General features: G+C 45.5%; 5 protein-coding genes and 4 pseudogenes across 6 annotated transcripts; 6 read left to right on the top strand and 3 right to left on the bottom strand.

Moving 5' to 3' along the window:
• Positions 1 to 16711: 16711 nt before the first annotated feature.
• Positions 16712 to 20015, bottom strand: LOC125540351 (galactoside 2-alpha-L-fucosyltransferase). Its single transcript, XM_048703961.2, has 2 exons — positions 19725 to 20015; positions 16712 to 18324 (listed from the first exon to the last, which is right to left on the bottom strand). Exons 1-2 carry the CDS (start codon positions 19942 to 19944, stop codon positions 16847 to 16849), a joined length of 1698 nt encoding a protein of 565 aa, XP_048559918.2. The 5' UTR covers positions 19945 to 20015; the 3' UTR covers positions 16712 to 16846.
• A 33468-nt stretch (positions 20016 to 53483) lies between these two features.
• Positions 53484 to 69368, top strand: LOC147987906 (uncharacterized; annotated as a pseudogene).
• Positions 69369 to 69859: 491 nt separating this feature from the next.
• LOC125534669 (peroxidase 12-like) lies at positions 69860 to 71276 on the bottom strand. The gene is made up of 2 exons (XM_048697830.2): positions 70960 to 71276; positions 69860 to 70879 (listed from the first exon to the last, which is right to left on the bottom strand). The coding sequence occupies exons 1-2, from the start codon at positions 71185 to 71187 to the stop codon at positions 70067 to 70069; spliced, it is 1041 nt and encodes a 346-aa protein (XP_048553787.1). The 5' UTR covers positions 71188 to 71276; the 3' UTR covers positions 69860 to 70066.
• Positions 71277 to 81072: 9796 nt separating this feature from the next.
• Positions 81073 to 81886, top strand: LOC125534543 (SKP1-like protein 4 pseudogene; annotated as a pseudogene).
• Positions 81887 to 83183: 1297 nt separating this feature from the next.
• On the top strand, positions 83184 to 86503 carry LOC125534544 (uncharacterized; annotated as a pseudogene). The gene is made up of 4 exons (XR_015615332.1): positions 83184 to 84106; positions 84579 to 84709; positions 84812 to 85711; positions 85857 to 86503. The product of XR_015615332.1 is annotated as an uncharacterized LOC125534544 (transcript).
• Positions 86504 to 90915: 4412 nt separating this feature from the next.
• Positions 90916 to 94141, top strand: FCLY (farnesylcysteine lyase). Its single transcript, XM_048703965.2, has 5 exons — positions 90916 to 91527; positions 91887 to 92060; positions 92672 to 93031; positions 93161 to 93336; positions 93502 to 94141. The coding sequence occupies exons 1-5, from the start codon at positions 91030 to 91032 to the stop codon at positions 93791 to 93793; spliced, it is 1500 nt and encodes a 499-aa protein (XP_048559922.1). The 5' UTR covers positions 90916 to 91029; the 3' UTR covers positions 93794 to 94141.
• A 2412-nt stretch (positions 94142 to 96553) lies between these two features.
• Positions 96554 to 98844, bottom strand: ABCG5 (ABC-2 type transporter family protein). The gene has a single exon (XM_048703962.2). The coding sequence runs from the start codon at positions 98678 to 98680 to the stop codon at positions 96650 to 96652; it is 2031 nt and encodes a 676-aa protein (XP_048559919.1). The 5' UTR covers positions 98681 to 98844; the 3' UTR covers positions 96554 to 96649.
• A 26769-nt stretch (positions 98845 to 125613) lies between these two features.
• Positions 125614 to 138472, top strand: LOC147987905 (zinc finger BED domain-containing protein RICESLEEPER 2-like). The gene is made up of 8 exons (XM_087540474.1): positions 125614 to 125954; positions 126046 to 126237; position 127067; positions 135895 to 136731; positions 136996 to 137581; positions 137694 to 138121; positions 138208 to 138302; positions 138395 to 138472. The coding sequence occupies exons 1-8, from the start codon at positions 125625 to 125627 to the stop codon at positions 138470 to 138472; spliced, it is 2547 nt and encodes an 848-aa protein (XP_087396600.1). The 5' UTR covers positions 125614 to 125624.
• A 1031-nt stretch (positions 138473 to 139503) lies between these two features.
• LOC147987904 (uncharacterized) lies at positions 139504 to 141832 on the top strand (annotated as a pseudogene).
• Positions 141833 to 144179: the final 2347 nt, after the last annotated feature.

The raw sequence follows: 144179 nt of genomic DNA, 5'->3' as shown, positions 1-144179 counted from the left end.
AACTTCCAGGGCACTTACGTGCGACCGCCGGATGCCGACGAATTAAGCCACATAATTCAGCAGCCAGATGAATCGGCCAGACAATTCTGGACACGGTTCCTAACAAAGAAAAACCAGATAGTCGACTGTCCGGACGCAGAGGCCCTAGCAGCCTTCAAGCATAACATCCGCGACGAGTGGCTTGCCTGGCACCTGGGACAGGAAAAGCCGAAATCCATGGCAGCCCTCACGACACTCATGACCCGCTTTTGCGCGGGAGAAGACAGCTGGCTAGCTCGCAGTAACAACTTATCAAAGAACCCTGGTAATTCGGATACCAAGGACAAAAGTGGCAGGACACGTCGGAATAAGCAAAAACGCCGCATTAACAGCGACAGCAATGAAGACACGGCAGTCAATGCCAGATTCAAAGGCTATAAATCCGGTCAGCGGAAAAAGCCATTCAAAAAGAATACTCAGGGCCCGTCCAGTTTGGACCGAATACTCGATCGCTTGTGCCAGATACATGGCACCCCCAAAAGGCCAGCCAATCACACTAACAGGGATTGTTGGGTGTTCAAGCAGGCAGGCAAGTTAAGGGCCGAAAACAGATACAAGGGGCTGCACAACGACGATGAGGAGCCCAAGCCGCCGAACAACAATGGACAGAAGGGCTTTCCCCCACAAGTGCGGATGGTGAACATGATATACGCAACCCACATTCCCAAGCGGGAGCAGAAGCGTGCGCTACGGGACGTATACGCGATAGAGCCAGTCGCCCCAAAGTTCAACCCATGGTCCTCCTGCCCGATCACTTTTGATCGAAGGGACCATCCCACTAGCATTCGTCATGGCGGCTTCGCTGCATTGGTTCTCGACCCAATCATCGACGAATTTCATCTCACAAGAGTCCTCATGGACGGCGGCAGTAGCCTGAACCTGCTTTATCAGGATACAGTGCGGAAAATGGGCATAGATCCCTCAAGGATTAAGCCCACAAGAACGACCTTTAAAGGCGTTATACCAGGTGTAGAAGCCAACTATACAGGCTCAGTAACACTTGACGTGGTCTTTGGATCCCCGGACAATTTCTGAAGCGAAGATTTAATCTTCGATATAGTCTCGTTTCGCAGTGGCTATCACGCCCTGCTCGGACGAACCGCATTCGCAAAGTTTAATGCGGTGCCGCACTACGCATATCTCAATCTCAAGATGTCAGGCCCTCGAGGAGTAATTACGGTCAACGAAAACACCGAACGCTCCCTCCGTACGGAGGAGCATACGGCGGCTCTCGCAGCGGAGGTACAAAGTAGCCTTCTCAGGCAATTCTCCAGTCCGGCCATTAAAAAGCCAGACACTGCCAAGCGCGCCCGGAGTAACCCACAGCAGGACCGCCTGGCACACTCTGAGCAAGCATAGCAATGCGGACCCAACCCCAGCTTTCGCGACATAGCGAAACCAGTACCTCGCGTACATAACTACGCCCTTGAAATACCATGGGCGCAGGGGAAGGGGCACAATAACGTCACGCCCAAAATACGGCTTAAAATGTACTAGGGGCTGCCGGATTCTTTTTTTAATTTTTTCTTACTTTCAGGACTCCATACTTCGGACGACCTGTTCGGCAATTCAACTGCCGCACAAACGATGCAAGATCCAGGGAGGCAGACAAGCCATGCCGCATTATGGAACCCCCAGGTAGTCTCTATTACGAGCAGTATACCTGTTTTGAATACAATTCCGCAGCCTGCCCCTGGCTAGGACATGTTAAATAGTCCAATATCTTTACCTTATAATACCACTTGTATCGTTCTTCTCTGACAGCAGCCTTTATATAAACAATGCATAGCTTTTGTCTATTTTCTGCATTACTCTCTTTTATATATGTTCATTAATGACATGTTGCACCCGTACACTGTGGTACGGCAAGTACGCCAGGGGCTTCAGTACCCTTTAATATGGTGTGAGAAGTCCGTACACTTTCACAAGTGCGGCACCCCGAACTTATAGCACTATATGCAATTGCTCCGAATCATGATTTGGGTCAATAGTTGGGTTTGCCCAGCTCCTATGTTTTGGTGCCTTACGTTCCGCTATATCGGCTAAGGTAGCACTAGGAGAACCACTGCGATTGTGCCCCGGTTGAGCTGGGTTAAGCACCTTAGTGGAGAAAGCTAAAACTGACTGTCATGATGAGGCGGGAGACCGGTCGCTGTTCGAGAGGCTTTTCGAGTCCCTAAAGACTTATGCCGCTTCAAGCGAGGAGCCGGATTTGTCCGGCCAAGGCGTGGATAGCACCCCGAACTCGGTCTTCCGAACTAGGGGCTTCGCCGAAATTTAAAATTATAAAGTTCTATGGCTAAGTGAGAGTGTTCAAGCATTATAGTCCGATTGCCTGGTTCGTTGTGCTGAGCGCCTCCCTCGAAGGACCCAACTATGGGAAAAAGAGCGCTCAGGTTTATCCCGAACACCCCAGCACTAGTGGCATGGGGGCAGAAGCCGACGACTGGCCATCTCTCAATTTTTTGGCAAACGGCCGCACAGAAAATAATATTTTAAATTCAACAAGCATTGCTTAAGCGCCTATGAACAAGTTTTCAGCGCATAGGATAAAAACGAGCGAGTTTATTCAAAAATTACATCCTTGGTACATTCATCCGCCACAAGGCGGGCACCCGCAAGAACATCCTTGTAATAGTTCTCGGGCTTGCGATGCTCCTTCCCCGGCGGCGGCCCGTCCTTCACAAGCTTCTCACCGTCCAGCTTACCCTAGTGCACCTTTGCACGGGCAAGGGCCCGACGGGCACCTTCGATGCAGACGGAGCGCTTGATGACCTCGAGCCTTGGACAGGCCTCCACCAGCCGCCGCACCAGCCCAAAGTAGCTCCCAGGCAGGGCCTCTCCGGGCCACAGCCGAACTATGAAGCCCTTCATGGCCTGTTCGGCTGCCTTGTGGAGCTCGACCAGCTGTTTCAACTGGTCGCTCAAGGGCACAGGGTGTCCGGCCTCAGCATACTGAAACCAGAACACCTTCTCCGTCGAGCTGCCCTCTTCAGCTCGGTAGAATGCGGCGGCGTCGGATACGCTATGGGGAAGATCTGCGAATGCCCCTGGAGAACTCCGGATTCGGGTAAGTAACAAGTAGTTTACTTTTATATTTCTGCTTTGCATAAAGAATGCCTTACCCCCTGCTATCTTCTTCATCTCCTCCAACTCTTGGAGGGCCTTTTGGGCTTCGGCCTTGGCAGACTTGGCAGTCTCAAGGGCCGCCGCGAGCTCGGACGCTTGGGTCTTTGACTCAAGCTCCAAACTCTCATGTTTTTTCATGAGAGCCTGAAGCTCTTGCTGCACCTCGCCGACCTGAGCCCCAAGTTTCTCTCGCTCAGTCCGCTCCGCGGCCGTTTTCTTTTCGGCCTTGGACAGCGCCTGCTTGAGGGTCGCCACCTCAGTCGTGGCCCCAATAATAAGCAGTGAAATCCAGTTATTTTTTGCAATCACGCCTCTCTATAGGCACTTTTTCTGTAAGGTATTTCCTACCTTCTTTTTCCTCGAGCTGCCGCTTGGCAAGGCCGAGCTCTTGCTCGGTCCGCTTGAGGTCCTGTTTCAGGACACCCACCTCCGCAGTCAGTGCGGCGGTGGATAGCAGCGAAGCCTGCACACGCATATTGACTCTTTATTGTTAGACTCCTGCGAAATTTACTAGATCCTCTATTCGGCTTTTCTTTCCGAACGCCAAACAGAACATCAGGGGCTACTGTCTATGCGGTACTATTTTTATAAATTTTTACTTACCTCGAAGCCTGTTAGAAGGCTAGCGCAAGCTTCAGTCAGTCCGCTCTTGGCGAACTGAACCTTCTGGATCACCGTACTCATAATAGTACGGTGCTCCTTGTCGATGGAGGCGCCGTCAAGCACCTCCAGCAGATTGTCCGGCACCTCCGGTTGGACGGAGGCCGCCGGCTCAGAAGGCTTGCTCCTCTTGGAAGGAGTTCGCCTACCGCGGTCCGAAACTGTTGAAGATTCCGGTGCGGTGTCCGGCACAAAGCCGGGCTTGGAGCCCTGGGGGGTCTTGTCCCCTTTACTCCTGGGGTCCAGGAGGTCGCCTTGCGGCTCCTCCAGGACCACCTCCTCCTGCCCCGGAGCTCGTTGTGACGCCACTTCGGCGTCGTCCGCAGTGCGGGGGGAGACAGCGGGCGGAACTGAGTTCACGTCCGATGAATCCAGGGACCCGCTCGACGACTCGTTGAGTTCGGCCCGGGGCGGGCTGCATTATTACATTCGACATTAGGGAAAGCTGTGCAACAAAGGAACATCATGAGTTATTCTGATATCCGAACTTACGATTTCGCCGGACGCTTGGCCCTGTTTGGCCACTCCTCTTTGCCCGCTTCGGCATTGGGGCCGTAGTCCGGCGGAGGGTTCTTCCTTTTCCTAGACCCCTCGGCCTCCCCCATTGGGGCGGCCTTCCTCTTCTCTCCTCCCTCCGCTGGGGGGGGAGAGTTTTCTTCTTCCTCCTCCTCGTTTTCGCGGGAGGAGGGCGTCTCGGACTCGTCAGATGACGAGTCCGACACCACCACATTACGGGCACTCTTTCGAGTCCCCGTGGCCTTCTTCTTCTTGGCCTTCTTCTCTGGCACCACATAAGGCACCGGAACCAGCAGCTTCACTAGGAGAGCAGGGGCTGGGTCTTCGGGCAAGGGAGCCGGACAGTTAATCGATCCGGACTGCGCCTGCCAAGCCTGTCAAAGGTGAGGGAGTTTAGATCCCGCATAGAGTCAAACTATGAAAAAACTTAACATCCTGTAAAAGGTGAAAATAGCTTACCTCGCTAGCGTGACGCCGCGAGCTGTATCCGCGGTCCTTGGAAGCGGATGTGGGAGCCTCGGCGCCTTTGGTTAGCACCTTCCAGACGTCTTCATACGTCGTGTCGAAGAGCCTGTTAAGGGTTTGGTGCTGCGCCGGGTCGAACTCCCACAGATAAAAGTCCCGTTGTTGACACGGGAGGATCCGGCAGACGAGCATAACCTGGACTACATTGACGAGCTTGATCGGCTTGCTCACTAGGGACTGGATGCATGTCTGCAGTCCGGTCACCTCTTTTTCGTCGCCCCACGACAGGCCCGTCTCTTTCCAGGACATAAGCCGCGTGGGGGGTCCGGATCGGAACTCGGGGGCTGCGATCCATTTCGGATCGTGCGGCTTGGTGATGTAAAACCACCACGATTGCCACCCCTTCAGGGTCTCCATGAAGGAGCCCTCGAGCCATAGGACGTTGGCCATCTTGCCCGCCATGGCGCCTCCGCACTCCGCCTGGCTGCCGCGCACCACCTTGGGCTTGACGTTGAAGGTCTTGAGCCAGAGGCCGAAATGGGGGCGGATGCGGAGGAAAGCCTCGCACACGACGATAAACGCCGAGATGTTGAGGACGAAGTTCGGGGCCAGATCGTGGAAATCCAGGCCATAGTAAAACATGAGCCCCCAGACAAATGGGTGGAGTGGAAAACCCAGTCCGCGGAGGAAGTGGGGAAGGAATACTACCCTCTCATGGGGCCTTGGGGTGGGGAGAAGCTGCCCCTCCTCGGGAAGCCGGTGCGCGATGTCTTTGGACAAGTATCCAGCCTTCCTTAGCTTTTTGACATGGCCCTCCGTGACGGAGGAGACCATCCACTTGCCTCCCGCTCCGGACATTGCTGGAGAAGGTTGAGGTGGGAAGTGCGGGCTTGGGCGCTGGAGCTTGAGTGCGCAGGAGATGGATAGGCAAAGGAGGAAGAAGGCGTAGGTAAAAAGGTGGATCCTTATCCCCTTATATGGGAGGATGCGGTTGTGCGTCCCCACCAGCCTAGTAAAACTCGCTTGCCTCCCAAGCGCCGTGATAAATGGCGCGGTTGGGTTACCCACGTCCGTATTGATGAGAATCCCGTAAAGGGGGTACACGATCTCTGCTTTGACAAGACGTGCCAAGGAAACCGCCTCGCAAAACATGCTGAGGTGGAAAAGTAAAAACGATTCGAGTAAAGGACTTGGCTGTAGTGCGATGACGCACTGCGGAATACGTCAGCAGATTTGATTTGTGTTAATATTATTCTCTCTATGGCAATATGTGGAAACTTATTTTGCAGAGCCGGACACTACTCTTGGTGTTTACAATCTTCTATGAAGGACTTGGAGGAGGAACCCGCCTTGCAATGCCGAAGACAATTTGCGCGCCGGACTCGTCGTCATTGAAGCCTGGTTCAGGGGCTACTGAGGGAGTCCTAGATTAGGGGGTGTTCGAGTAGCTGGACTATACCTTCAGCCGAACTCCAGGACTATGAAGATACAAGATTGAAGACTTCGTCCCATGTCCGGATGGGACTTTCCTTGGCGTGGAAGGCAAGCTTGGCGATGCGGATATTCAAGATCTCCTACCATTGTAACCGACTCTGTGTAACCCTAACCCTATCCGGTGTCTATATAAACCGGAGGGTTGTAGTCCGTAGGCAATCAACTCCATACACAACAATCATAGCATAGGCTAGATTCTAGGGTTTAGCCTCCTTGATCTCGTGGTAGATCTACTCTTGTACTACCCATATCATCAATATTAATCAAGCAGGACGTAGGGTTTTACCTCCATCAAGAGGGCCCGAACCTGGGTAAAACATCGTGTTCCCTGCCTCCTATTACCATCCGGCCTAGACGCACAGTTCGGGACCCACTACCCGAGATCCGCCGGTTTTGACACCGACAGTGCCCCAAAGTTCCTACCGGAGAATCACGACGAAAACGTGTGCCAACCCCTATGCATAGGTTCCCAATGTCATGAAACCCGCAAGATGATCACCTTAACATACATCAAGTGGCACGTGGTATCCCATTGTCACCACAGATATCCACGGCAAGACATACATCAAGTGTTCTCAAATCTTTAAAGACTCAATCTGATAAGATTACTTCAAAGGGGAAACTCAATTCATTACAAGAGAGAAGAGGGGGAGGAGAAACATAAGATCCAACTATAATAGCAAAGCTCGCGATACATCAAGATCGTGCCAAATCAAGAACACGAGAGAGAGAGAGAGATCAAACACATAGCTACTGGTACATACCCTCAGCCCCGAGGGAGTACTACTCCCTCCTCGTCATGGAGAGCACCGGGATGATGGAGATGGCCACCGGTGAGGGATTCCCCCTCCGGCAGGGTGCCGGAACAGGGTCCCGATTGACTTTTGGTGGCTACGGAGGCTTCTGGCGGCGGAAATCCCGATCTATCTTGCGTTCTAGAAGTTTTAGGTCACGTAGGTATATATGGGTGCAGGAGGTACGTCAGGGGAGCCATGAGGGCCCCACGAGACAGGGGGGCGTGCCCAAGGGGGGCACCCCCCACCCTCGTGAGCACCTCGTTCCTTCCTTGACGTGGGGTCCAAGTCCATCAGGTGTGTTTCCTTCCAAAAATAACTTCTCCAGTTGATTTCGTTCCGTTTCGACTCCGTCTGATATTCCTTTTCTTCAAAACACTGAAATAGGCATAAAACAACAAATCTGGGCTGGGCCTCCGGTTAATAGGTTGGTCCCGAAATTAATATAAAAGTGGAAAATAAAGCCCAATATTGCCCAAAACAGTAGATAATATAGCATGGAGCAATCAAAAATTATAGATACGTTGGAGACGTATCAGAGATGAACTAGGGCTTGAGAGGAGATGGTGTTGGTGAAGATGTTTATGGAGATTGACCCCCTCCCGATGAGAGGATCGTTGGCGATGACGATGGCGATGATTTCCCCCTCCCGGAGGGAAGTTTCCCTAGCAGAACAGCTCCGTCGGAGCCCTAGATTGATTCCGCCAAGGTTCCGCCTCGTGGCAGCGCAGTCTCGTCCCGAAAGCTTGCTTATGATTTTTTCCTCATCGAAAGACTCCATATAGCAGAAGATGGGCATCGGAGGGCCACCAGGGGGCCCACGAGGCAGGGGGCGCACCCAGGGGGTAGGGCGCGCCCCCACCCTCGTGGGCAGGGTGTGGCCCCCCTCTGGAACTTCTTGCGCTCAGTATTTTATATATATTCTGAAAATGACTTCCGTGAAGTTTCAGGACTTTTGGAGCTGTGCAGAATAGGTCTCTAATATTTGCTCCTTTTCCAGCCCAGAATCCCAGCTGCCGGCATTCTCCCTCTTTATGTAAACCTTGTAAAATAAGAGAGAATAGGCATAAGTATTGTGACATAATGTGTAATAACAGCCCGTAATGCAATAAATATCGATATAAAATCATGATGCAAAATGGACGTATCAAACACCGCTGGTGACATGGTAGCAATAGCATACGATGTTCTGGCAGTGACATGGCACCATTTCTGATCTTGCAGCTTAGTGATGTTGGAAATCTAAAAAGACATTACAATATTGCTGAAGATCTAAAACGGTGTCCAAAAAGAACCTACCTCGACCGATTCTATGCTAGGAAGCATACGGATTGACCACTCATCTTATTGACTGGATAGCACAGCACACTCAAACAAAAGGGATTCACAACCCCTTTTACACATCGGGTTGCGAGTATTTGTTATTTGTGTGCAGGTGCCGTTTACGTTGTGTTGCTTGGTTCTCCTACTGGTTCGATAACCTTGGTTTCATCACTGAGGGAAATACCTACTGTCGTTGTGCTGCATCATCCCTTCCTCTTTGGAGAAATACCGACGTAGCTTCAAGCCACATCAGGATATAACGTAGGAAACCCTTTAGGAAAGGAGAGACAAATTCCATGACATTACCCATACAACGGTGTTAGGATAATTGATAAAGTAAATTTAGCATTGTGCTTCAAATGTTCTTATTGAAATTCAGAGTACCACAGACATGCTTCGAGATAGCATTGGCATGGTCTTCAAGCAAGGTCAGACCTTTGGATACACAAAGTAAACCATCAGGAACAACCTATAGAATAAGTCTTATGATTTCCTCATTGAAGAATGGCTAACCTTGCTAAAGATGAAATCATAACGATAGGTCCTCCGGTTAGGTGTGCTAGGCATGACATCTCCTTACCGGGTCATATAAAGACCTATGTTATACCTCTTGGAAATATGTTACAACCATCATATCTGACCGAGATTCAGATCTGATTGGTGTTAGGATACCTCGGACTCAGGATGCCTAAGAAGAAAAGGTACAACACAAATTAACGAGATAACATTGTAAGATTCTCGGGAAATGAACTATGGAAGCGAGTTGCGAAACAAGAGTTTATCAATAAACGAAGGAGAGGATTAGGAGGTGGCTGATTATCTTAGCGACAATTCATCGAGATTTCCAAAAAGATGGATTTCCACAATTATGTGAACAAGGAGATAACATTGCCATATCAAATGATACAATGACGTATGCTCGAAGAAAAACATACACAATTAAACATTGGTTGAAAGGTGCACCCGAAATATGGGCTCATGTAGCATGATCAATGTTAGAATGGTGATTTGATAACCAATTAACAAAGTATGAAAGTATCGTTCATTAACTTACAAGTAGTAGGGTTGCTAGAAGTTTTGAATTTTACACATCATAGTCTATTTGTTGGTATTCTGGTGAGAAACAACACGGGGATCAAGGAATGAACGGAGATGGCAAGAAGTATCACTTGTATCAAGAATTCTTAAGAGATGGTGAAATTCTCATGACATTCTAGGCATAAAATATGGTAATACTCCAAGGTAAGGAAGAACAGATGGTGGATAGCAAGGAACTCAAGGTATACAGAAAACACGAACAAGTTTGTGTCGAACGGAAGGCAATAAAGTGATCGATGATAATACAATTCATCGAGGGCAAGGATGGTATTTCATCATGAATTCAATTGTTATCCTGGAAGAGCTCATAATGTTGATGATGATCACGTCACATTTGTCGAGAAATCTCATGAAGATGTAATCGATCGGCGATGACATCAAGTCAAAGGAATGATGAAGCGAAAGGTTATTGGAACTATGGGTACGACACAAACTCGAAATCAAGTTTGTTGTTCAAGGAGAAATGATATGCCAAGGAAGATCGACATAAGATTAGCTCACCGTCGAAATTTGTGCTCCGGGAAGAAGAACCAGGTAGCATAGTTAAATTTAGCACGATAATGATGTAGGAGTGACATGATGGAGTATTAAATTTCTCAATAACAAAGTACTAGGAGTACTGAATCACAGTGTTGATTCGATTCACTAATCGGTGTTCTCGATTGACGACAACCCAGAACCCATGGAGTGACTATGACTGGGAAAGGTACTACTTCATCAGAAATTCATAAATGGGTTGATATCCTCGAGATACCAGGGGGTAATACTCGAAGGTGGATCAAAATAGGGGTTGGGCAAGCGTATTGATCTGTAGAAGGCAAGTACTTTAACTTGTCCGAGAAATAGAATCAAAGGAGAACAATCATGGCAGGAACCACGATTGCAAAAGACCAAATCCCAAATATAAGATGAACTTAAACCAAGGGAATGATTAATTTAAGAGAAGTTTCCACAATAAGATCTACATCGTGTCCATGAGCATGAACACAAAGTTCAAGGTCGACTCCCACTTCTCCAATGCATGACCATTCATTCACTGCTCGTATTAAAAATGATTTGAGTGTGAAAACCTACCTGATGAATTACCAGAAGAGTATGACCCGTGAAAACTTTTCGGGTTCACATAGATTAAGGAAGGCATGGGTTCAACCCATCGGGGTTGGCATTATGTATCAGAGGAAGAACTTCTTGAGATTTTTGTAGACGAAGGACACTGTTAGATGATAATTCAACAAAGGATCTGACGTTCCATAACAGGGCTGATGTGAGGATCGACACACAATCAGAGGATGAAAGAATGCAAGGAGATCAGATTATAGAAACAACAGACTAATTCAAAGCTCAAATGCAAAGGAATTATGATTTCCAAATCAAGGAACCAGAAGCAAACGCTCTGTTTAAGGATGGATAAGTCGAGTAGGCTTAGGGGTACAATCGATGGCAATTTGATTGGCCGAGATCCAGCTCATGTTCCAAATGACGTCTCAGCCGGAAGGATGAATTCTAGGATCTGATTAAGGATTGCGAATATTCGCCACATATTGAATCAAGGGACCCAAGATGATAAAGGCAAATGACGTCAATGAATATTGCTAGGCATTTGGAATTAACCATAATGCAGGTACACAAGAATTTCAAGAGCCATAGGCTGCAGAGGATTCTCGAAAGATCGGATAGTATTTCGAAGAGTGTTGTGAAGCACCTGAACAACTAGGGATGGACGGATCCCCGATAAATGCGAGGAATTGTTCGTGTGGGTATTAATGCGGAAAAGAGCTGCAAAGCAGTAGGCACAAATGATTCTTGGAATATCGGAGAAATTTTCAGGGTATCAAGTAATAACAAGGGCAACTGGGAACGAAGGTATGAACGACAAGCGTAAGCAGTTATCCATAAGGATTTATCAGTGGTCGGGAATAGCGAAAGAGGTGGGCACAAAGTATCAAGAGAACAATCGAGAGTATCTTCGAAATCTTCTGGTGCACCAAGTAATCATCTGGAGTGAGGGGCTTTCTGGGAGGAAGTAGTTACGAGAACCTAGAGCCAGAGTTAGTAAAATCATTTAATCCGAATAGAAGAGAGATCAGAGTCCCAGAGTGTTGATCTCATATACATGAGGTATATTTCTATCCTTACAATTATGTAACAAATCCACAATTCATTTTGAGTTATTCATGTGTTTTTTTGGGATCAGGATTATCCGAGTCAGCGTCCTTGTGGTTGATCTCATATACATGAGGTATGGTATTTCTATCCTTAAAAGTATGTAGCAAATTCACAATTCATTTTGAGTTATTTATGTGTTTTTTCAATCAGGATTATCCGATTATTAAAGCACATACATTGGAGTTGAAATATAGGCGGGTTGTGTGCACACGGTACATGTACGTGATGTAAACAGAACCTATATAACTCAAGTACGCCATACATGTAGCTTAATTTTTTGCATGGGCGACAATTTGAAAAGCTTACTGCAGATCTGCCAAAGATAGATTATACACAATATTAGAAATCATCTTGAGAAATCTCGAAAGTTTGTAAAACTTAAAATACACACCTCTCTTTACAGGTTGGCAATTTCGAGTTCTATCTGTCATATTGTTTTTTCTAATACAGTGGCATCTCTACTATCCTTTTGTAAAGCGATTGGCCATTGTTAGGATAAAAATAGCAATTACACGCGTATTTAATCAATCTTTTGGCCTATCTCCTTCCATATTATTATTGGCAATTTGAGGGGGAAAAGGCAAAACATGTAAAACTTTATAAGTTTTAAATCCTACCCTAAGCCCAAATCTTTATGTTGTTCTTTATGCAAAACTCCATAGCACTCCAGCCTTCATCACAAATGAGCCGCTGGCTGCCATAGCAGTATAGCACTATCAGTTCCCCTGTGGCTACTGGTCTGTGGGGCAGGGAATCGGTACTACAAGAGAGCTTCAAGCTGACGCCAATAGGAATGGAAGACATGACTTTGATGGAGAAATCCGGTGCATATGAACAACATATTGTCTTCCAATTTTTTTTCATCATTCAGTAGGACAATTTCCCAATTCTGTATGAAAAGGTTATTAGTATGTGTTGAGTAACATGATTGTATTAGGAAACATAAGATAAACTAGGAATATTCTGGCTTGTCTTGTACTCCAGATAGATCATGTATTCCTATATATATGCCCACGAGACTCAAGCAATACAACAACTATTACACCAAACTTCTCTCTCTTCTAACATAGTATCTATCGCAAGTCGATCCTAAACCCTAGCCGCCGCTGCTTCCGCACCCGCGCGCCGTCCCCGGGGCGGTCGGCCTTCATGACCGGCGTCGGAGGCCGCGCCGCCGGTATGTAGGGTTCGTCCGCCGATCGTGTTGACCGGCTGCCCTATAGAGTCTTTTTCCCGATCTCTTGATCCGGGTTTTTCGCTCTCTCACCGATCGTTTTGATCAGCGTTTTTCCTTTTGGTTTTCCGATCTATTCTTGATTGGTTTGCGTCGCCCGCCGCCGCCGTCGACCCTCGTGCATCTCTACTTCGACCCCGACGCGACCAGCCGGCCTCTCCTCCGACACGGCGGCCACGCGCGCCGAGGCGGCCCGTCAGGGCCAGCCGCCGTCCGCGTGTCGGTCCGCCCGTCGGCCTGCGCTGGCCGTCACCGCCCTGCTCCGATCGGGACACCTGCATCGCCCCGACCCGGCGGCCTCGCGCCATGCGACGACCAATCATAGCCGTCGCTCGCGCGCCGGCCCGCCCATCGATCCACATCACCCATCTCCGCCGCGTTTGCACGGCGGCCCGGTGGTCTACTTCGCCAGCCTCGTTCTCGGTTGCGTCGGAACAGCTACGTCAGGCTCGTCGGCTGCCTCAACTCGGGCGTCGCTTTTCCGTTGGATGCTCGGGCCTCGCTGCCCGGGCGCCGGCGCTGCTTTGGCAGCCCGGGTGACGTTGCTGACAAGCTCGTCCGCATGACGTCTCACGCCGTCCGTCGTCGCCGGCCTCATCGCGAACTCCGCCCCCACCCCGCCTCTACCGAGCGGCGTCGCGACCTCGCGCGCGCTCGGCTTGATCACCCACTCGCCTCCGCGATCCGCCTCATCTACGCCGCGCGACCGACCTGGCCTGTCGGTTACGCGCGCCTCCGCAGGTCTCGTGAAGATCGTCCCGAGTACCACGCGCCTCTTCGCCGATCGAGCATTGGGCTGCCGCAGCGTCGCCCAGTCGGGCCGCAGCACCGCCGCCCCGTGGTTCTCCTCGCGGCTGCATCGACTCGTGCGTCACCGCTGCGTCGCCCCTTCGGGCCGTAGTGCCGCGATACGCGGTCCCCGCCGCCGCCTCGAGGCCGTTCCCGCGGTTGCACCGAATCGCGAACCGCCGTTGCGTTTCCCCTTCGGGCCGTAGCGCCGCGGCCCGCGCTCCACTCCGCTGTCACCGCGCGTCGACCTCCCGTGGTATGCGCTGTACCGTATTTCTTGGCGCGGGAACGCCACCGTCCGCGCCGGTCTTCGTCACGCTGTCAGGGTTCTTCGCCTACTTCGAGCACTGCCGTCGCACTCCTAACCTAGCCGCTGCCGCCGCTCTTCTTTGGCTGCCGCCGCCGCCCGTCCACCCCCTTTGTCTTCGTCCAGCACCAACCTGTCGCCAGCGTCGCCGTCATCTACCCCGACCACTTCGTCTACTCCGATCACTGTTGGTGACATCGGCCCCGCGCCGATGGACACCGCAACCATCGTCGAGTCTTCTTCTCTGTTGGCCCTCTGATTCCTCGATATGGTGAACAGCTCGTGCAGGTCCTAGTCTCCGCATGCCCGGTGCTGGCAACACCGATGCGTGCCTTCATCCACGACGTGTCCCCGGGCCTGGCAAGCCTGGTTGGCGCTTCGTCAACTTCGTCACCGTCCGTCTACACATGCCCGGTGCTGGCAACACCGGTGCGTGCCTTCGTCCATGATGTGTCCCCGGGCTTGGCAAACCCGTCGCGCCGCATTGTCAACAACATCTTTTTCCCGGCACACCACTAATTCGACACCACTGCACCCTTGCTAACTCGGCGCCCCCTTGCGCCCGCGGCTCCACGACGACTTCCTCGACACCGGCCACCCCGAATCGACATCGACCACGGCATTCTTTGGCTACCTCGACCACGGCTCCACCACCCACGCTCTCGGCTACCTCGACAAACGGCACAAAGGGCTACCGCCTTGCTTGAGCAACCTCGTCAGTTTCCACTCTAGCCACGCCTTCCGCGATGCATCGACCGTTATGACTGTGGGGGGTGTCCGTCGGCTTGCCTTCGGATTCTTCTCCAGTCTCACCGTCTGTGTCGCTACAGTTGTGACTGCGGGGGGATGTTGAGTAACGTGATTGTATTAGGAAACATAGGATAAACTAGGAATATTCTGGCTTGTCTTGTACTCCAAGTAGATCATGTACTCCTATATATATGCCCACGAGGCTCAAGCGATACAACATTATTCCACCAAACCTCTCTCTCTCTTCTAACAGTATGGATATATATTTATTGAATTTATAATTAGCATATATGAGGTTCTTTGTTATGCCCCCCTTTAGCTCATGACTACATAATTATTCCGACTGGTATTCTAGATAGATGCTTTTCTATGAACCTCATAAAAAACGTACTATGCCTTAGATCCTAATTGACTATTTATACATCGGAATATCGGATGATTTCAGCTTGCTGTGTCCCAAGATACCTATTTTTTTTAAACCAAAAATAGGTGAAGTCCTAACAATCTATACTCCTGCATTGTATCTTGAAATGTAGATTGCTTCTGTAGCATTCGAACAGATGGTAGTTTGCAGACTGATGAGTTGGTTCCAGTAACATCACATGTCAAGGATACCTCTGCTCCACTTACCAATCAAAAAAAATTATGATGATGTTCCAAGAAGTGTGTTTAATTTCTGTCGCAGTGGGATGTTGTGATTAGTTCAGTTTTGCTTGATCTATTTCCAGTTAATTCCGTTTTGTGATGTGGTGTTAGGGAATATACATTCTGCTCTCTTGTTCTTCAGCTTTGGGTGTCAGCAGCTACCTATTACTACTAGGGAGCCTTATTTCGGACGAAAAGAAAATACAATATTGGTTTTTATCCATTTGTATGCCTGCGTTAGCCTTATGAAGCACAAAGTATGTCCCAGTGATCAATCACGGATGATACTTGGTGTATTCTTGCTAGGCTAATGGGCAAATACTCGAATAACTGAATCACCTGCAATCTTTTTGTATTGTAACGCCGGTGTTATATCTGCAACAACAGTTTGCAATTTTTTCTGTATAATTATGAATATACATCTTGGTAGCTATAATTGATCAATCACGGATGCTACTTGGTGTTTCCTTATACTAGGCTAATGGGAAAATACTCGAATAACTGAATCACTTGCAATCTTTTTTTTTCCGTAACAGCGGTGTTATATCTGCAACAACAGTTTTTGAAATTTTCTGTATAATTGCGAATATACATCTTGGTAGCTATAAATTATATCCTCTGTTTGGTGTTGGTAAGAACATATGCTTAGCTTGTTTTATGCTCTGTTCAAGACATCTCGGGTCTGTTGAACCATGAAGTCTCTTCTTTCACTGTGGAAATATGAGCGACTAGGTGCCTGTGCTTCGTTGCCAATCGGTCGGATGCCTTGAGAAGGGTCAAATAGGGTGGACGAGTGATTTGGAATTTGGTTTTGTTAATGTCAATAGGAGGAGGAATGGAGGAGAAGCCAAGTCAAGGAGAGAACGGAGATTTGAGGCTAGGACACGGTGTCGATAACGGTAAGGTGTGTCATGTGGCGGCCAAACACATTGTGTTGGGATTGATCACGTTCAACACCGTGGGCATCGTCAATGAGGGCGGAAAGGAGGATAAGTGATGACATGGATATGTGTGTGCTGAGGGAGGGATCCTCGAACCATATTCATTAGGTTGGGCATATGATATATATATTCTCCCGTTGCAACACACGGGCGGAAAGGATCTCTGATTGTAGTGTTGCGTTAGCAGCATCCTGCAGTAATGAGACACTGACATGTGGGCCTCACATGTTAGTTAACGGTCAAACAGACAGATTGTTTAGGTGCGGGCCCGGCCTGTCATAAAGAGGTTTAATTTTTAAACAATGGTCATTTGGGGTTTTCTGAATAGCCGACCACCCATTTGGTAGTTATCTGAGAAAAATTAAAAATCGATAGTTTTTGAAACCTTAACTTGTAAAGTAGTAGTTTTATGCTATTTACTAGATAACAAAATTAACTTATTAGGTCACTGGCTCGGTACAAATTACAAGCTAGCGATAGAGAAGTATGCTCACATTTAAGCTACCAGTGGCTGCATGCTTTCGTTGGCAATCTTAATCCCCCAGCTTGCATCCTCACAATGCCGGATGTACGGCACAAGTGTCCCCACGTCCACATCCTTCCTGGCCGCACAGCCGTAGTTGGACGGCGAGTGGAAGCAAGGCTCGACGGACATGGCTCGCATGCACGGCGGGTCTGGTACCACCCCCGTTTCGGTCGACCAGATGGGCGTGGCGGGCATGATCCATGGCAGTATCCCGCCGAGCCCCTGCGCGACGTAGCCGAAGGTGGAAAACCCGGTGGTGACGAGAACGTCGCAGGTACTGAGCAGGTACATCTCGCTCAACGCCTTCCTGTCCTGCGAGGAGTCCCGCATCTTCTGCCACCCCTCGTGGCTCGGCTGGTGCACCCGGCTGCCGCCATACTCGGCCTTGATCCTCTGGTAGTACCACGAGCTCAGAGAGGTGACCAGCACAGACGCGTTGTTCGTCTGTATGGACGGGAGAAGCAGCTTCTCCCTACGGACGCACGAGAGAACCTGATCCAGGACCTTCTGCAACGGTTTATTCTGTGTGAAAACCCGTATCTGTATGCCGACGCGCTGCCCGGCGCCGGCGAGGTGGGCGTCGTAGTATCTGGTGACCGCGCGCCACACGTCGTTGGCCGGGTGGAATAGGTACCGACCGAGGTGGTGGAACGCGACGTCCTTCTCCGGGAACATCCGCTCCAGCTCGTCCCGGAAAGATGGGATGAGGAAGAGCCCGGGGACGAGGTAGCTGTCTGTCCTCATCAGCAGCCACGGCGCGCCGCGGATGAGCCGCTGCTGCTCGTCACAGTAGAAGAGCTTGTCGTAGAAACCGTAGCCGCCATCCAGGTGTAGGTAGACGTACGGTGGCCGGTCCGAGTCCGACCACGACGCGTTCCCATTGTCGCCCACGGATAGCACATTGGCCTTGAGCATGTTGCCGAGGCTCTCCTTGGAGTCCTTGCCGTATTTCTTGAGGTGTCCAAGCGGGAAGCCACCACCCAACCAGCCTGAGGACGGGAGCAGCCACGTGGTCCTCGGGAAAGGTTCGCAGAAGAGGGCGGCCATGTCGTGCTGGACGAGGAGGGTGCGCTCGGTGAGCACAGCGTAGAGGAAGGCTGACACTGTGGACAGCATCCGGTTCCCGAGGCCTCGATAGCTTATGGGGACCAGGTAGCGGCAGTTTTCACTGTCGGCTGTGACGATGCCATTTCCAGACTTGAGCTGCCGGATCGCCGCCCTGTACGGGGCCGTGCCGGGGCCGCATTGCTTTTGGAGCGCTTCGTGACTTCGGAGCTTGGCGAGCAAGTAGGGGGATGGTTTATGTGATGTGTGCTTCTTCTTCTTCTTCTTCTTCTTGTCATGGTAGCTGGCGAACTCGTACCGGCTCCGGCATGAGCGCGAGCCAAATTCCGCGGTGAGCAGACCGTCCAGGAGCTGGTCGGTGGTGAGGTTGGACGGAGGTACATCTAGAGAAAATTATAAAGACATTTAATTAGCAAGCTCGTATTCCAAAATTTTAAAAATTGATAGGAAAATTTGTGATTGAGCACCATAATACGTACACACCCTTATCCAGACCATCGATTTTTGTGTTGAGATCCATGCTTAAATTTTGGTTTTTCTTCTCACACGACAAAACATACAAAGCTCAAGCTTGTTAACAATATATTGGAACTTCAATGCTTAGAAAATAACCCTAGATTTTTCTTGGTGCACCATAGATATCTAAAATGAGTATTTTACACATAAATTCGATTATTTATAGTTTTTGTGGCACACCAAAAAATCTAGAATTATTTTTCAAACGAAGGTGCAATATATTGTTGGCCTGTAAAGTTTTAGTTGCGTATATAGTTTTATTTGGGAGAAGAAAGAAATTTCATGCACGGGTCACAAAAACGGATGGCCATGCAATCTCGTGGTCAAGATACATTTTCTTTTCAAACATTGAAGTTGCGATAGATTGTTGATCTGCAAAGTTTTATTTGGGAGAACAAACAAAAAATGTTCACGCACGGATCGCAAAAACAGATGCCCATGGCTAACGTATGATTCGCCGATGTCGTGGTCAAGGAAAATTCAGCGCTCAATCAACCAACACTATCTTTTATAAAGAATTAATTTTGACACACTGAAGTATAATATATTGACCTGCAAAGATTTTTTTTTGCACCAGGCATACCCCTTTCCATTTGCATTAAACGGAAATACAAAGTTCCGGACATAACCAGGGAGAAGGGAAAGAGGATAACAAGTCCAACACACTGCCAGGAAACCCACCGTGCACGTTTGCTATCGAAACAAGCACTATGGGACAAAAACCTGACAGCACCACATAGTCTAAGCAAAATACAGGACTGTTCATGCATGGATCACAAAAACGGATGGATCACAAAAACGGATGCCGATAGCTAACGTACAATTCATCGATATCGTGGTCAAGGAAAATTCAGCACTCAATCGACCAACACTATCTTGTATAAAGAATTAATTTTCAAACACCGAAATTGTAATATATTGACCTGCAAAACTTTATTTGGGCGAACAACGAAAATGACTGTTCACGCATGGATCACAAAAATGGATGGCCATAGCTAACGTACAATTCAGCGATGTCGTGGTCAAGACAAGGCTGCATTCAAACAACCGACCATTATTATCTACAGAAACAATGTACATACTTCTAAGAATTTCACTTTCTCTCCATCGATCGAACACGGAAAATTAAGCCGTATAACAGGAAAAAAGGATTCACGTGAATGAGAAATATTCGTCCACCGCCATGGTAATTTGTGACTTAGCTGCATGCACAGGACAACAAATCAAGCAATTCGATATCCAACTATGTCTCGTCTTAAGTGCGTACCTTCTACTGAGAGCCAGCTGCTGGGTACCATCGGCAAGCCATAGCCATCCCGGGCGGCGGAGAGCACGACGACTGCGAGCAGGGTCGCCGCCACAACGCAGACGGCCGGCCAAGCCCTCCTCATGCTGCATCGAATCCGCTGCCACTTTTTCACTGTCTCAAGCCCCGCCTGCCAGGACGGCGCCGCCGGGCTGCTTCGCTCGACGTCCATGCTCGCCATGGAGCCTGAGGGGTTGGGGAAGCTATTGTTCAGACCTAAGCACGCACTGCCGCTGCAGCTATCGTTCTTAGACCTCTCATATATAGGTGGTAAACGTTTCGATCCGGTGTACCGGTCGAACTTTCCGCCGGACTCACGCGCCACGCTGGTTCACGCGACACGGAAACAAACCACCCCGCACGAGACACATGTATATGATGGGTCCCGCATGACTTTTCCTCTTTTTTTCTACCTCCAGCCCATCACGACTCTGCTCCTCCACACCTGCCCCACGCTGGTCGCATCCTCTAGAAACTCTCACCGACGGCGAGTGCTCGCGTGCGACGGCGCCCAACGCCGCCTCTCATTCATGGTCGGCGAGCCCCTCTCCCATCCTCCTTCCCAATTCATATCCCCGCTAGCTTCCCACGGCCATGGCCGTCTGCAACTTTCGGATCTCAGCCATGGCCTCCGCCCAACTACGGCTCCGAGTCGCCGTTGGCGAAGCTACGGGAACTATCAGGGCGCAGCTACCAGAGCTGCAAGCATGCAACTACAGGCACATGCTAGACGACGAGGATGGGGCGGCACTGGTCCTAGCAAATCTAACATCACAGTTTTTTGCTACATGCTTCAACCGGCATAACATTTTGCTACAACTGGCATAGCATTTTGCTACAACCACATCACGTTTTGCTACAACACATAGCCAGCGTCGCGTTTTTGCTACAACTAGTGTCGCTTTTTGCTATAACCGGCATCACGTTTTGCTACATCCATCACGACCAAGCTGCAACCCGTGACGGTGAACGAAGACTTTTTGCTGCAAGTGTGGTAGGTTTTTGCTACACCCGACAATGACTTTTGGTACATCCATTCTGTTTCTAGACGCAGCGGCTGCTACCTGCAATGACGAGCTTTTGTTAACCATAGTTGAAACTTTACCATGTTCCTTTATCCTAACAGGAAAATGAGGTTTCTTAAAATAAGCAGTAGGTACAACTGGATCAACATTATAAAGTATAGCTTCTTCTTTAACTGGTACCGGTTCTTTAATTTCTTCTTTGATAAGTGAGTGATATTTAAACCACTTCTCTTTAGGGAGTTCAACATGAGTAGCAAATGATTCATAAAAGGAGGCTACTATCTCATAATCAAGTCCATATTTAGTGCTAAAATTTTGAAAAGCATCGGTATCCATAAAAGATTTAACACCATCATACTTAAGTTTAATACCTGACTCTTTACCTTCGTCGAGTTTCCAATCTTCAAAGTTGCGTTTAATTCTTTCTAAAAGATCCCACCGGAATTCACTAGTCTTCTTCATAAAAGAACCAGCACAAGAAGTATCAAGCATGGTTTGATCATTACGAGAAAGCCTAGCATAGAAATTCTGGATAATAATTTCTCTTGAGAGCTCATGATTGGGGCATGAATATAACATTGACTTAAGCCTCCCCCAAGCTAGAGCGATACTTTCTCCTTCACGAGGCCAAAAATTATATGTATAATTTCGATCACGATGAACTAGATGCATAGGATATTTTTTTGGTGAAACTCCAATTTCAAACGATTTCAATTCCATGATCCAATATTATCGCGTAGCCTATACCATGTTAATGCTTTTCCCTTCAAAGATAAAGGGAAAACCTTTCGCATCACCTCATCTCCGGGTAAACCTGTAAGCTTAAACAATCCACAAATTTGTTCCACATATATCAAGTGCATATCGGGATGTTCGGTTCCATCTCCTGCATAAGGATTAGGTAGCAGTTGTTCTATCGTACCCGAAGGAATTTCATATTCAATATTTTCAGTAGGTGTTGTAGGTTGAGGGGTAACTAATTGTGGTTCCGGATGAGGTGAAGATACCCCGAACATACCCCTCAAAGGATTGTTTTCCATAGTAATAAGTGACAATAAATTTCAGAACACTATATAAATGTTTTCTTACCGAATTCCACTTACCAAAGACGCTTCACTCCCCGGCAACGACGCCAAAAAATAGCCTTGATGACCCACAAGTATAGGGGATCAATTGTAGCTCTTTTCGATAAGTAAGAGTGTCGAACCCAACGAGGAGCAGAAGGAAATGACAGGTAGTTTTCAGTAAGGTAGTGTCTGCAAGTGCTGAAATTGTAAGTAGCGAGTAGTTTGATAGCAAAATAGTTTGTAACGAGCAAGTAACGATAATAGTAAAAAGTATGCAGAAAGGTAGCCCAATCCTTTTGAGGCAAATGACAGGCCAAAACGGTCTCTTATAATAAGCAAAGCGTTCTTGAGGGTACACGAGAGTTTCATATAGTCACATTCGTCATGTTGGTTTGATTTGTGTTCGCTACTTTGATAATTTGATATGTGGGTGGACCGGTGCTTAGGTGATGTTCTTACTTGAACAAGCCTCCTACTTATGATTAACCCTCCCACAAGCATCCGCAACTACGAGAAAATTATTAAGAATAAATTGTAACCATAGCATTAAACTGTAGCATCCAATCGGTCCCTTATGGAATAGTGCATAAACTGGGGGTTTAAGTTTCTGTCACTCTCGCAACCCACCATCTATTTACTACTCCACAATGCATTCCCTTAGGCCCAAATATGGTGAAGTGTCATGTAGTCGACGTTCACATGACACCACTAAGGGAATCACAACATACATACTATCAAAATATCAAACACATATCAAATTCACATGATTACTTGCAACATGATTTCTCCCGTGACCTCAAGAATAATAATCATGCTCAAGATCAGAGGGGTATTAAATATCATATTGGATCTGAACATATAATCTTCCACCAAATAAACCATATATAGTAACCAACTACAAGATGTAATCAACACTACTAGTCACCCCCTAGCAACAATCTATAGTTCCGGTAACAAGATTGAATACAAGAGATGAACTAGGGTTTGAGATGAGATGGTGCTGGTGAAGATGTTGATGGAGATTGCCCTTCCCAAGATGGGAGAGTTGTTGGTGGTGGTGATGATGATGATGATGATTTCCCCCTCCGGGAGGGAAGTTCCCCTGGCGGAATCGCTCCGCCGGAGGGCAAAAGTACTCCTGCCCAAGTTCCGCCTCGAGGCGGTGGCGCTTCACCCCGAAAGTCCTCCCCCTATTTTTTCTAGGTCAAAACCACTTATATACCAAAAGATGGGCACCAGAGGTGGGCCGATGAGGCTACAACCCACCAGGCGCGCCAGGGGGGGCTAGCGTGCCCCAGTGGGTTGTGCCCACCTGGTGGCCCCCTCTGGTGTTTATTGACTCCAATATTTCTTAAATAATTCATAAAAAATCTCCGTAAAGTTTCATCCCATTTGGAGTTGTGCAGAATAGATGGCCTGATGTAGCTTTGCTAGGTCCAGATTTCCAGCTGCCGGAATTCTCCCTCTTGGTGTGTTCCTTGCAAATTATGAGAGAAAATGCATTAGAATTACTCCAAAAAGCATTATTATTGATAAAAACATTATAAATAACAGTAAGAAAACATGATGCAAAATGGACGTATCAGTTGCACTGTAGCCATGCCCTGTCCCGTCGTAGTTATGGGTGTGCAGACTTCGAGGGCACGAGGGGCCGCCTGCTGGCTGCCGGCCGCCTCGTAGCCGCCTTCTAGCAGCCGGCTACTTGGACCAGCCAGCTCAAGAAAGAGGTTGCTCGTCCGAGAGTTGTGAGGGGCGCAGCCGACCCCGATGTCTTGAAATACCAGGGGGCTGATGAAGCTACCCGTGGTCATTTACTCCGACAATTATCCTCATTGTTGCATAGAAGAATTACGCCCTGGAAGCACCGCTAGGTGCAAGACCCGCTGCAGGAGCAACTCCAGATGTTATGAACGTCTGGTAGAGCAAAGCTGATGACCACTCGATAGTTCAGTGTGCCATGCTTTACGGCTTGGAATCGGGACTTCAAAGATGTTTTGAATGTCATGGAGCATATGAGATGTTCTAGGAGTTGAAGTTAATATTTCAAGAAAATTCCCGAGTTGGGAGACATGAAGTCTCCAAAAAGTTCTACAACTGCAAAATGGAAGAGAATAGTTCTGTCAGTGAACACATACTCAGAATGTCTGGGTACCACAACCACTTGACTCAGCTGGGAGTTAATCTTCCTGATGATAGTGTCATTGACAGAGTTCTTCAATCACTGCCACCAAGCTATAAAGGCCTCGCGATGAACTATAATATGCAAGGGATGGAAAAGACAATTCCCGAGCTCTTCGCGATGCTAAAGGCTGCGGAGGTAGAAATCAAGAAGGAGCGTCAAGTTTTGATGGTTAACAAGACCACTAGTTTCAAGAAAAACGACAAAGGAAAGAAGGGGAACTTCAAGAAGAATAGCAAGCCAGTTGCTGCGCAAGGGAAGAAGCCCTAGTCTGGACCTAAGCCTGAGACTGAGTGCTTCTACTGCAAATGGCCTGGTCACTAGAAGCGGAACTGCCCCAAGTATTTGGCGGATAAGAAGGATGGCAAAGTGAAAGGTATATTTGATATACATGTTATTGATGTGTACCTTACTAATGCTCATAGTAGCGCCTGGGTATTTGATACTGGTTTTGTTGCTCATATTTGCAAATCGAAACAGGGGCTACGGATTAAACGAAGATTGGCTAAGGACGAGGTGACGATGCGTGTGGGAAATGGTTCCAAAGTCGATGTGATCGCTGTTGGCACGCTACCTCTACATCTATCGTCGAGATTAGTTTTAGACCTAAATAATTGTTATTTGGTGCCAGTGTTGAGCATGAACATTATCTCTGGATCTTGTTTAATGCGAGACGGTTATTCACTTAAATCAGAGAATAATGGTTGTTCTATTTATATGGGTAATATCTTTTATGGTCATGCACCCTTGATGAGTGGTCTATTTTTGTTGATTCTCGATTGTAGTGATACGCATATTCATAATATTGAAGCCAAAATATGCAAAGTTAATAATGATATTGCAACTTATTTTTGGCACTGCCGTTTAGGTCATATTGGTGTAAAGCGCATAAAGAAACTCTATGCTGATGGACTTTTGGAATCACTTGATTATGAATCACTTGATGCTTGCGAACCATGCCTCATGGGCAAGATGACCAAGACTCCGTTCTCCGGAACAATGGAGCGAGCAAATGACTTATCGGAAATAATACATACTGATGTATGTAGTCCGATGAGTGTTGAGGCTCACGGCAGGTATCGTTATTTTCGGACCTTAACAGATGATTTAAGCAGATATGGGTATATCTACTTAATGAAACATAAGTCTAAAACATTTGAAAAGTTTAAAGAATTTCAGAGTGAAGTGGAAAATCATCGTAACAAGAAAAGAAAATTTCTATGATCTGATCGTGGAGGTAAATATTTGAGTTATGAGTTTGGTCTTCATTTGAAACAATGTGGAATAGCTTCGCAACTCACGCCACCTGGAACACCACAGCGTAATGGTGTGTCCGAACGTCGTAACCATACTTTATTAGATATGGTGCGATCTATGATGTCTCTTACCGATTTACCACTATCATTTTGGGGTTATGCTTTAGAGACGGCTGCATTCACGTTAAATAGGGAACCATCTAAATCCGTTGAGACGACACCATATGAACTGTGGTTTGGCAAGAAACCTAAGCTATCATTTCTTAAAGTTTGGGGTTGCGATGCTTATGTGAAAAAGCTTCAACCTGATAAGTTCGAACCCAAATCGGAGAAATGTGTCTTCATAGGATACCCAAAGAAGACTGTTGGGTACACCTTCTATCACAGATCTGAAGGCAAGATATTCGTTGCTAAGAATGGATCCTTTCTAGAGAAGAAGTTTCTTTCGAAAGAATTGAGTGGGAGGAATGTAGAAATTTATGAGGTAACTGTACCTTCTCCTGAATTGGAAAGTAGTTCATCGTAGAAATAAGTTCCAGTGATTCCTACAGCAATCAGTGAGGAAGCTAATGATGGTGATCACGAAAATTTAGATCAAGTTACTACCGAACCTCGTAGGTCAGCCAAAGTATGATCCGCACCAGAGTGGTACGGTAATCTGGTTCTGGAAGTCGTGATACTTGACCATGAAAAACTTACGAACTATGAGGAAGCGATGATGAGCCCAGATTCTTCGAAATGGCTTGAGGCCATGAAATCTGAGATGGGATCCATGTATGAGAACAAAGTGTGGACTTAGGTTGACTTGTCCAATGATCAGTGATACGTCTCCAACGTATCTATAATTTTTGATTGTTCCATGCTATATATTATCAACCTTGGATGTTTTATATGCATTTATATGCTATTTTATATGATTTTTGGGACTAACCTATTAACCTAGAGCCCAGTGCCAGTTTCTGTTTTTTTCCTTGTTTTAGAGTATCGCAGAAAAGGAAAATCAAACGGAGTCCAATTGACCTAAAACTTCACGGAACTTATTTTTGGAAGGAAAGCAACCCGGGAGACTTGGAGTCCACGTCAAGGAAGCTTCGAGGAAGCCATGAGGTAGGGGGTGCGCCCACCCCCCTGGGCGCGCCCTCCACCCTCGTGGGCCCCTCATGGCTCCCCTGATGTATTTCTTCCACCTATATATATCCATATACCCTAAAACGATCGGGGAGCACAATAGATCGGGAGTTCCACCGCCAGAAGCCTCTGTAGCCACCGAAAGCCAATCTAGACCCGTTCCGGCACCCTGCCGGAGGGGGCAATCCCTCTCCGGTGGCCATCTTCATCATCCCGGTGCTCTCCATGATGAGGAAGGAGTAGTTCTCCCTCGGGGCTGAGGGTATGTACGAGTACCTATGTGTTTGATCTCTCTCTCTCTCTCTCGTGTTCTTGATTTGGCACGATCTTGATGTATAGCGAACTTTGCTATTATAGTTGGATCTTATGTTTCTTCTCCCCCTCTACTCTCTTGTAATGGATTGAGTTTCCCCTTTGAAGTTATCTTATTGGATTGAGTCTTTAAAGATTTGAGAACACTTGATGTATGTCCTGCCGTGCGTATCTGTGGTGACAATGGGATATCACATGATGCACTTGATGTATGTTTTGGTGATCAACTTGCGGGTTCCGCCCAGGAACCTATGCATAGGGGTTGGCACACGTTTTCGTCGTGATTCTTCGGTAGAAACTTTGGGGCACTCTTTGAGGTTCTATGTGTTGGTTGAATAGATGGATCTGAGATTGTGTGATGCATATCATATAATCATAATCACGGATACTTGAGGTGACATTGGAGTATCTAGGTGACATTAGGATTTTGGTTGATTTGTCTCTTAAGGTGTTATTCTAGTACGAACTCTAGGGCTGTGAAAGTATGAACCCTAGGCCTTGTTTCAACACATTGCAATACCGTTTACGCTCACTTTTACCATTAGTTACCTTACTGTTTTTATAATTTCAGATTACAAATACCTTTATCTACCATCCATATTGCACTTGTATCACCATCTCTTCGCCAAACTAGTACACCTATACAATTTACAACCTTAGGTGTGTGTGTTGGGGACACAAGAGACTCTTTGTTATTTGGTTGCAGGGTTGCTTGAGAGAGACCATCTTCATCCTATGCCTCCTACGGATTCATAAACCTTAGGTCATCCACTTGAGGGAAATTTTCAACTGTCCTACGAACCTCTGCACTTGGAGGCCCAACAACGTCTACAAGAAGAAGGTTGTGTAGTAGACATCAAGCTCTTTTCTAGCACCGCTGCCGGGGAGGTGAGTGCTTGAAGGTATATCTTTAGATCTTGCAATCAAGTCTTTTAGTTTCTTGTTTTATCACTAGTTTAGTTTATAAAAGAAAATCACAAAAAGTTGGAATTAAGTTTGCCTCATGCGCTTCATCTTTTTAATATCTTTCGTGAGTATGATGGAAAGGAAAATTGTGCCAAAGTGCTAGAAGAAGAATGCATTAAAATATTTGGCACTAAATATTTGAATGATGAGCATGATTGCAATGTTGTTAGTACGAATTCCTTGAATATCCATGATGCTAATGATATGCAAAGCCACAAGCTTGGGGAAGCTATGTTTGATGAAGATAATATTTTTTGTCCCCCAAGTTTTGATGAGAAAATTTATTATGATGAAAGCATGCCTCCCATTTATGATGATTATATTGATGAAAGTGGATTTGGAGTGGTCATGGCTTTATTTTGTGATGAATCCACTATTTCGGAAGAGGTTCCAATTGATTATGAGAAAAAAGTTGCTATCTATGATGATTATTGTGATGGCTTGTATGCTATAAATAATAATGATATCCATGAAACTTGTGATCGTGATTTTAGTTTTCAATTGGATTATGCCTCACTTGATAATTATTTTGTTGAGTTTGCTCCCAGTATTATTCATGAGAAGAATCTTGCTTATGTGGGGAGTAGTAAATTTTATATGCTTGTAGATCATGAAAAGAATGCTTTAGGTGCTGGTTATATGGTTGAATTCATTCATTATGTTACTAAAAATTATTATGAGGGAGGAACTTATGCTTGTAGGAATTGCAATAATATCAAGTTTCCTCTCTATGTGCTTAAAGTTTTGAAGTTATGCTTGTTTTACCTTCCTATGCAAGTTGATTCTTGTTCCCACAAGTTGTTTGCTCACAAAATCCCTATGCATAGGAAGTGGGTTAGACTTAAATGTGCTAGTCATATTATTCATGATGCTCTCTTTATGTTACAATTCTTATCTTTTATATGAGCATCATTGAAATCATCATGCCTAGCTAGGGGCGTTAAACGTTAGCGCTTGTTTGGAGGCAACCCAATTTTATTTTTGTTCCTTGCTTTTTGTTCCTGTTTAGTAATAAATAATCTATATAGCCTATGGTTAGATGTGGTTTTATGTTTTAATTAGTGTTTGTGCCAAGTAGAACCTTTGGGAAGACTTGGGGAAAGTCTTGTTGATCTTGCTGTAAAAAACAGAAACTTTAGCGCTCACGAGAATTGCTGCCATTTTTTATTTGAGAGTGCTATTTAGTTAATTATTTTTGCAGATGATTAATATATAAATTCCTCACTTCCAGAAATTTATTTTAGAATTTTTTGGGTTCCATAAGTTTGCGTTAGTTACAGATTACTACAGACTGTTCTGTTTTTGACAGATTCTGTTTTTCATGTGTTGTTTACTTATTTTGATGGATCTATGGCTAGTAAAAGAGTTTATAAACCATAGAGAAGTTGGAATACAGTAGATATTACACCAATATAAATAAAGAATGAGTTCATTACAGTACCTTGAAGTGGTGTTTTGTTTTCTTTCGCTAACGGAGCTTACGAGTTTTCTGGTAAGTTTTGTGTTGTGAAGTTTTCAAGTTTTGGGTAAAGATTCGATGGACTATGGAATAAGGAGTGGCAAGAGCCTAAGATTGGGGATTACCAAGGCACCCCAAGGTAATATTCAAGGACAACCAAAAGCCTAAGCTTGGGGATGCCCCGGAAGGCATCCCCTCTTTCGTCTTCGTTCATCGGTAACTCTACTTGGAGCTATATTTTTATTCACCACATGATATGTGGTTTGCTTGGAGCGTCATTTTATTTTCTTTTGTTTTGCTTGCTGTTTGAATAAAATACCAAGATCTGGAATTCTTAAATGTTAGAGAGTCTTCACATAGTTGCATAATTATTCAACTACTCATTGATCTTCACTTATATCTTTCGGAGTAGTTTGCCATTTGCTCTAGTGCTTCACTTATATCTTTTTAGAGCATGGTGGTGGTTTTATTTTGTAGAAATAGATGAACTCTCATGCTTCACTTAGATTATTTTGAGAGTCTTAAACAGTATGGTAATGTGCTTAATCCTAATATGCTAGGTATTCAAGACTAGTAAAAACTTTCTTATGAGTGTGTTGAATACTAAGAGAAGTTTGATGCTTGATGATTGTTTTGAGACATGGAGGTAGAGATATTAAAGTCGTGCTAGTTGAGTAGTTGTGAATTTGAGAAATGCTTGTGTTGAAGTTTGCAAGTCCTGTAGCATGCACGTATGGTAAACGTTATGTAACAAATTTGAAACATGAGGTGTTCTTTGATTGTCCTCCTTATGAGTGGCGGTCGGGGACGAGCGATGGTCTTTTCCTACCAATCTATCCCCCTAGGAGCATGCGCGTAATACTTGGTTTTTGATGACTTGTAGATTTTTGCAATAAGTATGTGAGTTCTTTATGACTAATGTTGAGTCCATGGATTATACGCACTCTTACCCTTCCATCATTGCTAGCCTCTTCGGTACTGTGCATTGCCCTTTCTCACATTGAGAGTTGGTGCAAACTTCGCCGGTGCATCCAAACCCCGTGATATCATAAGCTCTATCACACATAAACCTCCTTATATCTTCCTCAAAACAGCCACCATACCTACCTATTATGGCATTTCCATAGCCATTCCGAGATATATTGCCATGCAACTTTCCACCGTTCCGTTTATTATGACACGCATCATCATTGTCATATTGCTTTGCATGATCATGTAGTTGACATCGTATTTGTGGCCAAGCCACCGTTCATAATTTTTCATACATGTCACTCTTGATTCATCGCAATCCCGGTACACCGCCGGAGGCATTCATATAGAGTCATATCTTGTTCTAGTATCGAGTTGTAATATTTGAGTTGTAAATAAACAGAAGTGTGATGATCATCATTAAGAGAGCATTGTCCCCAAAAAAAGAGAAAGGCCAAATGAAAAAAGAAAGGCCAAATAAAAAAAGGGACAATGCTACTATCCTTTTTTACACACTTGTGCTTCAAAGTAGCACCATGATCATCATGATAGAGAGTCTCTTGTTTTGTCACTTTCATATACTAGTGGGAAATTTTCATTATAGAACTTAGCTTGTATATTCCAACAATGGGCCTCCTCAAGTGCCCTAGTCTTCGTGAGCAAGCAAGTTGGATGCACACCCACTTAGTTTCTTTTGTTGAGCTTTCATGCATTTATAGCTCTAGTGCATCCGTTGCATGGCAATCCCTATTCCTTGGATTGACATCAATTGATGGGCATCTCCCTAGCCCATTGATTAGCCGCGTCGATGTGAGACTTTCTCCTTTTTGTCTTCTCCACATAACCCCCTCATTATATTCTATTCCACCCATAGTGCTATATCCATGGCTCACGCTCATGTATTGCGTGAAAGTTGAAAAAAGTTTGAGATTACTAAAGTGTGAAAAAATTGCTTGGCTTGTCATCGGGGTTGTGCATGATGAGAGCATTCTTGTGTGATGAAAATGGAGCATGACCAAACTATATGATTTTGTAGGGATGAACTTTCTTTGGCCATGTTATTTTGAGAAGACATGATTGCTTAGTTAGTATGCTTGAAGTATTATTATTTTTATGTCAATATTAAACTTTTGTCTTGAATCTTATGGATCTGAATATTCTTTCTACAATAAAGAGAACTACATGGATAAATATGTTAGATAGCATTCCACATCAAAAATTATGTTTTTATCATTTACCTACTCGAGGACGAGCAGGAATTAAGCTTGGGGATGCTGATATGTCTCCAACATATCTATAATTTTTGATTGTTCCATGCTATTATATTATCAACCTTGGATGTTTTATATGCATTTATATGCTATTTTATATGATTTTTGGGACTAACCTATTAACCTAGAGCCCAGTGCCAGTTTCTATTTTTTCCCTTGTTTTAGAGTATCGCAGAAAAGGAAAATCAAACGGAGTCCAATTGACCTGAAACTTCACGGAACTTATTTTTGGAAGGAAAGCAACCCGGGAGATTTGGAGTCCACATCAAGGAAGCCACAAGGTACGGGGGCGCGCCCACCCCTGGGCGCGCCCTCCACCCTCGTGGGCCCCTCGTGGCTCCCCTGATGTATTTCTTCCGCCTATATATATCCATATACCCTAAAACGATCGGGGAGCACAATAGATCGGGAGTTCCGCCGCCAGAAGCCTCCGTAGCCACCGAAAGCCAATCTAAACCCGTTCCGGCACCCTGCCGGAGAGGGCAATCCCTCTCCGGTGGCCATCTTCATCATCCCGGTGCTCTCCATGACGAGGAGGGAGTAGTTCTCCCTCGGGGCTGAGGGTATGTACCAGTAGCTATGTGTTTGATCTCTCTCTCTCTCTCTCGTGTTCTTGATTTGGCACGATCTTGATGTATCGCGAGCTTTGCTATTATAGTTGGATCTTATGTTTCTTCTCCCCCTCTACTCTCTTATAATGGATTGAGTTTCCCCTTTGAAGTTATCTTATCGGATTGGGTCTTTAAATATTTGAGAACACTTGATGTATGTCTTGCCGTGCGTATCTGTGGTGACAATGGGATATCACATGATTCACTTGATGTATGTTTTGGTGATCAACTTGCGGGTTCCGCCCACGAACCTATGCATAGGGTTTGGCACACGTTTTCGTCATGATTCTCCGGTAGAAACTTTGGGGCACTCTTTGAGGTTCTATGTGTTGGTTGAATAGATGAATCTAAGATTGTGTGATGCATATCGTATAATCATACCCACGGATACTTGAGGTGACATTGGAGTATCTAGGTGACATTAGGATTTTGGTTGATTTGTGTCTTAAGGTGTTATTCTAGTACAAACTCTAGGGTTGTTTGTGACACTTATAGGAATAGCCCAACGGATTGATTGGAAAGAATAACTTTGAGGTGGTTTCGTACCCTACCATAATCTCTTCGTTTCTTCTCTGCTATTAGTGACTTTGGAGTGACTCTTTGTTGCATGTTGAGGGATAGTTATATGATCCAATTATGTTATTATTGTTGAGAGGACTTGCACTAGTGAAAGTATGAACCCTAGGCCTTGTTTCAACACATTGCAATACCCTTTACGCTCACTTTTACCATTAGTTACCTTACTGTTTTTATAATTTCAGATTACAAATACCTTTATCTACCATCCATATTGCACTTGTATCACCATCTCTTCGTCGAACTAGTGCACCTATACAATTTACCATTGTATTGGGTGTGTTGGGGACACAAGAGACTCTTTGTTATTTGGTTGCAGGGTTGCTTGAGAGAGACCATCTTCATCCTACGCCTTCTACGGACTGATAAACCTTAGGTCATCCACTTGTGGGAAATTTGCTACTGTCCTACAAACCTATGCACTTGGAGGCCCAACAACGTCTACAAGAAGAAGGTTGTGTAGTAGACATCAATCGACAAGCAATAGAGAATAAATGGATCTTCAAGAAGAAGAATGACGCTGACGGTAATGTTACTGTCTAGAAAGCTCGACTTTTTGCGAAAGGTTTTCGACAAGTTCAAGGAGTTGACTACAATGAGACCTTCTCACCCATAGTGATGCTTAAGTCTGTCTGAATCATGTTAGCAATTGCCGCATTTTATGATTATGAAATTTAGCAAACGGATGTCAAAATTGCATTCCTTAATGGATATCTTAAAGAAGAGTTGTATATGATGCAACCAGAAGGTTTTGTCGATCCTAAAAGTGCTAACAAAGTGCAAGCTCCAGCGATCCATTTATGGACTGGTGCAAGCATCTCGGAGTTGGAATATACGCTTTGATAGTGTGATCAAAGCATATGGTTTTATATAGACTTTTGGAGAAGACTGTATTTACAAGAAAGTGAGTGGGAGCTCTGTAGAATTTCTAATACCATATATGGATGACATATTGTTGATTGGAAATAATACAAAATTTCTGGATAGCATAAAAGCATACTTGAATAAGAATTTTTCAATGAAAGACCTCGGTGAAGCTGCTTATATATTGGGCATCAAGACCTATAGAGATAGATCAAGACGCTTAATTGGACTTTCACAAAGCACATACCTTGATAAATTTTTGAAGAAGTTCAAAATGGATCTGTCAAAGAAAGGGTTCTTGCATGTGTTACAAGGTGTGAAGTTGAGTCAGACTCAATGCCCAACCACTATAGAAAAAAGAGAGAAAATGAAAGTCATTCCCTATGCCTCAGCCATAGGTTCTATCATGTATGCAATGTTGTTTACCAGACCTGATGTGTGCCTTGCTATAAGTTTAGCAGGGAGGTACCAAAGTAATCCAGGAGTGGATCACTAGACAGCGGTCGAGAACATCCCGAAATACCTGAAAAGGACTAAGGATATGTTTCTCGTTTATGTAGGCGACAAAGAGCTCGTCGTAAATGGTTACGTCGATGCAAGCTTTGAAACTGATCCGGATGACTCTAAGTCACAAACTTGATACATATTTATATTGAATGGTGGAGCTGTCAGTTGGTGCAATTCCAAGCAGAATGTCATGGCAGGATCTACGTGTGAAGCGGGGTATATAGTTTCTTCGGAAGTAGCAAATGAAGGAGTCTGGATGAAGGAGTTCATATCCTTTCTAGGTTTAATACCTAGTGCATCGGGTCCAATGAAAATCTTTTGTGATAATACTGGAGCAATTGCCTTGGCAAAGGAATCCAGATTTCACAAGAGAACCAAACACATCAAGAGACGCTTCAATGCCATCCGCGATCAAGTCAAGGAGGGAGACATAAAGATTTGCAAGATCCATACGGATCTGAATGTTGCAGACCCGTTGACTAAGCCTCTCTCACGAGCAAAACATGATCAACACCAAGACTCCATGGGTGTTAGAATCATTACTATGTAATCTAGATTATTGACTCTAGTGCAAGTGGGAGACTTAAGGAAATATGCCCTCGAGGCAATAATAAAGTGGCTATTTGTATTACCTTATATCATGATAAATGTTTATTATTCATGCTAGAATTGTATTAACCGGAAACTTAGTACATGTGTGAATACATTGACAAACAGAGTGTCCCTAGTATGCCTCTACTTGACTAGCTCGTTAATCAAAGATGGTTAAGTTTCCTGACCATAGACATGTGTTGTCATTTGATGAACGGGACCACATCATTAGAGAATGATGTGATGGACAAGACCCAACCGTTAGCTTAGCATAATGATCGTTTAGTTTTATTGCTATTGCTTTCTTCATGACTTATACATGTTCCTCTGACTATGAGATTATGCAACTCCTGAATACCGGAGTAACACCTTGTGTGCTATCAAACGTCACACGTAACTGGGTGATTATAAAGATGCTCTACAGGTGTCTCAGATTGTGTTTTTTGAGTTGGCATAGATCGATATTAGGATTTGTCACTCCGTGTATCGAAGAGGAATCTCTGGGCCCTACCGATAATGCACATCACTATAAGCCTTGCAAGCAATGTGACTAATGAGTTAGTTACGGGATGATGCATTACGAAACGAGTAAAGAGACTTGCCGGTAATGAGATTGAACTAGGTATGATGATACTGATGATCGAATCTCGGGAAAGTAACATACCGATGACAAAGGGAATGACGTATGTTGTTATGCGGTTTGACCGATAAAGATCTTCGTAGAATATGTAGGAGCCAATATGGGCATCCAGGTTCCACTATTGGTTATTGACCGGAGATGTGTCTCGGTCATGTCTACACAGTTCTCGAACATGTGGGGTCCGCACGCTTAATGTTCGATGGTGATTTGTATTATGAATTATGTGATTTGATGACCGAAGTTTGTTCGGAGTCCCGGATGAGATCACAGACATGACGAGGAGTCTCGAAATGGTCAGGAGGTAAATATTCATATATTGGAAGGTTATATTCGGACATCGGAATGGTTCCGATTGATTCAGATATTTTACCGGAGTAATGGGGGTTATCGGAAACCCCCAGGGGAAGTATTGGGCCTTTTGGGCCTTATTGGAGGAGAAGAAAGGCCACATGAGGAGGGGCGTGCCCCCCCCCCTTGCCTAATCCGAATTGGACTAGGGGAGGGGGCGGTGTAGGTTCTATATCCGGTGTATCTCGTAGTAGGTGTCCTAAGCTAGGCGTCTTGGAGCGATGGTAACATGGACACATGGTTTTACCCAGGTTCGGGCTCTCTCGAAGAGATAATACCCTACATCCTGCTTTTGATTGTATTGATATGGGTGTAGTACAGAGTACATGTATCTACCATGAGATTGTTCTAATGAATATCAGTTGATCTATTGACTAGCCTAGCCTCGGTTTATATAACACACCGGAGGCCTAGGGTTTAGGAGAATCCTCGTCTTGGGAACCAAGTCTTGTGGAATATCCCTTGTTTATGCGGCATGGGTTGTCTGAACTGGCCCAATAGTGAACCGCCATGGGGGTCTTCGGCCCAATCCACCTAGTCAGGAGACGACGTGGTGAGTACCCCCTAATCCAGGACACCGTCAGTATCCCCCTCAACCGGTCTTCAAGTTGGGCACGCTCCTCGATTCTTCCAAACTGCTCTTCATCTTCGGTCGTCGGTCTTGAAAACTGGTTCAACAAATCTAACCTTTAAATTCTCGGCCTTTATCAGTGCCTTATTTTTTTTATGCCACACTTCGGGTTTGAAGTTGTTCCCATTCGACGGTGTCCTCTTGCATCCGAGCTCCAACGCCGGAATGCATTCGAGGTATCTTTTGCAGCCGAGCACCAATGCCGGACCACTTTCGCGCTCCAACGACGGAATGTAACGCCGGACTGTATCCGAGCTCCAACGCCGGACTATGTCCAAGCTCCAACGCCGGACTGTATCCGAGCTCCAACGCCGGACTGTATCTGAGGTGTCATAGATCACCTTGGTTCAAAAAAGTTGAAGGAGTTTAGCCATACTTAATGCCGGAAATACCCTCTATGGAGCCAGCCACTTGCATCTGAGCTATATCCCGAAATACTTTCGAGGTGGTTCAGCACCTCGGTCATGAGCCGATTGTTTGCGGATTTTATTTCTGATATGTGTAAATTTATTTCCTGTCAATATGTATAACCAGTAGCCCTCAAGGTGTGCGTCGGTCTAAAACCTGAGATGCACCTGAAGGAAAACATGAAACCGCTGATCCTAGTAGCCCCTGAGACTCAGGTCGATTCGCGAAATCGGCCTGAGGATCAACTCCTAGCTCGGCAGCATACGTCGGAGTAGAAACACAATGTAATATATTAGGGGTAATAGTGATCGGCGGACGGACCCCTGAGATAGGGTCGTGAGAAGTCACCGTGATATATTAGCTTGATGCCGGATAAGTCCCGGATGGTGCTTATTGTTGTCTGAAGCGCGCTTGTCCATAGTTCGGTCATGCCGGACATTGAGCACTTTGAATTTCCTGCATTGAACAGGCAATGCAGTAGCCCCCGAGACACTGGTCGGATGGCAACACCAGATCAGGGGATCGTTGTGCCCCTTTAATATTAGTAAATGATAAGCCCGAAGCCCAATAGCACCCGAGCCTTAATGTGGGCACGGGTGGCCGAATTAAGGATCGATATCCTAAATAAAATCACAAATTATGTGTAATGATTGTATGTATCCAAGTACTTTACATCATTAATGCTCGAATCCGCATTGTACAAAACTTTGCTGACCGACCATCAGCTTCCACCTCCTGGGCTAGTAGCCGATCAGTGTTTGTCCTACTTTATAAAGCCTTTATGAGAGCAAAGGTTTATGACAAACAAGGAAATCCGGCCATACGGTTTTATAAACAAAGGTATGCAGAGAGATATGCTATATTACTGTTTATCATAAGAAATGTCTTCCAAAGAAAATAGTCCCGCTATCGATTCCTTTCTTTGGGTTGTCATACTAAGCATGATCATGAAACCTCAGCTCCGATCAATGTGGGAGCAAAATATTGAGGATTTAGTTTAGGCAAAGTTCCCGAACTATGTGGTCTTAATGAACCAAAATTTTCATTTTTGTCGATGTCGACCAATTATATCCTTTAAGATCGCTAGCTTTCGGCTTCACCCAGTCTGAGGTACTAACTCGGATGACCCAGTAGTAACAATCACAGAGGTGCTCCCTTTACCGCCTAGCCAAACAATCGGGAATATAGGGGTAAGCACAGGAGCTAGGCAACCCAGCTTGGCCAAAATCTTAAGTCAAATTGATGCATATTTATGGCTTTATAATGATGATTACGGAAGTCGGCCCTCATATATTAAATAAGAACACCGATGATATGTTTACTTTGACTCCATGGCGACCGTTTATCAGTTGAAAGTGGCCCATCGTCGGCTTCCACCCCCTTGTAGATGCTATGTAGGGTGTTTCCGCAAAAACAAAACAACCCTTAGTCGATGTCTCGGTGCCCGAAGGCGGTTGTGATAGCAGAAACATGGCAATTAGATATGCGGGCTTTATAACTTTCACTTAGTCATATGAGCTTTAAGTTGGGAGGTGAGGGAGTCCTGGATTAGGGGGTGTTCGGGTAGTCGGACTATACCTTCAGCCGGACTCCTGGACTATGAAGATACAAGATTGAAGACTTCGTCCTATGTCCGGATGGGACTTTCCTTGGCGTGGAAGGCAAGCTTGGCGATGCGGATATTAAAGATCTCCTACCATTGTAACCGACTCCATGTAACCCTAACCCTATCCGGTGTCTATATAAACCGGAGGGTTGTAGTCCATAGGCAATCAACTCCATATACAACAATCATACCGTAGGCTAGCTTCTAGGGTTTAGCCTCCTTGATCTCGTGGTAGATCTACTCTTGTACTACCCATATCATCAATATTAATCAAGCAGGACGTAGGGTTTTACCTCCATCAAGAGGGCCCGAACCTGGGTAAAACATCGTGTTCCCTGCCTCCTGTTACGATCCGGCCTAGACGCACAGTTCGGGACCCCCTACCTGAGATCCGCCGGTTTTGACACCGACATTGGTGCTTTCATTGAGAGTTCCTCTGTGTCGTCGCCTTTAGGCCCGATGGCTCCTTTGATCATCAATAACGATGCGGTCCAGGGTGAGACTTTTCTCCTCGGACAGATCTTCGTCTTCGGCGGCTTCGCTCTGCGGGCCAATTCGCTCGGCCACCTGGAGCAGATCGAAAGTTACGCCCCTAGCCATCAAGTCGGCTTTGGAAGCTTAAACTACACGGCTGACATCCGCGGAGACTTGATCTTCGACGGGCTCGAGCGCGGCCAAGCGCGCCGCACTATCTCGAGGGGCATGATCTAGCTCTGCCCCCGGACAGTGTCCTGGAGGCCGCACACGCATCGGTTCCGACCCCTAACTCGGAGCCTATTGCGCCAATCGATGATGAGTGGTTGGACGTCACCTCGGGGGCTGTGATCCCAAAAGCGATCGAGCCGAACGCTAGCCCCGCACTCTGCGCGACCCATGACTCCGAGGATCCGGACTCCGAACCCCCCGCGCCCCTGCCAATCGAATCCGATTGGGCGCCAATAATGGAGTTCACCGCCGCAGACATCTTTCAGCATTCGCCCTTTGGCGACATCCTGAATTCTCTTAAGTCTCTCTCTTTATCAAGAGAGCCCTGGCCGGACTACGGTCAGCGAGGATGGGATACGGACGATGAGGAAATTCAAAGCCCACCCACCACCCACTTTGTAGCCACTGTCGACGATCTAACCGACATGCTTGACTTCGGCTCCGAAGACATCGACGGCATGGACGGCGATGTAGGAGACGAACAGGAACCAGCACCTGTAGGGCGCTGGAAGGCCACCTCGTCATATGACATATATATGGTGGATACTCCAAAAGATGGAGATGGCGATGGAACAGTGGGGGATGACGCCCCCAAGAAACAGCCAAAGCGCCAGCGTCAGCAGCGCCGCTCTAAATCCCGCCAAAGCAAAAACGGTGATTCCGGCACGGGAGATAATACTACCCCGGATAGCGCCGAAGAACACCCACCTCAGCAAGATTCGGCACAGGAAGATGGAGAAGCCAGCCCTCATGAGAGAGCGGCAGACCGAGAGGTCGAGGATGATAACTATACGCCTCCCTCCGAAGACGAGGCAAGCCTCGATGACGACAAATTCGTCATACCATCAGACCCCGCCGAACAAGAGCGTTTTAAACGCAGGCTTTGGGCCACGGCAAGCAGCCTCAAGAAAAAGCAGCAACAACTTAGAGCTGCCAAAGATTTGCTAGCTGACAGATGGACTGAAGTCCTTACGGCCGAAGAGTATGAACTCGAACGCCCCTCCAAGAGTTACCCGAAGCGCAGGCCGCTACCCTGATCAGAGGAGGAAGCACCTACATCACCAGCGCATAACATGGCAGACCGGCCAGCTCGCGGCCGCGACAGAGAGGCCTCTCAGCCCTCCACCCAAGCCATGCCCCGACGCCGCTCAACTAAGGCACGGGAAAATGCGCCCGACCTGCGAGACATACTGGAGGATAAGGCAAGACAAACAAGATCAATCTACGGATCGCGCAGGCGCCCTACGGCATGTGACAATGATCTTCACTCCGGATACAACAAATCCGGCCGGGCCGAACACAACAGACATAGCTCTTCCGAGCTGCGTCGTGATATAGCCCGGTACAGAGGCGCCGCACACCCGCTATGCTTCACGAATGAAGTAATGGATCATAAAATCCCAGAGGGTTTCAAACCCGTAAACATCGAATCATACAATGGCACAACAGATCCGGCGGTATGGATCGAGGATTATCTCCTTCACATCCACATGGCACGCGGCGATGATCTACACGCCATCAAATACCTCCCGCTCAAACTTAAAGGACCGGCCTGGCATTGGCTTAACAGCTTGCCAGCAGACTCAATCGGTTCTTGGGAGGACCTGGAAGCCGCATTCCTCGACAACTTCCAGGGCACTTACGTGCGACCGCGGATGCCGACGACTTAAGCCACATAATTCAGCAGCCAGAGGAATCGGCCAGACAATTCTGGACACGGTTCCTAACAAAGAAAAACCAGATAGTCGACTGTCCGGACGCAGAGGACCTAGCAGCCTTCAAGCATAACATCCGCGACGAGTGGCTTGCCCGGCACCTTGGACAGGAAAAGCCGAGCCATGGCAGCCCTCACGACACTCATGACCCGCTTTTGCGCGGGAGAAGACAGCTGGCTAGCCCGCAGTAACAACTTATCAAAGAACCCTGGTAATTCGGATACCAAGGACAAAAGTGACAGGACACGTCGGAATAAGCAAAAACGCCGCGTTAACAGCGACAGCAATGAAGACACGGCAGTCAATGCCGGATTCAAAGGCTATAAATCCGGTCAGCGGAAAAAGCCATTCAAAAAGAATACTCAGGGCCCGTCCAGTTTGGACCGAATACTCGATCGCTTGTGCCGGATACATGGCACCCCCGAAAGGCCAGCCAATCACACTAACATGGATTGTTGGGTGTTCAAGCAGACAGGCAAGTTAAGGGCCGAAAACAGAGACAAGGGGCTGCACAGCGACGACGAGGAGCCCAAGCCGCCAAACAACAATGGACAGAAGGGATTTTCCCCACAAGTGCGGACGATGAACATGATATACGCAACCCACATTCCCAAGCGGGAGCGGAAGCGTGCGCTACGGGACGTATACGCGATGGAGCCAGTCGTCCCAAAGTTCAACCCATGGTCCTCCTGCCCGATCACTTTTGATCGAAGGGACCATCCCACTAGCATCCGTCATGGCGGCTTCGCCGCATTGGTTCTCGACCCAATCATCGACGGATTTCATCTCACAAGAGTCCTCATGGACGGCGGCAGTAGCCTGAACCTGCTTTATCAGGATACAGTGCGGAAAATGGGAATAGATCCCTCAAGGATTAAGCCCACAAGAATGACCTTTAAAGGCGTTATACCAGGTGTAGAAGCCAACTGTACAGGCTCAGTAACACTTGACGTGGTCTTCGGATCCCCGGACAATTTCCGAAGCGAAGAGTTAATCTTCGATATAGTCCTGTTTCGCAGTGGCTATCACGCCCTGCTCGGACGAACCGCATTCGCAAAATTCAATGCGGTGCCGCACTACGCATATCTCAAGCTCAAGATGCCAGGCCCCCGAGGAGTAATTACGGTCAACGGAAACACCGAACGCTCCCTCCGTACGGAAGAGGATACGGCGGCTCTCGCAGCGGAGGTACAAAGTAGCCATCTCAGGCAATTCTCCAGTTCGGCCATTAAAAGCCAGACACTGCCAAGCGCGCCCGGAGTAACCCACAGCAGGATCGCCTGGCACACTCTGAGCAAGCGTAGCAATGCGGCCCCAACCCCAGCTTTCGCGACATAGCGAAACCAGTACCTCGCGTACATAACTACGCCCTTGAAATACCATGGGAACAGGGGAAGGGGCACAATAACGGCACGCCCAAAATACGGCTTAAAATGTACCAGGGGCTGCCGGATTCTTTTTTTAATTTTTTCTTACTTTCAGGACTCCATACTTCGGACGACCTGTTCGGCAATTCGACTGCCGCACAAACGATGCAAGATCCAGGGAGGCAGACAAGCCATACCGCATTATGGAACTCCCAGGTGGTCTCTGTTACGAGTGGTATACCTGTTTTGAATACAATTCCGCGGCCTGCCCCTGATCAGGACATGTGAAATAGTCCAATATCTTTTTGCTTATCGCACTACTTGTATCGTTCGGCTTTGATAAATAGCCTCTCTATAAACAATGCATAGCTTTTTGTCTATTTTTTGCATTATCCTCTTTTCATATATATGTTTATTAAATGACATGATCGCACCCGTACACCATGGTACGGCAAACACGCCAGGGGCTTCAGTACCCCTCATTATGGTGTGAGAAGTCCGTACACTTCCACAAGTGCGGCACCCCGAACTTATAGCACTATATGCATCGGCTCCGAATCATGATTTGGGTCAATAGTTGGGTTTGCCCGGCTCCTATGTTTTGGTGCCTTACGTTCCGCTATATCGGCTAAGGTAGCACTAGGAGAGCCACTGCGATTGTGCCCCGGTTGAGCTGGGTTAAGCACCTCAATGGAGAAAGCTAAAACTGACTGTCATGATGAGGCGAGAGACCGGTCGCTGTTCGAGAGGTTTTCCGAGTCCCTAAAGACTTATGCCGCTTCGAGCGAGGAGCCGGATTTGTCCGGCCAAGGCGTGGATAGCGCCCCGAACTCGGTCTTCTGAACTAGGGGCTTCGCCGAAATTTAAAATTATAAAGTTCTATGGCTAAGTGAGAGTGTTCAAGCATTATAGTCCGATTGCCTGGTTCATTGTGCTGAGCGCCTCCCTCGAAGGACCCAACTATGGGAAAAAGAGCGCTCAGGTTTATCTCGAACACCCCAGCACTAGTGGCATGGGGGCAGAAGCCGACGACTGGCCATCTCTCAATTTTTTGATAAATGGCCGCACAGAAAATAATATTTTAAATTCAACAAGCATTGCTTAAGCGCCTATGAACAAGTTTTCAGCGCACAGGATAAAAACGAGCGAGTTTATTCAAAAATTACATCCTTGGTACATTCATCCGCCACAAGGCGGGCACCCGCAAGAACATCCTTGTAATAGTTCTCGGGCTTGCGATGCTCCTTCCCCGGCGGCAGCCCGTCCTTCACAAGCTTATCACCGTCCAGCTTACCCCAATGCACCTTTGCACGGGCAAGGGCCCGACGGGCACCTTCGATGCAGACGGAGCGCTTGATGACCTCGAGCCTTGGATAGGCCTCCACCAGCCGCCGCACCAGCCCGAAGTAGCTCCCAGGCAGGGCCTCTCCGGGCCACAGCCGAACTATGAAGCCCTTCATGGCCTGTTCGGCCGCCTTGTGGAGCTCGACCAGCTGTTTCAGCTGGTCGCTCAAGGGCACAGGGTGTCCGGCCTCAGCATACTGAGACCAGAACACCTTCTCCGTCGAGCTGCCCTCTTCAGCTCGGTAGAATGCGGCGGCGTCGGATACGCTGCGGGGAAGATCTGCGAATGCCCCTGGAGAACTCCGGATTCGGGTAAGTAACAAGTAGTTTACTTTTATATTTCTGCTTTGCATAAAGAATGCCTTACCCGCTGCTATCTTCTTCATCTCCTCCAACTCTTGGAGGGCCTTTTGGGCTTCGGCCTTGGCAGACTTGGCAGTCTCAAGGGCCGCCGCGAGCTCGGACGCTTGGGTCTTTGACTCAAGCTCCAAACTCTCATGTTTTTCCATGAGAGCCTGAAGCTCTTGCTGCACCTCGCTGACCTGAGCCCCAAGTTTCTCTCGCTCGGTGCGCTCCGCGGCCATTTTCTTTTCGGCCTCGGACAGCGCCTGCTTGAGGGTCGCCACCTCAGTCGTGGCCCCTATAATAAGCAGTGCAATCCTGTTATTTTTTTTGCAATCACGCCTCTCTATAGGCACTTTTTCTGTAAGGTATTTCTTACCTTCTTTCTCCTCGAGCTGCCGCTTGGCAAGGCCGAGCTCTTGCTCGGTCCGCCCGAGGTCCTGTTTCAGGACACCCACCTCCGCAGTCAGTGCGGCGGTGGATAGCAGCGAAGCCTGCATACGCATATTGACTCTTTATTGTTAGACTCTTGCGGAATTTAATAGATCCTCTATTCGGCTTTTCTTTCCGAACGCCAAACAGAGCATCAGGGGCTACTATCTATGCGGTAATATTTTTACATACTTTTACTCACCTCGAAGCCTGTTAGGAGGCTAGCGCAAGCTTTACTCAGTCCGCTCTTGGCGGACTGAACCTTCTGGATCACCGTACTCATAATAGTACGGTGATCCTCGTCGATGGAGGCGCCGTCAAGCACCTCCAGCAGATTGTCCGGCACCTCCGGTTGGATGGAGGCCGCCGGCTCAGAATGCTTGCTCCTCTTGGAAGGAGTTCGCCTACCGCGGTCCGGAACTGTTGAAGATTCCGGCACGGTGTCCGGCACAAAGCCGGACTTGGAGCCCTGGGGGGTCTTGTCCCCTTTACTCCTGGGGTCCGGGAGGTCGCCTTGCGGCTCCTCCAGGACCACCTCCTCCTGCCCCGGAGCTCGTTGCGATGCCACTTCGGCGTCGTCCGCAGTGCGGGGGAAGACAGCGGGCGGAACTGAGTTCACGTCCGATGAATCCAGGGACCCGCTCGACGACTCGTTGAGTTCGGCCCGGGGCGGGCTGCATAATTACATTCGACATTAGGGAAAGCTGTGCAACAAAGGAACATCATGAGTTATTCTGATATCCGAACTTACGATTTCGCCGGACGCTTGGCCCTGTTTGGCCACTCCTCTTTGCCCTCTTCGGCGTTGGGGGCGTAGTCTGGCGGAGGGGTCTTCCTTTTCCTAGACCCCTCGGCCTCCCCCGTTGGGGCGGCCTTCCTCTTCTCTCCTCCCTCCGCTGGGGGGAGAGTTTTCTTCTTCCTCCTCCTCGTTTTCGCGGGAGGAGGGCGTCTCGGACTCGTCAGATGACGAGTCCGACACCACCACATTACAGGCACTCTTTCGAGTCCCCATGGCCTTCTTCTTCTTGGCCTTCTTCTCCGGCACCACATAAGGCGCCGGAACCAGCAGCTTCACTAGGAGAGCAGGGGCTGGGTCTTCGGACAAGGGAGCCGGACAGTTAATCGATCCGGACTGCGCCTGCCAAGCCTGTCAAAGGTGAGGGAGTTTAGATCCCGCATAGAGTCAAACTATGAAAAAACTTAACATCCTGTAAAAGGTGAAAATAGCTTACCTCGCTAGCGTGACGCCGCGAGCTGTATCCGCGGTCCTCGGAAGCGGATATGGGAGCCTCGGCGCCTTTGGTTAGCACCTTCCAGACGTCTTCATACATCGTGTCGAAGAGCTTGTTAAGGGTTTGGTGCTGCGCCGGGTCGAACTCCCACAGATTAAAGTCCCATTGTTGACACAGGAGGATCCGGCGGACGAGCATAACCTGGACTACATTGACGAGCTTGATCGGCTTGCTCACCAGGGACTGGATGCATGTTTGCAGTCCGGTCACCTCTTTTTCGTCGCCCCACGACAGGCCCGTCTCTTTCCAGGACATAAGCCGTGTGGGGGGTCTGGATCGGAACTCGGGGGCTGCGATCCATTTCGGATCGCGCGGCTCGGTGATGTAAAACCACCACGATTGCCACCCCTTCAGGGTCTCCACGAAGGAGCCCTCGAGCCATAGGACGTTGGCCATCTTGCCCGCCATGGGGCCTCCACACTCCGCCTGGCTGCCGCGCACCACCTTGGGCTTGACGTTGAAGGTCTTGAGCCAGAGGCCGAAATGGGGACGGATGTGGAGGAAAGCCTCGCACACGACGATAAACGCCGAGATGTTGAGGACGAAGTTCGGGGCCAGATCGTGGAAATCCAGGCCGTAGTAAAACATGAGCCCCCGGACAAATGGGTGGAGTGAAATACGCAGTCCGCGGAGGAAGTGGGGAAGGAATACTACCCTCTCATGGGGCCTTGGGGTGGGGAGAAGCTGCCCCTCCTCGGGAAGCCGGTGCGCGATGTCTTTGGACAAGTATCCAGCCTTCCTTAGCTTTTTGACATGGCCCTCCGTGACGGAGGAGACCATCCACTTGCCTCCCGCTCCGGACATTGCTGGAGAAGGTTGAGGTGGGATGTGCGAGCTTGGGCGCTGGAGCTCGAGTGCGCAGGAGATGGATAGGCAAAAGTGGAAGAAGCGTAGGTAAAAGGGTGGATCCTTATCCCCTTATATGGGCGGATGCGGTTGTGCGTCCCCACCAGCCTAGTAAAACTCGCTTGCCTCCCAAGCGTCGTGATAAGTGGCGCGGTTGAGTTACCCACGTCCGTATTGATGAGAATCCTGTAAAAGGGGGTACACGATCTCTGCTTTGACAAGACGTGCCAAGGAAACCGCCTCGCAAAACACGCTGAGGTGGAAAAGTGAAAACGATTCGAGTGAAGGACTTGGCTGTAGTGTGATGACGCACTGCGGAATACGTCAGCAGATTTGATTTGTGTTAATATTATTCTCTCTATGGCAATATGTGGAAGCTTATTTTGCAGAGCCGGACACTACTCTTGGTGTTTACAATCTTCTATGAAGGACTTGGAGGAGGAACCCGCCTTGCAATGCCGAAGACAATTTGCGCACCGGACTCGTCGTCATTAAAGCCTGGTTCAGGGGCTACTGAGGGAGTCCTGGATTAGGGGGTGTTCGGGTAGCCGGACTATACCTTCAGCCGGACTCCTGGACTATGAAGATACAAGATTGAAGACTTCGTCCCGTTTCCGGATGGGACTTTCCTTGGCGTGGAAGGCAAGCTTGGCGATGCGGATATTCAAGATCTCCTACCATTGTAACCGACTTTATGTAACCCTAACCCTATCCGGTGTTTATATAAACCGGAGGGTTGTAGTCCGTAGGCAATCAACTCCAATACAACAATCATACCATAGGCTAGCTTCTAGGGTTTAGCCTCCTTGATCTCGTGGTAGATCTACTCTTGTACTACCCATATCATCAATATTAATCAAGCAGGAGTAGGGTATTACCTCCATCGAGAGGGCCCGAACCTGGGTAAAAACATCGTGTCCCTTGTCTCCTGTTACCATCCGGCCTTGACGCACAGTTCGGGACCCCCTACCCGAGATCCGCCGGTTTTGACACCGACAACCACACACTCGCGTCGAAAAAATGAGTGATAGAAAAAGATTTTGCAACGACTAAGAAGAAGAACACTTATTATAAAATAGCTCACATAAATTTAAGAGCTCCCAAGTGATTTGGGTAAAAGAATTTTATGTATAATGATTGTATGTACCGAAGTACTTATATCATATATGTGTTCACCCGAACTTTAAACGCATCTTAACCGACCGTCGTCTTCTCCCTCTTAGTTCAAGGGCCGAAAAATGTTATGTACTCCATTTGTCGACAATATCGACGGTGTTTCCGATAACCAGACAATCATGCCATAAGGCCGTAACAGACAAAGCATGCTCAGGGAATTTATACTATATTACTGATGAAATGGAAGAAGCATCTTCGAAGAAAATAGTACCCCCACCGATACCTTTCTTCGGTTGCTCATTGTTACTATGAGACTTGTGCAATAGATTTTTTGTACTCATGAGTTCCGTTGTGTGCCGATCATGATTGAAACAATAAGAGCGCTAGCTTTCGGCTTCACCCAGTCTGAGGTCCGAGCTCGGATGACCCGATCGTGACAATCGCAGAGGTGTTCCCTTTACTCCCTAGCCAAACAATCAGGAATGTAGGGGTAAACACAGGAGCAAGGCAACCCAGCTTGCGGAACACTTAAGTCAACATGGTGCATATTGTGGCGTAATACACGAACAAGGAACGAAGCCATACAAGTATAATCATATGCAAAAGGAAAGACTTCATAAAGGAAGCCCCAAAGTAAACGAGGTATTTTAATTTGTGTGTCACAAACAAAGTTTTGACAAGAAAGTTTATCACAAACAACTCTATGCCAAAAAAGATATAATGCTTGGTCGAACCGAACAAAATTTAAAACTGAAAGTTTTTGAGCATGAAAACGACTTAGCTGGTTAATGTGTTCGATGTTGATGATGAGGTCCGGACTTATGGCGGGACGAAGACATAGTCCTCGGCCTGGCCGAGGTCCCAGCCCCCAAGCCGGTTCCGAAGTGTCCGAGAAAAGAGCTCGGCTTGACCAAGTGGTGAAGCCCCCAGTCTAGCCGAGGTGATGGCGGATGACGCCGGAGTCTCCGGCTGAGTAGGTTGATGAAGCGAACGGCGCAGGGTTGCCAACACAGGCCAACACGCCAAGGCGGCGACACAATTATGTCGATGGATGTTGGACGACGACGTCGGCACACCAAGGTGACAGCGCGGCCCGATCTGAACCAATCGCCTGCACACATAAAATAGTGCAGGCCAGAAATAATAATAAAATTTGAAAATTTCACATAATTAATTCATGCAAAATGAATAATTAAAGGAACATGGCTGGACGCCAAGGTGACGTTGTAGGTCGTCGGGGTAACACTGAAGTGACCACGTAACGCAGTCGAATTGATTACCTGCACATATAAAACAGTGCAAGCAAAAAACAATAATAATTGAAAGAAAAATTTGCATAATTAATATATGCGAAGTGAATAATCATGTAAGTTTGGCCTGAGCGCCAAGGTCTGCTCGATGGCATGACAGCGTTGTGGTGCGGTGATGTTGACACAGGTCGACGGACGCAGATTGGAGTGCTTCCAAGCAACATCTGTTGCAGTCGGTCAGGCAGCGGCCGGTGACGATTAGCACAAAACAATTTACATCGTTGGTTTCCCCTGACAACTCATTGAACACCCACAAATCTGCAAATAAATTTGACAAACCGGCGGCGGCAGTGGTTCATGAAGAATCTAACGTATGTAGCACAAATTTAATTGAAAACATAACACCTGATTTGGCATCAGTTCAAGCCAGTGAGGATGATGTGGGCCTGCCGAGCGATGTGGCCTGACGAACTCGATTACAAGTTCGGCTTGACGATGACAGTGTCGCGAGGGCCGTATCTATAGAACAGAGCGGATTCTGGAGCAATGTGTGCCGAACCACCAACGAGAAGGCCGGCTTGAATCGGCGACTGCAGTACGGAAAACGCCATACAATTGTGTCACCGCTAGAAAATCTCCTGCAAAAAGCGATACAGCGGAGGCTCCGAAAAACAAAAATAGTTTAACTGAATACTCGCATAAAGAAAGAATAGCACCTAGGTGTTTGCAGGGAGCAGTAGTAATGCACACGTAGGGTGCTAGTACTAGTTTTGGAAATCAAGATTTCATGAGCAAACGTGATTGACGTTCTCCTGTGAATAGTGCTTGTACTATTGTGCCACGAGTGGTAGTACCTTGCATGCATACTTTTGAGTAGCACAATGCATCGGCTGGACTGATCGCTGTCATTACGATGCTCCGACGGCAAAGCGATGGCAGCCTCGGGACTTGTGGCCATGCACCACGATTGGAGAGGGGAAACAACACGCTGGATTATAAGAGGGTGTTTGGATACTCTCTAGTCATGTGATTAGTAGTAGTCAGACTAGAAGTTTTTAGTCAGGCTCTATTTGGAAGGTGACTACTACTAGTTAGTATTAAATGTCTCACTATTAAATGTCCTTTGTGCAACACCAATTAGAGGAGAGAGAGGGGGACTTTAGTCAGTAAAAGTCAGGGGTGTTTGGAGGTTTACTGACTAAAGGTGACTACTACTAGTCTTTAGTCAGTAAAAGTTGGGGGTGGGGTGACTAGGGACTAAACTAGTTTTAGTCACCCACTAGTCAGAGGTGTTTGAAGGTTTATTGACTAAAGGTAACTACTACTAATCTCTAGTCTCTAGTCTCTAGTGATCCAAACACCCTCTAAGACGCCCGAAAGTGCTGCGCACATATTGCCTTTGCACGACCAATTGCCGCCATCCAGATACGTGGTCGGCGCCGTCGTGATCAGCTCAGCTCCAATAAATCGTCAAATACCAATCCGGTCATCGCCATTAAATCGTCTGCTTGTCCCGATCTGGTATGTATCTGTGGATCAAATAGCACAAGACGGCAAGGATAATTTGCAAAAATTATAATATACGTGACAGATCTGACTGAAAAAATACCTGATCATTTTATCAATCCGCGACGATCACCCAGCAAGCTCTCAATAAAAGCATCAATATCGATTCTATATCCGGCGTATCTTGTAGTAGGGGTCCTAAGCTATGCGTCTTGGAGCGATGGTAACATGGACACATGGTTTTACCCAGATTCGGGCTCTCTCGAAGAGATAATACCCTACATCCTGCTTTTGATTGTATTGATATGGGTGTAGTACAGAGTATATGTATCTACCACGAGATTGTTCTAATGAATATCAGTTGATCTATTTACTAGCCTGGCCTCGGTTTATATAACACACCGAAGGCCTAAGGTTCAGGAGAGTCCTCGTCTTGGGCACCAAGTCTTGTGGAATATCCCTTGTTTATACGGCATGGGTTGTCCGAACTGGCCCAATAGTGAACCGCCATGGGGGCCTTCGGCCCGATCCACCTAGTCAGGAGACGACGTGGTGAGTACCCCCTAATCCAGGACACCGTCAGGCGGACCCCCTCTTTCCTTCTCCCTCTCTCTCCCTTCCCCTTGGTCGGCCACCTCCTCCTCCCCCCTCCCCCCTCCCCCCTTATATACGGAGGCGGGGAGGGGGCACCCCAAAGGCAAAAAGACAATCTCTTAGCCGTGTGCGGTGCCCCCCTCCACAGTTCAACACCTCGGTCATATCGTCGTAGTGCTTAGGTGAAGCCCTGCACCGGTAACTTCATCATCACCGTCGCCACGCCATCGTGCTGACGGAACTCTCCCTCGTCCTTAACTGAATCAAGAGCTCAAGGGACGTCATCGTTCTAAACGTGTGCTGAACATGGAGGTGCCGTACGTTCGGTACTTGGATCGTGAAGACGTTCGACTACATCAACCGCGTTACTAAACGCTTCCGCTTTCGGTCAACAAGGGTACATGGACACACTCTCCACTCTCATTGCTATGCATCTCCTAGTTAGATCTTGCGTGATCGTAGGAAGTTTTTGAATTACTACGTTCCCCAACATCAACAGCCTTGACAATGGTCATCAAGGTCATTATTCCCGCAACTGACAAGGAGATCTCGTGAACTCTTGTCACCCTCTTGTATGATTAGCCTCAACAGCAAGCTCTGTACAGCTACAAGCCCCGAGTATATAACATATATGTGCGGACCCAGGTCAGATCCATTGGATGTCAGCACAGATATGATGGAATCAACGTCAGTTTAAGGATTTGGTATATGAGCACAAACCTGTCAGAATTTGGGAAAGGTGCAACAAACCATCCCAGAACAAGGTAAGCAGATCATATAAGATTCTCGGGGGAACAATAAATAAAGGAAAAGGGACACCCGAGTTGGAAACGGTTTCCATAAGATATATTCATACTTGTTCCTTGAGCAACCAAATCTCGAGGACGAGATTTCTTTAATGGGGGAAGGTTTGTAACATCCTGGTTTTTGGCCCTTTTCTTTTTCTTTTTGATTTATTTGTTCTTGCTCTGATTTTTCTTTTTTGGAGTGGATCTGTGGCCTTGCAACCTGGGAGATCATCATCATTTCTTCTCCCAAGTGGCTCATCATTCTCAAAATTCTCCCAATATCATGTCATTTCCATTTTAGCCCAATCCTAAAATTCATTTTCTTGGAATATTCCTTTTTCTATTAAAGGAATAACCCTGTGTGCCCTAGGTTGTGAAGCAACCTATATTTTTGTCACTCCCAAAATTCACAAATATTTCTCATAATTTCTTTGGGTCATATGTTGCTCAAATACGCCCAAACTTTCCTGTCCTAGCCCAAAAATAATTCCCCAAAAATAATTCTTCATTTCTGTCCAGTGCGGCTTTCTGTGAAGGAAGTGCCACCTATACTTTCTTGATTGCTTCCAAACTTTTTGGGCATGCTATTTCATCCAAATAATTGCCTCATGCAAAAATTAAAATTCATTTGCCTAGCCAACTTCCCTCAATTATTTTTCAAAGTTTCTGTCACACAGAAGGCATTGTAAAGGAAGTACTAGATAAGGTTATCCAAATGAGTTGAAATTTTGCATACCTCTTCATGTGGTCATATCATTACCCTCCACAAATTTTAAGCTCCATCCAATCATCTATGTGAGCATAGGACCAAATCTTTGCTTCTGTCAATATTTGCATGTTGTGAGGCAAGTATATTTTATATTGCTTAATTTTGGCTGAAAATTTCCCGGAGTATTCTCATGACCATAAAACCTCTCTCCGCCAATTTTGGGATCAATTCACCAAGCATATATTTCTCTAGAATTATTCCATGTTTCTGGACAGTGAGGATGATTGTGAAGCAAGTAACATACAATTGGTCTTGTGCTCACATAGATGATTACTCTATGTGCGTGCATCATCTTGATCTTGATTCTGGACCAAATATGTAGTTGTGAAGCAACTATGATGTATCTTGGTCCAATTCCCCTAAAACCTGCAGGATTATAGTTCTTTCTAATATAAACACACCAAACATCAACTTTGGTTCCAATCAATTATGTGTTGATCACCAGTGCACAGCCAAGTTTGGTAGAGCAAAATTCAGAGCTTAGTTCCAACCTAACCACAGCACCCAGATCAATCCATAACCTCATAAATGCTCCATCTTGGAGGGACTTCACCGTACACAAATTTGCAATCCTCTCGTGACCTCCCTGTGCAATGTATTGTGGTGAGCGCGCAGCTGGCATGCATGTGCACGCGCTCTGTGCGCAGTGGCCGTGTCTAGGGCGTCGTTTGTGCTTCGGCCCCTCTCCCTCTTGTTGGCTTCGCGCGCGCGACCTTGTCCAGCGTCTTCCCCTCATCGTCGCCCTCTCCCTAGACCCCTCTCCTCCTCTGGAAACCTCCTCGTCGGCGCTCGCCACCACACGCCCACAGGAGCATAGTGCCCCGACATGATTTTAATGCGCATGTCCTCTTCCTCTGCTCCCCCTTGGATCCTACTGATCCATGACCCCTGCATCAATGCCTCGTCGCGTTCCTCGCCCTCCCCGTGATCGCTGAGCTCGCTGGAGCGTTGGATGGACCCGAACGGCGGCAACCGGCTCGGCACCTCGCCTCGCGCCTATTTAAGGCCTCCCCGACCCCGTCTCTCTTCACCAGCAGCCTCCTCGTCCTCCCAGAGCCCCGCCCAGCTTCTTCCCCGAGCCCCAGAGTCCCTCATCGCTCTCCACTGCCGCCATGGCCGTCGGCCCCCTGCCTCCTAAATTCGTGAAATGCCAGCCTCTCCCCTCCCTTCTGACCTCACCAGAGTTTGCCCCTAGCCACCCCTATCTCCCCCGTACCATCAGCCCCTCACCTATGCCACTATGGCCGCGGGACCTCTGGTGCCCGACACCGCCGTCTGCTCTGTTGAAGTCGCCGCCTCTTCTGCCCCCCTCGGCGTCCGTGTCCAGCCGGGATGGAAGCGACGCTCCCTCCCAAGCTCGTTGGTGGCCGCTGTGTCCTGCATGGTGGCCGGAGTCGGCCGGGCTCACGCCGGCGCCAGCGACCCCACCTATGTGCTGCGTTCGAGCGTCGGAGGAAGAAGATGGAGGCGGAAAAAATCCTATACAACCGGGTCGTAAGGACCCAGTCGTGAGACCCACTTCAGCGTGCGCCAACTGGCCGTACGAATCTCAACGCAACAACTAGCTTCATCCCCATTTCCCTCTTTCCAAATCGCGATTCCTATCTCTCCAGCGCCACAAAAATCCAGCCGCGGTCACGCCATTCTCGTCACTGCCTTACGGCATGCAGCACCTGCACCACCTTCCCCTGGGATGCTCGCCACCGACGGTGCTGGGCGCGGTGGCGCCAATCAGCGGCCATGGCCAGCTCCCGTTCGGGCAGGGGCAGCATGGGCAAGGGCAGGTAGTCAGTAGGTAGTGTTCGGGCAGCAGCAGAACTAGCTGCTGAATGGCGAGGCCAGCCGCTCGAGGATAGCATCGGCGGGTGGTCAGGCAGGGAGCACGGCGGAGCAGGCGTGAGCGTGGTTTTGATTACTCTGGTCGCTCTAGTTGTGTGCTCTATTCATCTACATCCGTTTACTCTGTTGAAACTGACAAAAGACGGTCAGCAGCATGACAAAAGGAAGACAGAAGAACAACAATCTGCTGTTAAGCATGCCTCTGTTGATCAGGATTCGCATTCAGTGCTTTCTACAAATGATGAGAAGTTGTTTAGCACTACCGCGCCTGACACCGTCGGCAGCGAGGTTTCCAGATCAAAGCCACCGTGCCGTCAGAGAGAATGTCATGACCGGCGGCTGTATTTTTGGGGCGTCGGAGAGATAGGAAACGTGATTTGAAGATAGGGAAGTGGGGAAGGAGAGATCTGTTGCGTTGAGATTCGGACACCAGTTGGCGCATGCTAGAGTGGGTCTCGCGGCTGGGTCCATACGACCCGGTCGTATAGGATTTTTTTCCAGAGAGAAGAGATGCGCGGGACCCACCTATAAGCGGCACAAGGCACGGCCCCACCACTGCCAACGTGGATAAGTGGAAGCGCACTTCAGAAAGTACGTTTACCCATGGAGTAAGCGTATTCTACCTCTGCTTAGCCAAAAATACGTTTTCGCTATATGAACGCGTTTTCTCTGAAATGCGCTTTCTCTTTTTCCAGCCACCGGCCGAACCCCCTGTTTTGTGAACGATCACCCATTAGCAACAAAAAAGCACATATTTTTATTTGTTTTTCTGCTAACGAACGAACGGCCGTATCTTTTCAACCATGACTCCAAATGAGGTGATTCCAAAGCCCACTTCTTCATCTCGTCGAGCCTGTTCTGTTGGTATCATTTTCACCATGTGTTAACATTCTGAAAATGACCATTGTGCCCTTGCCCTAATCAGCCCCTTCCGAGAGAGAACGTTTTTCCGGTGATTCTTTCTGCAAGCTTCTCGCACTTCTTCCCGGTGAATCCATCCCTCCCAGGCAAGCCACACCCACCATTTGCATGGTTGCAATGTAGTGACATGGTTTACTTATTTAAACTTATTTAAAATATTGCATTAGCTATGTGTGATTTGTTCATGGCATTTTGGAGTTGTTTCGATCTTGCTATTGCCATGATGTTGCTTGGAGTTATGGACTAATATTTTGCAGCTTATGTGGATGACATGTTGCCATTGGATTATTAGTGGCTTATATTATGGTTATTTTCATGATGGTAGTTGATATTATGCTTTGTAGTATTACTTTGGATGTCATGTTGCCATTGGATTATTAGTGGCTAGTATTATTTCATCCTGATGATAGTTGATACTATGTTTTGGAGTACGATTTTGGAGATGATGCTTGCATGTGGATCTTAGCTGGATAGCTTGTCCTTGCTATTGGAGTATTAGTATTATCGTTCTTGGATTCATCATGATAGTAGTGTTATGCTATCATCGGAGTATTTTGGTATGACAATATTATGCTTTGGATTAGTTGTTGGATATTGCTATGACTTGGATTATAGGTTGATAGATGACATCAGGGTATCAGATATCACTGTTATATTTTGGGGACAAATTCCGTCATTTCGTTGGTCAGGTGCCACCTAACCGGGCTTTTCCAGTGCAACTACATTTGCCTTTTATGGGAAGGCCCTAATGCGGTCTATTGTCATGTCTCTCGCCGGTGCCTCTAACGAGGGAAGGTCATGGGCATGCGGTACCCTAGCCTGGTAAACAGACATAACCTTGTGTGCTCGTGGTTGGTATTGAGATCTCTTGTCCCCGTTTGGGACCATTTTTGGTTTTGCCACAACGGTGGTCGTTGGATGTCTTTGGGTAGACATCGGGGCCACCCATGACTTAGCCCAGAGGGGAGTTTGTCGGAGTGGCTGGGAGAGTGTCATGGCAGTAGATCGGTTTTGTCGGAACACCGTTGGTCCACCCGAATGGGAGTGCGAGGCCATGAGTTCCGTGGTGTGGGTAGAATGTGCTAACCTCTACAGAGTGTGTGTGTTTAATCTATCGATAGCTGTGTCCTCGGTCATGGGCACATTTCATACTAGGTCACACCATTCGATCAACACTCACATGACGGAATGACTTATAGGTGATTTATACAATGATATATTATGAGCAGTAACAGTTTGGAGGATGCCGATGATGATGTTGAGATGATCTTGAGGATGATCACTCAGTTGTTATGTGGTCACGAGGTGATCATGTGGGTGTTTTGATCACAAGGTGACCAGGTGGATCACGAGGTGATCGAGATGGTATATTACTTGGCCGGATAGCCAATAGTGAGATGGTTATTGAGATTGGAGATGTTGGTTTATCAGTATTGTAGTAGTTTCATATCATGCTTAGCAGTTGATTTCATATCATAGTAGTTGTTAATTAGTTAACCTGTTTAATGCTATGTTGTTGTCTTGCCTTGATGCTTTTGGTTGTTGTGAGCTTGCAAGTACATTCGATGTACTGACCTGGCGTGTCATGCCAGATTGTCGGTGATGCCGTGATTGATTGATTGCTTGTCGAGATTTCCGCGCGTGCGTGCTAGATCGTGTCCCAGCCAGAGTCCCTGTGGAGTTCACCACATTCGTCGTTGTTCCGCTGCTACGAGTTGTCCCGCTGCTAGCATAGAGCAAGTGTAGCATCGCCGGCGTAGTGTCACCGTGCTGATGTGATTCTTTGTAACATCAGACCCTGGTATTATTATCCTTTGTAATAAGAGCTGTTTTGTTCTATGTCAAGCAGTGTCATATTCCAGACACTTCTCCTCGATCTCTGGGCTAGAATACGGGGCGTTCCGGTTTCTTTGAGCCGAGCTCAAAACCTCATTTTGGTCACTTTTACACACTTTAAGTTTGATGTTTTTATTTAGTCCAAAAATTTAAAATTTCATATATCATATACATTATCAACATCTTTGTTGAATTAGTGCACCCACATGATTCACAATTGTGTTAAGTGTGTTGGGACACAAGAGATTATATGTATCATGATCACATGCTAGATAGTCAAGTGTTAGCTACACCATGGATGTCATGCGATAGTCGAGATTGCTAAAGGATTATGTCGTCTAGGAAAAACTTTTGAAGGCGGGTGGGAGAGACAACGTCTGAAGTATTTGATAAGCTCTATGAGCCAAAAAAACAAACCAAAGTTAAGCCTAACTTAACACCCCATATCTCCTCGAAGATAACGGTGTCATGATGCTTTCAAAGATACTGATAGCACGTGAACATGAAGGTGGATGATGTTCAAGTGGCGACCCAGGTGTTGGTGGGGTAAATATCATTGACCAATCCCCAAAATTGATATGCAACATCGCGACCGAAGATGAGATGATCGATTTTCCATCAACATCGTAGAGGGGGCATTCACACTAGGCCATATATATGACATGCTTACGAAGGATCAAAGATGAAATCGGTTGATGATATTGTGATGCCATCGAAGCATCACATGTGGTAGATCTGCCATCCGCAACTGGTTCATAGAAGAGGCATTCTATGATATGTAGAATATATTGTCAATTGATTTGACAGTGTTAATACATGTCTAACAACATTGTCAATTAGTTTGGCACGAGGGAACAATCATGAATAGTTCACATACAATTTACTTGATCATTGGAGGTGTTGTGCATTGGTGGGATCAAATGCTTAATTTGTGTAGGGTTAATATGCCTCCCAACTAATGTTAATATGCATCTTATTGACACTAGCTATGATCAATCTAGCTTTGCGTATTGAGAAAATTTAAATAACGTAACCTTTTTAGTTATTTTATTATACCCAAGGGAGGATACAACATCACAACATGATTGGATTTACCCTTATCCACAATAACTGAAAAAATAGCCGGTGTATTTTATTATTCGAAGGTATAAGTTCTTTGCAATTGGACGGTTATAAGTTGAATTTGGTTTGTTTATCATTGGAGGCGTTAACATGACGACTACTCAACCTAGTAATGAATACCGAAAGATGATATTATGCTCCTAATATAAAATCAATGTACTATGATGTATACATGTTGATGTATCTACACATAAATTTATCAAAACAATTGGCAATGGTATAAGTATATATTTGAACATCAAAACTATTTGATGAACAAACAGTAGTGGCAGCAGCAGCAGTGAAGGTGCTTTTTTAAGCTCTCGAGCTCAGTTTAACTGTGTCGTAGTATAGTAGTGCACAAAACAAGTACCATGCCATAGTTTGCGATATCAAGCTAGGAAGTAGTGCACAAAGCAAGTACCATGCCATTGTTTGCGATATCTGTTGGGTTTCGTAGTAATTTCAAAAAAATTCCTACGCACACGCAAGATCATGGTGATGCATAGCAACGAGAGGGGAGAGTGTTGTCTACGTACCCACGCAGACCGACTGCGGAAGCGTTGACACAACGTAGAGGAAGTAGTCGTACGTCTTCACGATCCAACCGATCAAGCACCGAAACTACGGCACCTCCGAGTTCGAGCACACGTTCAGCTCGATGACGATCCCCGGACTCCGATCCAGCAAAGTTTCGGGGAAGAGTTCTGTCAGCACAACGGCGTGGTGACGATCTTGATGTACTACAGCAGCAGGGCTTCGCTTAAACTCCGCTACAGTATTATCGAGGACTATGGTGGCTGGGGGCGCCGCACACGGCTAAGGAATAGATCACGTGGATCAACTTGTGTGTTCTTTGGGGTGTCCTGCCTCTGTATATAAAGGACTAGAGGGGGGAGGCTGGCCGGCCAAGGGAGGGCGCGCCAGGAGAGTCCTGCTCCCTCTGGGAGTAGGATTCCCCCCCCCAATCCTAGTTGGAATAGGATTCCTTGAGGGGGGAAAGAGAGAGAGGGGGCCGGCCACCTCTCCTAGTCCTAATAGGACTAGGGGAAGGGGGGAGGTGCACAGCCACCTTGGGCTGCCCCTTTCTCCTTTCCACTAAAGCCCACTAAGGCCCATATAGCTCCCGGGGGGTTCCGGTAACCTCCCGGTACTCCGATAAAATCCCAATTTCACCCGGAACACTTCCGATATCCAAACATAGGCTTCCAATATATCAATCTTTACGTCTCGACCATTTCGAGACTCCTCGTCATGTCCGTGATCACATCCGGGACTTCGAACAACCTTCGGTACATCAAAATGCATAAACTCATAATATAACTGCCATCGTAACCTTAAGCGTGCGGACCCTACGGGTTCGAGAACAATGTAGACATGACCGAGACACGTCTCCGGTCAATAACCAATAGCGGGACCTGGATGCCCATATTGGCTCCTACATATTCTACAAAGATCTTTATCGGTCAGACCGCATAACAACATACGTTGTTCCCTTTGTCATCGGTATGTTACTTGCCCGAGATTCGATCATCGGTATCCAATACCTAGTTCAATCTCGTTACTGGCAAGTCTCTTTACTCGTTCCATAATACATCATCTCACAACTAACATATTAGTTGTAATGCTTGCAAGGCTTATGTGATGTGCATTACCGAGAGGGCCCAGAGATACCTCTCCGACAATCGGAGTGACAAATCCTAATCTCGAAATACGCCAACCCAACATGTACCTTTGGAGACACCTGTAGTACTCCTTTATAATCACCCAGTTACGTTGTGACGTTTGGTAGTACCCAAAGTGTTCCTCCGGTAAACGGGAGTTGCATAATCTCATAGTTATAGGAACATGTATAAGTCATGAAGAAAGCAATAGCAACATACTAAACGATCGGGTGCTAAGCTAATGGAATGGGTCATGTCAATCAGATCATTCAACTAATGATGTGACCTCGTTAATCAAATAACAACACTTTGTTCATGGTCAGGAAACATAACCATCTTTGATTAACGAGCTAGTCAAGTAGAGGCATACTAGTGACACTAAGTTTGTCTATGTATTCACACATGTATTATGTTTCCGGTTAATACAATTCTAGCATGAATAATAAACATTTATCATGATATAAGGAAATAAATAATAACTTTATTATTGCCTCTAGGGCATATTTCCTTCAGTCTCCCACTTGCACTAGAGTCAATAATCTAGATTACACTGTAATGATTCTAACACCCATGGAGCCTTGGTGCTGATCATGTTTTGCTCGTGGAAGAGGCTTAGTCAACGGGTCTGCAACATTCAGATCCGTATGTATCTTGCAAATCTCTATGTCTCCCACCTGGACTAGATCCCGGATGGAGTTGAAGCGTCTCTTGATGTGCTTGGTCCTTTTGTGAAATCTGGATTCCTTTGCCAAGGCAATTGCACCAGTATTGTCACAAAAGATTTTCATTGGACCCGATGCACTAGGTATGACACCTAGATCGGATATGAACTCCTTCATCCAGACTCCTTCGTTCACTGCTTCCGAAGCAGCTATGTACTCCACTTCACATGTAGATCCCGCTACGACGCTTTGTTTAGAACTGCACCAACTGACAACTCCACCGTTTAATGTAAACACGTATCCGGTTTGCGATTTAGAATCGCCCGGATCAGTGTCAAAGCTTGCATCAACGTAACCTTTTACGGTGAGCTCTTTGTCACCTCCATATACAAGAAACATATCCTTAGTCCTTTTCAGGTATTTCAGGATGTTCTTGACCGCTGTCCAGTGATCCACTCCTGGATTACTTTGGTACCTCCCTGCTAAACTTATAGCAAGGCACACATCAGGTCTGGTACACAGCATTGCATACATGATAGAGCCTATGGCTGAAGCATAGGGAACATCTTTCATTTTCTCTCTATCTTCTGCAGTGGTCGGGCATTGAGTCTTACTCAACTTCACACCTTGTAACACAGGCAAGAACCCTTTCTTTGCTTGATCCATTTTGAACTTCTTCAAAACTTTGTCAAGGTATGTGCTTTGTGAAAGTCCAATTAAGCGTCTTGATCTATCTCTATAGATCTTCATGCCTAATATGTAAGCAGCTTCACCGAGGTCTTTCATTGAAAAACTCTTATTCAAGTATCCCTTTATGCTATCCAGAAATTCTATATCATTTCCAATTAGTAATATGTCATCCACATATAATATCAGAAATGCTACAGAGCTCCCACTCACTTTCTTGTAAATACAGGCTTCTCCGAAAGTCTGTATAAAACCAAATGCTTTGATCACACTATCAAAGCGTTTATTCCAACTCCGAGAGGCTTGCACCAGTCCATAAATGGATCGCTGGAGCTTGCACACTTTGTTAGCTCCCTTTGGATCGACAAAACCTTCCGGTTGCATCATATACAACTCTTCTTCCAGAAATCCATTCAGGAATGCAGTTTTGACATCTATCTGCCAAATTTCATAATCATAAAATGCGGCAATCGCTAACATGATTCGGACAGACTTAAGCATCGCTACAGGTGAGAAAGTCTCATCGTAGTCAACCCCTTGAACTTGTCGAAAACCTTTCGCGACAAGTCGAGCTTTGTAGACAGTAACATTACCATCAGCGTCAGTCTTTTTCTTGAAGATCCATTTATTCTCAATTGCTTGCCGATCATCGGGCAAGTCAACCAAAGTCCATACTTTGTTCTCATACATGGATCCCATCTCAGAATTTATGGCTTCAAGCCACTTTGCGGAATCTGGGCTCACTATCGCTTCTTCATAGTTCGTAGGTTCATCATGATCTAGTAGCATGACTTCCAGAACAGGATTACCGTACCACTCTGGTGCGGATCTTACTCTGGTTGATCTACGAGGTTCAGTAGTATCTTGATCTAAAGTTTCATGATCATTATCATTAGCTTCCTCACTAACTGGTGTAGGTGTCACTGAAACAGTTTTCTGTGATGTACTACTTTCCAGTAAGGGAGCAGGTACAGTTACCTCGTCAAGTTCTACTTTCCTCCCACTCCTTTCGAGAGAAACTCCTTCTCTAGAAAGGATCCATTCTTAGCAACGAATGTCTTGCCTTCGGATCTGTGATAGAAGGTGTACCCAACAGTCTCCTTTGGGTATCCTATGAAGACACATTTCTCCGATTTGGGTTCGAGCTTATCAGGTTGAAGCTTTTTCACATAAGCATCGCAGCCCCAAACTTTAAGAAACGACAACTTTGGTTTCTTGCCAAACCATAGTTCATAAGGTGTCGTCTCAACGGATTTTGATGGTGCCCTATTTAACGTGAATGCGGCCGTCTCTTAAGCATAACCCCAAAACGATAGCGGTAAATCTGTAAGAGACATCATAGATCGCACCATATCTAGTAAAGTACGATTACGACATTCGGACACACCATTACGCTGTGGTGTTCCGAGTGGCGTGAGTTGCGAAACTATTCCACAGTTTTTCAAATGTACACCAAACTTGTAACTCAAATATTCTCCTCCACGATCAAATCGTAGAAACTTTATTTTCTTGTTACGATGATCTTCAACTTCACTCTGAAATTCTTTGAACTTTTCAAATGTTTCAGACTTATGTTTCATTAAGTAGATATACTCATATCTGCTTAAATCATCTGTGAAGGTGAGAAAATAACGATATCCGCCACGAGCCTCAATATTCATCGGACCACATACATCGGTATGTATGATTTCCAACAAATCTGTTGCTCTCTCCATAGTACCGGAGAATGGTGTTTTAGTCATCTTGCCCATGAGGCACGGTTCGCAAGTACCAAGTGATTCATAATCAAGTGGTTCCAAAAGTCCATCAGTATGGAGTTTCTTCATGCACTTTACACCGATATGACCTAAACGACAGTGCCACAAATAAGTTGCACTTTCATTATCAACTCTGCATCTTTTGGCTTCAACATTATGAATATGTGTATTACTACTATCGAGATTCAATAAGAATAGACCACTCTTCAAGGGTGCATGACCATAAAAGATATTACTCATATAAATAGAACAACCATTATTCTCTGATTTAAATGAATAACCGTCTCGCATTAAACAAGATCCAGATATAATGTTCATGCTCAACGCTGGCACCAAATAACAATTATTTAGGTCTAATACTAATCCCGAAGGTAGATGTAGAGGTAGCGTGCCGACCGCGATCACATCGACTTTGGAACCGTTTCCCACACGCATCGTCACCTCGTCCTTCGCCAGTGTTCGCTTAATCTGTAGTCCCTGTTTCGAGTTGCAAATATTAGCAACAGAACCAGTATCAAATACCTAGGTGCTACTGCGAGCTCTAGTAAGGTACACATCAATAACATGTATATCACATATACCTTTGTTCACCTTGCCATCCTTCTTATCCGCCAAATACTTGGGGCAGTTCCGCTTCCAGTGACCAGTCTGCTTGCAGTAGAAGCACTCAGTTTCAGGCTTAGGTCCAGACTTGGGTTTCTTCTCCTGAGCAGCAACTTGCTTGCTGTTCTTCTTGAAGTTCCCCTTCTTCTTCCCTTTGCCCTTTTTCTTGAAACTAGTGGTCTTGTTAACCATCAACACTTGATGCTCCTTCTTGATTTCTACCTCCGCAGCTTTCAGCATTGCGAAGAGCTCGGGAATAGTCTTGTTCATCCCTTGCATATTATAGTTCATCACGAAGCTCTTGTAGCTTGGTGGCAGTGATTGGAGAATTCTGCCAATGACGCAATCATCCGAAAGATTAACTCCCAATTGAATCAAGTGATTATTATACCCAGACATTTTGAGTATATGCTCACTGACAGAACTGTTCTCCTCCATCTTGCAGCTATAGAACTTATTGGAGACTTCATATCTCTCAATCCGGGCATTTGCTTGAAATATTAACTTCAACTCCTGGAATATCTCATATGCTCCATGACGTTCAAAACGTCGTTGAAGTCCCGATTCTAAGTCGTAAAGCATGGCACACTGAACTATCGAGTAGTCATCAGCTTTGCTCTGCCAGACGTTCATAACATCTGGTGTTGCTCCAGCAGCAGGCCTGGCACCTAGCGGTGCTTCCAGGACGTGATTCTTCTGAGCAGCAATGAGGATAATCCTCAAGTTACGGACCCAGTCCGTATAATTGCTACCATCATCTTTCAACTTTGCTTTCTCAAGGAACGCATTAAAATTCAACGGAACAACAGCACGAGCCATCTATCTACAATCAACATAAACAAGCAAGATACTATCAGGTACTAAGTTCATGATAAGTTTAAGTTCAATTAATCAAATTACTTAAGAACTCCCACTTAGATAGACATCCCTCTAATCCTCTAAGTGATCACGTGATCCAAATCAACTAAACCATAACCGATCATCACGTGAGATGGAGTAGTTTTCAATGGTGAACATCGTTATGTTGATCATATCTACTATATGATTCACGCTCGACCTTTCGGTCTCCGTGTTCCGAGGCCATATCTGCATATGCTAGGCTCGTCAAGTTTAACCTGAGTATTCTGCGTGTGCAAAACTGTCTTGCACCCGTTGTAGATGGACGTAGAGCTTATCACACCCGATCATCACGTGGTGTCTGGGCACGACGAACTTTGGCAACGGTGCATACTCAGGGAGAACACTTCTTGATAATTTAGTGAGAGATCATCTTATAATGCTACCGTCAATCAAAGCAAGATAAGATGCATAAAAGGATAAACATCACATGCAATCAATATAAGTGATATGATATGGCCATCATCATCTTGTGCTTGTGATCTCCATCTCCGAAGCACCGTCATGATCACCATCGTCACCGGCGCGACACCTTGATCTCCATCGTAGCATCGTTGTCGTCTCGCCAATCTTATGCTTCCACGACTATCACTACCGTTTAGTAATAAAGTAAAGCATTACATCGCGATTGCATTGCATACAATAAAGCGACAACCATATGGCTCCTGCCAGTTGCTGATAACTCGGTTACAAAACATGATCATCTCATACAATAAAATTCAGCATCATGCCTTGACCATATCACATCACAACATGCCCTGCAAAAACAAGTTAGACGTCCTCTACTTTGTTGTTGCAAGTTTTACGTGGCTGCTACGGGCTTAAGCAAGAACCAATCTCACCTACGCATCAAAACCACAACGATAGTTTGTCAAATAGACTCCGTTTTAACCTTCGCAAGGACCGGGCGTAGCCACACTTGGTTCAACTAAAGTTGGAGAGACAGTCGCCCGCAAGCCACCTATGTGCAAAGCACGTCGGGGGAACCAGTCTCGCGTAAGCGTACGCGTAATGTTGGTCCGGGTCGTCTCGTCCAACAATGCCGCTGAACCAAAGTATGACATGCTGGTAGGCAGTATGACTTATATCGCCCACAACTCACTTGTGTTCTACTCGTGCATATAACATCAACATAAATAACCTAGGCTCGGATGCCACTGTTGGGTTTCGTAGTAATTTCAAAAAAATTCCTACGCACACGCAAGAGATGCATAGCAACGAGAGGGGAGAGTGTTGTCTACGTACCCACGCAGACCGACTGCGGAAGCGTTGACACAACGTAGAGGAAGTAGTCGTACGTCTTCACGATCCAACCGATCAAGCACCGAAACTACGGCACCTCCGAGTTCGAGCACACGTTCAGCTCGATGACGATCCCCGGACTCCGATCCAGCAAAGTGTCGGGGAAGAGTTCCGTCAGCACGACGGCGTGGTGACGATCTTGATGTACTATAGCAGCAGGGCTTCGCTTAAACTCCGCTACAGTATTATCGAGGACTATGGTGGCTGGGGGCGCCGCACACGGCTAAGGAATAGATCACGTGGATCAACTTGTGTGTTCTTTGGGGTGCACTGCCTCTGTATATAAAGGACTAGAGGGGGGAGGCTGGCCGGCCAAGGGAGGGCGCGCCAGGAGAGTCCTACTCCCTCTGGGAGTAGGATTCCCCCCCCCCCCCAATCCTAGTTGGTATAGGATTCCTTGAGGGGGGAAAGAGAGAGAGAGGGGGCCGGCCACCTCTCCTAGTCCTAATAGGACTAGGGGAAGGGGGGAGGCGCACAGCCACCTTGGGCTGCCCCTTTCTCCTTTCCACTAAAGCCCACTAAGGCCCATATAGCTCCCGGGGGGTTCCGGTAACCTCCCGGTACTCCGGTAAAATCCCGATTTCACCCGGAACACTTCCGATATCCAAACATAGGCTTCCAATATATCAATCTTTACGTCTCGACCATTTCGAGACTCCTCGTCATGTCCGTGATCACATCCGGGACTCCGAACAACCTTCGGTACATCAAAATGCATAAACTCATAATATAACTGTCATCGTAGCCTTAAGCGTGCGGACCCTACGGGTTCGAGAACAATGTAGACATGACCGAGACACGTCTCCGGTCAATAACCAATAGCGGGACCTGGATGCCCATATTGGCTCCTACATATTCTACGAAGATCTTTATCGGTCAGATCGCATAACAACATACGTTGTTCCCTTTGTCATCGGTATGTTACTTGCCCGAGATTCGATCGTCGGTATCCAATACCTAGTTCAATCTCGTTACCGGCAAGTCTCTTTACTCGTTCCGTAATACATCATCTCACAACTAACATATTAGTTGTAATGCTTGCAAGGCTTATGTGATGTGCATTACCGAGAGGGCCCAGAGATACCTCTCCGACAATCGGAGTGACAAATCCTAATCTCGAAATACGCCAACCCAACATGTACCTTTGGAGACACCTGTAGTACTCCTTTATAATCACCCAGTTACGTTGTGACGTTTGGTAGTACCCAAAGTGTTCCTCCGGTAAACGGGAGTTGCATAATCTCATAGTTATAGGAACATGTATAAGTCATGAAGAAAGCAATAGCAACATACTAAACGATCGGGTGCTAAGCTAATGGAATGGGTCATGTCAATCAGATCATTCAACTAATGATGTGACCTCGTTAATCAAATAACAACACTTTGTTCATGGTCAGGAAACATAACCATCTTTGATTAACGAGCTAGTCAAGTAGAGGCATACTAGTGACACTAAGTTTGTCTATGTATTCACACATGTATTATGTTTCCGGTTAATACAATTCTAGCATGAATAATAAACATTTATCATGATATAAGGAAATAAATAATAACTTTATTATTGCCTCTAGGGCATATTTCCTTCAATATCAAGCTAGGATTACCCACCCAGTCTCACTTCAGAACTTCTTCTCGAACTTCCACTCGCTTAACTGTGACATCTCTAGCATGAACCGGGCCTTGATTATTCTTCTCCCTAAGAGTATCGAGGCGTGATCCCCTGCGGATTTCCGACCCATCTCACTGCAGAACTGCCCTATTAAGGGTATTTCTAAACTTTTAACCAGCCGTCTAAAACCTCTAATCCCTCTCTTGGTCCACGCCCATCAAACAGGGTTTATCTTTGGGTGCAATATCTCCGAAAACTTCCTCTATGCTGCCGATATTCTTCACTGTTGTGCCAAACGCAAAGCTCCCACTCTTGTGATCAAACTCTATTTCCGAAAGGCCTTCGACTTTGTTTGTTGGACATCGCTTCTGCACACTTTAAAGATTATAGGCTTCCCCCATTGTTGGTGTGACTGGATCGAAGCACTCCTTGCCACTGGCTCCACTGCCATTATGCTTAACGGAGTTCCTGGTAAATGGATACAGTGCAAAAATGGTCTTCGTCAAGGTGACCCGATTTCCCCCTACCTCTTTATCATCATTGCAGACATCCTGCAGCAAATGATTATAAAAGCTAACAATGATGGCCTCTTATTTCACCCCCTTTGCTCGCATTTACCCTGCCCCATCTTGCAATACGCCGACGATACCCTCATCATAGTCAAAGCTACTCCCGATGCCGCTAAACTCTTAAAGGCTATCATAGAAGACTTTGCTGCGGCCACTGGACTCCAGATCAACTTCACAAAAACGACCTTCATCCCCCTAAATGTTGGCCCTGATGAGGCCGCAACCCTTGCTGCTGACCTAGCCACCAACATCGCCTCCTTTCCGCAAACCTACCTCGGCCTTCCTCTCTCCCCGCATAAGCTACTCCCGTCGACTTTCCAACCAGTTATAGACCGCTGGGACACTTACCTCTCCGGTTGGTGCGCTTTGCTTCTTTCTCGCGGAGGCAAACTTGTCCTTCTTTCTCGCGGAGGCAAACTTGTCCTTCTTTCTGCCGCCCTACATAGTTTGCCCACATACTTTATGCTCTGTTTTCTCTCCCCACCGAGGTTATAGAGGCTATCGATAAACGTAGACGCAGCTTTTTCTGGTCTAATGATGAGACTTGCTCCGGAGCGAAATGCTTGATTGCTTGGGACAAGGTCTGTACTCCTCGAGCGGCAGGTGGTCTAGGTGTTAAGAACTTGCGTGCACAAAATTTTTGTCTACTGCTGAAATTTTCTTACAAATTCCTTCATGCCAACAACTTACCTTTGGAAGGATTGGGTCCTCCACCACTCACCTCTCCACATAGGGCTTGGCAAGAACAGCTCCTTCCTTGCCAAGACCATTTTTAAACACCTACAGAGTTTGAGAGAGATTTTCCATTGCACTGTTGGCGATGGACGCTCCACCTTCTTTTTGTTAGATCGTTGGCTACAGCCAGAACCTCTGGTTGTAGTCTTCCCAGCTCTTTCCTCCCACCATACCAACCAAAATGCACTAGTAGCCACTATTTTACATGATGGGATCGAACTTGCCCTTCGTAATCGTTTAACCTCTACTGCGATCGCAGAGCTTGCCTCTCTGAACTCTTTGTTGCGGAATGTTCTCCCCTCTCGGGTATTGGACTCTAGGCGGCTACTTAATGGAGATGCTTTCTCTACCCGGGGAGCTTATACCACACTATCTGCCCAGCTTGCTGATCCGATACTCTCGGCTATTTTGGGAATCACGAGTCCCAAAGAAAATAATGATATTTGGTTGGTTGCTATACCTTGATCGGTTGAACACTCGGCAGAACCTGCGTGAGAAAACCATCCTGGACTCGGATGTCTGCCCTCGGTGCAACAACTCGATGGAGGATCGCGACCATCTCATCTTCTCCTGCCCAGCTGCTCGCCGGATTTGGCAACTGCTTGGTCTCCGGCCGCTTGCCACGCCCATCGCTGATCTCTTCTCCACCACGCTCCCGTCGACGCTGCCTGCCACCGTTTGGCCCTTTATGTTGCTTCTCATTTTGTGGAAGATTTGGGATGCTAGGAACAAGAAGGTGTTCCAGAACCTTGAACTTGATGCAACCCAGACTCTAGTTGCTATTCTAGATGATTTAATTATTTGGTCTCGCCGTCTTAAGACTGAGACACTACGAGGACACGCCGGTGTGTGGTGTGATTTCCTCTCTTCCCGCAATTTCAAAAAATATTACCCACCCAGTAGTACAATAGGAATCGTTCACCCGGGCACAATAAAAATATGATGTATAATAAGGTGTTTGTTAGTCTTATCTCTAGTAGCTAAATATACCATACATGGATGCACTTAAATATGCTGTCAGAGATAACGTTGCTAAGATATACTTATAAGAAACAGAAAAGGTAATTCATTTTTCTTCTGATTTATTTCTCCTTCATGGTAGAACAAACTACCAACACCAAGACGAAGGAAAAAGAAAACACAACGATGCATGATTTGTAGATGAACCCAGTCAGGCTATCCCCAGCTGGCCATCCAAACCACAAAATAGGCCATATCAGCAACCTGCCGATAACCTAGGGAGACTTAGAAGTTTCACCGAGCATCACTCTCCTCATCCTAGGAAAGCCACAAACCCGGTCTCCAGGACGAATTTCTAACGTAACACAGTGAACACAGGTACACAGAACACTCCCAGTGACATGGTAGCATACAGTAGCACTCACAGTGACATGGCACCATTTCTGGTCTTGCAGCTTAGTGATGTGGGAAATCTAAAAAAGACATTACGATGTTACTGAAGATATTAAACGGATGTCCAAAAAGAACCTACCTCGATCGATTCTATGCTAGGAAGCATACGGATTGACCCCTCATCTTATTGACTAGATAGCACGGCACACTAACAGAAACACATCTACTTCACCACCGTGCGTGCCTCACACAGTTCACTCATGAACTCTACGTTACATCGAACAACTCTTACATGTCGGCGGCGATCCCCTCGTCATCGCCGGCGGCGGCGGCCTGGATGCGTGGGGGAGTGCCGCGGACGGCGCATCTGACCCGGATCTCGCCCTTGTCGCCGGTGAGCAGGTCCATGTTGACCATCTTGGCCATGGACCTGGCGAACTGCTCAAAGAAGGCGTCCTGGTTGAGCGAGAAGCGGGTGGCCATGCGCTTGGTGGTGGGGTGGTCGAAGAGGCCCTGGTCCGACTTGAACAGCCCCTGCCTCGCGATCAGGTCGAAGTAGTACTTGTTGTCGAAGATGTCCGGCGTGCGCACGTCGAGGTTCTGCTTCAGGGTGCCTTCGGGGGTGTCCTTGGCGCACTTGTTCCGCAGCCCCGTGGCGAACTTGGGGTCGATGGCCGGGTTCGTGTCGAAGCCATTCTTGAAGCGATCATCGAAAGCAGGGCAGTGGGCGACGCCGAAGGTGTGCGCGCCGGAGAGGGACACCAGGTCCGCCACGTCGAGGCCGCGGTCGCCGAAGGACTTGATGAGCTTGTCCACGGGGTGGAAGGGCGCCGGCAGCAGGCCGACCTGGACCGGCGACGCCGGGAAGAAGGAGTCGCGCCGGCCGAGGGCGACCTCGAAGCGGGGCCCGCCGGCCAGGACGAGCGACTCGCGGGTGGCGAGCACGGTGATGTCGGCGCACGAGACCGTGCGGCTGCAGGCGCTGTGCACGCGCATACGGATGCGGTCAATGAGGTCCAGCGCCACCCTGCGGAGCGTCTTGTTGGGGATCTCGTCCTGCTCCGTGCCGGGGCCCTCGATGAGCACCGACCCGTCGCAGCCCTGCAACATTATTATTAGGGTAAAATATGTCATGCATTTTGATACATACATACATACACATTTTCGACATGGATACGCACCTGCGGGAAGCAGTCGTGGAAGAGGATGCGGATGAGCGCCGGCGCCACGCCGGAGTCGTTCTTGAAGGCCTCCCCCACGTGGAACGCCACGATTTGCTCCAGCGGAGGGCACGTCACCGCGTGGAAGTCAGGGGACAGACCCCCGGCGGTCGCCGCCGAGAGGGACGACTGCACGGCGCAGACCAAGGCCAGGACGACCACGGCGGCCGCCGCTGCTCTAGACGCCATTGTTAGCTGCTAGCTCTGTTGCTCTAGCTGAGCTTGTTGCACCTTCGTATGAAGGTCGTGTGGCTTGCACAAGATACCCACTACCCCTCGTTATTTATAAGCTGAACGGCCAGTTACTTCCTAAGCTAGCTCGATGTGTGTGTGATCCACACGATCGACTAGTTGAAGAGAGAGGGAGACTCATTACCAAAGTGGAACGACAAGGTGCATGTGCCGGTCGCATGGACCAAGGTCGGAAAAATCGAATGGTGCCGCGCGATTGACGCAGCTAGGCAATGGCAATGGTTACCGGGGCCTCGGCACGTGCCACTTCCTTCAACTTTCCTGCATCCTGGTTTGTATATGCATTTGCAGCTGACAACCCACTAGACACATACTATTTTTATTTTTATTTTTGCGATCGACACATACTATATTTGTAAGGCAAAAGGTACATCGCTCGACCGATTCCATGCATGGAATACCGAGTAGGGACTTGTTAATCTGGCAGCGGCATGATTTACGGATCACGCCAGCTCCGGCATCGATCCAAGTTGGATCTGCTTAACGGATATGGAATCGTTTTGCACGACGCCTAGCTACAAGCTGAGTCATTAGAGGTGTGGTTAGTTGGGGATCCACAAAGGTGGCGTCTTATCTCTCGAACGATGCATGCAAAGCTACGTGCCACTTGCACTCTTGCACGACAAAAGCCGCTGCAAGTTCGCGGCCCGGCAACGTGCTGCTGCACACTGTACCATTACATTACTACTCGTATATTACAGTAGTACGGAGTAGTTTACTGATGGCTACACTGGATCGGGTCAGTCATGGCCGTGAACGCGTGCGTCCTTACCCAAAAGGTCATGCCTCTTCGATCGTCGCGCGCCCATCTGATAGAAAAGACTAAACAATATAATGTAAAATTACACAAGCAGTCATGATGTTTCTGGGGGATTTTTTGTCCCTGAAGCGAGTGGGACCTCGAACAATGGCAAATCGAGCTTGCAGCACACCAAATGCCCTCTCAATAGACAAGCTTCTTGTGCTTCGGCAAAAAAATTTGTGTTTCTTGGTTTTGGGGTCACTAATGGTCTTCACAAATGTTGACCATGAAGGATAAATACAATCGACAAGATAGTACCACATGGATAGTCATGGCGATTGACGGTATAGTTGCAAGCAAGAGCTTTGCCACTAACTAGCTGAGCAAATAGATGATCACTGCAAAACATTGATATCATTGAGAGACCCCGACAAACCAAAGAAACAATGCCAAATCCATAAATCATGTGAGGTCATGGCTTCAAGCACAATGGTGTGTTTACATTTGTGGCCGATATATTACCCTGCCCAAGCCACCGAGTAGTTTTTCCACAACCATTGCATGCAATCAATAATACCTAGCATGCCTGGCAATCCACTTTATTCATTCATTGCCACGAGCTTGTTTGTGTTTTCCTCATTTGGAGCTCAAAGGTACTCTGGGCCAAAAACCCTGATCATTGTCTTCGCAAAGACACTGATGCATTTGATGGTGGTATCTTCTCGAACGTGAAGATATTCATCCACGTAGTCAGCGGGAACACCATATGCAATCACTCTTATCACCGCCGATATTTTTTGATATGCACTAAAGCCAAGCAAACAGGCGGCATTCCTGGGGTGAGTGAAAAAATGGATATTCTGCTCGCAAGCTTCAACGATGCGCACGAAAAGAGACCTGCGCATTCTGTATCGCATACGAAATAGATGAGCCTTGAACACTTGTGCATTGAAGTGATTGAAAATGTGTGCATTGAAGATGTGAGGGTCGACCTTGAACACTTGTCTTCATGCTCATGGAAACAATGCAAATCTTTTCATGGAAGTTGCATATAAAAAATAATTATCCCCTTATATATATACCACCGTACCATAAAAATAAAAGAGCCAAGAGGTTTGCCTTTAGGATGTTGCAATTACATGTTTGTTAAGTGTTGTGCAGAAACATAAATTTTTACTCAAGTATTTGAATTTCTTATCTATAATGGAACATGATCAATTCCTGATAATTTTACAGAGTATTGAATTACAAATTCTCTGCTGTGTCCTAATTTTGTAGAATAGTTTGAGTCACAAAAGTATGCATCATAATTAAATTACTATAGACTCATCTGGTTTTGGCAGGTTGTTGTTATAGTTTTGTTATCAGCTTGTTCTAGAGTTTTCATGGCTTATATTAGGAATATAAATTGTGAAAACAATATTCTACAGTAGCTAATGTTTGAAAATAATTATCCAACTTATCTTGATAGTACATGATTGGGTGATTTATTTTCATCTGTACTAACCTCTCTCACGATTTCTGTTGAGTTTTGTGCGGAAGAAGCTTTTAAGGTCAGGTGTATACATCGAGAGGGATTCAAGGGACAAAAAAATACCTAAGAAATTAAATCCAATCACATCAGTCTGTGCATACGGCTTGGCATAGGATCTTGGCGACAGTCGTGTCTCCCCCGACCTCGAGATTCTAACCATCTATATCTACGCCGCTGCCCTCGGCTTTGGGCACACAACTCGCATTCAACATGTCGCTCTCCTTGCGCTCCATGTTTTAGGCTTTCTTGGTCTTTTTCCTTGGTTTCCTCTATTTTCTCTAGTTTCCGTTGTTTCCCCGCCGGTTTTCTTCATTTTTTTATTGGTTTTCACTAGGCTTTTTCTTTTTTTTCCTCTTCTTCGTTCGCTTTGTTTCTCTCATAAACTTCATTGGTTTTATTTGTTTCCCTTTGTTTCTTTCTCAGTTTTCATAACTCTTCATTCTTTTATCGTGGTTTTCTTCGGATTTTTTCTTTGGTTTCCTTTGTTGCTTTTTTAATTTTTGTTGGTTTTCTTTGTTTTTCTTTGTTTCCTTGCATTTTTTTCTTCATTTTTCTATGATTTCTTTGCTTTCTTTATTTCTTTCCCAGTTTTCGCTGGTTTTTTCTTTCCTTTCTTTATTTCTTTGTCTTTCTTTGGGTGTTTTTTCGTTTCCTTTGTATTTCTTTTTTTTCTTTTTGGTTTTCACTGTTTACATTCTTTAGCACTGTTTTAATGGCAGTAATATTCCTTCAAATACAATGTAAATTCTATGAAAACATCAAGAACAATTTATTACATGTTTACCATTTTTAAAATACAGAACTAGTTTTTTAATACAATGTATGTTGGGTATATATACCACTGGGTGGTAGGATGGATTTTGTATGTCTACTTTTATACAATGTATGTTGTGCCTTTTTTGTATACATCGGGAACATTTATTTTACGTATTTAACATTTTGTAAATACATGATCAACATTTTTACATGCACATTGTATACTTTTGGTATACATATTCGATACATGAGAAACATTTTTTGTATACACATTTTTGAAATTCTTGATTAATATTTTTCAAATACTTGATTACATTTTTATACACATTTTAGATATGTTCTTATACATGAGAAACAAATTTCTATACACATTTAACATTTTTAAATAATTTTGAATACTTATTTATGATTTTCAAAATTTTTGATTAATATTTTAAAATACAAATTCGAATTTCTAATCATGTTATTTACGGTTTTTATACATTTTTCGTGTACATGAGAAATATTTTTTATACACACTTAACATTTTTCAAATGCTTGATTAGAACATTTCCAAATGATTTATGCATAGTGTTTTTGTAATATATATATATATATATATATATATATAATTTTTGGAAGTATAAAAAAAGTTAAAAACGAAGAAAGAAATCAAACAAGGAATATAGAAAACCTAAATAAAGATAGAAAATAATGAAGCTGTGGCCTGCGGCCTGCGGCCTCCTGCGCACTGGGCCGACCCAGCCTTGCGCTCGCCCAGGCGAGGCTGCCCTACTTGTCGCATTAAGCAAGACATAGGGGCGTCCAAAAACTGGAGGTTCTCAATATTGTTCATTCTGTCGAATAGTTATTCTCCGATTCTGTCGAATACTGGAGGTTCTAGTTTGGTTGTTACTGTTTTTTTTTCTGCATTTTCATTTTACTGGCTTTCCTTTTCTTTCATTTTTTTCCTTTTAGAAAAGCTTCCTTTAAAGAATGTTTGGGAATATTCAAAAGTAATACCAAGTTTTAAAAGTGTTCATGTTGTCAAATATTATTGGGAGTTTCCAAAACTATTTCCGTTTTCAAAATTTGTTAACAAAGATAAAAAAACTTTCAATAATTCTAAATATGTTCGTTTTGTCCCCAAAATTGTGTCTAATTTCAAAAATGCTCTTGTTTTCAATAATTTTCGCTAATTCAAAATTATTTGGCAATTTCAAAAATCTTTCATGCTTTCATAATTTGTTCATAAAATGCAAAACAATTGTTGCATTAAAAAACTCCTCTTACAAAAATGTCCGTGTTTTAAAAAATGTTCAAATTTTGTAGAAAATGCACAAGCAATAACCGGTTAACCACAGTGTCAGTTCTCTGCGATAAACCTGTTTGTTACAGTGATCCGGATCACTACAGTGCTCGATCACTGCCTGACTACAATGGGTTGGCTTAGTAGGGCGCACCTGTGCGAATCTTTGTCTTCTTGATGCAATGTGCGTGATATAAGTTTTTTTTACATCAAAATGCGTGACATAAGTGCTCCTGTTGTGGAGAGTCTATGTCTCACTTATTGCTAGGCAGACGTCCATCTAGTATGTACGATTTTTCTATTTTTTTTCATTTTTGTTTTCTCTTTGTGTTTGTATATATTTCAGAACTCTTCTAAATTTTGTTCTTACATTTATTTATATTCTTAAAATCAATACCTTTTAATTTAAATTATAAAACAGTTAATTGTGCATTTGAAATTTTTTTTTCATGCGGTGTAAAATATTTGTTCAGGGAATTTTAAAAAATGTATGTACCATTAAAAAATGACACATTTAAAAATTGGGAAAGGTCGGTATGTGCCACTGCCGAAGTTGCATATTCGAATTCTGCCACTCAAACTTGCATATTTCGGTCCATGACTAACGCTCGCGGAAATAATTAGGTTCATGCCACTTCACGCTGTCTGCGCCAATTGTTGTTCTTTTGTTATCAACTTTTGTTGTTTCCTTGCATATTATATTGGACACACCACTTTGCCACGTCAATCATAGCGAGGAAGAGATGCATTTGACTTTCGTTGTCAGTATGCCTTCCTTTTTTAGGTGCTTTGACTTATTTTCTCTTCTATGGGTCCCACCACATGTCATGTTAATAGTATCTCCCAAACATCTCTGTAAACCCACGGACTCCACCGTCTATATAAAGGGAGGACAAGGGACCTCCATGAGCATCTATTCTCAGATAGTAACTCTCGGTAGCAATATCATACACCATTGTAACCCCTCGCACGAGGTATCCCGCCACCATGAATAATCAAAACAAACATGATGTAGGGTATTACTTTCCGGAGGCCCGAAACTACGTAAAACCCTTGTGCAACTTTAGATCTAAGACTTCTAGCTGCGCTTGGACCCCTACCGATGGATCTGACGGTATTTCGCACCGTCAGGGTCCTCGGCCCGTCCCATTGGTCGTGTGACGATGTGATGAGTGACCCCCAATCCGGGACACCGTCACATGGCCTTGCAGATTAACTTCCTTTCTTCGATCGATACTTGGTTGGATGAAGCGATATTGACAACAATCAAAAGACATGGCGCAGTGGGGTACTCATCTTCCTTACGTGGAATGCCTGGAAAGAGAGAAACCAACACGTCTTCAAGGGTACGAGAATGACTCATGCTAAGGTGGCACACCTCGCCTATATAATATCTTGCAAAGGGCCATGGTGTTTCGAGCAAGAGTACCCCATAATCAGGAGTGATTGGTATGCGGTTTAGATATGTTGTGTGTGTGTGTGTGCATGGGATGTGTATGTATGGGGGGAGGGGGGGGGGGTCTGCCATGTCCGTTTCTTGCAAACATGTTGCCATAAACACCCTGCTTTTATTAACTTGGGAAAATGATTACATCATTAATCAAAAGGGCGAGAAGCTCCGCATGTGCTTCCTCCATCCATGCACTACAAATAGTCTTTATAGCCATCTTGGTTAATTTGTGTGCTGCTACATTTGCCTCTCCATAGCAATGCTCAATGTTAATCTAGGTAAATTCACAAGATGTGGAACTCAATGTTAATCTTCGTAAACTCATAAGATAAGTGGAGGCTGTCATAAAAAATGGCAGCAACATTTCCACTGGAAAATTAGGGTCGGAAATACTAAAATAAATGCAGAAAATATTCACACCCGTGTCAAATTTAGGACTTGAACCCGGTGGGTTTCTTGCACCACAAGAAACCTATATAATCATCTAAATTATGCTTAGTTCCGCCTATGGAGGGAATTTTCATTCCTTTTTCTTGCGAAAAGGCAATTTTGATTCCATGTTGGCCAGAATCTATTGATTTTTTATTTCGTTGGTTGGATTGCTGCCGGTACGTATTACTATCGTAGTATACCATCAAATGAAATACGTACAGTTCAGTTGTGTCGCAGATGCGTACATAAAACGCTATACGTACGTGACAACAGTTTTTGCAATTATATAAAAAGTTTGTTTTAATGTCGGTGGTGAAGCGTACAATGTACAAACAACTGGAGTCGGCCACGGCCCGTTCTGAACCGACTCCGATTAATTCTCTATTACTATTAAACAATCAAACAAGAACTTTCTTAGGTGTACCCTGCAATTAGCCCCATAACACCGCACGAACCATAAACACCGTACGATTAGACCCACAAATCTCAATCTAACGGTCATCCCTGATCTAATAGTTCCATTGTGTGGACTTGGCAATTTTCGATGACTGACCATACACCGCCATCCAGAAGCCTTCCCTCGAACTACCGGTTCGGCCACCCCTACGATCACGCACCCGCATCGTAATCCCTCCTCCAATCACGCAAGGCCCACAGAAAAAAGGAAACTGATGTCCGCGCAGACTGCTCCATCTCCGGCGCTGTCTCTTCTTCCCAACCCTCCATCCGGCCAAAGATTGTACTTCGGCTAGAGCGATTGCCCAGGTGCAGACAAGCGATGCAGTCAACGCCTGGCGGCGGCGGCAACTCGATGCAGGGAATGGTGATGGCCAAGGCGTGCACTCCGGCGGGGCTGGCGTGGATCTGGCGGAAGGCAGACGGTTCGGGTCAACGATGGGCGGCGCCGGCGAGTCGGAGGGACGGCGGTGGCGGCTGAGCTCCTCCATGGCCTGCTGCGTTTCCAGGGAGAGAGAGCTTCGAAGGTGAGGAGATAGAGAAGAACGGATGGAAGGGAGAGGAGGAAGGGCAGGGGCGCAACGGCCTCGACGGTGAACCACCGGTGGCCACGGACTCCGGCGAGAGGCAGCGCATGGCACCGGCGCGAGCCTATGGTTGTGCATATTGGGTATGTATATGGATCGCTATCAAACCTGCTTACAAAAGATTGGCATGATTTATCCTGCTGTTGGCTATATCTGAAGTATTAGTACGTACCAAATCAATGATTCTTTGTGTTTTCAGGCCACATGCATGTTGATTCCGTCAACACAACACAACACTGGGATCCCTGTAGGTAGAAGCATAAGAATAAGACTGGTCCTCTGATCCCCGTAGGCCTTCAATGCCCATTTCTAAGGCGCCCCTGATTTAATAGGTATTGTTTGTTTGCAAGTTTGCATTGCTGGCAGATTTTGTTAACCACATCTTTGAGATTTTTTTCCCGTTGATTTTGGTACAGAAACCGAATTACAATACCTCTGTAAATTTTGCTTTACTTTGGTAGTTTGGTACAAATTCATTCTCTAGACTGACAACATTTTGTTGGCAAGAGTGTCAAATTTATTTCTGTATGTACTTGCCTCCTTTCGTTTGTTATTAAAAAAAATACCTCCTTTGATTTAAAGGAATCTTGTAGAAATTTATCATTATGTCAAAATGGTTATGATCTGCTATATCTCTATCACCTCCTTGTTGTTGCTTTATCTGTCATTCACAACTCATAACAGATGTTTCATGTAGCCCAGGAAGAAGTGACTAAGAGGGTGGCACAGATAGAAAATATCAATGAGGTACGGCCCTTTTCTTTTCTCTATGCCTCCCTTGACTTGGAAGCATAATTCTTGAAGGCTCCATTTATCATGCTTTGTAGTAGATGCAGATTAGAAATTTCTTCGTATTACAATACACTTTATGCCTCCTTTTCTTTTCTTTATGCCTCCCTTGATTAGAAATTCTTGAAGGCTTCATCCTGGAAGTTGATTTTAAATCTATTTGTATGACCACTTTGTGTAGTTGTTTTATTTATCACGAACTTAGAAAGCGTCGTAGAGTTTAAGTCTGATTCTAAGTTATCATTGCTAATTTGCTGGCACCAAAACTAGACTACGAGAAGGAGAACTGAACAAGAGGATAGCAAAGCTGGCCGGTGGTGCCGCTGTCATTCAGGTATTAATGGAGGGCATTATCTTTTGACATGCTGCTCTTTTCCTTGATAACCTGTTGGAAGGAAGGATGGTATGGTGACTGTAACCCATGACTTGATAGGTGGGAGGATGAACATAAACTGAACTTAAAGAGAGGTTGGGAGTTGAGGATGCTCTAATGTAACTAGGTGTGTCAATCAATGTTTTGTCATTGAACATTTTGAGTTGTCAAATTTGTATTTGCTTTTCAAAGAAGCAGAAATAAGTCAATTAGTTTGTTGCTTCCTTAAACCATCTGAATTGCTTCTTCTTTTCGCAAGCTGCCGTTGAGGAAGGTATTGTTGTTGGTGGAGTGTGCACTCTTTTCAAATTGGCTGCTAAAGTAGATGTGTCAAGGATACCCTGGTTGCATAAGGTAAAAGAAACGATTGACATTGCCCTCCTAATACTCGCAGCGAACACGATCCACCAATTGTGGTTCACAAACAATCATGCTGAACCATTGAACATTTCAGTTTTTTCATTCAAATTGATTGCGAAGAATGTCGGTGTCAATGACAGCATTTTTACTGAGAAGGTCAGATCTCATTTGCTAATATAAAGTTCATATATTTCTACATAGATCTGAATTGCATAAAAGATGATGTCGTACGAGGTTCTTTCTAGCTGCAAGCATGCAATCCTTCTGTTCGGTAGTACGAGGACTTGATGGTTGCTGGTATCATCGACCACACTAAAGTTTATACTGATGTAGCTACCCGACACACTTGCTTGCTTACCATTCTGAAATGGATACAATAGCGCAGTTAGGATGGGCGATGATGCAACATGTGGCATCATTTATTCTACCTTTTTTAACTGGGCGGCATTATATATTTTATAGGCAGAACAACCATTTTTCTTTTGGGAGATTTAGTCTTACTACTTTGGAATAAAGTGACCAGATCTAATCTTATTATCACCTTGCCTTTTATCCAATGTATATTTGGGATGTCCCATGTCTATTTACACCATTGCTGTCTTTTGCCAATTTATCCAATGTATGAATTATCTTATCTTTGGTCCATTTTGCAATTCTAAATGATGTATAATCTGAAAATAATATTCTCCGCTCTCTGGGCTCAAGTGATCTTCAGCTGGTCGTCCACTTGCATCTGATGGTAACAGGGTAAGATATATGCATAACTTCAATTCTTCTCTTTCATGTGCTCGGAACTTACATATTAGTTGTGTGTAAATTCATCTCAGGAATCATTTTGCGTAAAAACATTGGTTATCAAGGCCACACAGTGATTCTTCATCTGGTTGTTGGATCACAATGAGTCAATGATGTCTCACTTTTTAAAATACAATTTAAATGACATGCTATTTTGTATCGATTTAATTTATTTATTTGCAAAACATATTTTAGTGTTATACCACGTGAACTCACACTCACTTGATCAACATTTGAAACGTGCGTTGCACGTGCACGCTTACTAGTCTCCTACAAACACGCGGCGATCCGTCGCAAAGCCCACCCCAACCTCGAAGATCGGCAGAGGAGAGATCCATCCAACAATTACGATGTCCACGTCCACTAATAAGAACAGGAAGAGGGTCCGCCTCCACTCGTCGGATGGCGAGGAGTTCGAGGTGGCGGAGGAGGCCATCGGCGGCGCGTCGGCGACGATCAAGGGCATGCTGGAGGAGGAGGAGTCGATGGTGGCCACCAACAAGGTGATCCCGCTGCCCGTCACCGGCCCCATCCTGGCGCGCGTGCTCGAGTACGTCAACCGGCACTCGGACGAAGAAGACGGCGCCCTGTACCGCTACGGCCCCACCGCCGACGACCCCCTGAGGCGCTTCGATGACCAGTTTGTGCAGGTGGACCAGGACACGCTCTTCGACCTCATCGCGGCGGCCAACTATCTGGAGATGCAGGGGCTCCTGGACCTCACGTGCCGGACGGTGGCGGACCAGATGCGGGGCAAGACCACCGACGAGATCCGCACGCACTTCTACATCCGCAACGACTACACCGCCGATGAGTTGGAGGAGGTCCGTAGGGAGAACTCGTGGTGCTGGGAGTAGCTGCAATCTTGATCACTACTACGCACGTTAGGTAGGCTAGGAGACATATCAATCCATCAATACATCCACGCTTGCTTGAGACTAAATATGTTTTGGCTTGTGTTAATTTGATATATATGTTGATGCAAGCCGATTAACAACTAATCTTGATGTTATGCCGTAAAGAAGAACAGATGTTGTTCCGCCAATTGGTCTAATATCTGTCCTTGCTAATCAATTCTAATATTGTTTGCTACTCCTTCCATCCCAAAATAAGTGTCTCAACTTTATATTAACTTTAGCATAAAGTTGTACTAAATTTAATACACTTATTTTGGGACAGAGGGAGTATACGTTAAGGGAAGCGATTCCCTTCAACCGACTGATCTTGTGCGAGCGTTTGCGGCCTCCATGTCTGTAGGATGGGCTAGTGAAACGGCCGGGAGGTAATCTCACGTTCTGCAACTGGTCCATTGTTTTTGAAAGTGGTTCTGCAACTAATCCCTTGTTGACCTAAAAATAAATCTTCAACACAACCTATGATTCATAAAAGAAATGACCAATGTTGCCAAAAAAAAACTCAACATAATCTATATATGTTGCAAATGTTTCCGCAACAAGACCTTGCAAGTAGAGGAAGATGTTTGGCTGGTCGATTGTGTTAGAACCGATGGCTCGCGAGGCGGCGGATCCGTCCGGCGGCATGTAGCAACCCCCATGTGTTAATGCGTTTCCAAGTTTTCTCAGACATTATATTGTTTTGACAGAGGTAAATGTTTGGTGCCGGCAGGCCGGCTACCTCACACGCACACGTCAGCCCCACCACCGCTTTATCTACTCGAAAATGACCTGGACCATCATCTCCCACCTCCGGATCCCCCTTTTCCTCGGCCTCTTCCCTTCCCATGGCAACAAGCTGACTCCCGTCTCCCATCAATCCACCCACCCATGCTGCTACAGCTCCCCACCAAGGTGCAACCACTGGTTTGCGTTGTGGGAAGAGGGCCCTAGGTGTGTGCCCGCGACAGAGCTGCTGAGACCATGTCGGGCGCCCATGCTACAAAGGACGATGATGGAGGGTGACCACGATGGCGGCTGCAGCCAGGTGAGCGAACGGCGATGCTGGAACCACCAGCCGGTTTTGTTGCAACGGGCGAAGCAGGACCTCGAACCAACATCTCGTTTTGCTGCAACTGATAGTGAAGCTGAAAACTAGTAGTTGTTTTTGCTATAACCGTCAGCATACGGAGTTGCAACTGGCTATGGAGAAGCTGGAACCAGCTGCGAGTGGGTCTGTTGGTGGTCGTTGGCTGCGGTGGAGGAGGCGCCACCACTTATTTTTTCGCATCCAGGGACATGACCAATGCTATAAGGGGTGATTTTTACTGCAACCAACGACGATTTGTGCTGGGACCAGCGAATGTTTTTTGCTGGATCCCATATGGTCAGTGGCTTTTTTGTTGCAACACTAATGTTTTTTGGCTTCGGCCGTTGATGTATTTTGGTGCGGCAGGCACCTACCAATGATGGAGACGATGGGGGAACGGGGTTCTATGGATAGCTCGGACCGTGGCGCCACGTCTGGGTGGTCCATGGTAGGTGGCCCGCGTGCCCGCCCGGGGCCATCGTCATTGGACGGCTTCCGGCGCCCGTGAGAGCCGTTTAGCGCGCTGCCCCACGCGCGACCGCCCATCCGGACCTGCCTGATGGTGCCTTTGGGCCGGGGCGGTCAGGTCCGGTGGAGCCAGGTTAGGGTGATGCGAGCTGTCTAACATGTCTCGACGACGTTTTCCCGGGTGACCCGGCTAGGTGGGCCATAGACGGGTGGACAGCTTGCCTGCACGGGGTCACCGTCATTGTGGGGCGTCGGGCGCAGTCATGAGCGAGGCTTAGCGTGGCGTCTTCTGTAACGTCCGTCCTGGGTCGGATGATATAGGTAGGTCGTTGTGCTCTTTGCGTTCCCAGTTTGAGCGAAGTGAAGTCTATTTAAACACTGTAGAGCATGTCGTGAACGAACCTTGACATTCGAATCCCTGAAATTGATACCCTGACTTCTTCATTCCCGATTGTTTTTTACCTTCAGGCCGTATCCAAACAGAATAGGTCGGGATGAGTGAATTATGCAACACATGTTTGTGGCTCACCTGTCAGCATGAGAAAGAAATTGCGAAGTACTAATTAATAAATACTCCTACTACGTAGAAAATACCCACAGAAACCTGTCCGTTGGATGTGAAATTGCGGTCCAGATAGCAATCTCTGCTCTTCTTATGTTTCTCCCCGAGCAACCGATGCTAGTCCGTGGAGCCACCGGTGGTTACGGCGGCGGCGAGCTCCGTTCCAAGGCGATGATTTCCGCGGCGGCGGCCCAGGGTTACGGCGCGTCTCATCCTTCCTAATCTGCACTCTCCGTCCGGCAATCCCTCCGGAGGCCACTCCGTCCTCCCGAGATCCGAAGGTATCTTGCGTGATGAATTGGTTTATTGCAAGGCAAGGTTGGGGCATTCCTAATCCCTGTTGGAACAAAAATTGATGGACTCGTGCCCTAATGAAATGTGTGATCCAGATTGCAATCCCGATCTAGGGCTCCACGTTGCAAAATCCCCTTTTCTTGTTTTCCAGATTATATATTTCGTTGCCGACATCCTTGTAGTTGTAAATTATTATTAAGATGCCTATGTACACTGTAAGTGCACCGAAAATTCAGTTGTGCGATGCAATCTGGCCTTTTCTTTTTAGCTTTGGTGCCATGAACTGATTCAGGTAGAGTACTGAACTGATATATCCTACATTTAGGCAATTCAGAAGTGCTTCATGAAAGGCTGAAACAACATTGTTGTCGCAGCAAGATAATACTATTATGAAATGAGAAGTATGGCGGACATGGATTATTCCTCCATGACAAGTCTGTACTCTCTCCTGACCTGCAGATACCCTGATGGACCAACGAAGCAGTAGTGGATATACTAGCAGTCAAGAATTCTCTGTAAAAAGCAAATGCGGTTCTTCCAAGAGGATGGCGAGATCATTGGTGGCGGTGGAGCTTCACCTTCTGCCCCATGTAAGGATCGCTGTTTTCACACACTGCTAAATCTTGAGTTCAACAAGGAGTATGAATACTGATTCATGACTACTTTTAAGTTGCTGCTCGTGCTTATTGTAGGATGTGCTGCGTGATATACTGTCGCGGTTATCAATCAGAGATGTCGTGATCTCTCGTGAATGGAGACAGCTAAGGATCTGCCACCCAGACCTGGTGCTCACCCTATACACCTTCTTAGCCAGGACCCAGGATTTGTTTGTAGTTGTCACTAACCAGGAAACTGAGACTACTGAATTCATCACCAATGTGAACAATCTATTGCGCCCACTGTGGTCTACTTCTACTACAACTACGACTACGCTGGACAAGTTTGCTGTCGAATTTGGGCTTCGCAGAAAGCACCAGTATCACATTGATAGATGGGTTAACTTCGCCACCGCGTCAAGGGCTAAGCACATTGCTCTAGATTTCACAGAATTCACTTTCTTCGACTCTACGTGTTGCAAGAACATGTATATTTTCCCTCTGTGCAAATTCAGTGGTCAAAACGGCTCTTGTGTCAAGTCTCTTAATCTGGGCTACGTAAGTTTAAAACTGCCCCTCAGTTTCTGTGGTCTCACAAACCTTCAGAAACTCACGCTAAATATGGTATCCATCAGTGGAAGTGATCTCCAGTGCCTGTTGCTGAGCTGTGCTCTTCTCGAGAGTATAAGCATAGAGCGGTGCTCCTCCTCAAGTCTACGCATACGACAGGAGCTGTACCGGTTGCAGTACCTGCGTGTGCGCCATTGCAAACTGAAAATGATAGAGTTGTGTGCGTAGAGTCTTACCAAATTTGAGCTTGACGAGGATCTGACGGAAATTGTGCTCATTCAATGTTTGAAGTTGTCAGAGGCAACATTCGTGTCAAACATGAGAGAGCACTCATTTGACAACTATGGTTTCAGGTTCACCTTCACCGACCTTCCAACTGCCCTTCCTCATGTGCATAAACTATTCCTACTTTTGAATGTTGATCAGGTTTGCTCTTGAAAAGAAGAATCTCATTGTATTTCCTTTGATTTTCTCCAGCACCATAATTACATTCAGGCGCATGGTGATTTGCCACGTGCATTGGTATCAAATTAATTTATCTTGCTGAGGCCGTGCATTATTTCTGTTCCAGGTGCCAAGATTCACTGAAGCCCAGAGTAGGTTCAGCAACTTGAGGAATCTGAACATGAACCTTCTTGATTACTATTTTGATCCAGAGGATACCAGTTGGGTTTTGGGACTGGTTGATCTCTTGGAATTAGCACCTCTCTTAGCAGAAATGGAACTGCATGTAAGTGAGCCAAACATTAATTATGGTACTCCCTCCAATCCATATTAATAGTCACAACTTTAGTACGTAGAGTACAAAGTTGTACTAAAGCTGCGAAAATTAACATGGATCGGAGACAGTAACATTTTGTGCTATTATGTTTGATCTCGACACTAGAACATATATGTATATTGAAATGAATGGATATATGCACGCAAATTATTACGAATGGTCCTACATGTTGGCTTCCTGAACCGAAGATGGTGAGAGCTGTGCAGGGGCCTCTACATGGTCACCTCAGAAGTGTCCACATGTCGGGAATTTGTCACGTATTCGGGCTACTTGAGCTGGCACTCTACATCCTCGGGAATGCTACTGTGCTTGAACATATGGTAATATATCCAGTGGTACATGCCAATGGATTTAACGATGATATCCATTCGTTCAGCGAGCCTGTTAATGTTGACGAGTGGGACAATTACTACGTCGGAGGCGAGGGTGACTGCAAAACAACACCTTGGCAGAGATGAGTTCCGCCATATCCTCACCTTTCTATGAATATAAATAGTGCCAGACCTGGTGACACGATGATTGATCGATCCGCTCGGCGTGGTAATCCATCAGGATCTTTTCGTTTTCACTCCCTTTGAAGCTTTCTGAGATCTTGCACGACTCGGTTGGAAGGGAGAGCCAGACACGTACAAGCTGAACGCTGCATGAAATTTCAATTGTGTACTCCGGACTTTGCTTGCAATCTGGATTGTTTTTCTGCTTTCAGCCTATGTCCTCTTCTTTGGCACTGGTACTAAGAGCAGAAGGCGGGTACTAGTAATGAACTGGCCTTTTCCCTTTCTGAAATTCTGTGATTGTTATTGTCCGTTTCTATTTATCAAACCAAAAACTACGCGTGAAATGTATTGATCTGTTCATTGATCACCCGTCTCATCTAGTATGCGTATAGATGTGGGTCGGCAAAGGGCAAGAGGAAGGTACACTGGAAGAATTGGGATCATCTCATGCAGCCCAAGGACAGGGGGGGTATTGGCTTTCGTGATTTCAGGTTGTTTGATCAAGCTCTGTTGGCTAGGCAGGCGTGGAGGCTACTAACCAAGCCTGATAGCCTTTGTGCCAGGGTCTTAAAGGCACGTTATTATCCGGATGGTAAACTGGAAGATACAGTCTTTGCTGGAAACAGTTCATCTTCATGGCAAGCTATATGTCATGGTCTGGAGCTGTTGAAAAAAGGGCTGCTGTGGAGAGTTGGAAACGGTGCAAGCATAAGGGTTTGGAGAGACAGCTGGATCCCGAGACCCTTCTCTTATAAACCGATTTCTCCGCAAGGACAATGCCGCATCCGATTCGTCTCTGGGTTTCTGAACCCTAATGGGTCGTGGAATATTGAGCTCCTTCAGAACTACTTTGTGGATGCAGATGTGCATGAGATATTGAAGATTCGCGCCTCTCCTAGAATGGAGGGAGATGTCATTGCATGGGGCCCTGGGCGGCATGGATTTTTTTTCTGTCAAATCAGCATATGAATTGGCCTTTGACGAGGAGCATCGTAGTACTGCGACTGCATCCAGCACATCGCCTTCAGGGAGCTGTGCATGCTGGGATTTCATCTGGAAGTGTGAAGCCCCCCCAACTGTCAAGCACTTTGCATGGCGCATGGCAATCGATGCACTTCCTACCTGGCAGAGGAAATATCGCATTGGGCTGGAGACTAGTGGTTTATGCCCAGTGTGTGGGACTGAAGAGGAGGATAATTTCCATCCGTTTGTCCGATGCCAATTCGGTCGTGATCTGTTTCTGGCCATGGCCAAGGTATGGCTGCTTCCCGACATCGCATCTATGTTGAATAATGGCAAGGAATGGCTGCTACACGTTCTGAGTCCTCTTACTAATCTTGAGCGCACAATGATACTAATGATCTTTTGGAGAAGTTGGTTTGTCCGGAATGAGCTCACTCATGCTAAGCCTGCCCCGCCGATGGAAGCCTCCGTACGCTTTCTGCAAAGTTACTTGGAGTCTTTGATTGGTATCAAGCAAAACCCACAAGCTGATCTTACCAAGGGAAAATCATATGTTGAATGGCGAATGCCAAGGAAGAAGGGGAGTAGTGCTGGAGTGCAGGAGGAACGAAGATGGACGAAGCCAAACCTGGGGTGGTGCAAGTTGAACACGGATGGATCCTTTTCTGTATCAGGTGAAGCTGGGGCGGGTATGATCTTGCATGATCATATGGGCGCGATCAATTATTCCGCTTGCAGGGTGTTGTATTCGTGCAGAGACCCCCTCGAGACGGAGCTGTGCGCGTGTATGAAGGGCTTGTCCTTGGCGATACAACGATGTGACGTGCCGATAGCGTTGGAGCTGGATTCTCTTGAAGCGGTCACTCTTATATCAAGATCGGGAACGGATCGCTCGGTTTACTCTTCAACTGTTAGAGAAATTAAGTACTTATTGGGTCTAAGAAAAACATGTATTTCCAACTCAGAATAAAGCTAGTGATAGCTTAGCTAGTTTTGCTAGAACCCAAGGTAGAACCATGACTTGGTTAGGAGGTGGTCCAGTTGAGGTCGTGGAAATAGCATCGGATGATTGTAAGGACCTTGTGATTGAGTAATACAATGCTATTTCACCCGCAAAAAAAAGTATGCGTATAGATGTCAGTATGTATGAAGTGAATCAATTAAGAGTGATGCAGAAGCAGCACTGGCGAGCTTCAGTCTCCTTCCTTTTGGATGCCTTCAGGAATACTCCCTCTGTCCGGAATTACTTGTCGCAGAAATGGGTAAAAATGGATGTATTTAGAACTAAAATATGTCTAAATACGTCTAATTGTGGACGGAAGGAGTAAATAAGAACTAGTCAGAAGGGAGGCATGTACAGCCGAATGATTAGAAACATAGGCAGTTGGTAGGTGCACTAAAATTCAGCTGCAGCAGCACTTTTGGGTGCGATCTGGATTTTGTTCTTTTTGGCTTTGGTACTATGAACATAAGCACGTACGGATGAACCGATATGTGTACTCTTTCGTTAATGGAGTCCGGGGATTTTGATCTCTTTTATGCAGACAAAAAGTGCATGGAAATTATTGATTGATTCTCATCTATGGGTCTATTAATGGCTGTATAGCTCTTATCCAGTCGCCGGCTCTTTGTTGCATCGTTGCAGGTTCGTTTGGTAGTTGTGGTTGGTTTCTATTTTGTCCTTCGTTGAATTTAGTTACTTTAGTCCTTTAGGGGAGAGTTAAAGGAAGCAACTTCATATAGTTGAAATTAAGCTATGATGCTTTTAGCTTGTTATATATATTATATTTGATAGAAAACAAAATCCAAAAAAATGGACAATCTACAGCTTTGAATATGCGCTTACAAAACGCAAACCCTAAGAAGATTAATTAAAATACATGCACTGCCAGCTCTTTGTTGCATCATTGCAGGTTCGCTTGGTAGTTGTGGTTGGTTTTTATTTTGCTCTTCATTGAACTTAGTTACTTTAATCCTTTAGGAGAGAGTTAAATGGAAGCAACTTCATACACTTGAAATTGAACTATGATGCTTTAGGTTGTCATATATTATATATTTGATAGAGAACAAAATCCAAAAAAAGGACAATCTACAACTTAGAATATGGGCTTACAAAACCCAAACCCTAAAAAGATTAATTAAATACAAGCACCGCCAGATCATTGCAGGTTCGCTTGGTAGTTGTCGTTGGATTTCTTTTGTTTAGTTACTTTAGTCTTTAGGAGAGAGCTAAATGGAAAATTGAGCTATGATGCTTTAGGTCGTTATATATTATATATTTAATAGAAAACAAAATTTAAAAAAGAGCAATCTGCAACTTAGAATATGGACTTACAAAACCAAAGCCCTAAAAAGATTAATTAAAGACAAGCACCACAGATCATTGCCCAAATCCTCTGTGTCCCTCTCTCTGTCTCGTCTTCTCTTCCCCTCTCTTTGTCCTCTCTCATACTCGCCTGCTATCTCTATCTCCTTGCTTCTCTTTGTTTCTCTGATCTCGTATGCTTGATGATTGGTATTTGTATGCTAATTTGATGTGTGCTAGTGAAATTTTTGGATGATTGTTTTGTATGGAGTACAAGTTGTATGATTGATGGCCGCTTAGTACAATTTTTGTAGCGGTATAGATTGATGGCTTAGAATTTTGGTATGTTTACACATGGATGTTGTAGATGGTAAAAGTGAAGGCACCAAAAACTATTGATGCCAATAACAAGCCGAAAAGAACTGTCTCTTAGCCTTGTATGCATATGGTTTTAATTTTAGTTAGCTTAGCTAGCTTAATAGTTTACTTTCCTTAGATTTTTTATTGAACTGTTAAACCATTAGTAAGTTTAAACGGAGCCGTTTACATCCCTATGAGTAGACCTGAGCATTGGCAGGCCGACCCGACTTTAGTTAGCTTAGCTAGCTTAATAGTTTGTTTTTCTTAGATTCTTTATTAAACTGTTAGATTATTAGTGGGTGTAAACGGGGCCGTTTACATCCCTATGAGTAGACGTGAGCATTAGCAACCCAACATGAGCCTGACCAAGAAAACCAAAGTCGGGTTGCCATTGGGGCCGGGCTTGGGCTTTGTTTTGCAGCCTGAAAGGTAGTTCGTGCTGGGTTCGGGCTTCTCTTTTCCTGTATTTCAGGTCGGGCTTTCGGGTTTCGGGCCTGGCTTGCACGTGCATATACAATAAAAAAATATGTTCACAGACTTTTGGCTTGATTTCATGCTGGGTTCGGGTTTGAAAACAGCGCGTATTTCGGGCTTCAGGCCGGGCTCGGGCTTGATACAAAAAGGTTGGGCTTTTACATGCCCGGCCCGGCCCGGCCCGACGTTTGCCCAAGTTTACTTTTGAGCATTACTGCCGTCATCAGTCGTATCGAACCTGTTTTATTTTTGACACTGTTAATTAACAGGAAAAAAAGTGTAGCACACGCGCAGAAAAAAAGAGTGAACGGCGGCGACCGACTCCGGCGCCGCGAATCACCACCACCACCCGTTGACTCCGGCGATGCCGCCCCCTTTCCTCCTCCCCGTCCTCCTCCTCGTGCTTCCCCCCTCCCCGCAGGCCGCCGCCGCCGCCGAGGACATCTGCATCGTCGGCAGCGGCATCTCGGGCGCCTCCACGGCCTTCTTCCTCACCAACTACACCGCCCCCTACCCGGCCCCGCAGCTCCGCGTCTTCGAGCGCCGTGACAGGGTCGGCGGCCGCCTCGCCACCGTCACCGTCGCCGGCGAAGTCTTCGAGGCCGGCGGCTCCATCATCCACCCGCGCAACCTCCACGTGCGCCGCTTCGCCGACCTCCTCGGCCTCACCGCCAAGACCGGCGGCGACGACGACGAGGACTGGCTCGGGATCTGGGACGGCGCCCGCTTCGTCTTCAAGACTCTCCGCCCGCCCCCGCCGGGGAGCTCCTGGCTGCGCCGCAAGCTCCACGGCCTCGCCAACTCGCTCCTGCTGCTCAGGCGATATGGTCTCTCTCTGCTCAGGATGGACAGCTTCGTGCAGGTTCATTCACCCTCTTCCTACTACTACTCCATTAGTGATTATCTGTTCTAGCAAAAACTTCACATTCGCAAATTAGATTATGGGCCTTCTGTTCTGGGAATTTATGGTACAAGTTCAGTTAAACTTGATTACTGTGGCCCTTTGAGATCTCAGCAAACAATTCTAGTCTGCTTGATAGTTTGACTTGTAGTTTTAGTGTTATCTTTATGTGGACATGATTGCGTCCTTTACCTTATAAACTGGCTCTGCTTTTCATTTTACCTCTTTCTCAGTTGGGATGAAATGGTGCGCATGTTCTCTAGGTTTCAGTAATCATATGGTGAAGTGCATTGAATTAATACTCACACATTGCTATGCAGGAAATGTTGCAAAAGTTTATGCTTTACTACAACGGATTCGAGTCCCGGCCTGTGTTCGACAACGTTGAGGAGATGCTCAAATGGTCAGGCCTCTATGGGCTCACTCGCAGGACCCTAGAGGAGGAGCTCATTGATGCCGGGCTGAATACTCAGACCATATCAGAGCTTGTCACTGTATGTTTCATTTCCTTCTTTCATCTAAACTGATAACTCACAGTTTTCTATGTTAGCAATATTTCTGAGCTATTCTAAATAATCAGCCTCTCTGCATTGCACTTTGCAGGGGTAAGACTAGGTTCCTATAATCCCTCCCCAGACCCCACCTTGTGTGGGAGCTTCTATGCACTGGGTCTGTCCTTTCTATGCTCCAATAGTTGCGTTTACTGGAATATATGTTAACCCACATTTCGGTGATATCCACCTTCCACTTTTTTTCTGTATATCTGTTTGGCTTCAAGACTATTATCTTAAATATAGGTTGTAGCACTCTAGGACTAATGAAGAATTAATATATGTTAACCCGCATTTCAGTTAATAACCACCTTTCCACTTTCATCCTGTATATCTATTTGGCTTCAAGACTATTATTATCTTCAGAAGACCTTACTAGCAAAACATATTGTAAATGGTATATTGGTCAGGACTAATTTGCTGATATGTGGCTGGAAGATCTAGCATATACCATTACAGTTGGAAAATCTTAATTCAGTAGCTTCTGAAAAAACCTCAGTCTCCTGCTGATAACTATGTTCCTGATGTTATGCCCCCTTGTCGGCCCCGGACAGGTAATAACAAGGATCAACTATGGACAAAGCACGAGCATAAGTGGTCTAGCGGGCGCTGTGTCTTTAGCTGGCTCCGAGTCTGGACTGTGGTCTATCAAAGGAGGCAACTGGCAGCTAGCTGCTGGGTTGCTCAAGACTGCTAACGCCACTCTGCATCTCCAAGAAGGCATAGAGTCAATCTCTGATGCAGGGGATTACTATGTTCTGAAATCGAATAAAGGTCATGAGTATAACTGCACGGTGACGGTTGTTGCAACGCCCCTCGATGAGGTGAACATTACGTTTATCCCTCCGATCTCTATTCCACCAAGGAAGATGCAGCATACCCATACAACCTTCGTCAGAGGCCTCTTGGACCCTGTAAGTGTTGTTTGCACTTCATTCCTTCCTGTAGCCTATTGTTTTGAAGCACTAAACTTGTCTAGTCTTGGTTAGTTACCACGAGAAAGAAAACCACTTACCTGTGCTGTCTTTTATGTTTCCATGTAGAAATTCTTTGGTCTGAGTTCCGTGTCCGACATTCCAGAGCTGATAGGAACCATGGAGCTCCCTGATATCCCCTTCTCGTGCATCTCAGTTCGGAAGAAGCACGGCGAACATGACATGACTTACAAAATTTTCTCACGTGTGAAGCTGGAGGATGCTTTGTTGGATCAGATGTTCAGGTTAGAGCTTGAATATAAACAAAATTTCCATTTAGTTGTTAAAGTAGACATGGCTAGGCTATTTTGGTGCCAGCATGATATCTTCTTCCTTGAAGAGCTGGTATCTTTTTTATGCAAAAAAAAATAGGTGTTATCTTATCTGTGGCAATGCACAATGTACAACAGCACAAGGGAGGAGACCATCCGGATAGACTGGCCTGCTTACCCCCATTACCAGGCCCCGGAGGATTTCGCACCGATCATACTGGACGGCAGGCACCTGTACTACGTGAACACCTTTGAGAGCGCGGCGAGTGCCATGGAGACAGGGGCCGTCGCCGCGGAGAATGTGGCGAGGCTCATCATCTCGAGGCTGCCTCTCGGGTTACGAGCCGGGCTCTCGTCGGCGGCGGTACCTGAGCCTCATATTGAGTCATCTGCCGGCGAGGAGGAAGGTCCCCGGCGTGTGGATCTGTGAGTGGATGTGGAAGATGCTTACTAGTTTTGATGCCTGGGATCACTGCAGTTTTCTTTCAGTACCAGTTGTTCCCTCATGTTTCCCTCGGTGACATCAATTGCATTCTGGCTGTGGATGAATGTAGAGTGTAGGATGAAATTCAATTTTACAGATTCAGGAGCTGTTGTGCATCCACTATGTAATACTCTGCGAAAATACATCACCAGTACATCACCTTGGTTATACCATGTGCCGAGGCATGTATTTTCCACATTGTCAACACACAGCATTGTGTAGACAATTGATGCTACTGTGTATTAGACCCAATGAATGTATACAGAAATGAAAGTGGGAGTATATTTTTTATTAGCCTTGGACCCTATTTTTGTAACCCTACGGCGTGAATGATTTTGTTTCAAATTTTCATAAACTGTATTTTTGTCTACTCCCTCCAAGTAGAGGCAGAGGGCAGAAGAGTACTCTTCCATTCTGCTTGGTTCTCCCTTGCATTATGCTTGCCTGGCTTGGATCTGCCGCGGACGACTAGTTACCTAACCAAACAAAGAAATGGGGAATGATTTGACTGATCTTGCTCAGGTCACCTACATGTTCTGGAAGCCTTTTGTCGGCGAATAGTCTTCTTCAGGGTGCCCACGGCCCTGCAGGTATGTAACTCTGCTTTTCCTCTCCTGTTCCATTCATCTTTTACTTTACAATCTGATGCTACATTTCACTGTTTATTATGGCATCTCTTCCTACAGAATTACAGCATTAATAAAGATGTTATGTTTATTAACAGGGTAATCAACTACATCTGTTGTACTGCTATGTACTAACTGATAGCCGACAGTCCATGCATTTGGCTGTATGACTGCTTCCAGTTGTTTTTCCTAGAAATTGTTTGGGAACTAGTACTAATCATTCTGATGCTTGTGGTGACAGAGGATCTCCTCCTATCCGCAACATTGTTGGGACTTGGGAGATACATGATCTCCTTCACAAGATCATCCCTCCAATAGCCAAGGCGAAGAGCTTCGATGATGACCAGAGTTGCCGAACACGCCATATGATGCTATCGAGCTATGTTGGGCCTCGAGCCCTTAATATGTACTGTAATTCTGTGAGACCTTCCTTTCCAGTGTGACGTAGCGCTGTCTGTGTAGTGACATAGTCCCGGGTAGAACTGAATGGTGACTTTGTAGCTGTTGTCACTCACCCCTGGGCTGTCAGGTGTTGAGCCTACTTGTTGGTAGAACCTGCAAAATGTACCTAAAGGTTAACCCTAGCTGTCAAACCTTATTGGTAATGTTTGCATAATTTCTTAGCAATTAATTTAGGACCCTAATAGCTGGGACACATCAGCTGGGGGTTACCCTTCAACGAACATTTGTGTGTTCATGAAGGTGCCCTCCAGCGAACATTTCAGGCCGTTCGCTCTAGGGAGGGCAAGAGCGAATCCCCCATTGGCCCAGTTTACTATTTTTTAATAAACATAACCATGACAAAAAATACATATTTTTCTCATAAAAAGAGAGAAACATAAAAATGTATACTTTCCATGATATGAAAATATGAAAAATACTTTACAAAAAGCTTTGCCAATTTATAAATTTACAGAAATTGTATGATTAAGATAAAAATGTCAATAAAAATAAAAATCTTAAAAAATTCCATGTCAGTGATTTTTTTTTAAAAAAAATTGATGCCAATAAAAGTAAAATTGACACCCTCTAAAATAATAAAACTGCCATCTTGGTAATAATAAAAATGCCATGCCAATAATAATAAAAATCGCAGGCTCTCAATAATAAAACTGCCATCCAGTTAATCATAAAACTGACATCCTTGTAATAATAAAAATGCCATGTTATTAATAAATATAAAGGCCACGCTCTAACTCATACATTTTTCATTCTCTTAAAAATGAATATATCATGCTATTTTATTTTAAAATGTCATGCTTTTAGTAATTAAATTGCCATCCTCTTAATGATAAAATTATATGTTATTAATTATTAAAATGCCTTGCGCTTAGTAATTAAAATTGCGATGTAAGAAAGCAAAATAGCAATTCCGAAATTGCCTTGAATAAGTGATAATTTCCCAAAAGCTTGCCATGTAAGGCATTACAAAAAAAGACCTAGGAATTTCCATGCTACATATAATAAAAATGCACATGCAAGTTTTTTTAAAAAAACCCTATGAAATAGGGATTTTTTGCTCTTTCAAAAATGGGAAAAATTCTGGATTTTGGTTTTTTTGTAGGAAAAAATGAATAATTTAGAAGAATTTAGCTTCAAATACATATAAACAAGTTCAGTACATGTAATTCACAAAACCTGCTTCAGTCCAACTGGTAGAGCCTGCGGGTCTCCCATAGGAGGTCTGGAGTTTGAGTTCCCTGATCGCACACCTTGCACAAATTTTTTGGAAGAAAAAAAGCGAGCGTTCGCTAGGGAACACTTTACAGCGAACGACGTCAGCAGATCTACGTGGCGTTCGCCCTGCGCCAAGATCCGTGCATCGGTAGGGAAGGCGTTCGCCTGGGTTGGCCTCCGATGATCGTTCGCCAAATTTAATTTCCGTTAATTAATAGGACATTTTTCTCCATTATACGAGATGTTAATATCTTTTTATATAAAATGGAGTTAAATCTTGACCTCCATATACTTTTAGAGCCATGGAACCATTACATCTAAAGCTAATCCATTGTATATAATATAAGTGCTTCCCATATAATAATATGTAGGTAATGCCTTGTGTGATTCATGTTGGATGATGTAGACGAAATATAATTAGTCCCTCTACTCATCACAAGTCCCATAATTTACAACCAAAATCATAGCAAGATCTATAAAACACATGCAAGGAACGGATTCAAGCTTTGGTACTGGTAGATGCAGAGAAGCAAGCAGAGTAGTGTGAGGAGGAAGACAGCAATGCGGACCGCGCGGCGGCCCTGAGCGTGAGGCTGCAGCGGACGCGGAGCACGGCGTAGCCGAGCACCCGGTAGAAGGCGACGAAGCCGACCATGACCGCCACGTTCCTCCACCGGCACTCCTCCCCGATCCCCTCCCGCCGGAGCACCTCGTCGCCGGTCGCCACGCACACCCCCATCGCCCTTGCCGCGCACTTGCCGCCGAACTCGTTCAGCAGCAGCGCCTCGAACGGCCACTTGAAGAGCGACAGGTAGTGCATCGGCACCCAGTACGCCGGCATCGCCGACCGCCGGATGAAGTAGCCGGAGAAGAGGAAGAAGGAGCCCATCACGCCCTGCACCGCCGCGTTCCCCACTACGAAGTCCGGCGCCGCCGCCGCGAAGCACGCCACCACCGAGTTGGCCGTGTAGAGGACCAGCCAGATGAGGAGCAGGAAGTAGAAGAATGCCGGCGCCGTGCGGCGCAGCCCCGTCAGCCAGTACGCCGGCGCCGCGAACACCGCCGCCAGCACCAGCTGGAACGGCAGGAACACCAGGGCGTTCGCCACTGCGTAGGCGGACACGCGGTAGGCGCCCGATGAGGTCTCCTTGGCCAGGATCTCCCGCTCCTGCAGGAACACCGGCAGCGCCTCCGTCGTGGACGAGAGCAGGAAGGTGAGGAGGAACGCGAAGAGGCCGACCCGCTCCGCCACCTTGTCTTCGGCGAGGTCGTAGAAGATGGAGCCGAGGGCGAGCCCGGCGACGAGCATGCACACGGTGCGGCACGCGAAGAGCTGCCGCGTCCGCGCCACGTTCTTGAAGAAGCGCTGCGACAGCACCGCCACCTCGACCGGCCACGAGTTGGCGTACTGGTGTTGCCCATTGCTGTTTCCACCGGCGGCGAGCGTGCTGGAGGAGTCGTCCTCGGCTTGGGCCTGGAGCTTGTGCTGCTGGAAGAGCTGCTGCAGCGTGCACCGGCGGTCGCGCTGCTGCTGCTGCTGGAGGTGGAGGTGGAGGCGGAGCTCGTCCACGGAGTCGATGGCGAACTCGACGGCGTCCACGTGCGGGGGCAGGTGGAGGCCGGCGCCGGTGAGCAGGGCGTGGAGCTCGTCGACGGAGCCGTGGTGGAGCACGGAGCCCGCGGCGAGCAGGAGCACGGCGTCGAACATCTTGACAATGCGCGCGCCGGGCTGGTGGATGCTGAGCACCACGGTGCGGCCCCGCGACTCGGCCATTGCCCGCAGCGCGCCGACGATCTGGAGCGCGGACGCGCTGTCGAGGCCGGAGGTGGGCTCGTCGAGCACCAGCACGGCGGGGTCGCGCACGGCCTCGACACCGATGGACACGCGGCGCCGCTCGCCTCCGGAGAGGTCCTTGACCCTGGCGTCGGCGACGCGGGCCAGGGCGAGGTCGTCGACGAGCGCGTCAACCGCGGCGGCGTCGTACGCGTCTGGGCCGAGGCGGAGGCGCGCGCTGAAATGGAGCGTCTCGCGCACGGTAAGCAGCGGGAAGAGGACGTCGCGCTGGGTGACGTAGCCGCAGAGGCGGCGCAGGGCGGCGGCGTCGACAGGGGAGCCATTGACGCGGAGGTCAGTAGGACTGGACGAGCTGGGCTCAAGGCGGCCGGAGAGGATCTCGAGCAGCGTGGACTTGCCGGCGCCGCTGGGGCCGACGATGGCGAGCAGCTCGCCAGGGCGGGCGCGGCAGCTGACGTTGCGGAGCACGAGGCGGCACCGGCTGCTGCGGCTGACCGGCGGAGGCGCAGGCGCAGCGGGGTCGCCGGCGGCGTCGAGGAGGAGGTCGTCGGGCCTGCTCCATATCTTGAGCGGGTGAGGCCGGGCGGAGACGGTGATGTGGTAGTTGATGCCCACGGCCTCCACCTCGCACCTGCAGCTTTCTACCCCGCCGCCGCTCTTCATGGATTCGCTCGCCAGCTCGTCGTCTTCCTGGATGGTCGCTAGTAAAGGTGGTGCTTCACCTGCCGGATGCATGGAAGACGATGAGCTTCGTGGTCGCTGGCTTTATCGTTTGCGTTGGCGTCTGCTTAAGTGAAGCTTGGATGATTGGGCTTGGCTGAGCTTAGTTTGGCTTGCTCGGTGGGTGTACATGCATGGCCATGGGAGTGTGAGCTTGGAGTGGAGTGGCACATGATGATACCATGTATACGTGCTGGTCTTCTTGGAAGGTGGCGGGCAGCCACGGCTGACGATTTGACCACTATGCCCCTGTCTCTGTATTCTCCAAGTTTCTTTTTCCCAATGAGAGTGTATACCCTCTCGCCTTCTTTTATCCACCTTTCAACGTGTTAGATTCGTGCATTTTATTTTAGTGATATATAGTGAAACATTTGATAGACTAGACTTTCAAACAAAAAAGAAATTCCCAAGGAGACGCATCAACGCTAACCCTGCTTTGCCATAGGAATTTTTAGAAGCATCGCAACAATGTGAATTGCTCGTGAGAACGCCTACATTTGACGGGTGCGGCTAACGGCGGCAGCTGAACCCATCAAACAGAGGGGGCAACCATGACACGGCGTTGTGATGTACTCCCTTGCTTGTGGTGTTCACTTTCTATTCACGTTGATCTCTCTTACAAACATTTGCCTTCTGGGTTATTGAGCATTAAAACAAACAAAGCCATGGTTCTCTTTTGTGCGCAATGACGGAGGGTAATTAGCTGGTGACCTACCGGGTAGCGATTTTATGAATTTCCACTCAATAATACATCAAATTCAGTGATTTGGAATCGACAAACCACACACATTTTAGGGATAAAACAAAAGTATGCCACTCAAACACATGTATTTTTTGTTCATTGCACCTAAGCTGAGGTAGCTACATTAATAGAGAACAAATACACCGTGTTCAATGTTCATCCATGAAACAATGCATCACCAACTAACTTTTTGTTGGCGTCAGATACTTTTCGATGTGAAGTCGTGGACCTAGGTAAGAGTCATGACGGCACGATCTCGGAGTTTCTGCAATAGAAGTGTCAACAATGTTTTCAACGATGAATTTGGGATTCTCGGCTGCTATGTGTGGGGTGGGTTGTTGGGGGCTTGGAAGAGAATTGCGACGTTCTCTGCATATGTAAGATCAGAGGGGGGAAGGTCGCGGCAAATATGGGCATATGAGGGAGGATACCCAATGCAAGGTTACATAATGTTTTTGTGCTCTGGAATCGTGTGATGGATATTTAGGATTTAATGATAAAAGGTAGATATAGGGAGATTTCAGTTTACAAACGCCCCAAGTTTAATCTCTTGTGGGTTAAAAATATCACGGTCTTTCTATCCATCAACTGCTTTTTTTGTTTTGCGGAAACACCGATTGGCTAAGGTAGACAGAGAGATGGATGTACACAAGATCGTTCCAGTCGGCAAGCAAAAGAGGTACAGTACATATGCGTCGTACGGTCCCTCCCCTGGCGGGTGGTCCTTCCCCTCTGGCCTGATTTCGGTTGGCTGCTCATGCAAATATATTTGATTTCCGGTTGGGGACACCGGCCGGCCGGGTCACATGCATGCACGAGTCGTTGGTCGCTGGATTTGGAGGCATGCAGCAGGTATATCTCAAAGTAAAGCAGTTACAGCTACAACTATTTGAAAATACATGCATGATATTTAGTTTCTGCAGCACAAAAACATTATGCTTTATGCTTTTCAGCTCTCCGCCGTACCAGTACCACCATGCATGCATCTTGTTTCTTTTTTGCTTGACTTTCTATTTCTCCAACCACAAACTACTGCCTGCTCCCAATTTTGCATGCCGTCGATTCGCTGGAGCTGTGAGATCGATCGAGAGATGCCCACATTGGCAACGCCAAGATAATAAGACACTACATCTGTCCTGTCCTGGTTTATTGGTCCCTTTATATTTTGTGTGCCAAATTTTGACCAAAGATTTAATTAACAAAATGTTAATTCATGTCAAAAATTTATATTTGTTGAATTTGTATTTGAACATAATTTTTTATAATATTATTTCTTATGACATGCATTTACATTTTATTAGTTAAATATTTGTTCAAAATTTTACATAAAATACAATAAGGACTGATAAACCCGGACGAGATAGTACTAGTTGGTATTTTAGCTGCGTAGTCATGCATGCATTTTGGCAGCAGTGTACGTACTAATAATCAATAATCAAGGAAGCGCCTCTGCCTGGAATTTATTTTTGGCATCGGTGATTTTTTTTCTCATCCATCCGATCAGCGTCTCATGTTCCATGATCTTTCTGCTTCCCCCTAGTTGTCTTCCTCCTTCAGCCACGATCCAGCCCAACTTCCCTCTGATGCCGGTCATGCATTGCTGCCATGCCAATTAGTGGTAGTAGCACGTACGGACACATAGAGATCGAATAAAATCATCAATCGGTGGAGATAAAAATGGATATGATATACACACATGGATGCATGCACAGCGGTGCCGGCCGGGAATCATCGATCGATCTACTGTGGACTCCCGTGCATCCGATCCGATCGAGCAACGTGAGCAAACAGGCACAGATCAATTAACTATAGACTGATCGCGATTTTCTTTTCTGAACGCTGATCGCGAAAATGATAATGAGCAAACAGGCACAGATCAATCTCTAGAAACCTGTGGTCGATGCATCATGCATGGCTAGCTTTCACCTTTGAAGCAACTCCCAAGACTTGCAAGACATGCATGCATGGATTTCTTGGCTTGGAGGAAGATCTAATTCGTGGCCACGAAGAGTTCAACTCCACAGTAGGAGAAGTCGAATTCGTGGCCAGCAAGAGCCTGAGACGTCCACCGATCAAATCATCTAGCTAGTGAAGTGAGAGAAAGTAGCTAGCTAGGTAGAGCTAGAACGGTGCCAAAGCATCCATGTCCACTCCATTTGGCCTGGCCGCCGGCCGGTTGGCAGCTAGAGTTTTGTCACGGAAGAAAAACCTCTCAAATAGGTTGATTGGGAGCGTGCATGTCCACGGATGGATGGATGGATGGATGTACTCCCGCATGCACAAACCTGTACGTACGTTGCAGCCCTATAGCAAACGGCACCAACAGTTTAGACGGTTAGCGGCTAATGACGTGTGTGTGTGTGCGCGCGCGCGCCTGCCGGGCGGGTGGGACGGTCCTTTTCATAGGTCTCTTTTGGTTCATAGGATAGGATTATCATAGGAATAGAAATTTTGTAGGAAATGAGATGACATGTATCTCAAATCCTATGAGTAGAAATAGGAAACAAGATGTCATTTAATTGACACCAAAGAAAATTTTCCATTGAGTCTAGACTTTTTTTTTATTTTTCTATAAAATGTGAAGGATAGGAACCAATCCTATGTAGAAATAGGAATCCATTCCTATGAACCAAAGGACTTTAAAGGAAAAAAATTTATAAGAATCCTATTCTTTATAATTTCTATGAAATTCCTCTAAATCAGAGGAGGCCTCACTGGGCGTGTGATGCAATCATGCCAATGTATTTCTGGCTGGGCGTACCGTGTACGTACGTACGCACTGGATGGACGGATCACGTGAGTTGTCGTCGTTCCTTAGTTTTAATTTCCTACTTTCTACCCACAAACAAACTACTGCTTCCCCGAAAGTGCATTCTCAGGCATGTGAGCATGCAGTGCAGAGACCAGCGCTGCATGCATGCAAGTCCTGCGGCAGTTGTTAGCTAGCAAAGGGGGTGTTTGTTTTCAGAGATTTTTTTGTGTAGGGAATTTTTTTTATCAAATGGGAGGGACATTTTTGGGGCTAAACTAGGCATTTGAGACTAAATGAAAAAGACTCTCAAGAAGAGTCTTTTTAGGACTTTTTCAACAATGCCCCTCCATGCACCCATTGGCCCGCCCTCCATTTTTTTTAGTCTGCATATAAAATTTGGTCAAAATCAAACTTTGTTAACTTTGATTAAGTTTATAGAAAAAATGTCAAGATTCACAATATAAAATCAATATTGTTAGATGCATCATGAAATTAATTTTCATACCACATAGATTTAGTATTGTAGATGTTGATATTTTTTCTATAAAATTGATCAAACTTTACAAACTTTGACTTTAACAAAATCTTATATACAGACTAAAAAAACGGAGGGAGTACTACTACTATAAGAAAATTAAAGCGATCAAGAGAAAGGACTAATCGCAGCTACTTGATCATCTGCATGTAGTTTTGTACGTACTAACCTAACATGTAATGCATGTGCATGTACGTAAATATCTGCACATCCAGTCCTCCGGCTGCTAGATACTCCTTGCTGGCTGGCCAGTTAATGGCAGTACGTAGGTACATAGAGTCGAGACAGACAGATTGAAATGATGATTAACTATATATTCGTGGAGATACGCATGGCATGCAGGATCAACCGTCTATACATTATCAACCGATGACAGACACAGTGGGCTTGCCATGCACATGCATGCATGCAAGCATCCTGTGGGTGTGCCCACTGCAAAGTCAAGCGAGGCCCGGTTGCTGCATGCATTGCGTGGGTCCAACCAAGCCTCAAGCTTTCTTTTCCCGTCTCCAAAAGATTATCAGTGGCACCAAAACATGTACGTACGTCACTGTGATCGATCCATGGGTACGTTACGTGTGTGGATCATTGTTTATTTGCCATCTACTGTCATGGTTTAGGTTTGGTACCTGCCGTTTTAGGATTCTAGCTCGCTCGAGAAACTAGGCTATCTTGTGGTCGACGATCCCCGGTTGCATGCGTTTGCTCTCTGAGTGAGTGGGAGGAGAGATCAAATTCGTGGCCGGGAAGAGTTTGTCGTCAGGTTGAAGATGATCAGATTGGTGGTGGAGGTCGATCTGTCGACCATGCGCTAGAGCGGCGCCAAAGCATCCATGTCCACTTGACCTGGCCGCCGGTTGGCAGCTAGCCTCCCGTGACCCCTCCATGCACCATCAGATCATATGATCCATCCCTCCCGTGACCCTCCACCCCACCCCAGCTCCACTCTGTCTGTCTGTATACTTCTTTTCTTTAATTTCCAGCTTGCTTGTCTCCTTTCTCTACGTACGTACGTAGTATATTCATACTCTCCTGCCAGTAAGTTTCATATATCCAACCTACGTACGTATGCTCCTACTCCACATGACCAGCTAGGAGCTAGCTGCCAGCTCATCCTTATTTTTGCGTACAATTGTGATAGGGAATTACTAATAGCTAAGGCACAAACAATTTGGATTATCCCTTGCACCAAATTCTAGCTAGCCGGCTTTCATTTTATGAAACAGGATTTTGATTACTTCAGAAAATAATAGTTATCTCATTAATTAGCGCAAAACCAGATGGAAACAATCACAAACCACTGATGAGGTACACTGGAAAGAAGCATCACTGTTGCGAGAAAACATCATTGAGGTTGCACGTTGGCCTCATCGTCAACATCACTTTTTTTTTTCCGAGTAAGCGACCTCGACTTCACTGCAAACGATCACTGATAAGCCCACAATGGAAAGGCCACAATAAGCCCACAGTGCAAACAATCACTTTTTTGAATTTTTTTGCTTGAATATGTGTTAAAGTTTTTTTAAATAAGGGTTGAAACAGTTTTTTTCATATGCTATCAATTGTTTTTATGGTTGCACAAACATTTTTTTTCAGATGCTATCAACATTTTATTATAGTTGCACCAACATTTTTTTAACACTTCACAAACATTTTTTCACACTGCTATCAACATTTTTTTATATAATTGCACCAACATCTTTTTGATATAGGAAGAGGATTTTTTTCAAATATAAGTTTTTTTAAAATATGGGTATTTAGCTTTTTTAAAACATAACAAAAATGAATAGAAAACAAAAATGAAATGGAGTGACCGAACGATTGAACGAAAGACAATCGAGCGAACAGCACCACTGGGCCAGCTCATTACCACGTCGTTTCAGGCGAGCAGACGGTTTTTTCTCATTAGAAGCGATACATAGCCACACCCAAGGTTGTCAGAATCGCGGTTTTGAATCGGATCGGAGCTCCGATGGTAAGATCGCAAATCATAGAATCTTCACTATCAGGACCGTAGAAACGTAGATTCTATGAACTAAAATCGTAGAATCATAGAGGTTAGTTTGGATCGTAAAGTCGTAGAATCGTATAACCGAATCGCGATTCTGACAACCTTGGCCACACCCCTTGAGAGCATGGTTAATAGTATAGCCAACTGCTGGCTAAGCCAGTGACATGTCATCTACAGCCCATTTTATAGTCAACATGTATAATAGTAGATGAAAAAAGTGTACTATTTTTTTATTATGTGGCCCACTTTTTATTCTCACAAAGTGCCTAGGAGCACGTGCTAGAGCTGGCTCTTCGTGAAGAGCCCGCCTACCTTCCCTCTCCTCTTCTCTTTCCTCCAACTAAGCAGAAATATACTAGTTTATTCTTTATAGCCGGCTGACTCAGTTTTATTGTACTTGCTTTGAGAGGAGAGGATCGGGCGACGTACAAAAAAAGAAAGCTAGGGACGCGGCGTATGAAAAAAGTGGACGGACAAACGACGGACGAAAAATTTGGGAGGAAGAAACATTCCTCCCTTTCCAAGTAAAAAAATAGTAATTAGTATTAGTAGGCATATGTACATATAGATTTTTCTTGAGTCTACATATAGTTATATAGAAAAAACAGGAAAAAAATCTGTTTTTTTTAGAATTGACTAAAAATCTGGTAAGGTGCAATTTCACCGCGTGCGTTGTTAGCACTCTTATTAGGTAGTACATGGTCAACATTGCCGAACAAATGGTGCATGGTCAACATTGCCTGAAAGAGAAAAGTAGATGGTCAACATAGAGCAGCGAAGACCTAGCCATAAAAAGAGAGTAGTAGGGTTGAGGATTCCAGACAGTGGGGGGCTGCCCACCAGGTCCTTGTTTCCAGTTCCAGTCAAAAGTTTGCCCGGAAACCACACGTCGTGGAGATTAGAACTACTGTGCGCACGCGGAGAGCGATTAAGTCCTACGCATTATGCATGTGTCTATAAAATGGAAGCAGCAGCTTAGCTCTATGGGTGGAGCGAAGAAGAAGATCGATCGGGAGCAGCATGTACGCGATGAGAGTGCTGGTGCTGGCTCTAGTTCTCGTAGCTGCGGTGCTCCTCGCCATGGGCGCCGGCACCGTGGAAGGCCGGAGGATGCTCGGGGGGCGGGTGCCCGCGGTGCCGGGCTCGCCGAACCCACATCCCTCCGACCATACTCATGGCTAAATCATTTCGTAGCTCGCCAGTCCTCGCTCGAGAAGTGGAAGGAAATCATATGCTTTCACTCTGATACATAGCTTCACATGCTACGGATTGAGCATTGCGAACTGAAGGTTATACTTTACTGTTTCACTAAATAATTCTGTATCGTACGACTATTGTTGGTGTATCAGAATTTTATGTAGGATGATGCAGTGATGCAATTTGTGGCTTAATTGGACATGTTTTTTTCCCCTTCTTCTTCGAATGGTCGCATTGCCCACCTGGATTTTCATTTCACTAATTGCCCGTGAGTTGCAAGGGGCATATACGTATAATTCTAGTGGTTCAATACCAATCGTCTCTAACATATAATACCTTCTCGTGAATGATTGATTTCTTCCCATGATAATAATAGTGATAGGAAGAAATGATGATTGGCTGTGATGGATTGATTCCTTCCCATGAGTTTACTGCGTTACCAAATAATTACCTATCATGCACGATTGATTCCTTCACGTGAACTTACCATGTTACCAAATATTTATTGCTGAAGAACATATTGACTATGTCCCCAAGTTTCAAACATAAGAACAGACTGATTATCAACTGTGAATTATTTCAATACTAAATATTGATCTGATTTGATCGGCTAGATAAAAACCATTACCAAAGAAAATTGGATTGGATGAAAAACCGGTACAAGGCTGGAGGGGTAACATACAAAGGGAAGGCAGAGGTAAATGGGCGGAAGAAAATTGATGTAAGTTGAAACCTTACATCATTTTGAGGTTAGTAGAGAAAGGGGCCAAGTCCCTCAAGCGGAATTCGTCAATACAATGTAAAGCATTTCATGTCAAAGAAAAATGATTTATTCGACCGATGAAGCCACCACAAACGGTTTGCTATATATGAAAACACTACCTTCTATTGAAAAAAAAACCGACACTCATATAATGCGAGAAATAGGACATTAAGCCCGGGGTTTATTTCTGGAGGGACTTGACATTACATTGGAAAATAATTCTGTGAGACCGGATCTTTCTTTCCATCCAATTAGATGCTATCAAGGATATGTCATGTGTCCTCTTGAGTCTCAAATCACCCTTCTCCCCTAATTTGTTATCCTATCCTAATCATGTATACCTAAGAGGATGATCCCCACTACTTCTACTAGCTAAATATTCGCGTGTTGCCGTGGATTAACAAAAACAAATACGCATACACACTAACGTGGAAGGTGAGTGGCAACCTGAATATATCCCTAGCCCACACACCATTCATCACTAGAAGGATACTTATCGTTCTTCTCTTCCTTATCGTCCCCTAAATCTTCTACCCTTAGCCTCTTCGTCTTCTTCCTCGTTCCTCACCAGCGTTATTTCTCGTTCCTACTTACTTCCTAGAATACTTTTTTTCTTTCTTTTTCGTCTTTATTTTCTGGAACACTCTTCCCTTTTCCAATGACATGGACCACTTGGCTGCTTTAGTTATTCTTCCTTCTTATTTCTTGGAACACTCTTCCCTTCTACAACATCATGAACCATCTAGCCAGTGTAGTGTCGTGTTGATATGTTTCCTTCCCCAAGTGCTCCACTTGCTACTCACCCTCGTCATCCTTCTCAGACAATTGCTACCCTTCCTCCTCTTCCGCAGACTTCAACAATTTGTCAGGAAATATGCAGAAGAAATTGGAGACATCGAGCCGGAAGGCATCATGCAGGGCCGAGCTATTCAGATTTTTGTAAATATTGTAGTAATTTAGCATGTGATGGCACGTCCATCATTTGTATATTATTACCCCTTTGCCCCATTATAAAAAATGAAACTAAATTTCCATTTCCTCTAACTATCATTGAAACTTTCATCCCTCATAAATTGAAGTGGTGGCACATGGGGCAACACTGTTTGACAAATACGCCTTAGGAAACAAATGTTGTTTTTTTGCGGAGGATGAGGGTTACTGTAGTCGGTGATGGCCCATGGCGTTCACATGCGTCCCTAGGGAAAATATGGCATGATATTGCTTCAATAGTATATTTTACCCTTTTTCCATTGTGAACGCCCTAAAAAGCTAAAAGCATGTGATTGCATGTCCCTGGTCCAAGCTATTCAGATTTTTGTAAATATTGTAGTAATTTAGCATGTGATTGCACATCCATCACTTGTATATTATTACCCCTTTTCCCCAATGATAACAAATGAAACTAAATTTACATGTGTTCAAATGGAAATTTTGCCATGGTTGTTAGCAAACAACAAAATAGACAAATTTCCATATATCCGGTACAATTGCCACTATCTATATAATATATTTTCCTGTTTTTGCCATGTGACCTTGCGACCTTTAAAAAAAATTAAGTGTAGTTTTTGCCATGATGTATATATATACTTGCCATGGAGGTATATGGAAATTTATAGAAAAAGAGTTGCACAATCATGGAAAATTTTAGATAGCAATAGTTTTAAAAGTTGCCACGCGGCCCCTTATTACAAGATTTACACCATTTGTCACATGATTACTATATATTTTTTCTTAATTTGCTATGCCAAATGGACCATATTTTACAAATTTTCCATGTCAATGTACAATGTTCTTTCTGATTTTTCCAGCCTCCAGTGAGGGAGGGGTGATTTCGGCGGCACGCCTTAGGCTTGCACTAGTGCTTGTAATTGTAACTAGGTGGTCCACATAGCTGGTTGTATATTTTATTACCTCTGGTGTTCTTCGGACATTCGGCTTTCTCTAGTGCTTGAAGATTAATTTTTGCTATGATTTTTTTATAAATGTGCCATGGCACAAATGTTTCTACATTTGCCATGAATTAGAAATCTTATTTCATTGACCATGACAAATTGCATTGATAGACCATGGCAAATTTATTTTCGAAGACATGGAAAATTTATTTCATAACCATGGCAATTTGGTTATTCCCTGGACCATAGCAAATTTTAGTTCAATTGAAAAAATATTTTTCAGAGCCATGACAATTTAGTTTATTCCTAGACCATGACAATTTTTTTATTTTCTAGACCATGTCAACTTTATTTTCAAAGACATTGAAAAATTTATTTTCATAGCCATGGCAAATTTATTTCAGAAGCATGGCAAATCAGTCTTCCTTGGACAAATGACAAATTTATTTTTCAGAACTATGGCAATTTATTTTTCCATAACACCTTTCTGCCCATGTTTTGCAACGTATTTATCTTTACCACGACTTGTTTTGGTACATTACATAGCAATTTTATTATTTTCTACTATGAAAAAATATTATTTTCGTTGCATGTGATTTATATGTTATGACAAAATAATATAGCATGTCATTTTTATTATAAGATCTTTCCAAATTTAACATACATTTTTTTTGTTATTTAATGCGCAAGTTGGCCATGTAGAGATTTTATATGTCATGGAGAATTAATTTTTAGGGCTATGGATATTTATTTATTTGGACAATGGGAAATTTTCATCTATGCACATCAAAATACACACATTATATGTATTATTTTGAATCGCTAGCAATGCAAAGATGGCAATATATGTTTTTAGTTAATTAAGTCTAATATTCACATTACCCTCTTTTAGTTTATAGGTCCTGCGTTTCTATATGGTGCTGAAGTTGGGCCTTTTCTTGGCCCAATATCATTGACACGGGGGTTTTTAATCTCTATCCCTATATATCTACTATCTAAAAGAAATGTAGGGTTCCGTTTCCCCTCTTACGTCGTCGTGCGATGCCCAGCCTTCGTCAGCCTCCTTCGTTTGCCTCTCCCACCGATTTTCCCCACCCCTCTCATGTTTCCGGTTTATTTTCTACCCGTTTAGACATAATTAAATCAGTACCCACACGGCCATGCACACATCTGAACTCTCGGTCTCTCTCCCTCCGCTCAATCATGGCCGAAGCCACCGCCCGTGGCTCCCATTCCGGTCAACGCAGGCCATCTTCCGCGCCGCTATCCACTGGTGTGACCCAGCCATGGTCTCCACGCAGAATCTCATTGCCCTTCTGCTCTTGCACGCACCCCCACAGCTAACCCTAGCTGCCGGCTCAGGCTTTGCCATCTCCTTGGTGTCGTACTCCTCGATGCCAACCTCGCGTACGGGATGACAACCACCATGCGCAGGCTGCACACTTCCGGTCGTCCTCATACTCAGCACCATCTTCATCATCCAACATGAACCCGCTCGTTCTTTCAGTCGTTCTTCCTCATCGATGCACATCCAGGACGACCTGAAGCCCGCATCCGACAGCGGAGGACGAGGAGAAGGCCACAGGGGTTGCGGCTGAGAAGAAGAATCACCACAACGTTGAGACGGGGCGCTGCTCCATGGCCACGGTGGCAACCAAGTCCTAAACAGCAGCGCTCAAGATCGGCTAGAGAGATTTGAGGATTATTCAACATGCAGTCTGTCTGGTATTTCTTGCTCAAATTCCATTCCTTTTTCATCTGCTAGAGAGATTTGGAGCTTACCCAACATGCAACAAGGATGGGACAAATTGGTTTCTCTTCTATTCTCTTTGGCTATGATCGGGATTTCCATTCTTTGTGTATGCACATATGCATTACTGCTGCTACATTGTTACTCAATAGACAAACTAACTAACTAGAGAATGGGAGCTGATGCGATCATTCCTATATGTAATTGTGATTGTAAAGAGAGACATATACCCTATATAACTACTTCCTGCTACTACTAAGGAGCGTACTACTTCCTATATGTTTTGACTTTGAACGTAAGAAGAAAGAAAACAGCTTGCACAATTCACAATAGCATGTCTGATTGTTTTACATTCAGCTGCAATCTTACAGAACTAGAGAAGTTCACAAAATAGCAAGTTTGGCTCTTTTACATTGATGAACAAAAATGCCAGGAACAGAAGAAGTTCACCAAAATATGTGATGAAGTTCCGGTCCAAACAGGTACAGCTTTCTCCTTTGTAGAATCAACAAGTTTCATACATGTCTCCAACCAAGTTCTGGAGACCATTATAATCATATGCGCTGAAGATATATTCCAATCGTGAAGCTTTGTTTTGCATTATACTCTTTTTTTGACCTCTGTAAAACATCTATATGCCTTTTAATTGTACAAAGCAGTATACTGAGCAGATGGGAGCCAATGTGTTCTGTGTGGTGGATATGGGCTAAATTATGCTCCTAACCTAGCAAAAGCTAAGTTAGAGGAGTCGGCTGCCCCTACAACATCGTGTTACATTTGTTCGTAAGTCCTGAATTAGCTCTTAGTCACTTTGAAAATTATTAGTAGTACCATTCTTTTCTCCCACCCGATTCTTATTGTTTTGTGAAGTGGGGATTGCAGATTCCATTGTACTACTATGTCTATCCATCAATGTATCATGTTGCAATTAAAGAATTCTGTCCCAAACGCATTGTTCTGATATAGATGAAATGAAATGGAGTGCATTGAACATTTAGATCGACAGAAAATATAGGGCATTTCATTCGGCATGAAAACAAGTTAACAACAAGTTGAGGATTCTTCTTGTTCAAAAATGAAAATAAACATGGAGTGCAAGCGGCGGTTCTGCTCCCCTTTGAGGGTGTTGGATTGAGGCAAGTGTAAATTCGAGATCTGACGACGGTTTCGTGCATGGACATACTAAATATTAATGTGAAAATGACAATATTAGTATTAGTTACTTTAACCCACCCTACCATATTGCAAACATGAAAAATTTCTGTCTTCCGTTGCAACGCACGGGCACTTACCTAGTTACTTAAAAAGAATGAGGTCCCATGTTTCACTTTTCTTCCCACCATCCCTTCGTCCAACCTTCACCATATGATAATCAATCACCTTAGTTACTTACCTTCTGAACCAATTTCTCTTTAATTTAGTTACCAAATTTTTCATCGAACTATAAGATAAATCATGGTCAGAATTTGATAAACATTTATGTACACAATCACATTAATATGGGTAGGTAAATCATGAGCTAACAACTAAAATATTAATACCCCATTGCAACGCATGAGCATTGACTTACCAAATGAACTTTGATAAGCATCTTAGTTATTCTACCTTTCATTGACTTACCAAATGAACTTATATTTCCGTATTTGTTTTGAGCATCATTCCTTTGATAAGTATATTAGTTATTCTACCTTTCACTGACTTACCAAATGAACTTATATTTCAGTATTTTTTAAGACAATAAGGTATTACAAAATAAAATTATGAACTATATTTAGGAAATTAAATCATGACAAGATTTAGTAATGTTTATTTGATATATGGGCACAATCACATTAATATGGGAAGTTAAATCATGGACTACATTACTACCGGAATATTTATAACCCGCGACAACTCACGGGCAATTATCTAGTGATATATAAATGGTGCAACATTGCTTTATGTTGAAAGAAGAGGTACTTTAAGAGGTAAAGAAAATTGGTTTCCGAAATGCATTGCCGATCAAGTTAGGGAAGTCCTTAAACTGCACACATATATTAGTATATAATTTATATGCATGGATATGAAAGGGTGGATACGATCCATGAGTCAAAAAACGTCTTAGGGCATGTACAATGGTGCTATTTTAGGAGTGCCACGTAGGATAAATGATGAGGTGGAGGAGAGAGAACTCATAAGAGAAGGCTTGTCTTCTCTTATTTAAGATAAGACAAGAGATGATCTCTTAGTACAATATGTCTCATCACATTTTTAGGAATTGCTAGTTATTGAAGATAAGGCTAAAAGATGTCCTATTGTAGATATTTTTCTTTGTCATCTTTAAATTACATGTAAAACTTAAGATAAGACTATCTTATCAACCATTGTACATGCTCTTACATTGTGAGATGGAGGGAGTAATTCTTTCCTTCCTCCCAAGGGCAATAGGATCTTAACGATGACTGTCCTTCCATATATCTTAACAATATACGCTATGGAAAGCATCCCCGACGTTCATTCCGTTTTGAGGTTTCCAATCGTCAGGTCGACATCCATTTGATTCATCGTCATTGATGGCTAGCGTCACGTCCCCGGCGACGGAATCCATTATGGAACTCTTTGTGATCCCCCCCCCCCCCCCCCCCCCCCCCTCGGGCTCCACGCCAACCCTGATCCCGCGGTTATTCTTACGCGGCACCTGGGAAGTCAAGTTGGCTCCCATTGATTTCATAAAGGGCGTACCTAACAATGTCATTGTCTCGGTGTCTCCCCATGGCAGCTCGAGCTTCGCCTCATGCATCAATGTGTCGATAGAAATCCTAGACAACACCTAGGAGTGCGCCGTCTTACACGAGGAGCACGTAGTCGATGGCGACGTCTGGCTCGTGTCCGTGAAGCTCAATCAGAGAGATCTGGTGGTAACATCTTGTGTTCATAACGACAACATCCCCATGAGGTGCACTCTCACGTTCATCGACATGAAGAAGCAGAAGAGGCAAAAGAAGGCAGCAGCTATATCTAATCCAAGCGGTGGCACCAGTTTAGAGGAAGCTTATATCGAAATCTACTAGCTCTAAAGTGCAAATCCAACCTTTCCGAGGCATCATTGATGATGACCGATGAAAAGTCTGATGTGATACCCTACAGCTGCTCGTCGATGTCGATGATTCACCAGTCAATCACGATTTCTGGCTACTCAATTTATACAGATGCCAACCGCCTTGTTGCTGACTATGTCGAAGTTTCGCTTCCTCGGTGGCAGTTGGTGCATCATACTCTACCCCAATGGGTCTAAAGAAACGTCAGCCGACTCCATCTCCATCAAAGCAGTCAGACACTCAGCAAGCAACATCTCCATCGTACACTCAGATTCAGGGATCAACATGGCCATCGAAATCTTGGACAAGAGCAATAAGCACGCTCTCTTCTACAAGAAGCAGATGCTAGGCGGCCACAACTTCGTGTTCAACCCCGTTAATCGTCAAGAAGATAGAGCTAAAGGCGGCGTTGTGCCTAAATGAAGATAGCCTCACCATCACATGCACCCTAACGTTTCTTCTCGACAGGAAGCAGCAGCAAGAAGAGAAGGGGAAGATAACAACAATGGTAGGAGATGGCCTATGTCCCTGGAACAATGGCACCACCGACGACTAGAATCAGATTCAGTCCGCACTCTATGTATTGTTCAGAAACCTTTAAACTTCTAAGGCAAATCTCCTAGTAGTACTCATTGTGTGAAACACATTTTTTCTTAAAAAAAAGATTTACGCCGTGTCGATTCTTTCACATTTATAGAATTCAAGTTCAGTTGAGTTACAAATATATACCTAGCCCTTGATTTACAAAAAAATCCCAATATTCAACGTATCGTATGGCTATGTTTGTTCGTATGCGAGAAGCGAGTTCAGTTTGTGCCAGGGGTCAGGCATCTTGCGGCAGTTCGACCGCTGGCCATGTACTGCCGCTGCAGACAGCGGCTCGGTGACTGGATCTAACACGTGGATATGGATTATGAAGCTCTTACACACAATTTCATTAGAAAAATGAACACAGTTTTGTAGAGAGCTTTAGATTGCCTTTTTCCTGATAAACATTGTATATTCAGGATGGGAATGGGCCGGGTCGCTTTCCCAACCCAAATATTCGAGGCTAGTGAGTCATGTGGGTTGGTCTTCCGATCAAGATTCTTTTGGCAAGGAGATAGCGAGACAAAGAAATATCGGCTGGCTAAATGGAGTGTGGTTTGCCGTTCCAAGGACCAAGGTGGGTTAGGCATTCATGACCTTGAGGTTAAGAATAGGGCTCTCCTTGGCAAATGGTTGTTTAAGTGTTGACCGAAGATGGTGTATGGCAAACCCTCCTTAGGAGAAAACATGTGGGTTCAAAGGCGATATCCCAGGTATACTGGAAGCCTGGGGACTCTCATTTTTGGGAGGGATTAATGGCAACGAAGAAATATTTCTTCCGCCATGGGTCCTTCTCAATTAAGAATGGCTCGGAAATTAGATTCTGGGAGGATAAATGGTTAGGTAATGCTACTTTTCGGGAACAATATTCAGCTCTATACAATATTGTACGTCACAAGGGTGATACTATTGCCAAGGTTTTGGAATCATTTCCGCCAAATGTGACGTTCAGAAGGAATTTAATTGGACCTAGACTCCAATCGTGGAACATACTACTTCAACGATTAACCACGGTATAGTTGTCACGGGGGTCCAATTTATTTTGTTGGAATCTATATGGGAATGGGCAATTCTTAGTGGAGTCTATGTATAGAGTTTTGATCCAGTCTGACGTGCCAGTTGATAATGATAAGAAGATCTGAAAGATGAAGATAACCTTATTAAGAGGAATTGGCATGGAAGTGCGCAATGTGTATTTTGTCCGCATGATGAGACAATAAAACATTTGTTTTTCCAATGTAAATTGGCTCGTTCTATATGGTCAATTATTCAAATAGCTTCTGGTTTGTATCCTCCTTGTAGTGTTGCTAATATATTTGGCAACTGGTTACATGGAATTGATCACAAGTTCAGAGTTCTACTTAGGGTGGGAGCGTTTGTCGTGATTTGGTCGCTTTGGCTATGTAGAAATGATAAATTTTTTAACGATAACAGTACTTCGCTTATGCAGATTATCTACAGATGTACTGGGACGCTTCGTTTATGGCCCTCTCTATAACGAGTGGAGAATCGAGACCTGTTTACGGAGGTGTGTACACGATTGGAGGTTACGGCAAGGGATACTTTTACCCAACATGGGTGGCAGCACGATCTTAGGATTAGGCCACCAATGATTTAGGCGCTATACAAATATACATTTTCTTTGTATTTCGCCTTCCAATTTTATTTTCGCTTGTCGTGAGGACTTTGTTGAGTGTGTGCATCTTATTTATGCAGAGGCTGGGTGTAATACTTAAATGTTTTAAGTAATAAAGCACCCTTTTTCGAAAAAATGTGGGTTGGTCTCAAATGAGACTTGGGTCAACAGAAGCAACACGTCAACCGGGTCAGCCCACCTTATTGTCTTATATCTGACGGCAGCTGCAATCTTTGCCGCGCCGGCGTTGTTGTAGGACCCGATTTTGTGACGTGGTTTGTCATATAATTTTTGATGAATGTTCGTGTATATGAACATCAAAGTTGTCTTGATATATTTCGGCAAGATGCACACGTACAAAACCATAAGCAGACGGCTTGATTTTTCACGTATTAGAACTCTCATTAATTCTTACACTAGTTCGATTTCATTAAACCGCTTCTAATTTTAACATCTCATTTGTCCACAAGGCAATGTAAAGCAAGAATTTGGATCGATCCGAAATAGCCATCGGGTCAACGAGGCCGTTGAGTATTCATTATATGGATCGACCCGTGGCCTTTCAAATTGGCCTTAGGGCCACAGGGGCCGGGTCCAAGGCCAGGTCCGGGACATTCTGAATTAATATCAAGTCGATATCAATTATACCTATGCTCATATGTAAGGTGGAGGTGATTCTTTTTTTTTTGATAAAAGGTGCAAGGAGGGCTAGGATAAAATTAATAAAGCCAAAAAAAGGCTAGAATCTTGCATAAGCTTAGAGCATATACAGCCGGACTCTCTAGACGTTTGGACGGACGACCCAATCACTCACAGGTCAAAAAAACCCTGACCTAGACGGTTCCTTCGTACGAGGCCCAAACCCCCGGGCTGACCGACATCCTTCATATACAACTCAAATCTGGGGCGGATTTGGGGAGACACGGGGGTGTACGCCATATTGGATCTAGTCCACGCACGCCAACCCCGACACCATATTTATTTGTCCCCATCCGCTCCCCAAACCAAACCCTAGCCACTCCACTCCACTCTGCTCCATCTCCAAGCTCTCATCCCGCGATTTTCGGTCCTTTTCGGCCTGGCGGGCATCGTATTCGAGTCCTCCATCACCCGATCCGTAGACTAGGAGCTCATCTCATGCAGGCATGAGGAGGAGACGGCCTCCCACATTGCGCTCCGCCGCGCCCACGAGGAGAACGCCCAACAATGGCCGGACTCGATCCAGCGGGAATCCATAGCGTCCGCCCAAATGGCGCTTGGATCTGACTCGAGGTGTGTTGCCACTGCCTCGCCGGAGGTGATGTGGTCTGTCCAGCATCCAAATGCCGTGCTGGAGGCGCAACCATCTCATTGACGCGCTGACTCGAAGGTAAATGCCTTCCATGGCCCGTCCACTGATGCTATGGCGCGGTATGCCCGCCATGCAAGGCAGAGGGCACGAGAGGCCGCGAAATACGCTGGCGAGGCGGAGTCACACGCCGTGGCGCCACTACGGTGACCGGCAACCCCTGGCGCCGTAACCGTGTCATGGTGGATGTGCCGGTCTCCGACCACGACAGATCCATCGCCGACCTCACATCGACCGACGATGTGTAGACCACAGCCTCCAACGAGGAAAAGTGTAGGGCATGGAGATGGCGGCACCTCAAGTCTCATTAGCTGGTCCATGGCCCATGTCATACTCTACCTCGTCAGTGACCGCACCTTCACTCCGAGGGGCTTGGCCGGCTGCTGGACATGGGCACACCTGTGGCACTGTCGTAGATTAGATTAGGTTTTACATTGCATGTAATTGTATGGATTTAAGAATTCATAATTGAGGTATCCAGTTATGGAAACTAAAAATTGAAGTGTGTCCGGTTACTATTCACGGACGCGCTCGGACGCGTCAGCAGGCGTTTGAGTGGGCAGATTTGTTGTATCCGGCTGTGGATACTTTGACAAGAACCAGTAGGTGGCTAGAAGAGAGACATCAAGTATCTACGCTCCTGTTCATGCCAGGGACTTCTTTGATCTCTGAGAATCATCGTTTTTGCCTCATCGAAATCAGTCCTCTTTCCAAGATGGGCCCACTGCTGCAAAAGAAGGAACCATTTGAAGGAAGGAGATGTTGATCTGGTTATCTCTGAACACATCTTAACTAGGATGTTGGGGTCAGACGCCATGATAAACAGGTTACGGAAGGAAGTGTATAGAGGAGTGTCCAACAACCACTTCGCTAGCCCATTCCAAAAGAAAATTTTCGTTTCGTTTTCGAAGCCCATTCCATAGTTGCGACGCATCGCCCATGGCAGCAAAGAAAGAGGAGGTTGGGAAGTATTTGGCCTTGACAGCGCGCTTGGTAAATTATGGGATGGAGAATGGGAATTTAGATGAGAGAGTTACAACGAGATTAGACATGGGAAGTGTAATTTTAGAACGCTCATAACTGGCGAACGTTTGGCCGGAATGGTGGCACACGCGAATGTTTCATGTGGCATTTCAGTTTTGACGGGGTGACAGGTTCTTCATATCGACATGGCAGTTTCATCAGAGAAGGCATATTTTGTTTAAAACAGCCGTAGTTTGATTTTTGTTCACAACTAAAACTACCATCAAATGTCGTTCGCTTGCCACCCCTTTGCCAGCGAACATTGGCTGGTTAACATCACCGTAATTTTATTCGCAACCCCTTGTTTGGTATCTGATGAGTATGACATGTGGAAATTTGAGAGGGGTGTTTATTCCCTTGTTTTGTTAGTAGGAATTCATGCGGAAATAGCTGAGAGATAACAACATAAGTTATGGTGAAGTAACGAGATATTCCCTGTAAGCGTGTTTCCTCTTAATTCCCACTAGTAAAACTAGTAGAACACTCATACGTTGCAACGGGCTACATTAGCGACTTCTCTTTTATTATTAAATCACTCTTCTTTTCTTCTTTTCTCCCCTCTCCCAACTATTTTTTTTTCTTGAAATGATATGTGAATGGATAAATTTACAACCATACTAAAATATCAAAAGCTAAAGACATATTTATTAAAGAACATCTCTACAACACATTCGCCATAAAAGTTATGGTGTCTGATAGATTGAGATCAAACATGATGGTGACTTACCACCAAATCCCATTTATATTTCAATATGTGGTTGCCCTACCAATGTGTACCTCCAAGATATCTCTCCCCATTCCTTCCGCACTATCTCTTAATCTCAAGTGTTGCCTTCTCAAGAAGGCTCCAATGCTCTATTAGCCATCTCGTGAGTTAGTCGTCATTGTTTCTGTTGGTTGCGGCGGCAATGATGAGAAGGAGGAACACCACAAGAGGTTGTTGATATTTTTGATCTCTTCATTGTGGTCTCCGTCGCCTCTCAATGGGGTGTCGTTCATCAACACCACCGCTATAGAAAATAAAAAGATAGAAACTTTGTGTGTTGGGTGGGCTTGAATTTGAAATTATAGCCTTATAGGAGGAAAACTTATACAAAATGTACTACAAAAAAATACCATCCTCTCTCTCTCTCTCACTCTGCATCGCTTCCTCTCTCTCTCTCTCCCCTGCAATAACAGCAAATAGTAGCACTCTCTCTCTCTCTCTCTCTCTCTCTCTTCCTCTCTCCATCCCTCCCTCTCTCCCCCCTGCAATAACAACAAATAGTAGCAGCAACAACAATGTCTCTAGGGCAAATCATGATGATTGCATACAAAAACTTGTTAAGCAAGTTCTTACTAAATATGCGCTTAAAATAAGATGAAAGGTAAATCATGATGATTGCGTACAAAAACTTGATAAATAAGTTCTTAGTAAATATGTGCTTAAAATAAGATGGCAAGTAAAGCATGGTGTTTCGTGTACAATAATTTGCTAAGATTTTAGCGCACCAACATAATAATAGACATGCAGTCACGGGTTAATCTTTTACAATGCCTATACTCCTGTTGCAACACATGGGCAATTATCTAGTTAGCACCAAAGAGTTTGATGTGAAGTGGGCCGCGTTGGGGTGGTTTCCCATCAAACGAACTATTCGCTCATTCCCTGCTCCCATTCGTTCGATCTGGGGAGTCCCCGCCCAGGTGCATATTAGGGCCCTCTATTCATTTCAACATGCAACTATGCATGAAAAAAGGGCCACCTAAGAGCATCTCAAATTGATGAGGTAAAATAGGTGGCTGCTACGAATTAGCCGGATGATTTCCGTATGAAATCATCCTCCTAGCCAACCATCCGATTGGCGCTAGTGATGTTCGATCCCAGGATTCCTGGAGCCCATCTTCGATCCACAGCGCGTCCCCCTCTGCAGCGAAGGTGCATTAGCCCGCCGTCAGTCCATACCCATGCCTCCTCTAAAACACAACGATGGTCCAGTGAAAGCAACGGATGGCATGTGCGCCGGCGACCTCGCAGCCCTCGAGCAGCCGGAGATGCTGCATCTCATGACCTTGTTAAGAAAATGTGGGCGCATCAACCTCGTGGTAACACACCCATTCAACGATGGAACAATCGAATTAGCGCCTTGCGCCGATTCCTTCGTGGATGGGCCAAGCATACTGCTGCATTTACAAAAAAGAAAAACTGTGACTATCTACCTCAATCGATTCCCTTGATAAAATAGCGGAGGTCAGGCCTCTGTCTGCTGTTGAGATTGAGCAAAAAGCAGTCTAAATGAGCAGATTGCCCGCCTATTACGCGAGGAAGAGATTAAATGGTACCAACGTTGCAAGGCGGATTCGCTTGTGCAAGGTGATGATAATACGAAATACTTTCAAATGCTTGCTAATGGCAGACATAGAAAGAAACGCATATTCGCCCTTGACCAGGAGGAAGGCCGAATTGAGGGGGACACACCACTTAGAACTTTCATTACTAAGTATTACGAGGAGCTTTTTGGACCTTTAGCTGAGACAAATTTTCAGTTGGATGAATCTGTTACTCATGACATCCCTCAAGTTATAGAAGTGGAAAATGAATTCCTAACCTCCCCGTTCATTCGAACCGCGGTGTTTCAAATGGAACACAACAAAGCTCCGGGTCCGGATGGCTTTCCCGCAGAGTTCTGCCAATGTTTTTGGGACGTGATTAAGGCAGACTTGGTTCCGTTGTTTAACCAACTGCATACTGAAGACCTTGATATTTCTCGTTTAAACTTTGGGGAAACTATCCTATCGCCCAAGATTAAGGAGGCTAATCATATTCAACAATATCGACCGATTTGCCTTCTGAATGTAAGTTATAAAATCTTTACGAAGGTCGCAACTAATCGGTTGAACAGGGTGGCTGACCATGTCGTAAAGCCCACTCAAACAACATTTATGCAAGGCCGCAACATATTAGATGGAGTGGTCGTCCTGCATGAAACTGTACATGAGCTTCACCGGAAAAAGTTGAATGGTGTCATTCTTAAAATAGATTTTGAAAAAGCCTATGATAAAGTTAAGTGGCCCTTTCTGTTGCAAACTTTGCGCATGAAAGGGTTTTCACCAAAATGGTGTCGTTGGGTAGAGAGCTTTGTTTCTAAAGGCAGTGTGGCCATAAAAGTTAATGATGACGTTGGCAACTATTTTCAGACAAGGAAGGGGCTTCGCCAAGGGGACCCTGCCTCTCCTATTTTGTTTAACATTGTGGCCGACATGCTAGCTACCCTTGTTGAGCGGGCTAAGCTGGACGGCCAAATCAGTGGTGTCATTCCACACTTGGTAGAAGATGGTCTATCTATTCTACAATATGCGGATGACACTATCCTTTTCTTGGATCACAATCTAGACAAGGCAAGAAATCTCAAGTTACTCTTATGTGCTTTTGAGGAACTTTTTGGTCTCAAAATAAATTTTCATAAGAGTGAACTCCTTTGCTTTGGCGATGCTGCAGAATCAGCACCTGAGTATGCTGGGATTTTTGGATGTCAGCTCGGGCAGTTTCTGATTCGATATCTGGGTATTCCCATACACTATCGGCGTTTAACAATCGCTGAGTGGAAGCATGTGGAAGAGAGACTTGAGAAATTTCTAGCCAGTTGGAAGGCCAAACTCTTGTCTTACGGGGGACATTTGATCTTGATCAATTCTGTCCTAAGCAACATGGTTCTATATATGTTGTCTTTCTTCCACCTATCGAAAGGGGTTCTTTAGCGACTAGACTATTTTAGATCCAGATTTTTTTGGCAGTGCGATAATGAATCCAAGAAATATCGACTGGCTAGGTGGAGCGTATTATGCAGACCTAAAAGTCAAGGGGGGCTGGGAATTCAAGATCTTGAGATAAAAAATTTTGCTCTTCTCAGCAAGTGAGTTTACAAACTACTCTCTGAGAATGGGGTATGGCAGGAAATCATTCGCAGCAAGTATGTGGGATCCAATGCCATTTCTCAAGTTCATTGGAAACCCGGGGATTCACATTTTTGGAGTGGCGTGATGAAGGCCAAGGAATTCTTTTTCCAATTTGGGACCTTCTCGGTTAGGGATGGTGCTCAGCTTCGATTCTGGGAAGACGCCTGGCTAGGGAACAACCCACTAATGGTGCAATATCCGAGCTTGTACAGGATTGTCAGACATAAATTTGTCACGATCAAACAAGTTTTAGGACAACAAAACCCTGATATTTCTTTCCGTAGAGACCTTCTTGGCCCTCGCCTGGCAGCATGGAATGAATTACTCACTCGTCTAGAGGACATTCAACTGTCAGGTGAGCCGGACGTCTTTCGATGGAACTTGCATCAGAATGGCAAATTTTCGGTCAAATCCATGTATGATGCAATGGTTCATTGTGATGTTCCAGTTGATAATAGGAAATTGTGAAAGCTCAAAATTCCTCTAAGAGTGAAGATTTTCCTCTGGTTTCTACATAGAGGTGTCATCCTAACTAGAGATAATCTGGCACGACGAAACTGGTATGGTTCGAAGACATGTGTCTTTTGCCAACATGACGAGACTATTAGACCCTTATTCTTTGAGTGAAAATTCGCTCGGGCAGTTTGGGCCATAGTTCAAGTAGCTTCTAATTTATACCCACCACGTAGTGCACGGAATATGTTCGACAACTGGTTGCGGGGTATTGATAAATAATTTTCTGCATATATTCTTGTGGGAGCGGCGGTCTTATACTGGGCACTATGGCTTACCAGGAATGATGTGATCTTTAATAACAAATGTGTCTCATCTCCTATGGAGGTTATTCATGTCTGTACACGATGGCTCCGTACTTGGTCTATCCTACAGAGGCCGGAGGACATGGACCTTTTTATGGTGGCGTCTACACGGCTGGAGCGTTCGGCCAGGGAGGTTTTCTACCCCCATGAATGGCAGTGTGATCTACGGATAGGATCTACCGCACCTTAGCCTCGACATGATTTTTTTGCTTCGCTTTGTACCAAACTATTTTTATTCTTAGGACACTCTCGACTTTCTGGCTGTGTGCATCTAGCTATGCAGAGGCCGGGCTTTCTTTCGATGCGATTGTATCACCTCGATATATCTATTCAATGAAATGTCCTTTATCGGAAAAAAGCTCCAAAAAGAGTCGCCGGAAACGCGCTGTATCACAGTGCCGAGACTCACCGGGGCCCTGCACCATGGTAGCACCGAGGGCTGCAAATAAAGCTTCAACGCAGCACCGACGACACCCAGGCGAAGCTCCACTGCAGCTCCATGGGAGCACCGTCGACGCCTGGTGAAACTCCATTGCAGCCCAACGACGCTCCATTGCAGCTCTGGTGCAGCTTCAATGCAGCCGCGACGAAGCTCCAACATCCCCGACGATGCTCTATTGCAGCCGCGACAAAGCTTCATTGCAACCGCGACAAAGCTCCAACACCCTGACGGTGCTCCATTGAAGCCGCGGCGGAACTCCGTTGACCCTCCATTGCAGCCCCGGCGATGACGGTTGATGCCGCGACGCAGCAGGCGCGGCCATGGCGAAAGCTGCGACGCAAAGCATGACAACGACGGCGGAAGCTGCCATATAGCGTAGGGATGCTGCGATGTAGCTCCGGTGGCGCTTCAATGCAGCCTCGGCGGCGCGAGGATGCATCAGGCAACGGTCGACGGGCGTCACTTCCTCTGCTTCGGTGCTCCTGCTTGCTTTTCCTCTGCAGCTTGATGAAGGACAGAAGGGAAGGGGAAAAGAATCGGGTGGAGGGTACACTTCATGGGAGAAGATAAGGTGGAATCGATTGGAGCGGTGGGCGGGGCCACAGCGACACGTGGTGCACAGGGAGAGCGGCTTACGAGAGAGAGTTTTCATCCAGCTTATTTTAAACATTTTCCGGTAAAATATGGTTGATGCTCAAAAAACAGTTTTTTTAGAGCATTTGGACCCAAAAAACTGCTCCAACAGATGATGTATTTGCATGCAGTGCTGCATTTTTTTGGCTACCCCATATATTGGCCCCAAGTGCTGCATATTTGCAACACTCTAACCGGCTGCCATAAAATACAAATGCAACTGCGCGCAGCCCAACCGCTAAGGGAAAACTTCCCGCCGCCCTGCTAACCGCCCAATCGACTTGCGGCGTCGGGCCCTGCTTTGCGTTGGCGCCGTCGCAAGGAGCATATCCGACCGACACCGACCATTCCCGCCGCCCGTCAGATATCCCCTTTTTCCCTTGTTCCTTGTCCCTCCATCGTCATGCGCTGATCTGCACTACGTGTTCCTGCCATGGCCACAGCAACCGCGCAACTCTGCGTGGCAGGACGGCCTCGCCGGACCTCCACCTACGCTTCTCCTTGTCCTATCTCCCCTAGCTGCACGCGCTCCTTCACCCGAGCCAAAACAGCTCTTCCGATGCAGGGCCTTTTGGCCATGGCCGTGGCCGTGCCTCAGCCTGGACGGCACGAGCGGGCTTTGCGGCCCGCTCGTGGCCCGTTTAGGACCGGCCCGTACGGTCCATGCCCGATAGGAAAATATGCCGGTCCGAGCCCAGCAAAACAGACCGAAAAAAGTTCGGTCCGGTCCGGTCTTTAACCGGGCCGACCGATGGCGCAAGGCCCATAAACTGTGTAACAGATCGAGGCCCCGAGCCCCCGAGCCGAGCAACCCCCTCCCCCCTTGTTCCATTTGCCCTCCTCGCTCGATTCCTTCTGCAAACAGAGGCAGTGCCTCCTCCTCTGTTCTATCCCTAACCCTAACCCTAAGGCGACGACGCCGTTGCCCGCGGCTCAGCCTGACCCGCGGCCTCTCCCTTCACCGACGGCGCCATCTCATCCGAGTCCGAGCTAGAGGAGCACGTGTACATCGGGGAGGCAGCAAGGCCATCACGCCGTCGGTCTGTCCTTCCCTGGTTCCTCACCGAGCGCCACGAAGAGGAAGAGGTAATCTTTCTCTAACCTGTACCATTGGATGTGGACTTACGATTGAGGGAGGCTGTTGCAGATGGTACATGCGTAACATGCCTGGGAATTGTGCATGAGAGGATTGAGTTGTAGCACTGAAAGATGCATTCCCAGGATTTGGCATATAGGCACCAGGTGTTGCTTGACCTGATAAGTTGTGAGGAGATAATTAGTCAAGAGTTTCAGGAGATGTAGTGAAGGAGAAGGGGAATGACGTACTAGTAATCAATAGGCACCTTTTCCCCACTGTGCTTGTGAACCATCAACAGACTATGATAGCTTTTTTGGTTTACTATACTTTGGTAAGTGCTTGCAACCTTTAATTGCTTTTGGAACTTAACCTATGCCGAGCGGTATCAATAGCCCCTTACAACCTGATGCTGCTGCTATGTTTCAGATTTCGTAAGAAATCTGTTAATCTTTACTGGTCAATTGACTACTAATTTAAGGGCGATAGGTAGTTTATCCAGGTTTATGTGGTAATAGTTAGTTACAGCTCCAGTCCTTGCAATACATTTATGTCTTATTGAGTGATGTTAATGGATGAAGGGGATTATGTGCTGTTTTTTTGTAGATAATGGTCAGGAGATAATTATGTTTATTTGCACTAGTACTAGATGATTTTCTATGCTACAAAAAGAAGAAGATGAATTTTTTGCACTTGATTGATGTACTGACTGCAGATATTATGTGCTGTTTTTTGTAGATAATGGTGAAGGAGAAGGGGAATGAGAAGGGAAAGGGTGCTGGTAAGGAGAATGCGAAGGCGAAGGCAAAGGAGAAGAGCGTGAATTACCTAATTAGGCAAGATTCGGCGCTGCCTCCGCCGGTTCCGAGGAAGAAGAAGAAGCCTAAGGTGCAGATTAGGAAGGCGAAAGACTTTCCCAATGCCCCAGCGGGAGAGTTGATTTGTAGGTTAAAAAAACACCCTCCACCTCCTCCGCGTCTCCCCGACCGCACCGGTGCCGGCGTGCGTGCCGCGGAAGCCGCTGCCTCTGGCTCCGCAACCTGCTCCGAGTTGCCTCATGCACCTACTATTGTAAGTTTGCTTTACTTGATGCTTGATGTAGCCATATTTCCATATAACCATATAGGTGTTGTTTGCTTATTTGTGTGCTCATGTGTGTTAGGTGGTACAAGACGAGGAGGAGGAGGAGGAGGACGAGGAGAAGGACGATGAGGAATATGAGGAGCAGAATCTGTTTATAGTCCCACCACAAGCGAGTGCTGATATGTCGGATGATGATACATCAGAAGGGTATAAGGAATCATCTGATGAACTAGAAGGTGACACTATGTCCGAGGAATCACTTATGCATGTTGTTTCTGAAGGAAATATGCCCTAGAGGCAATAATAAAGTTATTATTTATTTCCTTATATCATGATAAATGTTTATTATTCATGCTAGAATTGTATTAACCGAAAACATAATACATGTGTGAATACATAGACAAACAGAGTGTCACTAGTATGCCTCTACTTGACTAGCTCATTAATCAAAGATGGTTATGTTTCCTAACCATGAACAAAAGAGTTGTTATTTGATTAATGGGATCACATCATTAGGTGAATGATCTGATTGACATGACCCATTCCATTAGCTTAGCACCCGATCGTTTAGTATGTTGCCATTGCTTTCTTCATGACTTATACATGTTCCTATGACTATGAGATTATGCAACTCCCGTTTGCCGGAGGAACACTTTGTATGCTACCAAACGTCACAACATAAATGGGTGATTATAAAGGGGTTCTACAGGTGTCTCCAAAGGTAGATGTTGGGTTGGCGTATTTCGAGATTAGGATTTGTCACTCCGATTGTCGGAGAGGTATCTCTGGGCCTTCTCGGTAATGCACATCACATAAGCCTTGCAAGCATTACAACTAATGAGTTAGTTGTGAGATGATGTATTACGGAACGAGTAAAGAGACTTGCCGGTAACGAGATTGAACTAGGTATTGGATACCGACGATCGAATCTCGGGCAAGTAACATACCGATGACAAAGGGAACAACGTATGTTGTTATGCGGTCTGACCGATAAAGATCTTCGTAGAATATGTAGGAGCCAATATGGGCATCCAGGTCCCGCTATTGGTTATTGACCGGAGATTTGTCTCAGTCATGTCTGCATTGTTCTCGAACCGTAGGGTCCGCACGCTTAACGTTACGATGACAGTTATTATGAGTTTATGCATTTTGATGTACCGAAGTTAGTTCGGAGTCCCGGATGTGATCACGGACATGAAGAGGAGTCTCGAAATGGTCGAGACATAAAGATTGATATATTGGACGACTATATTCGGACACCGGAAGAGTTCCGGGGAAGTTTCGGATAAAACCGGAGCACCGGGGGGTTACCGGAACCCCCCGGGGGGTTAATGGGCCTCATGGGCCTAATGTGGAGAAGAGGAAGGGGCTGCCAGGGCAGGCCGCGCGCCCCCTCTCCCCCTAGTCCGAATTGGACAAGGAGGGAGCGGCGGCGCCCCCCCTTTCCTTCTCTCCCTCCACCTCTCCTAGTTGGACAAGGAACGGGAGGGGAGTCCTACTCCCGGTAGGAGTAGGACTCCTCCTGCGCGCCTCCTCTAGGCCGGCCGCACCCCCCCTTGGATCCTTTATATACGGAGGCAGGGGGCACCCTAGAACACACAAGTTGATCCACGTGATCGTTCCTTAGCCGTGTGCGGTGCCCCCTGCCACCATATTCCACCTCGATCATAGCGTTGCAGTGCTTAGGCGAAGCCCTGCGTCGGTAGAACATCATCATCGTCACCACGCCGTCGTGCTGACGGAACTCATCCCCGAAGCTTTGCTGGATCGGAGCCCGGGGAGCGTCATCGAGCTGTACGTGTGCTAAGAACTCGGAGGTGCCGGAGTAACGGTGCTTGGATCGGTCGGATCGGGAAGACGTACGACTACTTCCTCTATGTTGCGTCAACGCTTCCGTTGCGGTCTACGAGGGTACGTAGACAACACTCTCCCCTCTCGTTGCTATGCATCACCATGATCTTGCGTGTGCGTAGGAATTTTTTTGAAATTACTACGAAACCCAACAGTGGCATCCGAGCCTAGGTTTTATATGTTGATGTTATATGCACGAGTAGAACACAAGTGAGTTGTGGGCGATATAAGTCATACTGCTTACCAGCATGTCATACTTTGGTTCGGCGGTATTGTTGGACGAAGCGGCCCGGACCAACATTACGCGTACGCTTACGCGAGACCGGTTCTCCCGACGTGCTTTGCACAGAGGTGGCTTGCGGGTGACAGTTTCTCCAACTTTAGTTGAACCGAGTGTGGCTACGCCCGGTCCTTGCGAAGGTTAAAACAGCACCAACTTGACAAACTATCGTTGTGGTTTTGATGCGTAGGTGAGATTGGTTCTTGCTTAAGCCCGTAGCAGCCACGTAAAACTTGCAACAACAAAGTAGAGGACGTCTAACTTGTTTTTGCAGGGCATGTTGTGATGTGATATGGTCAAGACATGATGCTGAATTTGATTGTATGAGATGATCATGTTTTGTAACCGAGTTATCGGCAACTGGCAGGAGCCATATGGTTATCGCTTTATTGTATGCAATGCAATCGCGCTGTAATGCTTTACTTTATCACTAAGCGGTAGCGATAGTCGTGGAAGCATAAGATTGGCGAGACGACAATGATGCTACGATGGAGATCAAGGTGTCGCGCCGGTGACGATGGTGATCATGACGGTGCTTCGGAGATGGAGATCACAAGCACAAGATGATGATGGCCATATCATATCACTTATATTGATTGCATGTGATGTTTATCTTTTATGCATCTTATCTTGCTTTGATTGACGGTAGCATTATAAGATGATCTCTCACTAAAATTATCAAGAAGTGTTCTCCCTGAGTATGCACCGTTGCGAAAGTTCTTCGTGCTGAGACACCACGTGATGATCGGGTGTGATAGGCTCTACGTTCAAATACAACGGGTGCAAAACAGTTGCACACGCGGAATACTCAGGTTATACTTGACGAGCCAAGCATATACAGATATGGCCTCGGAACACGGAGACCGAAAGGTCGAGCGTGAATCATATAGTAGATATGATCAACATAATGATGTTCACCAATGAAACTACTCCATCTCACGTGATGATCGGACATGGTTTAGTTGATTTGGATCACGTAATCACTTAGAGGATTAGAGGGATGTCTATCTAAGTGGGAGTTCTTTTAGTAAATTAATTGAACCTAAATTTATCATGAAACTTAGTACCTGATAGTATCTTGCTTATTTATGTTTGATTGTAGATAGATGGCTCATGCTGTTGTTCCGTTGAATTTTAATGCGTTCCTTGAGAAAGCAAAGTCGAAAGATGATGGTAGCAATTACACGGACTGGGTCCGTAACTTGAGGATTATCCTCATTGCTGCACAGAAGAATTACGTCCTGGAAGCACCGCTGGGTGCCAGGCCTGCTGCTGGAGCAACACCAGATGTTATGAACGTCTGGCAGAGCAAAGCTGATGACTACTCAATAGTTCAGTGTGCCATGCTTTACGGCTTAGAATCGGGACTTCAACGACGTTTTGAACGTCATGGAGCATATGAGATGTTCCAGGAGTTGAAGTTAATATTTCAAGCAAATGCCCGGATTGAGAGATATGAAGTCTCCAATAAGTTCTATAGCTGCAAGATGGAGGAGAATAGTTCTGTCAGTGAGCATATACTCAAAATGTCTGGGTATAATAATCACTTGATTCAATTGGGAGTTAATCTTCCAGACGATTGCGTCATTGACAGAATTCTCCAATCACTGCCACCAAGCTACAAGAGCTTCGTGATGAACTATAATATGCAAGGGATGAATAAGTCTATTCCCGAGCTCTTCGCAATGCTGAAAGCTGCGGAGGTAGAAATCAAGAAGGAGCATCAAGTGTTGATGGTCAACAAGACCACTAGTTTCAAGAAAAGGGGCAAAGGAAAGAAGAAGGGGAACTTCAAGAAGAACGGCAAGCAAGTTGCTGCTCAAGAGAAGAAACCCAAGTCTGGACCTAAGCCTGAAATTGAGTGCTTCTACTGCAAGCAGACTGGTCACTGGAAGCGGAACTGCCCCAAGTATTTGGCGGATAAGAAGGATGGCAAGGTGAACAAAGGTATATGTGATATACATGTTATTGATGTGTACCTTACTAATGCTCGCAGTAGCACCTGGGTATTTGATACTGGTTCTGTTACTAATATTTGCAACTCGAAACAGGGACTACGGATTAAGCGAAGATTGGCTAAGGACGAGGTGACGATGCGCGTGGGAAACGGTTCCAAAGTCAATGTGATCGCGGTCGGCACGCTACCTCTACATCTACCTTCGGGATTAGTTTTAGACCTAAATAATTGTTATTTGGTGCCAGCGTTGAGCATGAACATTATATCTGGATCTTGTTTAATGCGAGACGGTTATTCATTTAAATCAGAGAATAATGGTTGTTCTATTTATATGAGTAATATCTTTTATGGTCATGCACCCTTGAAGAGTGGTCTATTCTTATTGAATCTCGATAGTAGTGATACACATATTCATAATGTTGAAGCCAAAAGATGCAGAGTTGATAATGATGGTGCAACTTATTTGTGGCACTGCCGTTTAGGTCATATCGGTGTAAAGCGCATGAAGAAACTCCATACTGATGGACTTTTGGAACCACTTGATTATGAATCACTTGGTACTTGCGAACCGTGCCTCATGGGCAAGATGACTAAAATACCGTTCTCTGGTACTATGGAGAGAACAACAGATTTATTAGAAATCATACATATAGATGTATGTGGTCCGATGAATATTGAGGCTCGTGGCGGATATCGTTATTTTCTCACCTTCACAGATGACTTAAGCAGATATGGGTATATCTACTTAATGAAACATAAGTCTGAAACATTTGAAAAGTTTAAAGAATTTCAGAGTGAAGTTGAAAATCATCGTAACAAGAAAATAAAGTTTCTACGATCTGATCGTGGAGGAGAATATTTGAGTTACGAGTTTGGTGTACATTTGAAAAATTGTGGAATAGTTTCGCAACTCACGCCACCCGGAACACCACAGTTTAATGGTGTGTCCGAATGTCGTAATCGTACTTTACTAGATATGGTGCGATCTATGATGTCTCTTACTGATTTACCGCTATCGTTTTGGGGATACGCTCTAGAGACGGCCGCATTCACGTTAAATAGGGCACCATCAAAATCCGTTGAGACGACGCCTTATGAACTGTGGTTTGGCAAGAAACCAAAGTTGTTGTTTCTGAAAGTTTGGGGCTGCGATGCTTATGTGAAAAAGCTTCAAACTGATAAGCTTGAACCCAAATCGGAGAAATGTGTCTTCATAGGATATCCAAAGGAAACTATTGGATACACCTTCTATCACAGATCCGAAGGCAAGACTTTTGTTGCTAAGTTCGGAAACTTTCTGGAGAAGGAGTTTCTCTCGAAAGAAGTGAGTGGGAGGAAAGTAGAACTTGACGAGGTAACTGTACCTGCTCCCTTATTGGAAAGTAGTACATCACAGAAAACTGTTTCAGTGACACCTACACCAGTTAGTGAGGAAGCTAATGATGATGATCATGAAACTTCAGATCAAGATACTACCGAACCTCGTAGATCAACCAGAGTGAGATCCGCGCCAGAGTGGTACGGTAATCCTGTTCTAGAAGTCATGCTACTAGATCATGATGAACCTACGAACTATGAAGAAGCGATGGTGAGCCCAGATTCCGTAAAATGGCTTGAAGCCATGAAATCTGAGATGGGATCCATGTATGAAGAACAAAGTATGGACTTTGGTTGACTTGCCCGATGATCGGCAAGCAATTGAAAATAAATGGATCTTCAAGAAGAAGACTGACGCTGACGGTAATATTACTGTCTACAAAGCTCGACTTGTCGCAAAAGGTTTTCGACAAGTTCAAGGGATTGACTACGATGAGACCTTCTCACCCGTAGCGATGCTTAAGTCTGTCCGAATCATGTTAGCAATTGCCGCATTTTATAATTATGAAATTTGGCAGATGGATGTCAAAACTGCATTCCTGAATGGATTTCTGGAAGAAGAGTTGTATATGATGCAACCAGAAGGTTTTGTCGATCCAAAGTGAGCTAACAAAGTGTGCAAGCTCCAGCGATCTATTTATGGACTGGTGCAAGCCTCTCGGAGTTGGAATAAACGCTTTGATAGTGTGATCAAAGCATTTGGGTTTATACAGACTTTCAGAGAAGCCTGTATTTACAAGAAAGTGAGTGGGAGCTCTGTAGCATTTCTGATATTATATGTGGATGACATATTACTAATTGGAAATGATATAGAATTTCTGGATAGCATAAAGGGATACTTGAATAAGAGTTATCCAATGAAAGACCTCGGAGAAGCTGCTTACATATTAGGCATAAAGATCTATAGAGATAGATCAAGACGCTTAATTGGACTTTCACAAAGCACATACCTTGACAAGATTTTGAAAAAGTTCAAAATGGATCAAGCAAAGAAAGGATTCTTGCCTGTGTTACAAGGTGTGAAGTTGAGTCAGACTCAATGCCCGACCACTGCAGAAGATAGAGAGAAAATGAAAGATGTTCCCTATGCTTTAGCCATAGGCTCTATCATGTATGCAATGCTGTGTACCAGACCTGATGTGTGCCTTGCTATAAGTTTAGCAGGGAGGTACCAAAGTAATCCAGGAGTGGATCACTGGACAGCGGTCAAGAACATCCTGAAATACCTAAAAAGAACTAAGGATATGTTTCTCGTATATGGAGGTGACAAAAAGCTCATTGTAAACGGTTACGTTGATGCAAGCTTTGACACTGATCCGGACGATTCTAAATCGCAAACCAGATACGTGTTTACATTAAACGGTGGAGCTGTCAGTTGGTGCAGTTCTAAACAAAGCGTTGTAGCGGGATCTACATGTGAAGCGGAGTACATAGCTGCTTCGGAAGCAGCAAATGAAGGAGTCTGGATGAAGGAGTTCATATCCGATCTAGGTGTCATACCTAGTGCATCGGGTCCAATGAAAATCTTTTGTGACAATACTGGTGCAATTGCCTTGGCAAAGGAATCCAGATTTCACAAGAGAACCAAGCACATCAAGAGACGCTTCAATTCCATCCGGAATCTAGCCCAGGTGGGAGACATAGAGATTTGCAAGATACATACGGATCTGAATGTTGCAGACCCGTTGACTAAGCCTCTTCCACGAGCAAAACATGATCAACACCAAAGCACCATGGGTGTTAGAATCATTACTGTGTAATCTAGATTATTGACTCTAGTGCAAGTGGGAGACTGAAGGAAATATGCCCTAGAGGCAATAATAAAGTTATTATTTATTTCCTTATATCATGATAAATGTTTATTATTCATGCTAGAATTGTATTAACCGGAAACATAATACATGTGTGAATACATAGACAAACAGAGTGTCACTAGTATGCCTCTACTTGACTAGCTCGTTAATCAAAGATGGTTATGTTTTCTAACCATGGACAAAGATAAGTTATTTGATTAACGGGATCACATCATTAGGTGAATGATCTGATTGGCATGACCCATTCCATTAGCTTAGCACCCGACCGTTTAGTATGTTGTTATTGCTTTCTTCATGACTTATACATGTTCCTATGACTATGAGATTATGCAACTCCCGTTTGCCGGAGGAACACTTTGTGTGCTACCAAACGTCACAACGTAACTGGGTGATTATAAAGGTGCTCTACAGGTGTCTCCAAAGGTACATGTTGGGTTGGCGTATTTCGAGATTAGGATTTATCACTCCGATTGTCGGAGAGGTATCTCTGGGCCCTCTCGGTAATGCACATCACATAAGCCTTGCAAGCATTACAACTAATGAGTTAGTTGCGAGATGATGTATTACGGAACGAGTAAAGAGACTTGCCGGTAACGAGATTGAACTAGGTATTGAGATACCGACGATCGAATCTCGGGCAAGTAACATACCGATGACAAAGGGAACAACGTATGTTGTTATGCGGTCTGACCGATAAAAGATCTTCGTAGAATATGTAGGAGCCAATATGAGCATCCAGGTTCCGCTATTGGTTATTGACCAGAGACGTGTCTCGGTCATGTCTACATTGTTCTCGAACCCGTAGGGTCCGCACGCTTAAGGTTTCGATGACAGTTATATTATGAGTTTATGCATTTTGATGTACCGAAGTTTGTTCGGAGTCCCGGATGTGATCACGGACATGACGAGGAGTCTCAAAATGGTCGAGACATAAAGATTGATATATTGGAAGCCTATATTTGGATATCGGAAGTGTTCCGGGTGAAATCGGGAGGTTACCGGAACCCCCCGGGAGGTATATGGGCCTTAGTGGGCTTTAGTGGAAGAGAGGAGAGGTGGCCAGGGCTGGGCCGCGCGCCCCTCCCCCTAGTCCGAATAGGACAAGGAGAGGGGGGCAGCGCCCCCCTTCCTTCTCTCTCTCTCCTCTTTCCCCCTCCCGAATCCTATTCCAACTAGGAAAGGGGGGGAATCCTACTCCCGGTGGGAGTAGGACTCCTCCTGGCGCGCCCTCCTCCTGGCCGGCCGCACCCCCCCTTTGATCCTTTATATACGGGGGCAGGGGGCACCCCTAGACACACAAGTTGATCCACGTGATCATATTCTTAACCGTGTGATTATAAAGGGGTTCTACAGGTGTCTCCAAAGGTAGATGTTGGGTTGGCGTATTTCGAGATTAGGATTTGTCACTTCGATTGTCGGAGAGGTATCTCTGGGCCTTCTCGGTAATGCACATCACATAAGCCTTGCAAGCATTACAACTAATGAGTTAGTTGTGAGATGATGTATTACGGAACGAGTAAAGAGACTTGCCGGTAACGAGATTGAACTAGGTATTGGATACCGACGATCGAATCTCGGGCAAGTAACATACCGATGACAAAGGGAACAACGTATGTTGTTATGCGGTCTGACCGATAAAGATCTTCGTAGAATATGTAGGAGCCAATATGGGCATCCAGGTCCCGCTATTGGTTATTGACCGGAGATTTGTCTTAGTCATGTCTGCATTGTTCTCGAACCGTAGGGTCCGCACGCTTAACGTTACGATGACAGTTATTATGAGTTTATGCATTTTGATGTACCGAAGTTAGTTCGGAGTCCCGGATGTGATCACGGACATGACGAGGAGTCTCAAAATGGTCGAGACATAAAGATTGATATATTGGACGACTATATTCGGACACCGGAAGAGTTCCGGGGAAGTTTCGGATAAAACCGGAGCACCGGGGGGTTACCGGAACCCCCCGGGGGGTTAATGGGCCTCATGGGCCTAATGTGGAGAAGAGGAAGGGGCTGCCAGGGCAGGCCGCGCGCCCCCTCTCCCCCTAGTCCGAATTGGACAAGGAGGGAGGGGCGGCGCCCCCCCTTTCCTTCTCTCCCTCCACCTCTCCTAGTTGGACAAGGAACGGGAGGGGAGTCCTACTCCCGGTAGGAGTAGGACTCCTCCTGCACGCCTCCTCTAGGCCGGCGCACCCCCACTTGGATCCTTTATATATGGAGGCAGGGGGCACCCTAGAACACACAAGTTGATCCACGTGATCGTTCCTTAGCCGTGTGCGGTGCCCCCTGCCACCATATTCCACCTCGATCATATCGTTGTAGTGCTTAGGCGAAGCCCTGCGTCGGTAGAACATCATCATCGTCACCACGCCGTCGTGCTGATGGAACTCATCCCCGAAGCTTTGCTGGATCGGAGCCCGGGGAGCGTCATCGAGCTGTACGTGTGCTAAGAACTCGGAGGTGCCGGAGTAACGGTGCTTGGATCGGTCGGATCGGGAAGACGTACGACTACTTCCTCTACATTGCGTCAACGCTTCCGTTGCGGTCTACGAGGGTACGTAGACAACACTCTCCCCTCTCGTTGCTATGCATCACCATGATCTTGCGTGTGCGTAGGAATTTTTTTGAAATTACTACGAAACCCAACAGTTTCTAGTGAGGAGGAGGCAAGAGAAAGGAAAAAGAAAAAGAACAAGAGGCCAAGAGCCAATGCTCCTGTTAGGATGTCATCGGATGTTTGGGCCCATTTTCACAAGGTCAAAGAGGCATCAACGGAGCATCCCGGAGAGACGGTGTTGAAGGTTGTTTGTAATTATTGTCCCAAAAAGAGGTATGCGTATACGCAAGGTGGCAGCACCTCAACTATTGGAAGGCATATGTTAAAATGTGAAGGTTTAAGGGACAAGATGGCTAGGAATGCCATCCAAACAACTCTTGAATTGCGCAGAATCAATGGTCCAACAAGTGGTCCAACAATGCACCCCTCTATTGAGTACAACCAAGGAATCGTTAAGGAGCTTATTGCTAAGATGATATGTGTGCATGAGTATTCATTTAGAATGGTTGAACACGAGTGGTTCAACATTCTAATGAAGTGCATGAATCCAAATTATAAACCCATTGGAAGGAAGGCAATACGAGCCGAGTGCATGAGGGTTTACAAGAACGAAAAAGAGGTGCTTAAATCTCTCCTAAAGGGTGTGAGCTCCATATGTCTAACTACAGATTTGTGGACAAGCAACCAAACCTTATCTTACATGTGTGTGGTTGCACACTATATAGATGGGAATTGGAACTTACAAACCCGTGTGCTTGCTTTCATAGAGTTGGATCCTCCTCACTCTGGAAATGTCATTGCGGATGCTCTCTATGCGTGTGTGACAGAATGGAATATTGAGACCAAAATTATGTCCGTCACACTTGACAACGCTTCAAACAATGATGGTGCGATCGATGCTTTGAAGGCCAAGTTCTTGTTTCGGAGAGGTATGATTGTATCCTGTTTTTTTGCTCATATGCTCATATGCTTGTTGTATATGTTAATATAGAAGCTATATATGCTCATATGTTTGCTGTTTTTGTTAATATAGAAGCTATATGTGCTCATATGCTTGCTGTATATGTTAATATAGAAGCTATATATGCTCATATGCTTGCTGTTTTTGCTAATATAGAAGCTATTTATGCTCATATGCTTGCTGTATATGCTAATATAGAAGCTATTTATGCTCATATGCTTGTCTTTTGTAGGTAAGGACTTCGAAGGCCAATATTTTCATATCCGTTGTTGTGCACATATACTCAACTTGGTCGTGCAAGATGGGACAACGATCTTAGATAATTTGATAAACAGCTTGAGAGAGACGGTGAAGTACTTCAAGAGGTCACCTTCTCGTCTCCATGCTTTTGTTTCCACTTGCAAAAGCTTGGGTGTCAAAGTTGGTAATCATTTACACCTGGATTGTAAAACAAGGTGGAGTTCAACCTTTAAGATGATTAGCACTGCCCGTGGATATAAGGAAGCCTTGACCTCTCATGCTGGTTCGAATGCCAACTATGCTTGGGCGCCGACAAACGCAGAGTGGGACATGTATGACCTTATCTCTCCATTACTTGAGAGTTTGGCTGAGGTGACAAAAGCATTTTCAGGAAGTTTATATCCCACTTCGAACATCTTCTATCCATACATTGTTGGCGTCAAGCTTGCAATCAAACATGCAATGACTACTGATAGTGACCACTACAAGGAAATGGGTGAAGCAATGTTGGAGAAGTTTGACAAATATTGGGAAGAAAAGAACAATGCCATGGTGATCGCAACCATCTTTGATCCACGGTACACATGCTTGCTGTTTTTACTCCAATGGTTGCTGTTTTTTACTCATATGCTTGTTGTTTTTACTCGTATGCTTTCTAATTCACTCCAATGCTATCATCTTTGATCCTAGGTACAAGATGGGTTACATAGAGTGGGCCTTTGGAGAACTATATGGAGAAGGAAGTACGAGGTTTAGATCTGAGATCAAAATCGTGGAGAAAGAGTTGGCGGCCTTGTATGACAAATGTGTTGCTCAAGATAAGCGAGCTGGAAATGGAGAAAGCTCATCTTCCTCTACAAACATTCCTAGTATCCCGGTTCAAGCTGGGTACGAGTCCTTCTTATCGTCCCGTTCAACAAGAATATCAAAGAGTGAGTTGAGGAACTACTTAGAGGATGAGGTTGCCCCTCGCAACAAGGCTCTTGATCTTCTTGGTTGGTGGAAAGACAATGCTCCTAGGTACCCAATTATGGCCAAGATAGCCAGGAGGTTCCTTACTATCCCGGCTACCTCCGTGTCTTCGGAATCTACCTTCAGCACGACCGGAAGGATTTTAGGTATGTCAACTCGTACTATTGAACTTTGGTTATAAACCTGTCAACTTCTCATCCTCAAACTAGTTTGTCAACTTGTGTCGTATTAGATGACTATAGGAGTTCGTTAAAACCGGTTATGGTGGAGGCATTAGTTTGTGGTGCAAGTTATATCAAGGGTGCTCATGTTGACTTGAATCTGGTGGTATGTTTGCCATCTTTTCCTTACCTTTTTTTATTTCTTTTTTGGTCTTGTTGTTTGTGATGTGAGCATTTGTCTAACTTCCACACTTGTAGCCAAGGGATGAGAATGAAGAGGATGATGTTGAGAACATCAAGTTACCCATTGTGGTGGAGGAGATCAATGATTGGTAACTATTCTTCCTACATGTTTCACTTGTCATACGATACCAAGTATTATTTATGTGAATGTTATCTTACTTGTAGACGTTCATCATGTGGATGTTGATCTTGCTATTTTGGAGATGAATGTCAAAGTGATCTTTCTCATGTGAAGGCTACTTTTGCATTTCTGTTATGTTGGAACCTTTCAAGTCAAGAACTATGAATTGTCACTGCTAGCTTGGAGATGAACCTCTCATTTGTGTTATGTTCAACTTGTCAATTGACATGGACTTGGAATTGTCATTGCAAGTTTGTAATCGTGTCGTTCGATGATGATAAGACCTTATGTTTGTGGATGTGATATTTGTGCTTAACCTGATTTGTGCCATCTTTTCTGTCAAAATCAGTTTGTGGATGTCCAAAAAACAAAGGAAATGCTGTCCAAATTTAGTTATTCTTGCTGTCCAAATTTAGTCCAGTGCTTGCTGTCCAAATTAGTTGTTTGTGGCTGTGATATTTCTGCTGTTTCAGTCCAAACTTATCTGAAACTGTAGTGATCAGTGATGACTTGTCATATTACATCCATGTCAGTATGTGATGCCTAAACAGTAGAACACAGCCTAGGTAGTAGCTAACAGTAGTGTTGTTGTACTTTTGATTAATCTACTCTCCAAAACCAGCAGATGCCTAAACATACACTGCCTGGCAACAAATACGACCTAAAAGGAGCAAATATACACTGCCTGGCAACAAACAGGAGCCAAAAGCTGGCCGGTCCATTCGGTCCTCTCGGGCCTGACCGAGCTGGCACCCCAACGGTCCGGTCCTAGAATACTAGCTCGTTTGACAGTTCGGTCTGGTCCGGACCGGACCGCCGGCGGCCGGTCCAAACGCCGGCTCGGACCGGGACCGGACCGCCGGCGGCCGGTCCAAACGCCGGCTCGGACCGGGACCGGACCGGCCCGGACCGTGTTCAGGCTGAGCCGTGCCTGCAGGAGCTAGCCGGGGCAAGTCAGATCGACGGCGGGAAGGTGCGGGACTTCCATGTGTGTGCAGAACACATGCGCAAGCTGAGCGCAAGGTCCAGGCGGGCACGCACAGAACCGGTTCGAGCTCGGCCTTGTCCGGATTCAATCGGGGCGAGCGGTTGGAGCACATATTCAAGGGGAATAGGTGTGGCTCACCTCAGGACAGCTGTAGGCGAGCTTGGACGATGTCAAGGCAGCAAGACGACGATGAATTTGAGCGCGGAATGAGCAGATTGCGATTGGTATGAAACAGTTCAACCATTGCAACAAGGGGTCTATTGCAAAGCAAGCAAGCGCAACATGGTGCTTGTTGCAAAGGCTACGGCTCGGCGGTAGATCTGACAGAGCAGGTTGCGATTGGTAGAAAACCATTCAACCATTGCAACAAATGTTTGTTGCAAAGCAAGCGAGTGCATCATGGTCCTTGTTGCAAAGGTTCTGGCTGACTGGAGGCACAGAGAGTAGATCGGATGGTTGTCTCGCACCATCCAACGGCTGCCGAGGCGGCTGATCAGATCCCGTCTTCACCCGGCCGATGCTTAGCGTTTGATTTCTCTAATACAGTTGAGTTAGTGCTAGTTAATTAGGAGTCACGTCGTCAAAGATAAAAAGGAGAGTAGCATTTCGTGGCTATTAGGTTTGTCCGTATCGATCCTAGTGTGTTTCTCGTTGCATGCCATACGCGGTATTAGTTTGAGTCCGGCTATAAGATTAGTACTACTATTTGCACTTGTAAGTACGAACGTACGTGGGTTAGCAGCAGCAGGTGTCCGGGTTATATTAAATATAAGTTTTTTAGACATTTTAAATGGACTATAATATACGGATGTATTTAGACATATTTTAGAGTGTAGATTCACTCACTTTGCTCCGTATGTAGTCACTTGTTGGAATCTTTAAAAAGACTTATATTTAGAAACGGAGAGAGTACTACAGTGGATAAGTTTGTTGTCGAATTTGGTCTCACTAGGCATCACATCGATAGATGGATTAACTTTTCCATCGAGTCAATGGCCAAGCACATTGGTCTTGATCTCATTGGATTGAGTGTGTATGAAGATGACAAGTACGTTGTCCCGCTGTGCAAACTCAGTGGCCCGAATGGCTCTTGTGTCAAGTCTCTTCATATGGCCAATGTCTGTTTGAAGCCGCCTCCTAGTTTCTCTGCTATCACAAACTTGAAGAAACTCATCTTACATATGGTGTCCATTGATGCAGACGATCTCCAATGTTTGTTGCTAAGTTGTGCTCTTCTCGAGAGTTTAAGACTGGAGGACTGCCGCTTGTCAAGTTTTAGTATACGCCAGGAGCTCTGCCGGTTGCAGCACCTGAGTGTGCGCGAGTGTCCGGTGGGAACGATACAGTTGCGTGCTCCGAACCTTACCACATTTCAGTTCGATGACTGCCCGACGCAAATTGTCCTCATTGAATCTTCGAAGTTGTTAGAAGCAACCTTTGTGTTCAAGAACATTAGATACAACTGGTGTGAGGATGCTTTAGATTACGTCCTGGCCGAGCTTCCAGCTGCGCTTCCTTATGTGCATAAACTCTTTGTACATGTGCTTGTTGAAGACGAGGTTTGTTGTGTGCCTTCTTCGAAAATAATAATCCCGTCACCATATATATATTTGGGGTGCATTTGTAGCTATTGACTTGCCACCTCAGTGGATCTCATACTGATTTCATTGCGGTTGTGCATTTTTTCTGTTCTGTTCCAGGAGCAAAAGTTCAGTAAAACCCACACCACCTTCCACCAACTGAGGTATCTGAACCTTAACATTGATATCATAGATACTCCAGAGGATACTAGCTGGGTCACAAGGTTTGTCAACCTCTTGGAATTAGCTCCTCTCTTAGAGGAATTGGAACTACATGTAAGTGATTCAATCGTTGATCATCATCGTAATTTTATCTATTTTGATGTTTGATCTGCTTGGTCAAAAGAAAATTGAAGGATAGTGAAATTAATTAATGGTTGGGTATATGTGTGCAGATATCATCTTATAAATCTGATGAAGTTCCTGCAACTGTAAGGATAGTGACTGATCTGCCAGGGCCTCTGCATCGTCACCTCAAAAGTGTACACGTAACTGGATTTTGTGATCTGGTGGGGATTGTTGAGTTGGTGCTCTACATCCTTCGAAATTGTACTGTACTCGAGCGTATGGTGGTAGATCCAGTGATGATATGGATGTACTGTGGATATCCATATACTGGCCATTTCTAGTCGGTCAGCAAGGCCAATAGCAGCCAGGAGTTCGCTCGACCTAGTTTTACTGAGGAGGAATTGCGGCCGACCAGGGAGTTTGCGAGGAAACACCTTGACAAAGTGGAGTTCTGTCACATCCTCACGATTTTATAGAACTAGAATTGCATGTAATGGGCAGTCTTAATTATGGTATTCTTCTGCTTGTTCTTTCCCTTCGAATAAAAACACATATTGAAATTAACAGATATACACGTGGAATGACATCCTACTTCAATGTATGGTAGTAGATCCCATGGCAGGGATGAAGGATGATTCGTGTACGAAACGTTTCTATTGGGTAAGTAGGGTGGTATTAGCGAAGAGATTATTTTGCAACCAAGGGGACTAGGGAATACGCTGGTGAGATGTTGTTTGTGAAAAAATACCTTGACAGAGAGCAGTTTTTTGGCACCCTCGCCATTTATAAAGAACAATGCTGTCATATCTACATGTCCGCATTTTTCAATTATTGTTCAATAATTTCAAAAAATATTCATACTTTTCGAAAATTGTTTTTTATTAAATTTCACATATATTTTTTTTCTTGAAAAAGGTTTCCGTTGTAAAAATTGTTTGCAAATTTGAAAAGATGTTCTTGTCTTCAAATATTTTTTGGGAGCTTGAAAAAATGTAGCCCATTTCCCAAAATTGTTCAGATATTTAAATAAAAAATCAAGCTTCCAAAAAATGTTCCACATTTTTAAAATGTACAAATCTAAAAAATATTTGCATTTTTCCATTTTGGTTTATAAATTCGAAAAATGTTCAAAATATTCAAATATTGTTTAGGAATTTGAAAAATTGTTTGTGTTTTTAAAAAACATTCATAATTTTTGTTCTTTAAATTTCACAACTTTTCTTTGAAGATTTCGCAAAAATGTTTCTGTTGTAAAAATTGTTAGCAAATTTATATAAATGTTCGCCTCTTTAATTCTTTTGTGGGAGCTTAAAAAAATGTTGTCCTTTTCCAAAAAATGCTCTGAAATTTCAATAAAAATTAAAGTTTCCAAATTTCAAAAATGTACAAAATCTCAAAAAGCCTTCGTTTTTTTTTTCAATTTTTTTACATAAATTCGAAAAATCTTCGCAATTTTAAAAATTGTTAATTAATATTTTGTTTAAAATGTTCACAATATTGTTTTTGAAAATTTCGAAAAATGTTTCTCTTTCAAAAATTGTTTGCAGATTTTAAAAAATGTTCGTGTCTCCATTTTTATTGGGAATTTGAAAAAATGTTCAACTTTTTCAGCACTTTCAAAACATATTGGTGTTTTGAAACTTCTTTATGAGATGGAAAAATGGTATGCCAATTTTGAAAAATGTTTGTATTGGAATTTTATAAAATGTTGCTGTTTTTTAAAGATTGTTCGCGTTGGAATTTTGGAGTTTCTTTTTCTTTTGGTTTGGTAACAAATTTTAAAGGTGATCCTGTTTCATAAAACAATCATGGTTTTTCCTGAAAATGCGTTGGAAATTTAAAAAATATTCCGGTCTCCGGTGGAAGGTGTTATTAACGTTTTAGGGCTGCTTTGTGGTATTAACGTTGGATAGCTGAATTGGTAGTCCCACAAACGACTGTACTATGAGATCTATGGGAGCAATCAATGAAGGAGCGTGGGCTGAGAGAGCGCTCCGTCGTCACGTGTCGTGCTCTGGGCGCTCTCTCTGATTTTTGTTTTCCTTTATTTTTTTCTCACATGTTTTCGGCTTTTAAATGATTTTTTTTGGTGTTCTACAGGTCTTTCTTTGCTTTTGGACACAATTTTTTTGAAATTTTGTTTTTCTGCGAAAGAACGCTTTTTTTTGCTTCCTTGCGAGGCACGGGCGTGCCTCTCGCAAATGGGAAAAACTTGTTTTCTTTTTTTACCTTCCACGAAGGGCACATGTTTGCTTCAAAAAGAACGGGCGTTTCGAGGCCTTGGCAGGGTCTTAAGCTCATCATGGATGAGGATGCGAGGAAGGTGTTCGACAGTTTGGTCTCCATCTCGGTGGGCGACGGCAAGAAGATCTTGTTTTGGCGCTACATGTGGATCAACGGCCGCGCTGTTGCTGAAATAGCCCCGGCAATAACGAGTGCGATTCCCACGCGTAGCCAGAACCTCCGAACGATATTTCAAGCCCTGGGAAGCTCTCGCTGGGAATTGGACATAGATGGAGACCCGAGCTTCATGATGTAGATGCAGTTCTATATCCTGCAACACGCCATCTCTTTGGTTCAGAGGGAGGAGGTGAGGCCTTACATTTTCACTTGGCCTTGTGATGCCTCGGGCGCTTACACAACCAAATCAACGTACACGCGGCTGTCTTTTGGCTTGACCTACTTTGAGTCGGCGGCTCTTATCTGGAAATGCTGGGCACCTCTGAATTGCGAAGTTTATATGCCGCTAGCGGTTCAATATCATAGTTCAAACAATGGCGGATGCAAAGATTCTGTCATCAGGGTGCCGCACTTCATGATGTC

The sequence above is a fragment of the Triticum urartu genome, chromosome 2A (assembly GCF_056163025.1).
Source record: "Triticum urartu cultivar PI428250 chromosome 2A, HENAU_Tu73, whole genome shotgun sequence".
NCBI lineage: Eukaryota > Viridiplantae > Streptophyta > Magnoliopsida > Poales > Poaceae > Triticum > Triticum urartu.
This window is presented reverse-complemented; position numbering and strand designations above follow the sequence as displayed.

Excerpts from the sequence above, each read along its gene's own strand:
- FCLY (XM_048703965.2), top strand. The coding sequence starts at position 91,030 with ATGCCGCCCCCTTTCCTCCTCCCCGTCCTCCTCCTCGTGCTTCCCCCC. Across the intron at positions 91,528-91,886 it reads GGATGGACAGCTTCGTGCAG|GAAATGTTGCAAAAGTTTAT; the intron begins GTTCATTCACCC and ends ATTGCTATGCAG. Across the intron at positions 92,061-92,671 it reads CCATATCAGAGCTTGTCACT|GTAATAACAAGGATCAACTA; the intron begins GTATGTTTCATT and ends GGCCCCGGACAG.
- ABCG5 (XM_048703962.2), bottom strand. The coding sequence starts at position 98,680 with ATGCATCCGGCAGGTGAAGCACCACCTTTACTAGCGACCATCCAGGAA.
- LOC147987905 (XM_087540474.1), top strand. The coding sequence starts at position 125,625 with ATGGTGAAGGAGAAGGGGAATGAGAAGGGAAAGGGTGCTGGTAAGGAG. Across the intron at positions 138,122-138,207 it reads CACGACCGGAAGGATTTTAG|ATGACTATAGGAGTTCGTTA; the intron begins GTATGTCAACTC and ends GTGTCGTATTAG. Across the intron at positions 138,303-138,394 it reads ATGTTGACTTGAATCTGGTG|CCAAGGGATGAGAATGAAGA; the intron begins GTATGTTTGCCA and ends CCACACTTGTAG.
- LOC125540351 (XM_048703961.2), bottom strand. The coding sequence starts at position 19,944 with ATGGCGAGCATGGACGTCGAGCGAAGCAGCCCGGCGGCGCCGTCCTGG. Across the intron at positions 18,325-19,724 it reads CAGCTGGCTCTCAGTAGAAG|ATGTACCTCCGTCCAACCTC; the intron begins GTACGCACTTAA and ends AATTTTCTCTAG.
- LOC125534669 (XM_048697830.2), bottom strand. The coding sequence starts at position 71,187 with ATGGCGTCTAGAGCAGCGGCGGCCGCCGTGGTCGTCCTGGCCTTGGTC. Across the intron at positions 70,880-70,959 it reads TCCACGACTGCTTCCCGCAG|GGCTGCGACGGGTCGGTGCT; the intron begins GTGCGTATCCAT and ends ATAATGTTGCAG.